At 48.2% G+C, this 132,261-nt stretch overlaps 45 protein-coding genes across 45 annotated transcripts in view; 24 read left to right on the top strand and 21 right to left on the bottom strand.

The window, feature by feature from the left end:
• The window catches only part of PHATRDRAFT_15862 (predicted protein), a gene marked incomplete at both ends in the record, with an annotated part of 1,590 nt that extends 905 nt beyond the window's left edge, over positions 1–685 (top strand). The window contains one exon of the mRNA XM_002184153.1: positions 1–685. This exon is cut by the window's left edge and continues 905 nt beyond it. Coding sequence (XP_002184189.1) covers positions 1–685 — 685 coding nt within the window.
• A 270-nt stretch (positions 686–955) lies between these two features.
• Positions 956–10,474, bottom strand: PHATRDRAFT_49389 (predicted protein; the record flags this gene model as incomplete). The annotated part of the gene is made up of 12 exons (XM_002184028.1): positions 956–1,675; positions 1,744–5,722; positions 6,071–7,284; positions 7,363–7,450; positions 7,526–7,539; positions 7,623–7,814; positions 7,882–8,126; positions 8,196–8,213; positions 8,293–8,515; positions 8,597–8,728; positions 8,822–10,144; positions 10,244–10,474. The coding sequence occupies 12 exons, from the start codon at positions 10,472–10,474 to the stop codon at positions 956–958; spliced, it is 8,379 nt and encodes a 2,792-aa protein (XP_002184064.1).
• A 419-nt stretch (positions 10,475–10,893) lies between these two features.
• Positions 10,894–12,301, top strand: PHATRDRAFT_49388 (predicted protein; the record flags this gene model as incomplete). The annotated part of the gene is made up of 1 exon (XM_002184152.1): positions 10,894–12,301. Exon 1 carries the CDS (start codon positions 11,021–11,023, stop codon positions 12,299–12,301), a length of 1,281 nt encoding a protein of 426 aa, XP_002184188.1. The 5' UTR covers positions 10,894–11,020.
• A 1,874-nt stretch (positions 12,302–14,175) lies between these two features.
• PHATRDRAFT_49387 (predicted protein) lies at positions 14,176–15,293 on the top strand (the record flags this gene model as incomplete). The annotated part of the gene is made up of 2 exons (XM_002184151.1): positions 14,176–15,086; positions 15,191–15,293. Exons 1-2 carry the CDS (start codon positions 14,197–14,199, stop codon positions 15,291–15,293), a joined length of 993 nt encoding a protein of 330 aa, XP_002184187.1. The 5' UTR covers positions 14,176–14,196.
• Positions 15,294–15,598: 305 nt separating this feature from the next.
• Positions 15,599–17,228, top strand: PHATRDRAFT_49386 (predicted protein; the record flags this gene model as incomplete). Its single annotated transcript, XM_002184150.1, has 1 exon — positions 15,599–17,228. The coding sequence occupies exon 1, from the start codon at positions 15,624–15,626 to the stop codon at positions 17,226–17,228; it is 1,605 nt and encodes a 534-aa protein (XP_002184186.1). The 5' UTR covers positions 15,599–15,623.
• A 278-nt stretch (positions 17,229–17,506) lies between these two features.
• On the bottom strand, positions 17,507–21,131 carry PHATRDRAFT_49385 (predicted protein; the record flags this gene model as incomplete). The annotated part of the gene is made up of 5 exons (XM_002184027.1): positions 17,507–17,524; positions 17,598–17,953; positions 17,998–18,850; positions 18,882–19,894; positions 19,994–21,131. 5 exons carry the CDS (start codon positions 21,129–21,131, stop codon positions 17,507–17,509), a joined length of 3,378 nt encoding a protein of 1,125 aa, XP_002184063.1.
• A 510-nt stretch (positions 21,132–21,641) lies between these two features.
• On the top strand, positions 21,642–23,332 carry PHATRDRAFT_49384 (predicted protein; the record flags this gene model as incomplete). Its single annotated transcript, XM_002184149.1, has 1 exon — positions 21,642–23,332. The coding sequence occupies exon 1, from the start codon at positions 21,758–21,760 to the stop codon at positions 23,330–23,332; it is 1,575 nt and encodes a 524-aa protein (XP_002184185.1). The 5' UTR covers positions 21,642–21,757.
• Positions 23,333–24,019: 687 nt separating this feature from the next.
• PHATRDRAFT_40080 (predicted protein) lies at positions 24,020–26,328 on the top strand (the record flags this gene model as incomplete). The annotated part of the gene is made up of 2 exons (XM_002184148.1): positions 24,020–25,715; positions 25,793–26,328. 2 exons carry the CDS (start codon positions 24,020–24,022, stop codon positions 26,326–26,328), a joined length of 2,232 nt encoding a protein of 743 aa, XP_002184184.1.
• A 626-nt stretch (positions 26,329–26,954) lies between these two features.
• On the top strand, positions 26,955–27,761 carry PHATRDRAFT_40079 (predicted protein; the record flags this gene model as incomplete). Its single annotated transcript, XM_002184147.1, has 1 exon — positions 26,955–27,761. One exon carries the CDS (start codon positions 26,955–26,957, stop codon positions 27,759–27,761), a length of 807 nt encoding a protein of 268 aa, XP_002184183.1.
• A 405-nt stretch (positions 27,762–28,166) lies between these two features.
• Positions 28,167–28,943, bottom strand: PHATRDRAFT_40078 (predicted protein; the record flags this gene model as incomplete). Its single annotated transcript, XM_002184026.1, has 1 exon — positions 28,167–28,943. One exon carries the CDS (start codon positions 28,941–28,943, stop codon positions 28,167–28,169), a length of 777 nt encoding a protein of 258 aa, XP_002184062.1.
• A 677-nt stretch (positions 28,944–29,620) lies between these two features.
• PHATRDRAFT_49381 (predicted protein) lies at positions 29,621–33,036 on the top strand. The gene has a single exon (XM_002184146.1). It carries the CDS (start codon positions 29,652–29,654, stop codon positions 32,559–32,561), a length of 2,910 nt encoding a protein of 969 aa, XP_002184182.1. The 5' UTR covers positions 29,621–29,651; the 3' UTR covers positions 32,562–33,036.
• Positions 33,037–37,667: 4,631 nt separating this feature from the next.
• On the top strand, positions 37,668–41,943 carry PHATRDRAFT_49379 (predicted protein; the record flags this gene model as incomplete). The annotated part of the gene is made up of 2 exons (XM_002184145.1): positions 37,668–41,852; positions 41,888–41,943. The coding sequence occupies exons 1-2, from the start codon at positions 37,814–37,816 to the stop codon at positions 41,941–41,943; spliced, it is 4,095 nt and encodes a 1,364-aa protein (XP_002184181.1). The 5' UTR covers positions 37,668–37,813.
• A 5,039-nt stretch (positions 41,944–46,982) lies between these two features.
• On the top strand, positions 46,983–53,084 carry PHATRDRAFT_42289 (predicted protein; the record flags this gene model as incomplete). Its single annotated transcript, XM_002184144.1, has 3 exons — positions 46,983–46,986; positions 51,387–52,666; positions 52,755–53,084. The coding sequence occupies 3 exons, from the start codon at positions 46,983–46,985 to the stop codon at positions 53,082–53,084; spliced, it is 1,614 nt and encodes a 537-aa protein (XP_002184180.1).
• A 44-nt stretch (positions 53,085–53,128) lies between these two features.
• On the bottom strand, positions 53,129–53,814 carry PHATRDRAFT_49377 (predicted protein). The gene has a single exon (XM_002184025.1). The coding sequence runs from the start codon at positions 53,790–53,792 to the stop codon at positions 53,286–53,288; it is 507 nt and encodes a 168-aa protein (XP_002184061.1). The 5' UTR covers positions 53,793–53,814; the 3' UTR covers positions 53,129–53,285.
• Positions 53,815–57,447: 3,633 nt separating this feature from the next.
• On the top strand, positions 57,448–60,507 carry PHATRDRAFT_40070 (predicted protein; the record flags this gene model as incomplete). The annotated part of the gene is made up of 2 exons (XM_002184143.1): positions 57,448–57,507; positions 57,577–60,507. 2 exons carry the CDS (start codon positions 57,448–57,450, stop codon positions 60,505–60,507), a joined length of 2,991 nt encoding a protein of 996 aa, XP_002184179.1.
• Positions 60,508–60,524: 17 nt separating this feature from the next.
• Positions 60,525–61,124, bottom strand: PHATRDRAFT_16014 (predicted protein; the record flags this gene model as incomplete). The annotated part of the gene is made up of 1 exon (XM_002184024.1): positions 60,525–61,124. A coding segment is annotated over one exon (600 nt), but the record flags the coding sequence as incomplete, so codon positions are not given.
• An 810-nt stretch (positions 61,125–61,934) lies between these two features.
• On the top strand, positions 61,935–62,570 carry PHATRDRAFT_40068 (predicted protein; the record flags this gene model as incomplete). Its single annotated transcript, XM_002184142.1, has 1 exon — positions 61,935–62,570. The coding sequence occupies one exon, from the start codon at positions 61,935–61,937 to the stop codon at positions 62,568–62,570; it is 636 nt and encodes a 211-aa protein (XP_002184178.1).
• A 125-nt stretch (positions 62,571–62,695) lies between these two features.
• Positions 62,696–63,920, bottom strand: RFC2 (predicted protein; the record flags this gene model as incomplete). Its single annotated transcript, XM_002184023.1, has 2 exons — positions 63,515–63,920; positions 62,696–63,415 (listed from the first exon to the last, which is right to left on the bottom strand). Exons 1-2 carry the CDS (start codon positions 63,842–63,844, stop codon positions 62,696–62,698), a joined length of 1,050 nt encoding a protein of 349 aa, XP_002184059.1. The 5' UTR covers positions 63,845–63,920.
• A 367-nt stretch (positions 63,921–64,287) lies between these two features.
• PHATRDRAFT_52551 (predicted protein) lies at positions 64,288–66,128 on the top strand (the record flags this gene model as incomplete). The annotated part of the gene is made up of 2 exons (XM_002184141.1): positions 64,288–64,501; positions 64,540–66,128. 2 exons carry the CDS (start codon positions 64,288–64,290, stop codon positions 66,126–66,128), a joined length of 1,803 nt encoding a protein of 600 aa, XP_002184177.1.
• A 1,117-nt stretch (positions 66,129–67,245) lies between these two features.
• dsCYC6 (predicted protein) lies at positions 67,246–68,334 on the bottom strand (the record flags this gene model as incomplete). The annotated part of the gene is made up of 1 exon (XM_002184022.1): positions 67,246–68,334. The coding sequence occupies one exon, from the start codon at positions 68,332–68,334 to the stop codon at positions 67,246–67,248; it is 1,089 nt and encodes a 362-aa protein (XP_002184058.1).
• A 552-nt stretch (positions 68,335–68,886) lies between these two features.
• On the bottom strand, positions 68,887–70,664 carry PHATRDRAFT_49372 (predicted protein). The gene has a single exon (XM_002184021.1). The coding sequence runs from the start codon at positions 70,601–70,603 to the stop codon at positions 69,401–69,403; it is 1,203 nt and encodes a 400-aa protein (XP_002184057.1). The 5' UTR covers positions 70,604–70,664; the 3' UTR covers positions 68,887–69,400.
• Positions 70,665–70,952: 288 nt separating this feature from the next.
• Positions 70,953–71,769, bottom strand: PHATRDRAFT_40063 (predicted protein; the record flags this gene model as incomplete). Its single annotated transcript, XM_002184020.1, has 2 exons — positions 70,953–71,237; positions 71,311–71,769. 2 exons carry the CDS (start codon positions 71,767–71,769, stop codon positions 70,953–70,955), a joined length of 744 nt encoding a protein of 247 aa, XP_002184056.1.
• Positions 71,770–74,159: 2,390 nt separating this feature from the next.
• Positions 74,160–74,528, bottom strand: PHATRDRAFT_15952 (predicted protein; the record flags this gene model as incomplete). The annotated part of the gene is made up of 1 exon (XM_002184019.1): positions 74,160–74,528. A coding segment is annotated over one exon (369 nt), but the record flags the coding sequence as incomplete, so codon positions are not given.
• A 1,131-nt stretch (positions 74,529–75,659) lies between these two features.
• Positions 75,660–76,478, top strand: PHATRDRAFT_23168 (predicted protein; the record flags this gene model as incomplete). Its single annotated transcript, XM_002184140.1, has 1 exon — positions 75,660–76,478. The coding sequence occupies exon 1, from the start codon at positions 75,720–75,722 to the stop codon at positions 76,476–76,478; it is 759 nt and encodes a 252-aa protein (XP_002184176.1). The 5' UTR covers positions 75,660–75,719.
• A 184-nt stretch (positions 76,479–76,662) lies between these two features.
• On the bottom strand, positions 76,663–77,830 carry PHATRDRAFT_49368 (predicted protein; the record flags this gene model as incomplete). Its single annotated transcript, XM_002184018.1, has 3 exons — positions 77,546–77,830; positions 76,895–77,455; positions 76,663–76,710 (listed from the first exon to the last, which is right to left on the bottom strand). The coding sequence occupies exons 1-3, from the start codon at positions 77,627–77,629 to the stop codon at positions 76,663–76,665; spliced, it is 693 nt and encodes a 230-aa protein (XP_002184054.1). The 5' UTR covers positions 77,630–77,830.
• A 385-nt stretch (positions 77,831–78,215) lies between these two features.
• PHATRDRAFT_49367 (predicted protein) lies at positions 78,216–81,141 on the top strand (the record flags this gene model as incomplete). Its single annotated transcript, XM_002184139.1, has 3 exons — positions 78,216–79,249; positions 79,323–79,420; positions 79,499–81,141. Coding segments are annotated over exons 1-3 (2,688 nt in total), but the record flags the coding sequence as incomplete, so codon positions are not given.
• A 431-nt stretch (positions 81,142–81,572) lies between these two features.
• On the bottom strand, positions 81,573–85,007 carry SKP3 (sensor kinase protein 3). The gene is made up of 3 exons (XM_002184017.1): positions 83,505–85,007; positions 81,757–83,434; positions 81,573–81,689 (listed from the first exon to the last, which is right to left on the bottom strand). Exons 1-3 carry the CDS (start codon positions 84,833–84,835, stop codon positions 81,645–81,647), a joined length of 3,054 nt encoding a protein of 1,017 aa, XP_002184053.1. The 5' UTR covers positions 84,836–85,007; the 3' UTR covers positions 81,573–81,644.
• Positions 85,008–89,865: 4,858 nt separating this feature from the next.
• Positions 89,866–91,617, top strand: PHATRDRAFT_23164 (predicted protein). Its single transcript, XM_002184138.1, has 3 exons — positions 89,866–91,096; positions 91,183–91,212; positions 91,299–91,617. Exons 1-3 carry the CDS (start codon positions 89,947–89,949, stop codon positions 91,586–91,588), a joined length of 1,470 nt encoding a protein of 489 aa, XP_002184174.1. The 5' UTR covers positions 89,866–89,946; the 3' UTR covers positions 91,589–91,617.
• Positions 91,618–91,853: 236 nt separating this feature from the next.
• PHATRDRAFT_49363 (predicted protein) lies at positions 91,854–92,881 on the top strand. The gene is made up of 2 exons (XM_002184137.1): positions 91,854–92,238; positions 92,301–92,881. Exons 1-2 carry the CDS (start codon positions 91,914–91,916, stop codon positions 92,807–92,809), a joined length of 834 nt encoding a protein of 277 aa, XP_002184173.1. The 5' UTR covers positions 91,854–91,913; the 3' UTR covers positions 92,810–92,881.
• Positions 92,882–93,696: 815 nt separating this feature from the next.
• Positions 93,697–95,171, bottom strand: PHATRDRAFT_49362 (predicted protein; the record flags this gene model as incomplete). The annotated part of the gene is made up of 2 exons (XM_002184016.1): positions 95,044–95,171; positions 93,697–94,799 (listed from the first exon to the last, which is right to left on the bottom strand). The coding sequence occupies exon 2, from the start codon at positions 94,786–94,788 to the stop codon at positions 93,697–93,699; it is 1,092 nt and encodes a 363-aa protein (XP_002184052.1). The 5' UTR covers positions 94,789–94,799; positions 95,044–95,171.
• A 395-nt stretch (positions 95,172–95,566) lies between these two features.
• PHATRDRAFT_49361 (predicted protein) lies at positions 95,567–97,464 on the bottom strand. Its single transcript, XM_002184015.1, has 3 exons — positions 96,513–97,464; positions 96,040–96,441; positions 95,567–95,766 (listed from the first exon to the last, which is right to left on the bottom strand). Exons 1-3 carry the CDS (start codon positions 97,313–97,315, stop codon positions 95,622–95,624), a joined length of 1,350 nt encoding a protein of 449 aa, XP_002184051.1. The 5' UTR covers positions 97,316–97,464; the 3' UTR covers positions 95,567–95,621.
• A 449-nt stretch (positions 97,465–97,913) lies between these two features.
• On the top strand, positions 97,914–99,209 carry PHATRDRAFT_40052 (predicted protein; the record flags this gene model as incomplete). Its single annotated transcript, XM_002184136.1, has 3 exons — positions 97,914–98,148; positions 98,238–98,841; positions 98,915–99,209. The coding sequence occupies 3 exons, from the start codon at positions 97,914–97,916 to the stop codon at positions 99,207–99,209; spliced, it is 1,134 nt and encodes a 377-aa protein (XP_002184172.1).
• Positions 99,210–100,841: 1,632 nt separating this feature from the next.
• On the top strand, positions 100,842–103,273 carry PHATRDRAFT_30282 (predicted protein). Its single transcript, XM_002184135.1, has 5 exons — positions 100,842–101,564; positions 101,703–101,987; positions 102,051–102,492; positions 102,574–102,614; positions 102,696–103,273. The coding sequence occupies exons 2-5, from the start codon at positions 101,772–101,774 to the stop codon at positions 103,020–103,022; spliced, it is 1,026 nt and encodes a 341-aa protein (XP_002184171.1). The 5' UTR covers positions 100,842–101,564; positions 101,703–101,771; the 3' UTR covers positions 103,023–103,273.
• Positions 103,274–103,651: 378 nt separating this feature from the next.
• Positions 103,652–105,107, top strand: PHATRDRAFT_49358 (predicted protein). The gene has a single exon (XM_002184134.1). The coding sequence runs from the start codon at positions 103,709–103,711 to the stop codon at positions 104,999–105,001; it is 1,293 nt and encodes a 430-aa protein (XP_002184170.1). The 5' UTR covers positions 103,652–103,708; the 3' UTR covers positions 105,002–105,107.
• Positions 105,108–105,201: 94 nt separating this feature from the next.
• Positions 105,202–107,924, bottom strand: PHATRDRAFT_49357 (predicted protein). The gene is made up of 2 exons (XM_002184014.1): positions 107,729–107,924; positions 105,202–107,619 (listed from the first exon to the last, which is right to left on the bottom strand). Exons 1-2 carry the CDS (start codon positions 107,854–107,856, stop codon positions 105,222–105,224), a joined length of 2,526 nt encoding a protein of 841 aa, XP_002184050.1. The 5' UTR covers positions 107,857–107,924; the 3' UTR covers positions 105,202–105,221.
• Positions 107,925–108,405: 481 nt separating this feature from the next.
• On the bottom strand, positions 108,406–109,179 carry PHATRDRAFT_40048 (predicted protein; the record flags this gene model as incomplete). Its single annotated transcript, XM_002184013.1, has 2 exons — positions 108,406–108,518; positions 108,615–109,179. The coding sequence occupies 2 exons, from the start codon at positions 109,177–109,179 to the stop codon at positions 108,406–108,408; spliced, it is 678 nt and encodes a 225-aa protein (XP_002184049.1).
• Positions 109,180–110,364: 1,185 nt separating this feature from the next.
• PHATRDRAFT_4593 (predicted protein) lies at positions 110,365–111,002 on the top strand (the record flags this gene model as incomplete). The annotated part of the gene is made up of 2 exons (XM_002184133.1): positions 110,365–110,693; positions 110,786–111,002. Coding segments are annotated over 2 exons (546 nt in total), but the record flags the coding sequence as incomplete, so codon positions are not given.
• Positions 111,003–112,123: 1,121 nt separating this feature from the next.
• Positions 112,124–113,773, bottom strand: PHATRDRAFT_49355 (predicted protein; the record flags this gene model as incomplete). The annotated part of the gene is made up of 1 exon (XM_002184012.1): positions 112,124–113,773. The coding sequence occupies one exon, from the start codon at positions 113,771–113,773 to the stop codon at positions 112,124–112,126; it is 1,650 nt and encodes a 549-aa protein (XP_002184048.1).
• A 1,279-nt stretch (positions 113,774–115,052) lies between these two features.
• Positions 115,053–117,118, bottom strand: PHATRDRAFT_49354 (predicted protein; the record flags this gene model as incomplete). Its single annotated transcript, XM_002184011.1, has 2 exons — positions 115,053–115,495; positions 115,567–117,118. The coding sequence occupies 2 exons, from the start codon at positions 117,116–117,118 to the stop codon at positions 115,053–115,055; spliced, it is 1,995 nt and encodes a 664-aa protein (XP_002184047.1).
• Positions 117,119–117,543: 425 nt separating this feature from the next.
• On the top strand, positions 117,544–118,053 carry PHATRDRAFT_40044 (predicted protein; the record flags this gene model as incomplete). The annotated part of the gene is made up of 1 exon (XM_002184132.1): positions 117,544–118,053. The coding sequence occupies one exon, from the start codon at positions 117,544–117,546 to the stop codon at positions 118,051–118,053; it is 510 nt and encodes a 169-aa protein (XP_002184168.1).
• A 121-nt stretch (positions 118,054–118,174) lies between these two features.
• On the bottom strand, positions 118,175–118,957 carry PHATRDRAFT_40043 (predicted protein; the record flags this gene model as incomplete). Its single annotated transcript, XM_002184010.1, has 1 exon — positions 118,175–118,957. The coding sequence occupies one exon, from the start codon at positions 118,955–118,957 to the stop codon at positions 118,175–118,177; it is 783 nt and encodes a 260-aa protein (XP_002184046.1).
• A 596-nt stretch (positions 118,958–119,553) lies between these two features.
• Positions 119,554–121,172, bottom strand: PHATRDRAFT_49353 (predicted protein; the record flags this gene model as incomplete). Its single annotated transcript, XM_002184009.1, has 3 exons — positions 120,622–121,172; positions 119,685–120,586; positions 119,554–119,613 (listed from the first exon to the last, which is right to left on the bottom strand). Exons 1-3 carry the CDS (start codon positions 121,070–121,072, stop codon positions 119,554–119,556), a joined length of 1,413 nt encoding a protein of 470 aa, XP_002184045.1. The 5' UTR covers positions 121,073–121,172.
• A 533-nt stretch (positions 121,173–121,705) lies between these two features.
• Positions 121,706–127,975, top strand: PHATRDRAFT_49352 (predicted protein; the record flags this gene model as incomplete). The annotated part of the gene is made up of 4 exons (XM_002184131.1): positions 121,706–124,505; positions 124,581–126,583; positions 126,648–127,632; positions 127,701–127,975. The coding sequence occupies 4 exons, from the start codon at positions 121,706–121,708 to the stop codon at positions 127,814–127,816; spliced, it is 5,904 nt and encodes a 1,967-aa protein (XP_002184167.1). The 3' UTR covers positions 127,817–127,975.
• On the bottom strand, positions 127,961–129,049 carry PHATRDRAFT_49351 (predicted protein; the record flags this gene model as incomplete). The annotated part of the gene is made up of 1 exon (XM_002184008.1): positions 127,961–129,049. Exon 1 carries the CDS (start codon positions 128,792–128,794, stop codon positions 127,961–127,963), a length of 834 nt encoding a protein of 277 aa, XP_002184044.1. The 5' UTR covers positions 128,795–129,049.
• A 602-nt stretch (positions 129,050–129,651) lies between these two features.
• On the top strand, positions 129,652–132,237 carry PHATRDRAFT_49350 (predicted protein; the record flags this gene model as incomplete). Its single annotated transcript, XM_002184130.1, has 2 exons — positions 129,652–130,343; positions 130,468–132,237. The coding sequence occupies 2 exons, from the start codon at positions 129,652–129,654 to the stop codon at positions 132,191–132,193; spliced, it is 2,418 nt and encodes an 805-aa protein (XP_002184166.1). The 3' UTR covers positions 132,194–132,237.
• Between the last annotated feature and the right edge of the window lie 24 nt (positions 132,238–132,261).

Here is a 132,261-nt window from a genome sequence, read left to right as displayed (position 1 = left end):
CTCCGAAGCGTACTGGTGTGAACCAATTCGTCCCTTGATTACAGCTGCCCGTTCTCGCATGACGCGTTACATTGTGCTTGGAAAGGAACCGGTGTTTTTACGAACAAATGTGTCAAAGCGAATGACAAATCGCAAACAGCGTACTAAATTAGCTTGTGTCACGTTGGCACGTGAAGACGATATGGGCGTCAACAATCATCAGTACGAGGAACAATCGCACATGGGCTATCTAATGAAAGCAGGTGATGTATGTGTTGGCTACGATTTGAAGGAAACACAGTTCGTCAGCGACGAAGCCGAGTCGCTCCGATCGGAATTGAAACTCCCCAATGTGGTCATTTTGCGCAAATTGTACGGAGCCGTCGCTGCTGGAGAAACTAACGCTGTCAAGCGGCGAATGTGGCGTCTTCAGCGCTTGGATGTGGCTGTCGCCGAGACAGCAGCAACTGGTAAGGGCGTCAAAAACGCTGCCGAAGCCGATGAAATGGACGAAGAAGATTTTCTGCAGGAAGTTGAGGCGGATAAGGACATGCGCATGAATATGAATGTTTACAAGAGCGACTTTCATAAGAGAAATGCACCAGCCATGATGGGAACCGAAGGAGACGTTAGTGAATGTGAAGACGGCGAGGACGATGAAGATGACCAGCAGATCACACTCGACGAGTTGCTAGACGGGCTGGTTGTGGACGAAGGTCCAGACGTTGACATGGTGAATCCGGAAGTCCTACTAGTTGAGGGCGAAAAAGCAGCGAAAGACGGCATTCGATACGTCGCTCGTGAAGAAGCTAGGAACATACGTGACAAGGACGCTGCTGTTCCCGTCTCGAATGGATGGGGGGGAATCAATTCCCAAGCAGGTTTGTGAAATAATGTTAAAAACCGTTTACTTTAATGTTGACGTCGCGTTGCCAGCTTACCACAGTAAGGAATGTGTAGAATATTAGCTTGCCTTTTACGGAAGGACACACAACGGTCTTTGACTTCCTGCGTCTTCCCTTACGACCCATGCGTTATGCCGGAAAGAGGATACCCAAAGACTCGGTAGACGCGTCATACCTGCTCTTACTGGAAGAGCGGTATAAGCGAACGTGGACTTTTCCATTGGTGCAAGGTAGAGCTCGCTGTGAAGAAGGCCCGAAACAATAAGTCCACTCAAACTAAGCGCATCATCTTCTCCATCTTCACCTCTTTGATCCATGCTGATAGTAAGGGTTTGATGCTGGCCAGTCAAATTACAGATCTCGTATGCAACTCTAAAAGGAATCGAGACTTGCGGTGCTGGATCAATATCTTGGAGTCTGGTCTCAAATGGAGGCCCTTCAATATAGCAAGGTGGCCCGGGGAAACGTATGGTGAGAGGTGCACCCATGGCAAGTGGTCCGTGCACAAGTGAACCCGATGTGCCCACGAATTTGTTTTCGAAGGCATTATCAAGTATCAGAGCCGACGGTATCCAATCCACCAGGAGAGAGCCAAGCTTTGCCGACACCCCTCCTTTCTCAAATCCTTCCTTCAGCTGAGCCACCATGGCATATGAAATCAAGAAAGTGGAATCGGCTCCAAGCTTGCGGAGAGGATCCCCTGTTGTCGGTTTGTATAACACGTTGCTGTTTTCTCTGAGAAGTCCATTCAGTAACTTCAGTCTGAGTGGCTCTTCGTCAGCCTGGTTGTCCTGTTTTACAAAGGTTAGAAAACTTATATAAGAAAACAGGGGGCAACATTACTTTGTAATGGGCTTACCTCAAAGCGAATTTCAACAAGTTCCGCTCGTAGGCTTTCAATGGAGTCGTTTATTGTCAATGAACACTTCGTGACAAAGTGTTCCCCATCAATAAGGGAAAATTCGGAATCATTATCTTTCCTTTGAGACATCTCCACCAAAAGAGAGTTGGAGGGGTGCCTACTGCCTGATTGATTTTGTTTCTTCGTTCCCAACGCGAATTTTGCGATGAGCGGTTGTGTCCATATGACAGAGCTACTGTATTCCAGTGATACAAGATCAGTAGACACTGAGTTAGAAACATTGTCAACCGTGACAGCGCACTCCACCGGATTGGCTTCTTCAGTTGCTGCCGAGACACTTCTTGACATTTGTGGTTTTTGGCGGCCTGTTCTACGGCCTCCTTTCTTTCTGTGAGCCGCAGGTCTCTCTTGCTGATAGGTGACAGTAACATAAAAGTCCGTCTTACAAATACTATAATCAATTGTAGATCCATCGAGTACATCATTTGCCTGGATTGCAGAACTGTTTTTGACAAAAGGAGCAGGGCGGTACATATCAACATTAAAAAGTGTTGCCTCTCCACCTCGAAGAGAAGGTAGCTTGTATCTCTCTGTTGCTTCAAGAGATCTCCATCCTGGAGGAGTTTTGTATCCACGTTCCGCTATGGAAGGCTCTGCGTCATGAGGACAGCGTCGAAGTAATGTAGGAGTCCGGAAAGCTGGATTATTCATATTAATGGATCCGTCCACTTCTTCTTCCGACTTGATTACGGAAACCAGACGCTTGGTTGCGCCGTTTGGAGTAACTAAAACGCTAAAACATGAGACCTTGATCTCAATGTTTGTGCACATCTCACTAGGACCAGCCTGCAGTTGAAGCACTGTTCTGTTTACGGTTCCTTCTAAAGCTGTGCCTTTTGTGACCGGATCTGTTAAATTGCGTATCACTAGTTGAGGTGTTGGATCGAGAACTCGAATTGAGCGTGGTCCTCGGGAAAGCGGAAGACCCCAAGGTCTAGACCAAGCTGATGCAATGTAATTTTCTTCCTCAAATGGAGTTCGCTTTATATTTGCAGCTGTTCGAGATTCCTTCTTCTCGATCCACAGCTCAATAAAGGTCACGGCTTCCCCTCCAATAGCCTTCTCTACCTGGACTGGGTAGAATGTCATTTTAAGTCCATCGCAACGCAAGGGCTTGCCTCCCAAAAAGCGCATATTCCATCCCTGCGAGACACTGTTTCCTTGCACAAGTTGATCTTCGGACACAAGTCGAGCACCGCCTGCTGAAGTGATGCCGGATGTTCGAGGTCTGGCGCTTTTAGCAAATGAACCTTTACCAGCTTTACCTTGAGTCTCCCCTCCGTTTCCACTGTCGTCAGTCGCGATTGCCGACACATCCTTGGGCAGCTTTACACTTGTCGAAATTGTAATTTCCGAATTTCGCTGAACAATTATTCCTTTCCCTTGGTCGCCTTCGCTCGCGTTTGTCGCTCCCAGAAGATCAAGCTTGGCTATAGGTAAGTCTCCAGCTAGACTCACTAGCGTTACTGAGTTGATGTGTACAGCATAATCTAGATTCGACTTGATGAGGATTGACGCGTCAACGGTGTCTCCAGCAGTTGCGAAAATGGTATTTGGAAAGGTTATCTGGAAGCAAAAGGGTAAGCTTGGATTGTCTTCTTCAATTGTATCGTGGTACCACCTAAGCACATTGCCGCCATTTATTGACGCAAAATGATTTAGTGCGCAGCGAAGGTCAGTGGATGACATTTCCGCATTGAAATATGAATCCAAAATCATTGACCCTAATGTTTGGCTGCTTTCCTTTGCTTCGGATGCAGACGGTAAATGTCTTTCGTAGCACTCAATCAGCATGCGACGGATGGCCAGCTCTAGCTCACGCCAGCCACGGGATAACTTGGAAGCCTTTTGCAGCTGGCCAACAGCTTCTTGGTGTCGACCTTTGGCAAGCAGTATCCCTCCGGCCAAATAGTAAAGTCGGGCACCAGTGCGACTCGAAGAACCTTCACTGAATACATCCTCGGCAAAAAATCCACGCTTCTCTTCTTCCAGCTCTTGTTCGAACGAACTTATGGCTTGAAGCACGAGGTCAAGGGCTTTTGCGCGATGATCCACGCTCATCAACTCTCGGAGTCTAGCTTGCATTGTTTCCGGGTCCAGTTGGCCTACGTACCGTGCTCGCATGGGATCCAACAATGGCATGTCCTCCGTTGGCGTTGTATAATCCAGTGCATTAGCCAAACCCAACAATGCTTCGACAGCAGACTCTCTGCACTTCCAAATCGAGAATTGCAACTGAAGCTCTCCATTGGCTAATTCAGATACTTTTGGTGGGTGTCGCTCCAAAAGTTGACCCAGGACGACACGCTGTTGAAGAATATATACCCAATCGTACCATACGGCAGTCTCGTTGACAGGGAAAGGACGCCGTCTAGTTGCGAAGATGCGGACATGCTGACGCCACTGCTGTGACGATGCCAGTAGACCTTCCGTTGTGCCTGAAACAAAGCCGGCCAAAAGCAGCTTCAAGTGCAACCATTCAGCCACGGCCCGACATTGGTGTGCCATATCATCGGTCGGGGATAGTAATGGTGTGTACCACCATTCACATAAACTATCAGAACCTTGATCATCCTTGGAGCCACTCCCGATAATGTCTGTGTTGTCTGCAGTCAAGTTGATGGCGTCTTGCGACGATAACTTTTCCGACGTTTTAGGGATGCAGGCAATGTTCCGACGCCTTAATTGCAAGTACTGGTAGAATGTTGTGACGTAGAGATAGGCATCTGACATGAACTTCAGAGACTTTTCGTGCTTCCATTGGAATTCGTAGAATATGGCAATCTTAAAACAATATCGAATAAGTAGGGGAAGCAACGGCTCAGGCGGCCCGCTCCCTCGCTGGCTTAGCTGCTTCAATAATGCGAGCTTTTCTTTGGTCCGTCGTGCTTGACTCAGATAGTACTGTAGACTGGAGCTGCGAATGCGTCGGTGCAAAGCTCGCAAGGCATCACTCGTCGGCAATCCCGTGTCGTTACTTTCCAAATCAGCAACAGTGCGTAGAATGGAAACTTCCAGAGGCGGAATACCGACACGCTTGTGGGACCGCGAACCGGTCTCATTTCCTAACATTTCGTTGTTCACGGCTCGGCACCAGCCATCTCCCTGAGCGATTGTCACGTTGTCTTGCAAAAGCCCAATCACGTGGATAGTACACTGACGCTTGGGTACTAAGCTGTAGTACAAGTGTTCGACTGTGTTGTACAAATGCTTGTCAGCCCGATCTTGCTGGGTTTGGGACGAGGAAACGGTACAAACAACTAGTATCACACTGGGTAACGCATGAACATGTTTTTCCAACCAACCCGAAGGTAGAATTCCGTCCAAAGGATGCTTCTCAAACAGAGACTTAAGCTTTGCGTTGTCTTTTGTGGAAAGTGCGGCCGGCAATGACTGCGCCAAATTGCTGTGGCCTTCAGGGTCCTTTGAAGGAGGAAATCCGTGTTTTGTGCTGACCGACTCTATGCGCGCCCGTTCAAAGAACCCTTCGCCGTGCTGTAGCGCTTTGGCGTACGCCGTTTTGGAAGCCACGTTGTTTAGTCGCGATGGATCAAAATTGCGGCGACCAAAGCCGGAATAAATTCCTGTCGACAGGGCGCCTCCGCCTTTGCGTCTATAGTGACCGTCGGAAGTGTCATCGTCATCGCTTGATTCATCCTCCGAACGAAAGAGAGAGACTGTTCGTTTTCGATCGCCCTCTTCGGCTCCATCATGGATTAAAGATGCGGCGATGGCGTCAAGAAATTTTTCAAACAAACTTCGATGGGATGACGAAGACTTGGAATCTTCCTTCGTAAACGTTTCTTCTCCTAAAATCGAATTTACGGCAAAAACCAACGGAAAAACGCCCACCAACAAATCCTCGGGGTAGTAATCCATAATTTCTCGCAATCTCGCCGCACAGAAGGAAAAATGTCTCTTGATTGTAGGGATTCTTTGTAGACAAACAAACAGTGGCTTGGCGATCTCGGGAGGTCGGGCAAAGCAAAAATCAATGAAAAGCTAAGACTGTGAGCTCGCAAAAATCATGAAAGGTATTGACGGGAACTGAACACGGCCTCGCAGCGCAAAGCTTTACACTAAGCGAACGACTTAAATACGACGTACGTACTATTGTTCGAAATGTCGATAACGACAGGTCCTGAGTAAAATGCTTATAACAGAAAAACAGACACTTCAAATATTTCCAAACGATTTCAAGGTAACCATGGTGCATAGACTAAGGTAAGGTGCACTAACTGAAAAGGATAGAACTAATACCTACTTGGTAGAATCGTATTCCTTTGACTTCCTTCCAAACGCCTTGCCCAACAGGGGAATTCTTTCGGCCTGGTTCTTGATTTTACCGGCATCCGTCATACGCGCCCGTAAAAACCCTCGCTTCTTGCTTTCCGACAAACCATCACTCCCTTGTTTCGCTTCGGCCGCCTGAACCTCGCGAACGGGAATCATGTCACCCGACAGGTTTTGTCCAAACTTGCGCTCCGCGATAGTCACTGGAGTGGCATTGTCTGGATCGTAGGCTTCCGCGTACGAAGTAGGTAGCGGAATATCGGTGAACTCGTCTTCCATGAAACGTGGAACACGCAAAAGATATTTTCCGAACATGTAGCGTTTCATATCTTTCAGTTTGATTGCCCGTTCTTTCCGAATCTGATAGTTTGTCGCCGCCTGTAAGACGGCCGTGTAGCGGGACTGGAGACGAGCCTTCACTGCGTTCTCCCTTTCCTTCTCCGTGAGATTGGGGTCTTCCCGAAAGTAATATTGATCAACAATCATCATCCACGGCCCGGAGATGACAAGCACTGCAATTCTAAAGATCCAACGCAGAACCCAGCCCCATGGAACCCAACAAATCACAAGAGATCCAGCAAAACACGCTATAGTAATCCAAAAGGCATAGTAAGATTCCTCCCACAGAAAAATGCTCTTGGCGATACGAAGCGCTACAACCCCTTGACCCAATTGCAACTGAATTGGATACAAGACACCTTTTAGAGGATTCAACGACGTCAGTGCTGAGAGTGGGTTCTTGCTTTGTGTAGCTATATCCACGTCGCCGGCTTCAGCGTCGTTAATTTCTTCTCCGAGCTCCTTCCGCAATTCTTCGTCGTGCTTCAACTCTAATTCCTTTTGCTTGAGATGACGCTTTTCTCGTTCGGCTGCGGCTTCGTTGAAGGCTTTCACGGCCTCTATATTCTGGTTGGGTTTGATAACAAAAGGCTGCGTCTTGCTCGTGGCCAACATGTTGAACAAGACAAAAAAGCTGCGGCAACGATGCCACGGCGATGGTGTTTTACGCTGATACTCGGAAGACGCAACCATCGCCCAACCAATCGAAAAAACAAGAAAAGACGGGAACAAATTAAAATTCCACGAAATAAGAATGGCCCATGCAAAAGCTGTGATTGAATGCAAAGGCAGATTGAAGGTCTTGCCCGCGACGACAACTGGATGATGACCGCGCCAGAGCAATAACTGGAAAATGTGTGCAGCCAAGGTTTAGATCCTTCTCGATAACTGCGGAATTCATGCTTGTACCAATCATCAACATACCGTCATACCCGCCTCTTGCAGGTAAGGCAGGACTTTCTCATAGCTTTGTAACTCTTCAATATGCTTCGTAAACGTCGTCATGCTCCACCTGAAAACAAAATATATGGTCGTAAGACAAAACCGAAATTCGTTCAAACTCATAGGATACCCTTTGACAACTCACTTATTGTAATCATGCTGGACGAAAACACCAAAAACGATAGATTAAGTGAGATTGATCATCGCTAAAATGTTGAAGCAGAGAAATGTATTCAACGCACCACCCCCTCGGTTGTGTAATGGGCTACTTGGTAGTCAATCATCTTAGAGCAAGATACATAGTTAGTGATAGAAGGCTTGATGCCCTTGATCATGGCACCGCGAATATCGTTCCATTCAATACGCATTCGCACTGTCATGGTTCCTCGTTGCTTCTTACGATGCTCGGCAAGCTCTCCGTAAAAGAGCGGAAACTACGAAACACGCGGCACAAGTGAGGAATGAGAAGCAAGAAACATTCTTTCTAAAACACACACGTACATCCATCGTGTAAACCGTATTTGGCGAAAGCTTGGACACATTAAGCAAACAGCGGGCAATTGGGTCATGTACTGTCGATGTGGCTCGAGAGGCAACCTGTCCGACACCCATTGGCGGATCGTAGTCCAGGACACTAACAAACATGTCCGACGAAGGGTGATCAATATTGAATGCAAAGGCCCGTCTCGACCAGTGTGGCCAGCGGGGCGACAGACTGTCACCGATAACATCCGTATTAATGAGGCCTTGGGAAAAAAAAGATCAAAAGAGTCAGACGATGGACAACAAAAAACAATCTCGATTCTGGAACTTACAATCTTCAAATGCGATACCTGTAGGAAAGAAGGCGGCCAAGCGAGGAAATTAGTCGAGCATTTCGGCACCAGTTCATCGAATAAAGTTGAGACTTACACGCAAACGCATCAGTCTTGTCACGTATGTTCAGCGTCGTCGCATCCATGTTTGGCAATTTATCACATTTGAGAATCTCAAAATAAACCTTGCCCAAACTGCCTGATCCAGCCTCTACCCATTTGGTCGAGGGCTTCATGGCTTCCTTCTCTATTTGTTCTTCGGTCAACCACTTTGTTTGATCTTCTGGGCGGTCTGGATCGGGGAACGGTTTCACGCGGTGCTGCATGCAAAAAGGGGTGAAGGAATGAGGATGCTCTACTTTGTCAAAGTGCGTCCAATGTCAAAAAATTACTCAACGTACCAAATGTTCGCGATTCTCTCCACGCTTCGTCATACGTTTGAGAATCTTAGAATTTGGAGGACGGGGAGGAAGATAGGTCTCATCGATGTAGACTCCACCTTTCTTGGCGTTTGCGGGAAGAACCTTCATAAACTTATGGAGAGAGACAGAGTAGACCGAACGTGAGAACAATATGAGACTGCTCAGAATTGACGCGATCAACAACTACCGCTATTAGACCCTTACCTCAATATCATCTTGGGTTGCTGGCTTGATTCGCAAGTACAATTTGCCAGCTGTTTCGCCAGCTGCCGACTTGCCGGGCTTATCGGGGGCGATATCGTACTCCGTTCGCTCTCCGGTCGCCTTGAGCACTTCATCCAGCGAGACGCTAACACGACCCAACACATCATTAGCACCAAACGCGTCATAATCCTTCAAGAGAAAGCTCATCCCAGACGTGGCACCAAAAAACTCTTCCGGTGTCTTTTGTATCAAGAAGAGTGATCCCGTCGAAAGCGTCCAAATCGGATTGAGGTTCTTGGAAATAACCGACGTGCGATGTACTTCACTTCCTCCCATGCGCACAATCACATAGGCGTCGGTAGAAAGGAGATCGGCCACAGGCAAGTCCATCGCCGAGACGATTTCGACGAGAATGTTAATCTTTTCGTCACCGTCGCTACCGTCGGGTCCCAAAGCCCGCGACATACCCTTCCTGGCTGAGTCACTGGCGGTCCTACTGGACTTGTAGAGCTCCACCTGTTGGCGGGCGCGAGTTTTTTCCAACGTCCCTAAGTGTTCCAAATTTTTGACAAAGGCGTTGGCCTCCTTTTCGCCTTCAAACTTGACGTCGCGAATCACCATTTCGTTGCCCGATCCGAGACGCATTTCTACCGTCTTGCCGTGCGATTTGAGAATATCAATATCTTCGAGACGGTACGTTCCGTGTGTTTTCCAGTGTTTGCCACTGTGATCCACCACCATATTTCCTTCGTCCGCGGCCCCTGATGGGACAACGGACTGGTCATCGTCGTCGTCAGAGTCGTGATCCCCTTGTCCTTTGCTTTCTTTCAATATTCGCACCACGACAAACTCGTTATCTTCCAGATTCTTGCGCTTTAACCCCGCCGCGCTGGGCTTAACGTTACCTTCGGCATCGTCCGGCGGTCCTCGAATCTCCATCGAGACGCGACGATGTTTCTGCGACCAAAAGGCGACCGTACTGCGCATAGTGGGTACCATATGCCCTCCCATCATGTGTTTCTTGACGGGTGGCATGCGAATATCCCACTGTTCCGAAACTTTGACGACGGCGGTATTCGGTCCGGCGTTGTTGAACCCGCCCAATGCCGGGACGACTCCTTGCTTGGCCTTGGTCACCGTACTGCCGACAACCTTGGTGACTCCGGTCAATACGTTGGTCATTTTATTGGGTGAACGATTGGGACTGCTGTTCGTCGAGCCGCCTGCGGATTCTTTCGGGCTGCTAAGATCGTCCGCATCCTCTTTGTGCTTGCGCAAATGAAAAATGTCTTTCATAATACGAAACCGTGTACGGAATCTAATCTATTGCGGAAGGGTCGTGTCGCAGAGGCGACAATTGAGCTTGGTGGTGGGCGTGGGACTCTCTCTTGTTGGGGGTTTCCGCAATTCCCGCACACTGACAGTAAGGCCTGCAATAATGGATGCGGGTCGGGATTCTCCGACGTTCGACGATCGTGTTTGTGCGAATTCGATACCGTTAGTAGTAGTAGGTAGACCTTGCTTCCGTGCGGCAGTCTTTGTTTTGGACCAGCGTTCCGTGTACGAAATGGGTACCGTGTCGCGAGCACAAGATCCATCCCGCGAGGGGCAACAAAATCCAGTCCGGGGTTGAGATTCTTGCCCCCGCCCCATTAAGCCAATTAGCCATATATGATTTTGGTATGGACAAATTATTTAACGAAACTGATTCCGAAACAGCCTATCAGTACCGGACGGAATAAACTGCAATAAGAAAACCGCATTTGCCGAAAATTCCGAAATTTCGTAGACCTATCCATAGTTCGAATCAATTACACTTCCAGTACTGCAGTGAGTAAGCTGTTACGATGGTTTGACTGGTGGACTGACTGACTGACTGTGAAGGAAAGTCTTGCTGGAACTGAAAAGTCACACGGCCGTGAATCGACTCGGAAACTAGGGCCTTTCAGTTAAATAAAGGCTGGACCAAAATGTCGTCGAGAAAATCCGATCTCGACCCACTCCAGAGCAGAAACCTATGAGCAGCAGCGCCACCGATCGGACTCCCCGGGGGTATCTTTCTATCCTTCCTGACCTTATTTATCCACAGCATGTAGTCCCCAACGCACCGCATTCCATCGGATCTGTCTCGAATTGTCTGTGCGGTGATTCCCCCCTCGCAAAATTGTTTCCTTTCTGTAACGGGAACTACTGTGCTCGATGCGGTTTCTGCCAATGAGCAACGTGAAGATTGTGGCTTGCGCTGTAGCCAACAAGCATTCTCTACTACCAACAAATGCCGTCAGGATACTCCTCACTATTCTTTCCTTGCTGTCTTTGGTGGTACACCTGGGAATCCTTGGATCGGTAGAGCCCCTCTTGTGCTCTTCGGTGCTGCTATTCGTCGCCGCTTCCACGCACACAGTCGACGCTGCGCCGCACGTCTTTGCGACCTCCGCCACCCACATCGGCCGTCGCTCTGGTTCTCCTCCCAAAGCACCGCCCTGGAGACAAAAGACAACGGTAACCACACAAATTGCCTCGGAGGTTCCCGTTATGGTGTTGGAAAACGATAGAGGCGAAGCAGCGTGCCAATGTGGTGAAGTCGACCAGCAGATCAACGCACTACTCGATCAACTGAGCCCTGACGAATTGGAGTCCGCGGCCCGAGCTAGCTACGCCTACGATGTAGCCTTTCCCGTTACTACAATAACTCCGCTTACGCTTCTGGATTGTCCCGTGCGAGCTCGCCATCGTCGACTCTACGCGTCATGCTTGGCACATCAAGCCGCACGGCAGATCTCGCTATTCTCCGCTTCGGGACAAAGGAAAGCGCTACAAATACTCCAAAATACAATCCAATTCCGCCGAACGTACAACGTTGATCACTTGCGTCACCTGTTTCGTCCAAGCACTCAATGCTCCAGTACACAGCTTTCCTGTACTTGTCAACAAACACTCGATCAACATCTGCAATCCCGAGATTTGTACGTGTGCGGGTACGACCGACAAGGTCGAGCAACTTACATCTTCAAGCCCACTGAAGAGACGTGTGTCTATGACGGCGTGTGGACCGTCAAGAAACACATTTACACACTGGAGCGGGCCCTGGCATGTAGCCGTCACCCTGGCGAAATTAATGCCGTGGTGCATTTTTCGCAGCTCTCCCCAGGTTGTCTACCTCCGATGCATTTGGCCCGTGAATTTTTGCGTATTTTCCGCAACCACTACGCCACCACCGTACACAAAGTTTTCGTGGTTGACGCCCCGCCGATTTTGGCGCACGTGTTGTGGCACGGTATGCTGAAACCCTTTCTGCCGCGAGATTTGCGCAAGAAAATTGTTTTGGTACGGTCCTCCGCGGACGCCTCCGCACTCGCCGACTTTTACGATGCCGCCGAAGCTGCGTCCTGGATGATGCCACACGGGACCAAGAATCGAGATCTGAACATTGAAGAATATTTGTACCAAACTGAGTTTCACCAAGCCTTTAATGAATAGCCATTACTCGTTTATGCTTATACTGGAAGTCTTTCCGTGTCATGCATTCGCCGTTTTGTGATCCAAGATGGCAGCAGTATGCAAACTAATTGGATGCATTTCTGAGAAAGACCATCAATCGCGGCCTCCTTGTATGAGGAGGACCAACGCATAGAGCGATGGTAAAAAGGTAGTCCCTCCTCGTGCTTGAAGCAGGAAATAGAAGTAAATTGGTTTTAGTATATATCCACCCAGACGAGTGTATGGCACAGACAGACTTCCTGTGTAAGCATAAACGAACAACAGTCCCAATATATTTCAATGGCAATACTCCTTTGTATGATCATGAGTAGCACTTAAAGTTCTAGCATACTCCATTTCTAGCTGGCTCCCTCACTGAAAAAGCCCCTCACGGTCAAACCCCTAAAAACACGTCACTTACTGTTAGTTCAAAACTGCTGCAATGGCTACCGCACACTCTTTGGATGGACTAAAAATATCCGGAAGTAAATTCTGAACCAGCACGCATTTTGAACAGATAGCAGCTTCAAATAACCAATGGTGGCGCCTCGCCTACTCGTTGAAAAAAGCGTCAAAATCCCAGGCAAGCCATATACTTTTACTTCGTTGTCTTTTCCCCTTCGATGCGTCATTGCAATGCCGTAGCCGCAAGACTGGTCCGTACCGTATAGAAGGCTGGAGCAATTGGGAAAGTCCATTGCCCATTCCGAGTCACCAAAGCCACGCTATACGGATCACAAGCTCCCTTTTTCCAGCCCCAACATTCCCCCAACCTATGGCCAAGGCATTTGCCGTGACCATTATAGATTTGCTGTAGTGTCGAGTGGTCAAATACTGCGACATGACAAAGGCACCACCAGCGACACAGAAAAACGCGCTGACTACGAGAATGCTCAAATCACTCAAAGTTTTGGTCAGCCCAATACAGACGGAAGGGCAATGATAATACTGTCCAGGCCAGTGATTATTTGTATGTCGTCGACATCATACAACAGCCCAAGAAGCAAACACAAGGGGGTCGTTACGGATAAATTGGCAATGGTCGACAGTGAAACTCCAAATCTATAGATCCGATATCGCTATGCCATCTTCCATTTCGGGTACAAGTGGTGCAAAGACAATCCCTGCAATTGAGCACAACAAAGACCTGACTAGTTGAGCGGTCTCTTTTTGCACCAACAAGTGACGGGCATACATGTTCGCACCTCACATGTTTCTCTTATGTATGACTGGCTACCGAAAAGTGCAACGGCCGAGTGAAACTGCAAAAGCTGATTTTTTCGTCTTGTCGTCTTGATTTCGGCCGACTCGAATACCAAAGGCAAGAAACTTTCCATAAAGGAAGCTGAAAGTAACGGCGGAACAGATATAAATCAAATGGATGGGATTGGTGTTGAAAAACACGATCAATTGTAGTCGTCGTCGCAGAGATTCCGCCATTAATACTGTCGTACATGGCAGAGATTGCTATGAATCGTCGATCCCCACAGGGTCGAGCAAACTCTCTATGGGCTCGTCTCAGCTGCCATGGTTTCGGTAGGCTTTATTTTGTATAGAAATGTATCCGTGCATTTCCCATCACGTCTCGTCTTTTACCTTGAGTCTTCGTCGTTTTTTTCTTCGCCTATATACTCAGTAGGTGACAGTACTCTCAATATTTTACTTCTCGTGTACCAATAGCACCCAGAATGTCGACAGATTCTAATCATTGTCACAAGTGACATATTTTGAGTCACGACAAGCTGTGTCTATCTCGTGACCCAAGCACGTCCGGAGAGCCATCCAACAATACATGACAACGGCCCATGAAGTGAGAGTTGCATCAACATCAAATCCCATCCTGCATTTTAGAAAGACAGTAACTTTGGTCAATACATCAATCCACTGAACACAACATGACAGCCGTAGATACGGAAGATGATACGAAGTGGAAAAGCGGGGTTCTTTCTGCCTTGTCGGGCATCGGCAAAAAAGAAAGCGTCAAGGTAAAAAAACTTCGTAAACTGGTCCTGCTCTCGCTGCAGATGGACGAGGATGATAAGGTAGCCAAGAAGGAGTTCAAGCGTGTTGTCAAGGCCCTGGAAGACGATGGGGAACTGAAAATTGATGCCGAAGGACTTGTCAAATTGAAAAAATCGAGCGGGAAGAAGCGCAAATCCAAAGGAGAGACTTTAGCAGAATGCACGAAAAAGCAAAAGCACAGCGATAACAACAACGACAAAAGCGACGAAACCCAACCAGGTCAACCCTCAGAACAGGAAGAAGCTTCTCCCGAAGAAAAGAATAAGCCCTGCCAAGGGAATCCTTCCGGGGTGACTCGCCTGTTTCTTGGAAATTTGCCATTCGCTGTCGATGAAGCATCTTTGGAAGCATTTCTGCCAGCTCACGTGACACACATTAAGTGGATTACTGACAAGGAAACGGGCAAATTTTATGGATCCGCATTTATTGAAATGGAAACGTCAATATCGGCGGCAAAGGCTGTTGCAATGGCGGGGTCGCAACTCATGGGACGTCCCCTAAAAGTCAATTTTGCCCCTTCTCGACCAGGCGACATTTGGCCTCCAGTCAAAAAGGTGATTTCAGGTGGCAGTACGGGACAAGCGGGTGGGTCAGGTATCAAGGCCATGAGTGAAAAACCCGAAACCTGTACTAAATTGTTCGCCGGGAACTGCTCGTACGAAATTGATGATGATGCAATTACGAAATTCTTTGGCAATGTCGAATCGGAGGTCAAAGCCGTGCGCTGGCTACATCACAAAGATTCGGGCGACTTCAAAGGATGGTACGTCGGGTGATTGATTTTTGGACTACACCTACATTAACATACGCGATTGTACGATGTGTGCCATCACAAGCTCACGTTTGCCTGCTTTTGGTTTTTTACAGTGGTTACGTCGAGTTTTGGAACACGGAAGCCTGCGAAAAAGCAGCTACTCTGAACGGCAAAACTCTGCTAGGCCGCCCTATCCGCTTGGACTGGGCCGAGTAAATGTATCAATGGTAGTAGACCAGCCACTAAGTGTAAGGAGTATCTCAATCGTCTTTTGATTCTTCGAATCAAAGAATGGCTTGTCAAAAGCGTTCCTTCTGTGTCGGTTTTGGATCGTCCGTCCGTCTGTCCCGCACTTTTTTCATGAACAAGAAGTTGTCGTAGGGGTAGGTCAGCCGTAGTAGGGGTAGGTTTGTAGGTATCTCACTGACAGTAACTCTGACTTTGAAACCGTAAAATTGCGAAAACCCGACTTTGACAGTGAAGCAGCTAATGTAAGGCACTTCTGCAGCAAGAGTATTCCATAAAAGCTCTTCAAACTGTCATATCATGCACCTTCTTCGCCTGTTCTGTTGGGCATGCATCGCTTTACTGAAGCCATTTGCAGGATTTGTTGAAGCCACCAATCCCGAAATTTTGACACCGCCATCTCCGATTGCCGCGTGGCGGGGAGGGGCAACGAAAAGGTCGACGGCAGCTAAAGCTAATTCTGTTGAATGGCGGACATATGAATCTCTCGCACAAGCCTTGCAATTAAAATTGCCTTCTTCGGACGGCAAGCCGGTTCCCGAAATCAGAGATATCGTCAAGGCCTTCCAGACACTGTCGGCAACTTCCCAAACGTTCAAAGGTTTGGATGGGGCCGCGCACGAAACGTATCAACGCGTGCACGGAGAAGCACATGGAGTGGATGTAGAGGTTGCGGGGAGAGCCCGGCGGAGTGCATCACGGGCGGGGGCGACGGCGGATGGTCTGGGGGCATGTGAACTTTGTGAGTTAGTGGCATTTGAATCCTCCGTTGATACAAATAACTGCTCTACCGACAACGGCGCGCTTGCGAACCGGCAAGTGCTACTCAATACGACTCGAATAGTGGATTCGACTGGTCTGAACATCCGAATACTTCTTTTGTATGAAGAATTCTACCAAGGTGGAGCGGGTGTGCAGCACGGAGGGATTGAAGACTTGGCTGTAGAAGCACGTGATGCTCCAGGAACCAAAGAGTTGCAAGCGCGAGGCCGCTTGTTGATTGTCCTTGGTGACAGCGCTGCACAAGACCTATCGCAAATACTTGATGTCATATCGCAACCGCTGCACCATGTACACCTGTACAAAGGATTGGCGACAAAGGAAGCGGCGTCCGTGCAGCCCACCCTCTTCTCTACTGCTGGGATAGTGCTGCGGGAACTTGAGCCCTTTTTGCGAACCTACCGTGCTTCGGCCGTGCATATTGTGGGGCGGTCTTTGGCCGGAGGTGTTGCAGCTTTGGCTGCCGCAATTCTGGATGGTAGCTTGCCTATGCCCGGAGCCAGAAACAGCAAGAAGAGGAGAAAGAAACGGCAACCAGAGCTAAACCAAACCGACGTTGATCTGGATCCGGCTTCGAACTCCACCGATGTCGCTCCGTTGCAAGGGCTCGGTAAGGAACGATGCTCAGCGGTGACACTTGGCGCCCCGCCATCAATGTCGGCCAATGTACCTGCCGAATTTGTAACGTCCATTCTCTATGGAGACGATGTAGTGGGCCGAGCATCACCAGCTAGTTTGACACGTTTGCTCAAACGCACCCACCGTGTACTCAAGCGTGGCAACATGTTGGGTTTCGGCCGGGTTACTGACACCATTTCCTTGGCTAAAGATAGCTTGAAAACCCACGCCCACGGTAGTGAAGGCGAAGAAGCGCGTTTGGCGGTACCAGGCCGAGCATATTTGATACGACCAAGGCGGCTTAGTCACGCCTGTAGCATACACGAAGTTGGCGCCCAGTTGAAGGGCGGAAGGGAAGCCTTACGGGCGGCCGTCTTGTGGCAACTCAACGATGTTCTTTTGAGCAAGAGCTTGTGGAAACATCACCAGTTAGAATCTTACATCCAAGGATTGGATCGTGTACAGCTGCGCGGCCTTGAAGACGACGGCGAATCTCGTATGGAGTAACCCACCACTTTCATTAGACAGTCACTGGGTATGTACAAACAAAATATTAAGAACGTTACCTTGTCCTCTACTCTTTGCGGTTTATGTCAGCCGCAAGTAATCTGTGTCTATCTGAACCTTGTGCGTCTCTCTGATATGCTCGTGTACGTATCGCAAAATTAAACCAAACGAATCTCTTCCCCAAGAGTCTTTTCGATTCTTGATCGAGCGCAACAGGACAACGACATTCGACATACTCTGCTCACTTAAAAAAAGGACAAGAAAGTTTTTTACCTGGTTCACCGCCTCTGTACTTTCTGCCGAGTTTACATCCATGAACCTGGTCAAGGGCATAATGTTCTCTCGAAAAAAGAGCTGTCGGCTAGAAACTTTCCATGCTGTCTGCGGTGCGGTCGAGGATTTCACGGTCTCACGCCTACTCGCTATCGCCATGGACTGATCGGCCTGCATCGTCCTAATCGCAGATGATCTTCGCTTCTGTCTTTCTACCGCTACCTGAGCTTCTTCGCGGAGGACAGCTTTGTGGGCCTTTTGTCTCGGCGACACAAGGCCTACTGAACAGCCATCGTTGTTCGCAATTTGTAGCTGCATCTTTAACGGAAGGGTACCAAACTGAGTCAAGGAGACAGCACCCCCTAAAGTATCGGCGAGAGAGTCTTCCCCAGACTTGACCGCAGCTAACCGGAAAACTGTGGGGAGTGAACCCGAAGAGGCGAACGTGAGCTCTGGAGAGGAGGTAGACGCTTAAATCCATTCGAAGAGTACTCACGTCTTTTTACATCCGTCTGACGAAAGCGAGCTACCTTTGTGGAATCAAAATATGCAGTGTCTTCAAATTCTAAGTTTCGTTTCTGTTCTAGCTGAGCCATAATTTGCTTCTTCATAGAACTCGGCAACAACTCAACTTGACTCATATGAATTTGACTGAGAGTAGGAATAGCAATATCACAATCAAAGTCCTCATCTCTGTTCCTCAAATGGCTGGCAATCGTGTCGTCCACGACCTGTACTGAATCTTGTGTGGAAGAAAGTACTACAATGCCATCCTTCGTCGTGGGGATTCCAAGATCGTCATCCCTCGCCTGCTCCTCCGAAAAATGTTGTTGCTTCCCAATTAACCCTTTTAAGTCATCTCCATCGAATGTGGAAAAAGAATTCCTATTTGTGTCGGGTACGGATTGAAACCATTTCCTCATACACTGGTTTGAGTCAGGCATCTTCAATGCTGTTCCCATATCCGGTGTCAGTTTGCTCAAAACTATTCCCATGCCACGCACATCCTCTAAATCTACCTGAAGCTCAACAAACATAGCTTGACAAAGATGTGAAATTTCCGCCCATTCTCTTGTCGGCACACTATTTCGTGTATCAATACTCTTGGATAGGTTGTGGCAACTCCCATGACCCAAAAATTTCGGCGGTGGCGGAGCAGCAGCTTTTTTCTGCTTAATTTTTAAGGTCACACGTATTCCTTTCGTCCCAACATTCTCCATCCGTTTCGAAACTTCCTTTGCCAACCCATCTATCATGTAGTCGACTCCATATGGTCCATCAAATCGAACACCGTAGTTACACTTGTACACGAAAAAGGGATAGGTTGAGCACACTAGCGAGTATCGATTCTCCATAAATGAAGAGCAATGTTCAACCTACCTCAGCCCCGATCGTTTTTCGCTCAGCTGCTTGTACAGGTCGATCGTCCTCTCCATTGCAGAAACCAAAGATTTTCTTTCCCAATCCCGGGCCCAAAATTCGGGACAGCTCACTTTCTGCGTGATCGCCAAGATTCCAGACATCCTGAATCGTTACCAATTCCTCTCCGGCCAGCTTTCGATCCGTTCTATAACCTATTCCGTGTAGACATCGAAGCTCCAGGTCCTGCAGCAGTTCTCGGTGGCTCTCGACCAAGTGAGACCTATTTGGTTTGACTTTATCCGTAGCAAGCTTGGCCAGAAGCTTGTTCTTGGAAACACCAACGGTTGCAGTGCATTGTGTAGCTTCCCAAATCTGCTGCCGAATCATCTCGGCCAACGATGCGGCTTGCTCCTGAGCTGTAACGGTGGGATCGTCCGATAAAAACAACTCGATATACGATTCGTCGCAAGAGACCTGTTCCACGGTTCCGTCAAATCTGGACGCATGCTCAAACAGAATATCTGTGACTTGCTCCGCAACTTCCTCGTAACCGTCAAAATCGTATTGTAGGACGACGAGTTCTGGACACAAAATCTTGGCACGTCCCAAGTACATGCCTTTCTTGATGCCATACTTTCGTGCCTCGTAGTTGCAAGTCGCACACTCTGATGTTGAGTCTTTCGAGACTTGAAGGACTCCGTTGGTTCGAGATGAATCGTCAGATTGGCCGTTGTGAGAAATGGCGACGGGCTTGTCTCGGTACTCAGGAAATTTTCGGAGCACTACCGAAGCAAAGAAACAGTCCATATCGACGTGCATGACGAATCGTCGGGAGTCTAAGGAACGGCTTTGTTTCGCGGGACTGGTACGCGTAATGACGCGCTGTCTGTAGCTACCAATGAAACTCAGACGGGAATTTTCGAAAAAGGAGGTGAGAAAGTCTGGATCCGTCCCAACCGTTCGGATTTGTCCATTGATATATTTTCCATCTGTCTGTTGTAACTGAAGGGGCTTCATTGGTCCTTTGTCATCTACAGACTCACTTGTATTTGTAGCCACGGCAGTAGACTCTAATAAGTCTTGTTGTCGGGTAATAGGAATTGGTTGCAGAGTCGATTCATTCGTCTTACTAGAAGAGTCGTCCGGCTTGACTGTTTCGACACACGAATTCGGACGCTCGACAGTAGTGTGAGTGGACTCGTGCAATCCTCGGCGATTGAAGTCTACAGGACCCATCATAACAGTTACTGGTTTCGTGTCCGCGGGACTCTGGCGAAAAAGCGTCGCAATCGATGACATTCCTTCGTTTTGGTCCCGAATTTCGGGCAGCAAATACTCGGCGTAGGGCAAAAGCTTTTGGGCTCGGACACAATCGGTGATCCAGGACGGATGGCAGACCGGTACGGGATTGCGCTTACGTCGTTTGTACATGTTGGCTTTCGCCGTCGACAGGTGTTCGGCAATGACGTGGGTAATGCGTGAGGTTTCGTACTTTTCCAAGTCGCCTCCGTGTCGGTGCAAGATTCGTTGCAAAGTCTCCGTATCGGGATTTGTGTATCCATTCACCAGCACACATATTCCGTAAAAGAACAGATCCGGTCGTGATCTACGTCCCACTGGCGGCGACACGGATGGTGGCGAGATATTAGGGTCCATGGCCGCGTCCGTCCGGAAAGTGGGGATGGAGCCCGATTCGGGTATACGGCATGTCTCGGGGGTCTGCGCACTGTTCGACAAATTCGTTCCGGACTCTGTTGTGTTGGTTTCGACTAAAACATCAAGGTCGCCGCACGTTTGGGATAGTAAAGGAACGGTGGGTTCGGATGCGGAAGGGGTTCGATGTCGTCGCGATTCCTCTCGTCGCCCGGATTTGCGTGGTTTTCCGTGTCGACGTTGAAGACGTTTCAGGACAGAAGTCAAGCCCAACGACGAGCGGGGGCGTTTCTGGACACGAGGTGGCTTGGCGTTATCCACGACACTGGGAGAGAATTGCACCGAAATATTTCTCTTGTGAGGCGACCCAGAATCCTCGCGTGGGATGTATCGGTGTACCTGTCGGTCTCGCAGCGGTGTGCTCGGCGCTTGGACAGTCCCCAGAGCGTCATCCGGCGCCGGAGGCAACACGAGACCCATTTGCTGGCGTTGCAGATCAATTTTTCGAGCCATGTAGAGATGAAACGTGTCTTCCTGAAAGGCTTTGCCTGCCGCTCGTCCTGTTTTCGTGAGGTCCACGGCTTCGGGCTGCATCGTTTTGGGCGGTTTCACCATCTTGCCTGCCACTCCACACGATCAACAAAGACTTGTTCTCCCAATCCAATCCAGTCCCTCCCTTCTACGACACTACCCACTTCGTCACCATGCCTATCTATTAGCAGGGGTCCATTGTGCTTTACGGAGTCTCTTATTTCCTTGGATGGCCGATCGAAAATGGGAAAGGAATCGATGCCGTCGCCATTCCTCTCGACTGTGCGTTCGTGCCAACGAAAGTCGCCAAGAAAAGCATCCGACACCTTTTTTGGCTGTGTGGGACCAAAGCGACAGCCAGACGGACACTGAAAGTCCAATCGCTGGAAGCAGACTGTGAGTTTCCGTCTGTCTGTCTGTCAGTCTGTCACGCGTCAACCCCCCCCCCCGTTCGCATTCACAGTCACAGACCTACCGATATCACCGGGACACGTTTGCGAATGGAACCAACGGGAAGATTCTCGAACAAGCTTGGGGTGAGAATCTTATCCACAACGGACCGTGAGAGATACACATCACGAACCGTCCGCAACCGGGCGTCGGTCAAAGACCCCATGCTTACTTCCTGGCGGCACAGAATGTGGCGGTACATATTGTTCGTTTGATAAACACGGTCACCGTCGTCTCTTCACATTGGGTGCGGCTTTCCAATGTTCCCGGTCCGCCTTCCGGTCGATTGCAACCCCGATACCACCATGTCGGACGTTACGACACTTTACTTGCATGATTCCACGCTCCTCCTGGTGCCTCACCGACAATCATCGCCCACGGATGTGTCTCGTACCAGCACCAGCTCGCGAGATCGGTACGGGGAGCCACGGGAAGCAACACACCACGACGCTTTAGTGTACGTATTGTACACCCAACGGTGGAGTGTATTGGCATCCTTTGGTGTACTGAGTATGAGTTCGGCGTGGCTCTGGATCACCTGGTCGCCGATTGCACCGTTGGTTGCCGACATGTGGGATGTACCCCTAGGCCAGGTCGACCAACTTTCCGGCATCTACCTCTACGTATACGTGCTGGGATCGATTGTGGCACTATATCTCGTTGTCAACTACATTGGTCTCTACCGGGGACTCTTGATTGGCGGCGTGTGCAACGCGACGGGAGCCTATCTGCGGTACGCCTACATGCACGATTACACGACCGTGTACTGGGCGACATTGCTATGCGCAGTGGCCCAGACTTTTACCTTGGCCACTCCGCCTTCCATTGCCGGTACGTGGTTTGGTGATACGGAACGGGCGACGGCTACGGCCTTGGGCGTGCTCGCCAATCAGTTTGGCACGGCTCTCGGACTGGGAGCGACCATTGTGATCCCATTCGAGCTTGTCACGCATCAAGGTAATGTTGCGATTGATACCGTCGTCTTGAAAAAATATCTTTGGCTACAAGTGGGAGTTGCCGTACTTGCCCTGCTACTGGTGGCTCTTTTGGGTGCCGACGCGCCTCCCACACCCCCGAGCAAGTCGGCATCCTTAAGCCGTAGATGTAATAATGTCGTTGCAACAAAGAATATCCGGCTCCAGGAGAACTCCAATGTGGTCAACGACACGGCACCGTTGGTCGAGGCTACGGAAGCGGACGACCACAAGGGCGCCCCAATTGGTCTCAGCTACGGAGCTTCAGTCCGAAGTCTTTTTGCCAATCGTAATCGGATAGCTTGCACAATCTCCTTTGGCATGGCTGTGGGCGTCTTTTACACAATACCAACCTTTCTGGGACAACTACTCCCGCGGTCCTGGTCGCGCAAAGCCGTCGGATGGTTGGGCTTTTCCTACCAGGCAGCTGGTACGGTAGGCTCCTTTGGATCGGGGCGTTTGGTAGACTGGACCCAACAACCGCAGTTGATTTCCTTGGCATTTTTGACGACCGCGGCCTTTTGCATCATCCTCTTGACTGCGGTCATGTCACAGACGGCACCCGCGTGGCCAATATCAGTCGCTTTCACGGTAGGTGTGGTGGGATCCGGATTTTCGCTAGCGGCCTGGAACACGGTCGGACTGGAGCTGGGGAGTAGTTTGACCTTTCCCGCGGACGAAGCCGTAGTGGCAGGAATCTTGGAAAGCGGCGCCGAGCTGTTTGGGTTTCTGTGGGTGACAATTGGAGGCTACAGTATCGAAGTGGCCCCCACTATGTTTTTGATGCTCCTCGGTAGTGCTGTTGTTGCCGCTTTGATCTTGTTGGGTTCAGCTCGGATGGAAACAGCTCGGCCACAATGACGAGATCCAGTGTCTCTTACAAGTATTGGTAACACTCCAAATATGACTACTAGATAGATTGAGACCACAGCAATTCAACGAGTTTCGGCTTACAGCACAACGTAACCTCCTTACAGGTAGGTAAGTAGCTTACTGTTAAGCTGGGCAAATAACACCAGCAGTGCCGCCGATGTAATTATTGTACGGGTGCAAAGTCTAGCTGTTAGTGTAGCGTACCCTATTCTACCTGCAAACATGGAAAGGGTTCGTTGACGGATTCGTGTGAATCGTGTATTGATCGGTTCACCAAGCGTACGTCTTCCTCTTGAGGTAATCTCACCATAGTGGATACGCAGGTCCATATTTACGGTACATTCCATACAGGAGGTGATGATACGTGATACATGATTTAAATACAGGTGCTGTGACATACTACCTATGTCACCTATGTCACATCACCAGATCCACTACCGCTGGATTTGTTCACTCTAAAACAGACCAACACGTGGAAGTTTGCACCCTCCACGATGACGAACCCGATACTTTCCACTTTTTCAACCATTCAACATCCCCATCGTGCTTGCTCCATTCTGTCTTCACTCCATTTTGCGACATCTAACAACGATCGAGGTTGGCTTTGGTAGTCACAACAAACTGACCGCATTTGCTTCCTTGCTTTGGGACACAGTGAGCAGAACGATAACAACAATGAGGTTCGATCAACGGACGATTGTAGTGTTGCTGGTGTCAACGGCGTACGCGAGCTGGCCTACTACTGGCGGTGGTGGTACGTGCGGAGTCGAGGCGTCGGCACCATTCAATCCCGGTACTTACTACGGCAATGCGTACGCCCAGGGAAACGAACGAAACGTCAACCGCAATGGCAACAACGCGTGGCCAGCTCAAACGTCTCCGCAAGAATCCGCGTACGACAGTTACGGGCAATCGTCCACCGCGGAGCCTGTAAGCGACTTGCCACCGCTACCGGAAGGCTGGAGTGAACACTTGGACCCTGCCTCGGGACAACTATACTACTACAACGCCAACGATGGAACAACCACTTGGGACCGCCCCTTGCGTTTGGAAGACGAGGCCAAAGCGGAAGAGGTTCAACCCCCAGAGACCAATACGAGACAAAATCTGAGTGGAGCGGACGAGTCACGAGACAACGACAACAGGGCGACACGGATGGCAGAATCGGACGTGAAGGAAACACACGCCGACAAAATGCTGGACGCAGAGTCTCCGCAGGAATCAGATCATGAACATAAGCAGCACTCATCGGAAGACGCCTGGCGGAACTCTGCATCATGGGATTCGCCAGGGGAACATGATCCTGAATCTTCACCAAAGGAAGCCCCAGCAGAACCAGAACGCGGCGCAATACCGGAACTTGACCAACATGGTTGGGAAAATCAGAACATGGCTACTGCAGATAATTCAGCGACCGAGGATTTCCAGCAAGAAGGACCAGGACGGGATACTGGTCATTTTCCTGCTCAGCGACAGCCGGTGGTTGACAATGAGCAGCGTTTGGAGGGCTTTTCTGAAAGTCAGTTGAATGTAGATCGGCCCGACCAAGGACCTCCCACGAGTCATACGGGTAGCTGGGGAGCACCGCGCTCTGTCGAGCAACCTCGCAGAGAGCAAGACGTTCATGAACGGCCGTACGAACCAAGGTCCGATCACGTGTCGGCGGACACATTTGGACGCCATGTACCGGATGCCAACCGCCCGCAGCCAGAAAAGCAATTACTACCGGTACAGCATCAAGACCAGTATGGCGTCAATCCTCGGAGTTCCGTATTCGGACTTGTGCCGGAACCCCATAATCCACAGCAATATCAACGCACTTCGCCCCAGCAATCCATTCATCGTGATCCAGAGCAGAGTGTTCCTATCCAAGAAAGGGAACAATATCAGGAACGGCCAGGGACTGCGATGCCACCGCGGCAGCAAATCATGCAGCAACATCCGTACGGACAGCAGCGTCCAACTCATCCACAACAATTGCAGCAACAGGGACCGCCTTCACAGTCACGGGTACTACCTCCTCAGTACCAACAGCAGCAACCCCATCCACAACAACAGCAGCAGCAGTCTCATCACGGTCAGTATGGTGGTCCCTACGGACAACCTTACGGAGGTCCTTACGGTCAATACGGGCAGCCATCTCACGGTGTCAATACTCCTCGAGGGTACGGAACGCAACAACAATCTCAGCAGCCACAACGACAGTTGATTTCAGAGGACACGACACGTCCTGTCAAGGAAGCTTTGGGCCGGACTTGGCAGAACATTCTAGGCTTGAGTAACCGTACGAAGGAAGCCGTCGATCATGCACGGGAATCGGTGGTCACGGGAGCCAAGGGAGCCAGTCAGTCCCTAAGTACCACTAGTGCGAGTAAGTGAAAGTATCATGTAAAGCATGCACGCGATTGCCAAGATTGTTCTTAACGTTGATGTTTGTAATTCCCTCAGGTTGGTGGGGACAAGCAAAGAATACGTTCGGATCCGTGTTTGAAAACGAAAATGGACAGCCATCGCAATATTCTCTCTCTGGACAATATGGTGGACAAAGAGAGCAAGTTATTCGTGGTCCGCCACCCGGTTATCCGCCACAACAGGGTGGCCATCCTGCTCACGGGCAGCCGCAGTATCCTCCGCCTATGCACCACCAAGGTGGAGGGTATCCGACGTATCCTGGACAGCAGTACCCTCCAGGCTACGGGCCACCGCAGCCTCGGTCGGATCCTTCGTATCCGCACGATCCTCAATATCGTCCACCCGCGCAGAGCCAGCAGCCTCCACTCCAGGCACAATGGGGCCAGCAACAACATTATCCTCCTCAATACCAGCAAGGTGGGCCAGGCGGACCAAGAGGGGGGCCGGGTTCTCCACAACAACGGCAGCCGCAGCAAAACGAACAACGACCACCGCCACGGCCGCAAGGTGGACCTAGCCCGGATACAGACGATCCATGGCAGCACCCTGGACTCGGAACAGACGGCTATTAGTGATCGTATTGACATTGATCTTTGTCATAGGTATCACAGTAGATTTCCATTTGTAGATACTCAAATTTTTTGCGTGTTTAGCATCGGATGTCGTACGGACGTTGTCGTGGACACTTACATTTATAGCGTAAACGAAATCCCTTATATCCTACAAATCGACAAACCCACGCAATAGAAGGATAGGCGAGCATTGACTGTGACTGACCGAGACCGACCTCCTGATTGGGAAAGCAATAATTTGTTTACTGGAAAAGACCGGAAGACGGCTGTCTTTTGCAAGCGCTGTTGTCCTCCCCTTCCCGCCAGGTGATAGATACGTAAACTCGTTTTACCAACACCGAATCGATCCTTCTATTCTCTCGCTTCAAAAAGGCCCTTTTATTGTGTAAACAGTTGCCGACAATGTGTCGACTTGGTGGAGAAGTACTGCTGTCATGGTGCCTAATTTGGTTGGGGACGGTCACTGCGCTGCCAGTGCAGATGACGGTCAACCAACGCGGATCAGAATGTCTGTACGAAACTTTAAATGCGGGGTAAGTGCAAATTCAAAGTTAGAGTGTCAGATTAGAGTGCATTTTGCAAAATTATTGACTCAAAATGCGCTACGCTACAGGGAATCGGTTACCATGGCGGTATTCGTGCTATCGGGTCCAGAGCTACTCGCTAACGTGCAATTCACCGGGCCGGTGGCCAGCCTTGACACGGAAACCGGTATTGAGCTCATGCAAAGCATCGAGCAGTTTGATAAAGAGCGTCATCCCGAGGCCATCAATTTTATTGACTCAGTCGACTTTGAGCATCTAACGTTGGAAAGCGAGGATGACGAAGACTTTGAGATTTCGCCAGTATCCAACGACGAATCGGCGGCAGAACGCAAGCAACGACGAGCAGTGGAACGAAAGAACGCTTTGGAAGCGCGCCAGCGAAGGGAACAGCAAAAGGCTATGCAGCAACGAAAGGTTCGCAAGGAGGGGGAGCCGTATCAGAAAACTGTCAAAGCTGAACTTGCGGGATGGTACCGATTTTGTATACACTCAAGTCATAACCAAATTGTGGTGGAGATCGATATGCGCAAAGAATCAGATTTTGGATTGAATGAGTACGGTGCTGTCATGACGTTGGAGCAAAAGGAGGTGTCAGACGAAGACAGACTCATGGACGAAGACTCCGCAGTGATGGAGGGCATCAAGGACGAAGACTTTGATTCGACGAAAGACAAGTTAAAGACGTTACGGCGGCTTTTGGCGGACATTCAAACCAAACAACAACAAGAACGCCATCGTCTTATTGTTCATGCAGCTACTAACGAGCATTCTCATTCCCGCATGGTGCTGAGTTCTCTGTTGGAGACGATCTTGTTCATGGCCGTGACTGGCTTTCAAGTCTTTACTATTCGAAGATGGTTCAAAGGTGCGCCTGTTCTCGGACGATAAAGAAAAAGTGCCCGTTTCAAGAGGGAGAAGTCGAGTTCATCAATAGTCGACGATGAAGTTCCCAACCTGGTTTCCATTTCGCGTCAGTAATTTACAGATACTCTCAGCAGGACTTTAATCTTTGAAAACAAAAGTTTCTAATAGGAGTACACATCAAATGCAACGATAAAAGTTTATGTATTAAGATGAAGTAGAGTAATATCACTTACAGTTAGTTGATTGACAGGGAAAAAGAAAAAGACACAAAATGGGGTTTCCACCGAAAGAACTTGGCACATGTCCAATCATTGCGAGAAACGGCTCCTCAAAAAATAGTGCTATAGTAGAACACTGGGAGGACAACATGGAAAATGGGAGAAATAATAGAAAATAAGCCTTTCGACTTGAGCCTGACGCAGTTAATATTCACTGATCCGAGGGCCGAGGCACAAACGCTGGGGAAAATCGTGGTTCGTTGTAGGGATAGTAGGGGTTTGCTCGCTCCGACTGGGCAGATTGGTGACGATGGTGGCGGGGCGACAAAAGAAAGGAATCTCCACAGCGGTTGTGCGCACGGGTCACCACAACCCGACGGCGAATCTGGCGTTCCAGAAATTGTACATCCGGATGCTTGGCACCGAGTAGTCGGCGCTGAATATCAAGCGCCTGCCATCGCGACTGCAACGCAATGTCGGCGGAGGATGACTCACAATCAATTGACTTTTCGGATTCCGCTACGGCGGAAGCGTTGCTTGCTGAATTCGTATCTTTGTCGTCGTCGTCATCGTCATCTTCTGTAATTACCACCCGAGTTCCTTCCTCCCGCTGCTCGCGTAGCAAACGCAACTGATTGGGTTCGCAACGGTTAAGTTCCTTCGCGAAAAAGTCATGGACTCGATTTGCCGAGGAATTCTTGTTTCTGATATCTTCTTCAAAATCTTCTGTATCAACAATGATAGTGGAAGGAGATCGACGGCGAAGATAATTCATTGCACGGGCCCAACCTTTGGAATGATTGCTTGGGTAGGTAAAATGGCCGGAGGATCCCGAACTACGCCGAGAAACGGTACAGGAGTCATCGAAAACGGTAGTGGCCGTTGCGAAGGAGGTATCCATGCCAAACTCGCTTTTGGAAGAGCGAATCTTGAACAAGCCACCGAACGAGCGACGAGGCCGGGATTCCACCGTTACAACCTCCACCATTGTAGAGGTAGCCAAATACAGTTTCAAGATATCTTTCGGTAATGTGCAAGAAATGTGTCTCCGATAAGAAGCACAGAGTCGTTTTGCGAAAGAGACAATCTAGAACGCTTAATTTTTAACGCGAATGCCTTTTCCTTGCCGCTGCAGAGGCTCCTCGAAGATTAGAATGCTCAATCGGCAAAATTGCCCTCGAGGAATGCTTTCTGGCCATCGCATATATGAAATCTACTAGACCAGGGCGAAAATCTTTGTTCATCAACATTCTTAAAAATATCCAGTTAACAAAATGTTTTCGACCACTGCCGGCAGTTTCAACACTTAAAGAGTCAATCCATAGTGCAAATATAAGTACATATATATATTTTAATGTTTTAAATAATGAATTCGAGCCCATCCATTGTTCACTTTTGCATGATCCTGGCGTTTTAATTGGTTACATGATTCAACCACAGACCACGTGGCCCCTTCTCTTGTTCCACGCGAGCTCTGATTGATAGAAAGGGGATGGCTAGTACGCACCCCTTTTCGTGAATAAAACCCACACCCACGACTCTGTAAAGCGAGGTTGCTTGAGGCCATTGCTTGAGGCCTATTGGGATTCAAAAGAGCAATGCCAAGCCGGCAAAGCCCCCAAACAGAATGTTGACAATGATATAGGTCACCATAGTTGAATGAAAAATTGCGTTGCAGGTGCCCTTCTATTGCAACATGGATTGCTCTTTGAAGCAATTGCTTGACAACAACATTGCCAGCAAGAAGGAGTGGATGACTGAGTGCATCCCTTTTCCATCGAAAGAAGGGCAGGAAGTTAATCTATGCGATTACATTGGTCTAGATTGTAAACGCATTGGAGAGTGTTTTATGTTTCCGGAAGGATACGACTCTACCTCAAATTGCCGAAATAGTCTAGCCAAGGCCATTAAGATTGCTGCTGCAAATGGAAAGTTTCCCTTAGTCGAACGAGGATGGGATGCAAAAAAGAGGCGACTACGTTTTGAATGCTTTAGAAGTAGATCCCATGATGCGGATAGGTACAAAACAAAACAAAACAGTCTATCCAATGTGGCTATAAAACATCGCAACGTTTCCTTCATACGTCCACAAAAGGGAAAAGAGTGTCCTTTTCGGTTCAGTATTTTTTGGATGACAGAACATAAACAATGGTGTCTTTTTGGAGGTGTAAAAGGCAGCTGCAGGTTTCACTGTCATCATTTACCAATGGATCCATGTGAGGTAAAAAAGAGTATTTCCTATATTGACGGTGGTGAAGTAAAAATAGCACTTGATGCAGCAAAAAGTAATGCCCCACCAAGCGTGATTGGGCGGCTGCTGAACATACGAACTGGAGATATCTTGTCAGGTTCATCTCTAAAAAATATACGGATGCAAGCTGAAAAAGGTGAACGGAACAAATTTGGTGCAAACGATAATTTCACGACGCAAGCGGATCAACTTCTAGCTTATCTTGAGAGCACCCCGGATGTCAGCTTCTGTGCCATATATGATGAACCAGATTCCCCTTTATTCACTGTTTACAAGCAGAGGGCAAAAACTGGACGTCGGCACCTACACACCAGTACACGGAGTATCTCTGGAGGAATTGCCCAACAAGAAGTGCTCAATGAAAAGGTGCTAGATGCTATTGATCCAAGGGGAGAGCTTGATGACTATATAGATAGGACGCGGAGGGCGTTCAAGTTGAAGGGCAACGAAAAAATGCTTTTAGGAGTGGCCTGGACCAACAACGAGAGTAGAAGAATCTTTGCTCGCTATTCCGAGATCATGGTAGCAGATGTGACAGAAGGTACCAACAATGCAAAACGGCCGCTGTTTTTGTTTTCGGGAAAGACATCAAATCAAAACACGTTTACAGCACTTTGGGCCTTTCTACCGCAACAATCTCGTTGGGCCTTCCGATGGGTGTGGACAAGATGCATTCCACAGCTCTTACCTGAACAGGGGCTGAACAGAATGCGTCTATTGATTACTGATGGAGACCCGCGAGAGTATGGTACTTTTTTAGATGCAATACCTACTTGGTATAGCTTGTGTCGGCACAAACTATGCCATTGGCATCTACTCTATCGCGGCAGTCTTATGAAAGCACAGACTGGAAACTGTGGAACAAAAGCAAAAATTCTATTCCATGTGGTCCTGAAGTGGATAGAAAGCTGGATGACAAAAATTGAGACGCAAGAGGAGTACAATTTGTCAACTGGGCTTTTGATTGACTGGCTGAAATCTCCGGAGGCACTTGATACAAATTTGGGCGGAATGGGTTGTGCCCTTGTTTCGCAGATAAATGCATTTTTGACGTCCTCTCTGTTTCCGCACGAGCAACGCTGGGCTCGATACCATTTTCTGAACGTGAGAGCATTCAACACGTCCGCAAGTTCCTACGGAGAAGCAGAGAACAGTGCTCTAAAACGACGGGGTGATGGGGTCAAGCCAAACTTTTCGGTGCCAAAAGCAACACGGGCAATAAACGAAGGGACTCAATTGCGAACAGTGAAGAGGCAACAAAAAGCAGTTCATAACCTCAATGCTACAAAGAAGACAAAGGCAGCAAACTACACCAATATATCCGACCTAGTAGATTGCATACAGGAAACCATATCCCATGAATTCAATGCAGCCAAAAAATATGACCTCTTTTGCCCGGGTCCAAAAGAATTTTGGGTAAAGCGAGCATGGTACCAAATTCCAAGCGAGACCTACCAGGATTTCAACGACAGCAACTTTTGCCAATTTATGATTCCACAGTTTGAGCGCACCCGCATCGTAAAAATTACGGAAATTGAAGGTGAACTCTATCTGGAATGTAGTTGCGGCAAGTTCCAACGACAAGCTTCTCCATGTGCTCACATCTACAAAGTACTTAACCGACCACCACAATCAACAGACGTTTCTGTGAGATGGACAAAAATTTGGGATGTTTACCTGCATCGACCTGGATATCATGATCTGTCGGACCAGTTAGAGGAATTGTATAAGAAGGAGCGGCCAGGGCCACATTTCGAAAACACAAATCAGTGGGAAGTTGGAAAGGGTGAGAGAGAGTACAACTATTTTAAGAGATCACTTCCAAGCGAGCCCACCATTATCCAGAAGTACAGCAGATGGGCTGATTCTTTTTCACGACAACCTGGATGTTATGTGCATAAAAGCACTGAACAGGAAACAGTTCCTGCAGCAAGCGGTATGGTGCAAGAGTTGACCAGCCTTTCCCAGGGGTATGCTATTGAAACTCAATTGGATAGTGAAATGGATGTTGGAGATGTAACTGTCATGCAGGTTGAAGAAATTGATTCAAATCTCTCAAAATCGGGTAAAAGTCCATACACAAACAATCTTCATTTTTACGAGGAAATCTCAAAACTTGCCAAATTCAATTCAAAAGCTGCTGACATAATGACAAAAGGAATGCAGGAAACTTTGGAATTGCTACAGAAACATGTTGCAGAAGGGTCAGGTATGGTAGATTACAGTATTGGCCCAGCTATTGGAAAAGAACCAGTAGGCCAAAGGCTCAGGCCAAGCTACAGTCCTTCAAAGAGCAAGAATCTAAGAGACAGACAAAAAGAAACAAAGGCAAAATTTTGGTGGCTGAACAAGTAATGATAGTGAGACCTATTTGTCATCATGAGAAGCATTCTATAGGAAAATGTTAAAGACTGTAGCATCCCTCATTATAATTGTGAGCCATTCTTGGCACTCTTCCTCTGTCAGAACCATCATGCCTTATACTAGAGTCCTCAGACCTTCCAATGCAAAATCACTAAGGTGTACTTGTAGCCCCAACGTATTGGCCATTTCCAAGCCTTTGGTGTCAACGCCGGCTTTGCTTTCATTGTCACCTTTGTTGACGGCTGAAGGACGGATACGGCAATAGTCTTTTACCATACTCAGCTCTGTTTTGAGGACCAAGCCCATACCGCCAGCAGCAGCAACATGCCCGAATCGACGCTTATTGAACGGCAAAGCGGCGTCTTCCACAGTAACAGCTGTAGTGGCACAAAGCGCGGAATCCGGATCCCAACCAAGGCAGCAGCGTTTCTCCCACAGCATTATCCCCGGCCACAACCACTACTTGTTGAGCACGTCCAGAAACCAGTATGTCGTACCGGCACAGGCGGCATTGCTTTGCATGTTGGGACCTCGTCAACCGGCTAACTGAGCAAGCTGAGCGTTGCCCAGGACAATTACGCGGAACAAGAATTTGCAATCAAACTCGTAGGGTCTTTTCCTTCTGATTCTGTTTTGCGTGCACGAGAAACCAGTTGTGCAAAGGCGCCTTTGTCGTTGTCGGAAAGTTCGCGACTCGGTTAGTCTCTCCAGATTATGTCCAGCAAACGGATTGTCCAATCCGTCATGGCCATTACAGTGTCTCGCCTCTCTTCATTCTTGCTTTGTGTTTTCTCTTTGTCTGAACAAAGCAAGGCATCAAAAAGCTTCACAGGACAATCAAACGGAATTGCCTGAGGAATGCTGGTCAGAATACGGGCAGTTCTCTGCTTGCTGAATGCATCAGCTAGCGCCTTGTGCTCTTCCTCCGCAGCCCACATGGAGTTTCCCTCGGAACTTTCGTTGTCTAATTTGGGCAAACCGGCAGCAGTTCCCGTAAGGACAAAGGCAATTCTACGCCAAGCTTTGGTGTGTGCCTTCCCGCGTGCTGGCCAGAACCTGCAGTTTACCTGTCACAGGCTGCAAGACGGAATCCCGTTTGGCTTCCCGCAGGACAATGGGTGGAGCAAGGGGGCTGCCAGTAGCGACGGTAAATGTCGCGCTGAGGGGAATGTGGGAATAGGTTTTGCATGAGTTTGTTGTAAGGTGCGTGAAAGACAAGGTAATTGGGTGATTTGGCCTTGAATTGTATTCCACTGTGCGTGGCGCCGTCTCGGAGGGTGACTTTTTCGGGAAAGCGAGTGTAGACGTCTTCTAGAGCTTGAAGCATGAGTGCGCCATCCACGGTTGGGTATTTCACAGTATGATTGGGTTTGTAAAAGCCCCAAACATTGGCGGTGTGTGGCTTGGGTCCATGGGTCAAAGGACAAGGGCGCATCGCGTCCCACAAGTATGGCAACGGCGCCAGCCCCACTAGTGGGTCGGGCGGGGCCGCGTGCGTAGGCACCAATATTGGCGGCGACGACGATGGCGTAGTGGCCGTCCCATTCGTCAAAAACAACCCATAAAAAGCGTTGAGCAGGGCGGCGGTGCCTCCGTAACACGCGTTGATAATGGTAGCGCCTTCAATGTTGGTATTGTTGGGAAAGAGATCCATGAGGAGCGTTTTGGTGGACTTGGATTTTTTGTGGGAGCGTTTGCGTTCCCACTTCGAGACCAAGAGCATTGAAGCATTTAAGCAACAAAGTGTGTGGGATGCGACACCAGACACCAGCAACATGAGAGAAAGCCTATCCAGTTCTTGAAGCATACACACCATTCAGTCAAGCGTTGACGTGTTCAACACCATCAACTCGAACACATATCGCTTGGGCAGCTTAAATGTTCCATGGCTACTTGGGTACGATTGAAAAACAAACTACAACATTGGAGGACTTTCGGGGTCCAAATGGACCTGGAAGTACAATACACCAGTTGACATCCCTCCTGAATGGTACGAAAGCATTCAATCTTCACTGTCAATCCTAAATTTTCATTGTCGAAAGAGCCAAATTTTGAAGCCGTCGACGCAACCGGCTCGGCAAATCTCGTTTGACAGTAAATTGCAAAAGGCCTCACAGCCGTTTTTATATTAGTCGACTCGCACTTCGACAGTTAATCGTATTAGGCCTGACAACGAAGCAGAGAGTCGTGGGTGTGGGTCTCATTCACGAAAAGGGGTGCGTACTAGCCATCCCCGATTCATTCACTAATAATCAGTCAGGGAAGAAATAGGAACGCGAACAGTGAAAGCTATTCAAGCGACTCACGCTGCATCGTTCATACTGACTTTGAAACTAGAAAACTGCAACGATAACGGGCTAAAACGTGTCTGTGGGACCAAAGGATTGTAGATACGATAAAAAGACGTAAAACAAAGACTTATAAGCATAAACCCAAGATAAAGGGATAATGAACCCCGATATGCTTGTCGTAGGGTTTTTCTAGTCCCCTCACATTGAGACCATGAACATAACCTTGGCGAAATGTGTCCCCTCAAAACCACAATGGGAAAAATAGGGAACCAAATAAAAATAAAACTTCGACACTGCATGCAATGACAAATATAATGCAAATGCAATTTGTCCCAACATTGAATCTGTTGAGAACGGGAAAGTCGGCAAACCCTTCTTGTAACTTGAATCACCATAAAATACTTCGTATGATAGCTTGTCTCACTGGACCTGTTTGAACCTTCGTAAGTATATCCGCTAGATTTGTTTCTGATGGTTCATATTCAATTTTGATCACTTTCATGGCAACATTCTCTCGTACGAAATGATACGCTATCGCGTTACTTTTCTTCTTCAACACTGATTCTGATACCGTAGTATTGTATACAACCGACATATTGTCACAAAGAACTTTAGCCGGACCATCAATAGGAATACCCATCATACGTAACTTGTATCGTAGACCTTGTATCATCTCAGTAGCAATCTTTAATGCAACAAACTCACTACCAAAAGTAGACGTTTCAACTGAATTCTGACGCTTCGAGAACCACATAATCGGAGAACGATTGATATAAATCAAAACACCTGTCCAAGAACGACGAGTAACACGGTCTCCCGCATGGTCAGCGTCAACAAAAGCTATAATCTCCACCACCTTACCACGTGGTTCCGGAGCATTTGGTGGAATAGGCTCTTTAACATCACCGTAAAAATCTGTCCAATCCGCATCATTGTTAAAGCTGTTGTCAATCACCGGATAAGAATCATCAAATACCAATCGAGACTTGTGATGTGACTTCAAATATCCGAAAATATGAAAAACGGCAGCTAGATGTCCTTCACGCGGCATCGCGAGAAAAGATGAGAGCATAGACACCTCACACATTATATCAATGCGACCAATTTCAACTGCCCATCTCAAAACTCCTATCTGTGACTGGAAATATTTAGCACGTTCCGCATCCAACACAGGGGGAACATCGAGTTCCGGTCGATAATTTGACAACATAGGTGACGTAATCTTTGTAGATAAACGTTTTCCAACTTCATCCAAATCCTTTTCAACATTTGCAACTGCCTGTTTCACATAATTCGTGGAACTCATCGACCATCGCTGTTTCGATGGATTATCGGGAAGCGTAAAACGTCCAAGATTTGCTCCCAAATATACCTCGGGCGTCTTAATTGATTCAGGCTTGAGTTTAAAATGCATACCGATCGAATCCAGGATCTTCTTCGGATCTGTACTGATACATAGGAAATCATCGGTATAAATAAGCACATACTCATAGTAATTCGTACCATTGTGTTTCTGAGCTGGTCTAAGCCAAACATCTGGATCTGCAAGACAAGAGATAAAATGCAACTCCTCTATTGTTGCAGCTAAGTGAGCATGCCATGCTGCCCCACTTGACTTCAAACCATATAACGCATGAACAATAAGTGTATAACGACCTTCCACTGACTTTCCGAACTCTGGACCACATGTTGTATATACCTTTTCGCGAACTGGAGCATTCAAATAAGCATTCTGCGCATCGGCACCAAGTATATCCAATGAATTCAAAGATGCGATGAGTAAAGCAATGCGAACAGTATCGCGCGAAACAACACTGGCATATGTAATTGAACTCGGCGGATCTGTAACATGTCCCCCGGCGACAAATCTGGCTTTGCGAGTAAAATCCATTTTGATTTCAAATATCATGTGACATGGTATCCATGTATGAGCAACTGGTTTAGGAGCATCCTGATCGAGAATTTTAAATGCTGGCATAACATTTGTCATTTCCTTCTTGATTGCATCCGACCACAACGAAGTTTTAGTATCTCGGTCAATCTCGAGAGCTTGCTTGACCGATTTTGGCATACAAATACCAAACTTGTGAGTCCTTTTCAGGTATCTTGTCTTTACCGCTGAAATAAATCTCGTCTTTACCGCTGAAATAATACAATCACGTTTCTGCAATACGTCTGGTACCCACCAAGCAAAAGCTGGTGATAAATTATAGCCACACAATGCTACAATTTGATACTACGTTGTAGATAGAATTGCTTAGCCTTAGCATTGTTTGTTGGAACATCTATCTAGGATTCACTAGCTCTAGATCTTGGCCTCATTGCCATTTCCTTTTTCCTGGCTCTGTCGTAGGACAGACGCAGTGGCCAGACGACTGTCCTCGTCGGGTTCATTTCCCGTGTGTGGCATGCCGGAGGAAAATACGAAGCGTCTCATAGGAAACCAAATATTTGCGTTATGCACCCAAATGTTTGCAACATACACAACTCTGGTTCCGTTGCATGAGGCGTATAAGACAACTCGTCTTATCAAACCTGATATGCTAGGAACGAAATATTCCTGATTACCATACGGTTTCCCTAGATGAAAGTTGTCAACAGATACTGTTGGCACCATCCGAACTCGATGGTTTGGCGATCACATAGGTGATCCAATCATCTCGACAAAAACTATGTCAATGGTTCGATAGCCAGTACATTGGCTACGGGGTTTCTACGTTCGTACATTCTGTTTCCAACACAAAAGGTTTCATTTTGGAACCTCTATTTTAGTCTCACAATCTCAATCTAAAAACCTACCGATTAAAACAATCGGAGCCTCTACGAGGCTTTCCCCCCAACTTCTACTCTTTCGTCGTATTCTACAAATACACTCGTAAGCAGGTAGAATCTTATCAGTTTACTCAGACCCAACCCAGCTCTAATTTTTGAGTTTTGAAACCTCGACAACGAATGCGTCGTCCGAGGAAGGTCACTCCCGCTGTTCCGGCCCCTGCCGCAGCGACGGACTCACCGGCTGATGCCGCGTCCGCATCCGAAGAGGATGAGGAGTTCGGAGGATTCGACTCCTCCGACGGTGAGGAGCCTTCGGGCACCGCACCGCCATCGCCAGCATCTTCGGATGATGAAGGTGATGGCAAAAAGACTGCAAAGCCTTTGGCTCGCAGCAAGAACACGTCTGACGAAGTCAGCGTGATTGAGAAAAGCGTCATCGACGCAGAGCCTCACTTGTCTAAAGACAGTGACGGTCTCGACTCCGTTCCTCGGCAAGATCGTGTTGAACGAAAGGCCTTGATGGTCGTCCTCCGTGACGTCATCTGTGTTCCATTGTCAGTTGCGGCTGCAATGTTGAACAACGGCATTAAATCATCTGATGATTTCCGTCTTCTCACGAAGGAGGACATCAATGATCTCTGCATGCGGCTCAAAATGGGCTCCATGCATACCAAGCGAATACTCGTCTTCGCAAAATGGATGCATCATGCACCCAACTCAGTCGATGTCGCCAAAGAGTTCACGGCTTCCGTGCTACGCTTTGAGATGATGACTAGAGCCGCGGCGTCGTATGATAACGTGACTACGACGGCTGCAAAGGCTGAAAAATCGGCTACTAGCCTCTTGCCTGAACCGTTTGATGGTTCGCAGAAAAAGTGGCTCACTTTTCGTTACGGTTTCGAAGCGTGGGCAGGCGCAAGTGGGTCCACTTTTACCGCGTGCATCGCGCACCATTCGGATCGGTATTCGAAAGCCGACCCAACCGGACCCCATACGTCGCCCCGTGACGTTTCAGATTTGTTTGCACTCTCCCCAGTTGTCAACATCACCAGGAACGCAACAATCTTCTATACTCTCATGTCGCTAACCAGCGCTGGGGACGCCTGGGGACTTGTTGAGCCCCACGAGCACACTAAGGACGGACGCAGTGCCTGGATTTCTCTATGTGCCTTCTATGAAGGAACGAGCCAAGTGGGTCTCACTACCGAGCAGGCTCGCGCGACAGTTATGGAGTCGGTGTATACAGGACTGTCCAAACAGTTTTCCTTCACCAAATATGTCGCTCGGCATATTACTGCCAACAATGCCCTTTTGCGTAACAAGGAGGGCTATTCGGACGCTCAGAAAACGAATTTCTTTCTTAAAGGGATTACTGATCCGGCACTCCTTCCTTATAAGGCAACTGCCGAAGCGCGACTCGATGACTGGAATTTTAATCGGGTCGTCAACTACATGCGTACGTCCGCGACGAAACTCAGTTCCAAGGACAGAAGCGACTCACGGAACGTACGTCAGACAAAGACCACTGGCAGAGCCACCGGCAACCAACGTGGTAACGACAACAAACGGCGTGGCTCGTCCAACCGTCCGTCGAACAAGGGGGCTGAGAAACCTTCCCGCCCTCATAAACACGTCTTACCTCCTGAGCTGTGGGAAGCCCTAACCCCAGCTATCAGGGAGAGTATCTTGAGCGCAAAACGCAGTATTGCACCCCCTGGCCGTGAGGCCAAAAGGGCTAAATCCTCAGATACAGATAACTCTAGTTCAACCGTTGAATCTTATTCACAACTGCCTAGTAGTAAAAAAACTATTCGTAAACATACATGCGAAAATCACGTCCAAGTAGATCCCAGTACCCCTGAAACCCTACTTCGTGACGCACCCACAGACATTTCACCCCACGTCACCGCAAAAAAAGTGACATTTGGTGCAGGTGTCCTCTTTGGTCGGTACGCTAATCGCGTATCGTTGAATCGTATGGTCCGCTCCGGCAGTCATTTCGATCAAGCCCCTTGGCGCAAGTCGGATTTCCGACTTAACGATGCGACACTAGTTCGTATTCGTCAGAACCGCTCACGCGGAACAAAAACTCCCACCAATTATGGTGAAGCGGTAATTGATACTGGTGCAGACACCGTCTGCGTCGGTGCCGGGTACTCTGTATTGTCATACACGGGTCGATCAGTCAGCCTTCGCGGTTTTCATGATGACGGTGAAACGTTTGAACGGATTCCGGTTGTCACGGCGGCAACCGCCTATGATTATGACGACGGAACAACCGTGATTCTCATCTTTCATGAGGCACTGAACCTCGGGCCCACACAGACCACCTCGCTCATTAATTTGAATCAAATCCGACATGCCGGACATCAAACCGATGACATTCCAAAATTTTTGTCGCAAGGCAAATCCCTTCACGGCATCGAAACTCTCGACGGTGATTATATCCCGTTTGAGCTCAAAGGTCGTGCATCTCTGTTGTATTCTCGCGTCCCTACTCAACATGAGCTTGACAACTGTCAGCACATTGATCTCACTTGCGATCAACCATGGGACCCCAACAGTAAAGATTGGGAAGAAAATGAAGCAAAGTACACGCGACACGATCGTTCTCGTCGTGCCTGCTACACCGACAGCGTACAGGTTGACATTCTCCCTGATTGGCCTCCACTACCCGTTTCTCCTGGATCCGTTGTACCGGATTTCCATAACCGTGTCATGAACCCTCGCGACGTCGTTCGCGATATCAAATACGCCACTATCGGTGCGTCCATATCCAGCCCTCGGGTGATGGACGTCGACCGCGATACATTACGGCGAATTCTCGGACATGTGCCGATGGAAGTAGTTGAGCGTACTCTTACCGCCACTACACAACTAGCGGAGCGCACGGGCGAAATGCCTTTGCATCGTCGTTATAAAACCAAGTTTGAACAACTTCGGTATCGACGTTTGAAATGCACACTTTATAGTGATACTTTTAAATCCTCTATAAAATCCTCGCGTGGACATACCCATACTCAGGGTTTTGTCTGTGGTGACTCTTACTTTATCTATCATTACCTAATGAAAGCAGAGTCCGCGGCAGACCAGGGTCTCGCCGAATTCATCCACAACATCGGTATTCCTGCACAATTGCACACCGATAACGCGAAAGTGGAAACACTTAGCAAATGGAAAAAATTAACTTCCAGTCACTGGATAAAGACGACGGTCACTGAACCCTACTCTCCGTGGCAAAATCGCTGCGAACACGAATTTGGTGCTGCGCGCATTCACACGCGCCTCGTTCTCGAAACCACCAAGTGTCCCGAACAATTATGGGACTACGCCCTTGCCTACGTCATTTTCGTACGTAACCACACGGCACGAAAAGCGCTGGCCTGGATCACGCCTCTTACTGCGATGACTGGCGACACCCATGATATTTCTGAAATCCTGGTTTTCGAATTTTTCGAACCAGTTCAGTATTTTGACAATCCCGATGTCAAATTTCCACAAAATAAAGCCAAAGTCGGCCGTTGGTTAGGTATTGCCACCAATGTGGGCCAAGCCTTGTGCTACCATATTTTGACAGCCAAGGGTACTGTAATCACTCGATCTACCGTTACACCTCTCCAAAACCTCGATTCGTCTGCTCTGCAGACTGCCCTCGCTACTTTTGACGCCACCATAAGGGAGATTTATCAGCCTTCTGATTTCGCCCTCGGTAACAAAATCAAAGCGCCGGCTTTCCGCCGTGACGAAGCGATGAAAGTCGCTCGGCGATCCGACGATCCCGGCGATGGCAACACCCGTAACAGACACGTGTTATACGATCTGAACGAAGGGGACGACCATATTCAACTGGATCCCGGGCTCACGGTTGACGATTTCTTCGAGAACGACTCACCGGATCAGGACCCCACCTCCTTAATTATTGGTACTGACGTTCTACTCACTTCGGGTGCGGTTCAGCGCCAGGGCCGAGTTACCAAGCGCGATCGCGACGGTACTCCAGTCCCTAACGACGACCCTGGAAATTTCGTCGTCGAATTCGACGACGGTACCGAGGAAGTCCACGGTTACCAAGCTCTCCTTGATGCTGTTTATAAGCAGATCGATGATGACGGAAATGAATGGTACACTTTTGATGATATTGTCGATCATCAAAAACGCCCCCGCGGTGGTCGGGGACGTACGCGTGGATGGTTTCTACGCGTAAAATGGGCCAACGGTGAATTTACCTGGGAGCCCCTCACCTCTTTGAAGGAGAGCAATCCCTACCCGGTGGCCAAATATGCGGCCGACCACGATCTCCTATCTGAACATGCCTTTTCTTATTGGGCTCCCACCGTGCTGAAAAAGGCCGACCGATGGATCCGTGCTGCCAAGACGCGAAAAAAGAAAAATCGATACAAATACGGAATAGAAGTCCCTCGCAACGTACCCCACGCTTACGAATTGGACAAGCAGAACGGCAATCACCTCTGGCGCGATGCAATTCGCAAAGAAATGGATACACTTGAGAGCATGAAAACCTTCACTATCAAGGATAAGGGAGAACGAGCGCCCTCCGACTACAAAAGAATCCCCATGTGGATCATTTTCGATGTAAAAATGGATTTCCGGCGTAAAGCCCGACTCGTCGCCGGCGGACACGTCACCGACCCACCAGACGAAGATACTTACTCTAGCGTCGCCTCCCGCGAGAGCGTACGCCTTGGCTTCCTCCTTGCAAGCCTCAATAACCTTGACCTTGTGTCAGTTGACATCGGCAATGCATACGTCAATGCCGATTGTCGCGAAAAAGTCTTCTCAATCGCCGGGCCCGAGTTCGGTGAACACGAAGGCAAAGTCGTATTAATCGCGAAAGCGTTATATGGCCTCAAGTCAAGCGGTGCCGCATGGCATTCTCATCTTGCACAAAACCTCAGATTCCTGGGTTTTGTATCGTCTAAAGCGGACCCCGATATGTGGTTTCGTAAGGCACAAAGGCTTGACAAAACTGAATATTATGAATATATTATCAGTTACGTCGACGATTTAACAATCGTTTCAGCTGATACTAAAGCAATTTTAAAAGCGCTTGAAAATATCCCTTATACACTTAAGGGCGGCTCTGCACCCAAAACATTTCTGGGGGCAACCACCGGAGTGCATACATTTAACGATGGCACCAAAGCGTGGTACATGTCTGCAAAACAGTACTTAACAAGCGCAATTCTCAACATCGAGCAGACGCTCGGTGAAAAACTGCCTAGCAGCAGTCGCATTGTGACCCCGCTTCCTCACGGATATCACCCTGAGTTAGATACATCGGGTTACCTCACCGATGACCGCACGAACTACTATATGAGCCTAATTGGCATTCTACTATGGACGTCGGAACTCGGTCGGATCGACATCACTCAAGAGGTCGGTTTAATGTCTCGCTTCAATGCAAGACCACGGATCGGACATTATAATGCTGTCCTCCGCATGTTCGGTTACCTCAAACGTCACCTGAACTCCAAACTCGTCTGCGACCCGCACACGCGCGATTTTTCGCATATTAATTTTGTCAACCCTTCTTGGAAAGAACAATACCCCGACGCACAAGAAGAATTGCCCCCGGATATGCCCCCACCTTTAGGGCGCGCTGTGCAAGTTTCTGTCTTTGTCGACGCTGCCCACGCAGATTGCCACGTCACGCGACGTTCTACTACGGGCATACTCGCTTTTATCAATGGCACACCAATTCGTTGGTACTCTAAGAGACAAAACACAGTCGAAGCCTCGACTTACGGATCTGAATTTGTTGCTATGCGCATCGCTTCCGAAATGATCATTACATTGCGTTACAACCTACGTGTCCTTGGTATCCCTATTGACGGTCCCGCAAATGTATTTTGTGACAACATGAGTGTTGTCACCAGTGCGACGATTCCCTCGTCCGTACTCAAGAAAAAGCATAATGCTATTTCTTATCACAAGGTTCGCGAAAGCATTGCTAGCGGGGCAATGCGGATCGCACATGAACCTACCGGCTCAAATTTGGCCGACACGTTGACGAAATGCCTACCTGGTCCACAACACAAATTCCTCGTTCGTCACATACTTTATTGACCCAAGGGCAATAAGACCTTCGCTTCTCAAATTTTTTGGAACCAATCTTTCGCCCGGATTTTGTACTCCCGGACTACAAGATTGAAGGGAGTGATAAATTATAGCCACACAATGCTACAATTTGATACTACGTTGTAGATAGAATTGCTTAGCCTTAGCATTGTTTGTTGGAACATCTATCTAGGATTCACTAGCTCTAGATCTTGGCCTCATTGCCATTTCCTTTTTCCTGGCTCTGTCGTAGGACAGACGCAGTGGCCAGACGACTGTCCTCGTCGGGTTCATTTCCCGTGTGTGGCATGCCGGAGGAAAATACGAAGCGTCTCATAGGAAACCAAATATTTGCGTTATGCACCCAAATGTTTGCAACATACACAACTCTGGTTCCGTTGCATGAGGCGTATAAGACAACTCGTCTTATCAAACCTGATATGCTAGGAACGAAATATTCCTGATTACCATACGGTTTCCCTAGATGAAAGTTGTCAACAGATACTGTTGGCACCATCCGAACTCGATGGTTTGGCGATCACATAGGTGATCCAATCATCTCGACAAAAACTATGTCAATGGTTCGATAGCCAGTACATTGGCTACGGGGTTTCTACGTTCGTACATTCTGTTTCCAACACAAAAGGTTTCATTTTGGAACCTCTATTTTAGTCTCACAATCTCAATCTAAAAACCTACCGATTAAAACAATCGGAGCCTCTACGAGGCTTTCCCCCCAACTTCTACTCTTTCGTCGTATTCTACAAATACACTCGTAAGCAGGTAGAATCTTATCACTGGCTCATGAAGCAGTTTGTTAGCAATGGCATATTTGGCGACTTCAATTGGATTCGATTCCTTCAGATCTTTAAGAGGAAACCAAGTTGTAGATCCGTCCTTCCATTGCAATAACAATACCCAGCCTTTAGTGGTTTGTCTTATGCGTTTCACACCATGCTTGTCCGTATAATACATATCGTCAGGTGCGGCTGCCGATCCATCCATCTTGTGATCAATGATCTCATCTACTATTCGAAACCGGCGTCCTTCATCATCCACCTGCGAATATAAGTGTTCCGCAATAACGTTAGCAGCAAATTTCTGCACATTACCGTCCGGGAACTGGACTTCCATAACTCTTGTATCCAAAACAGGATTGGGATGTGATTTCCCTACCACGTTACCATTGCAATCCTTTTTACGCGCAATGACTGTTCCAGTGGTAGCAATGTCTTTGTACAGTAACACAACTTGAGCATCAAGGTATTCATCAAAAGCTTCGTGATCTAACTCGTCTGCTTGAGGCATTGTCGGCTTGTCCCCTGTCGAATCATCTGAATAAGCGCAAAATACATTATACTCTTCAGGAAACACAGGGGCAATAGCATCATCACAGTTATTATAGCTCAAAGTTGCGTCAAATGAGGACTTGTCTAATTGCACCTCCCTGGAATTAAGATCAGCTGTAGAAAGTGGCGAGTAAGAAGTTCGAGATACCACTTGACCACTTCAAACAAGTATACGCGCACACATAACATCACCAATGTCATGCGCAGGACCAAGCCAGCGACCTAGATTCCGTTTGTCTACCGGAAAGTCGACTGGGTCCAAATACCATATCCAATTATACCAAGCGAATTCACGTAAGTGACTGATATCCGTCGTATCACCTGACACTGCCATGTTCGGTACATCATTGTTCAATGCATAAATGTTATGGGCAATTGACAATCGAATCATACTTTGCAACTCCAGGCAAAAATCCCATAAATATAACAGTGCAGATGACTTTTTCATAGCCATGTTAGTCATGCGTTTCAATGCTCTGATTGCAGTCTCAGCTCAATTTAACCACGGTGAGTAAGGTTCAATCTGTCTAGCATGAGATCCTGCCGCACGAACCTTCCGTCTCAATTCACCCTGCACCAATTCTTTCGCGCCATCCAAAATAATCTCGGCTGGAACACCTTCCCGGTGAAACAACAAATCCAATGTCTCATGGGCATTACCTTTTGACTTCATAGCATAAGCATGTGTCCAATCAAGATCGTTGACGTAAATCTGGGCATAGGTGTTTCCGCTCAAAGACATTACACAAGAAAACATTGTATTCATATACACACTTGTACGGAGATGTCGGTATCTGAGCTGACTGGTAGTTGGCTTGACTCTCTGTGTTAAAGACCGACTGGCAATATCCTTGACTCCTCTCTGAGTCGTAGCCAATAAAGTTTGTTTCGCTGCAGATAAACCGATATTCCAACATCTGGCTAACTCTTCCGGAGTAACTCTGTACCTGTAATTTGACAACTGAGCAACACTCACAAGACATGTCTTCTCAAGTGCTTCAACAAAATGCTGTTCATCAAGTGACACCGAAATACTAGACAACACAACTGATACTGTACTTTCGTGTGACGAAATCATTTGAATGTTTGCATGACCGCATGTGATATAAATGCACTCTCCAGTGACTGTATAGAGATAGAACGTGTTGATACCACTGACATATTCGAACTTCTCTGCGACATATTTCGACCTGCCGACGACTTCGAAGTAAGCGAGCTTGTATCATCACGACTCGTCTTCAATTTCTTGTCATCCTTTTCTTGAGAATCAACAGAGAATCAACAGTAGAAGCATTGCGTTTACCACCAGCTTCTTGACATAACGTATGCAAGTGACGCTTCTGTTCAGCATTCATACTCTTGTATTCATCAAAGGTATAATACTTATCCACCATGCCCTTGGTCGAACCTTTGTTGAAAACACCTTTATCACCGCGTCCACTGCAACCTTTATTACCTTGACCTGATCCTCTACCTTGTCCTCAACCGTGACCAGATTGACCTGACGAAATATTCCGAAGCTGAGCCTGATTCTGCTCTTCAATAAACTCACTGAGGAAATTCACTGTGGCTTCAAAATCATTTTTCAAAGATGGGTTAGCACAAACAGTGGCAATTGCAGAATTGAGAAACAATGCCTGAATCCGTTTCAAAAATTTCCGAACTGTTGCAGCCTCTGTCAATGGCTCTCCAAACTCTTCCAGATCTGTATGAGCTTGCTGATGAATCTCAGCAAAACGTTTGAAAGTAAAGTTACAACGCTCTCTGTTGTAGAACTTTGACTCAAGATCACCTTCAGCACGCGTCATAATCTTCGACTGATTAGTCGGTCCCAAATAATGCGAGCGAAGTGCAAACCAAGCCGCACAACCATTACAAGCTCAAGCATAAGCCGATACCCAGCTCCAAGTAGGACCACCATGAGTACAAACGCGAATAATAGACCACACTTGAGCATTATCTGCTGCATAGGACTCTTCTTCATTCAGACATCACGCTATCATTTCTTCAAACGCATCTTGATAGTCGTTATCTGGACCTTCAGGAACTTCTTTGTCTTCACAAATGACATAAGCCAATGGAACTCCCGTTGTTCCTCGAATTTGAAGCAAATATTCCGCAATATTTTCGAAGGCATCACGGATCTTCTTCAGGTCTTCAATTTGTCCAGGAGCAACAAGGTCTTTCGCTAACTCTCTGTCTTCCTTCTCACGCTTCTTGATTTCAATCATCAAGAAAATACGCGCCGCATTGAACTGAGCCGGATAAGGCCGAGAAGTGTGCTTGAGGTGACAAACATAGTATGCCAACAACACAAGATGCTCCTCCGCAGTGGGTGAAATTGCTACACCATTGCAAGGAATCATGGCCGGGGCTCCAGGTTGTTCTGCATTAGGATTCGGAAGCGTACCCCCGGGACGACGGATGTTCTTACACATGTCCTTGATGAAATCATCCGTTGCGATCTCGAAAACATCCATAGATGTAATCGAATCCGTGATAGCATCGCGTTGTTTGACATCAACAATGCCGATTGCTTGTAAAGCATTTCGAACTAGAGCTAAAGCAGCTGCCATGGTCAACTCTTGTCTTCTTCACCTGTCTTAAATTTCATAAAACTTCGTAAGCTGGTTCGACAACATTCAGTGTTCTTTTTGCACCACATGAACACGAGAATTATTGATCACTGATAACATCACATGTGAACACCACATAAATACCATATAAGTGATATTGATATTGAATACCATTTGGGAACCATTTCAATAAAACGCGACAAACACCATTTTCATGTCACAACCCATAATACGAGATATTTGGCTGATATCTATCAGAGTGGAGGATCCACAATTACCGTTTGGTACAAGTCCGATAATTGTTGCTGTATAAGTAAATGTTCCATGCAAACAAACTACTTATCATCCACACATGGATAAAGCTTGGATCCGAGCTTTTAGCAAACACTAAATTCTTGTGCAATGCACCTTCTTCGGTAGATGAAGAGATCCATGGAAGTGTCCCACCATGGAGATTTTGCCTCGTTTCAGACCGTTAGACGGATACGAAACCCAGTTACCAATCAACATGTCTACCACATGGACCATTACGAGAAACTGGCAGTATATTCCAGGCCTCTGCAGGCTTCGGCGACTCAACAACAACATGAAGAGCCAGGTATTTTAGCTTTACCTCCCCAGGCACTATCGGACTTGGCGATCACTCAAACACTCAAATCACAACGAATCACCCTACCTTTGATCCCGCTACCTCAGCTTAGAACACTGGGTCTGATAAACTAGAAAACTGCAACGATAATGGGCTAAAACGTGTCTGTGGGACCAAAGGATTGTAGATATGATAAAAAGACGTAAAACAAAGACTTAGAAGCATAAACCCAAGATAAAGGGATAACGAACCCCGATATGCTTGTCGTAGGGTTTTTCTACGATCAAGTGCCATAGGTCAGTGATTTTGAATCCGTGCTCCATCATAGCCGAAGCCTACTAACAACTACGAGGGTTGTAAGGGCAGAAACAACGATAGGAAACTCGGTGACATTACAAAGTCGTCATACTGTGTTTCTGTTACTTTCGTCTCGACCGAGAGGGCAACAAGTCGTCTGTCTCTCTTTCTCGGCTGAACAAAACATAACGTTTGTTTTGAAAAAGATCGTAAAGCCTATGGTCCTCTGCGCGTATGGAAGCCTGTTGTTGGGAGCGTTTGTTGCGCATGCATATGCATTTTCTTTGGGACCGATGAGGACGGAAGATGGCCGAAACACTCAAGGCCGGTTGCGGTTTCGGCGTCCCTCGCAAACAAACCCTTCCGCTTTACGCGGGTTTAATATTGGTGGATGGTTCTCGGGGAAAAGTGAGGAGAAAAACGGATACAACGGAGAAGGGCAACTGGGGAATTTGGAGGGTGTACCGAGTATCATGGATTCTATGGACAATTTTAAGCGCTCCCAGCGTGTCGGAAAAATGACTGCTTCGCTTATGCAAGAGCTAGCTTCGACGTCGGTCGAAGGCGTCGCCGCAGATGGCAAGGTTAAAGTGACATTTGATTGCCAGCAACGACCAACTGGCGTGAATATTGATGAGACCTATTTTGAGTCCGCGGACGTGCTGGACGTGAACAATGCGTGTACCTCTGCCATGAAGGAAGCCCACTCCAAGTCGGTTGAGCGCATGGAGGAAAAGATGAAATCCTTTTACTCAGAACTGGGCCTGGATAGTAATCGCTGAATTTTTTGTGCACAAATATCTACCGTATTGACTGTTACTACAACCGAATAGAAACAAAGCTGCACTCATCTAAAGTTGCTTTACGATACTTTTAGCATGCGTCTGCTGTTTTGTTGATCATTCTTACCGCTTACTTGGCCTATTCCTTATGCAGGCCTCCGGTCAAGTACAGCTTACTCAAGCCATCACTGGCAAAGTGATCCATTTGGTCACAATAACTACGAATCTGGTTCGTAATCAGTAGACTCTCCATTCTCCGCGGTGCGTCGCTGGACGCCCAGCTCGTGCCGCCCTCCGATTTCTTATTCGTGTCATCACTGCGGCTGGCGCCACCACGGGCTAGTTGCCGTGAGTAGTACTGAAACTTGTGCTGTTCCGCGGCCAAATCATCCACCCACGTGCACAAGAATTCCAAATGTTTTTCCAAGTACGGGTTGGTGCTCAAATCCAGTCGATCAAAGGTTGTGTCGGCGTGGACATCGTAGAGACCATCGTCGTCATCTTGCGCCAGTCGGGGAGCGTCCGAACCGGCAACGGCCAAATCGGCCAACAAGACCCGCGCCAGTCCGGGGTTGGTGAGTTTGACGGGGACGCGTTCGAAAATATTCTTGGGATTAATGTAGGCGTTGATGTTATCGGCCTTCATGCGAAGACACTCTTCCGTCAGTCGGTAGCACTGGAGCGTCAGGTTGCCGTGCGCAGTTTGCATGGGGTCGTACAAAACAACGACGGCGTTGGGACTGAGATCCATTTGATACGAAAACTGATTCTCCAACAAACTTGATGTTGAGTAGATACCCAAATACATGGACTGGTACCATCCGACGCAATTGTAATCGACGTTGACTTCTCGAAGCATGCGCATCATTTCCATTTGGAATTGTTCACTTTCGGTCAAAGCCGCGTCGTCGTCGGCATCCCCCTTGTCGGCTTGTTTGTGATGATCGGACCCTGCCGGCAGAGGAAAAGCGTGGGTAATCTCGAGAACGCCGTTGCCGACCCCCAAGCCCAACAACGATCCCGACACCATATGTGGTAAAGACTCGTGACAGTGTTTGACTATCTTGAGCAAGGCCTGGGTAAACAAGAAAGTTATCAGTATTTCGCACTCGTCAGAAAGAAGTGCACGGAATAAAACGCTCCACTCGTACGCCTTCCCGAAACCACAAAATAGTCAATACATACCAGGCCTTCAATGTGGACTTCATGGATACGCTCCTCAGGTTCTAGGACAGCCGCAGACATGATTTGTTGGGTTGGAAAAGCAAAGGTGCTGCGAACAGAAGCAACAGGTTCGGTCTCGTTCGATCTAGATAAAGTACCAGCGGAATCAGGAAGAATAAAAAACAATTCTACAATCAGGAGGTTTCAAAGCGAAATCGTAGTCCGCTACAATGTAAGACAACGCCGGTTTCCGTCCTTGTCACTTTGCTTTGGTGCCAATTTTCATGGTCGCAACGATGGCGCTCGATCTGATTCGGCCTTGGCAAAAATCGCTTGCTGGACTGGACAGTCTGTATTCTGAGGAGTACCGTTGGTGTGTTGGAAAGACGTACGGACGATTCTTTCTAGGACGACCGCACAAACCATTTTCTCCGGGTGTCTTTCGGAGAAAGTGGCCTTGCGGGAAGTTTGGACGTTTGGAGCGCGCAGCAAAATCCAGACCCTCGCGTCACTCAGCAATCTCGTATTTACAGTGAAAAGGACCATAGCCTGTTTGTCCCATCTCCGGAACGACCCAACCGACCTCTCCGTTGGACATCCCCAACCGACCGATTCACTATCAATTACAGACACATCGAAGAATCAAATTCGAACAACGACAACATTAACAACACTATCCGCAACGGGAGCATCCTGGAGGTGACACGAGCGAAACTTTCGATTCACCTTGAATCATCACGTCACTACCAACAACCGTCAACATGTCGGAAGAGCAAACGGAACCGCTGTCGAAGAATGCTTTGAAAAAGCAGCTCAAGGCGGAACGTGCGGCCCAGCTCAAGGCCGAAAAGGACGCGAAAAAGAAGGCCGACGCCGCCGCCAATCCATCGCAAGCAAAAAAAGACGACGAAGAAGAAATGGATCCCAGTCAGTACAAGGCGAATCGCGAAACCCTTGTACAAAACATGAAAGACGAAGGCGTCGACCCTTATCCGCACAAATTTCACGTCGACTACCGCTTGCCGGACTACGCAACCGAGTTTATGAAACAGACGACGGACGGCGCCAAGCTGGAAGACACCATTGTTTCCATTGCCGGTCGCATTGTGTCCGTGCGTGGACAGGGAAAGCTCTACTTTTACGACTTGCGCGGCGACGGAACCAAGGTGCAGATCATGTCCGACCTCAAATCCTACGCCGCCGGCGAAGAAGCCTTCTTCAAGATCCACCGGACCATCAAACGCGGTGACATTGTTGGAGTCAAGGGACGTCCAGGAAAGTCTAAAAAGGGCGAACTCTCCATTTTTCCGATCGAAATTCAGCTCTTGTCGCCTTGTTTGCATATGTTGCCCTTCCCCAAGGGTGACTCCAATTTGGGTGGAATCACCAACATGGAAACGCGCTATCGCCAACGTTACTTGGATTTGATCGTCAATGCGGATGTCCGCAAGACGTTCGAAATTCGAGCCAAAGTTATCAACAAAATTCGCAAGTACCTGGATGAACGACACTTTTTGGAAGTCGAAACACCTATGATGAACATGATTCCCGGGGGTGCCGTGGCGCGGCCTTTTGTAACCTACCACAACGATTTGAGCATGGACTTGTTCTTACGCATTGCACCCGAACTGTACCTCAAAATGTTGGTGATTGGTGGACTCGATCGGGTGTACGAAATCGGACGCCAATTCCGCAATGAAGGTATCGATTTAACCCACAACCCCGAATTCACCACGCTCGAATTTTACATGGCCTACGTCGACTACAATGATCTCATGGATATGTGCGAGGAGCTCGTTAGTAGCATGGTCAAGGAAATTACTGGTGACTACAAAATTAAGTACTCACCCAAGCCCGGTATGGAAGAAGTCGAGATTGACTTTACTCCCCCGTTCAAGCGCATTTCCATGATGGAAGGTATTGAAGCAGCGATTGGCGAAAAGTTACCGGCCATGGACGACCCTGAAGTCGATCAGAAGCTGCTCGCAGTTTTGACCAAACACAACTTGGAGTGTTCACCCCCGCATACAACATCCCGCTTGCTGGATACCATGGTGGGAGAATTCCTGGAAGACCACATCATTCACCCCACTTTTATTACCGAACACCCTCAAATTATGAGCCCCTTGGCTAAGCATCACCGATCCAAGCCGTTCTTGACGGAACGATTCGAAATGTTTGCGGCGGGTCGCGAGGTGCGTTCCACACCGGTGGCCACTGTACAGTATTGGGACACCAATTCTTGTACTCCGATTGCTCACACACCGTTTTTTTTTCATTTAGTTGGTCAATGCCTACACCGAATTAAACGATCCTGTCACACAGTACAAGTTATTTTTGGAACAAGCCAAGGCTGGTAGTGCTGGTGATAACGAAGCCATGGTCATGGACGACTCTTTTGTCACGGCTCTCGAACACGGTCTCCCACCCACTGGTGGATTTGGTCTCGGTGTCGATCGCCTTACCATGTTTTTGTCCAACAAGAACAATATTAAGGAAGTCCTGCTATTCCCGGCCATGAAACCGACGGATGAACAGTTGGCGTTGACGAACCATCACAGTACGGCCAAGTCAGATGTAGCGGTCGTATCCGAAGTAGAGGACAAGGAGTAGGGGAGTGCCAGTAGATCTGCAATTTTGGCAGAGACACGATGATGCACAGACCATACGAAGTAATTTACAGCTTAACTATAAATCAAACCCTTGAGATCATTTGGTCCATTCCATAGTACGGGATACGATTGATTTTCGAACCGTAGTGAGAAATAGGCAAATCCTAAGAGAAAGAAATGTGACAGAAACCGAAACATGCATTTATTCTTTCGGCGGTGCCGCTTGCCCAAAGGCTTCCATTAAGTCTGCCTGGAGGACTTGGTATTTGTCCGATACGGCTTCGTTGGTATTCTTAATGCCGTCAAAGAGTGCTTCTTTGCACGCTGCCGCCAGTTCCTCGGTCGACGCCGCCTCGTAAAACTCGTCGTCAAACTCAAAGACAGTGGCTTCGTAGTCCGGATTAGGATCCATGGGGTTGGCCACCGGCACATACTTCATGGTAGCCTTCACTTTGCCTTCGCTGCCTTCTCCGTAGAATGTCATCAGTTTTAGTTCTTCGTCCAGTTTATTCTTCTTTTGTGCCATTTCCTGCGCCTTTTTGAACATGGCGAGTTGATCCATCATCCCGGGACCCTTCTTTTCACCACCCTGATTGCCACCACCGCCGCCAAACAGATACAGTGACGACAAAGTCTGGGGCGGTGTGACGGCTGGGCAAAAGGCGCCGACGGACGCCAAAGCGGATATTAACATGAGAGAAACTTTCATAATTGCACTAATAATGGGAAAGAGTCACGGCACAAGTGGCTCCACAAACTTTGGTAAACCTTTCCGTCGCAACGATCAATCTCGTGACATTCATCCGACTGCGAACGTGCCTTTCCTGATTTTGATTGCGCTTTCCACCTGCCACTTGGAAGCAATAACATGATCCGGCGACATGTAAGTCCCTCTTGAATTACGTCACGGAACTGTGCGTCATACCGATCTCCACGACCTGTCCGTCAGCCGTCAATTTTGGTTGGCAGACCAGAAAGTGTCTTTCTCATGGCAATGAATGAAACACTTGGTCTTGGTTAGACACGTGTTGAAATACTCATTTGTTCCCAGTAGAATATCCATATCTACTGCCTAACCTAGATGCAACCATTCTGTTTGTTACCTTGTTCTAAGTTGTGAGTTGCTTCACATTATCTTTCTATCTACTTCCTTTATTGAGATGCTGGTCTTTTGTATGCCAGTCATTCAATTGTAGCATCCATTGCACTTGTTATATATTTGCTCATATAACCTTTCACTGGGTTGCTTGATGTCCATTTGGATAAGTTCCACTTATGCTTTGTTGGTGACTGTAATTGTGAGAGTCTTCTCAGTTTGTCACTGGCATAGTTTTAGCTCTGGATGTTTATTGGATGTACAACCCAATCACACAGAAAAGAATTCTCTCTTGTGACATTACATGGGATGACTGGAAACGTCCAGATCCTAAGGACAGTAGGGCAGAGTTTGGCTCCATTAGTAAACCTGGCATGGATGCCCGCCTTACAATGCCAACCAACAACAAGGTCTTCAACAACATTCACAAAACTCTGAATGTTGGCCCTGATCATGCTCCTGACAAGGTTGCTGCAATACCTGCTCCTGAAGCAGGAAAATAAGAAAGTGATGCTCCAGAAGCAGTTGCCATCAAAAGACCAAAAACAATGCATCTTGAGCGGGAGCTGAAACGCCTCAAGTTGCCATTTCTCAATCCAATGAGCAGAATGGAGTCAGTGGTGGTCATCAACAACACTGCAAAAACAGATGGTACAGAATCAACAAAAGAAAAAGAAATCTACTTTGTTTTCAGTGCTGAGCTCTCATTGGATCTGGGGGAACCAAAGACATTGAAACAAGCAATCAACAGAAAAGACAGGACCAAGTGGATACCATTGGTTAAGAGCAAATTTATGAATTTCAAAAGCAGGAGAGTGTGGAAGAAAGTCAAACGCAAAAAAGTGAAAGCTCTCAGACAAAAACCTTTGGGTACAAAGTGGGTATTTAAAGTCAAAGTTGAACAGGATGGTAGCAAGCAATACAAGTTCAGATGTGTTACACTGGGATATCTACAGATCCCAGATGTGGATTTTACCAAAACTTTCTCTCCTGTTGTGAGCAACTCTACAATTCAAATTGCTATTGGAGTCTTGCTCTACAAGGAGAAACCAAAATCTTGGGAGATATGGATTTTACCAAAACTTTCTCTCCTGTTGTGAGCAACTCTACAATTCAAATTGCTATTGGAGTCTTGCTCTACAAGGAAAAATCAAAATCTTGGGTTTTGGAAATGATTGACATCAAAGCAGCTTTCCTAGAAGCTGACCTGGATTGACCAGTCTACATTGAATGGCCGGAAGGAATGATAGAACTTGGTTTCATCTCCAAGGACAACACAAAAGAATATTGTTGTGAACTGGGAACATCACACTCTGCTACAGTGGATGAAGACTTTTGCAAATTTTGTAATGAGTGATTTAATGGACATGATACAGAGCTTGGCTGATCCATGCATGTTTTACAACAAAAACGGAAAACATAATCTGGTTTTACTTGCAGTTGTCTTTGTGGACAATGTTTTACTTGTCGGAACAGAAAAAATGGTCAAGTGGTTCAAAACAAAAATTTTGACAAGATTCAATTATACTGATCTTGGAAAGTTGCAAAAACATTTGGGTTTGTGGTACAAGTGGGGAAAAGACAAACATGGAGATACTTTTATCAAGGCAACAGTGGATTTGCTTTTTGACAAAACAATTGAAGCATTCAGAAATGTGACTGGACACTATGCATCACCAGTCTCTATGCCTGGTTATCCAGGAAAAGCACTTCAGAAACACAAAGGGGAAGAATCAGTTATGTTAGATGCATTTTGGAGTCTGACAGGAAAAATCATGTATGTGGCACAAAAAAATATGCCTGTGATTGCTAACGCAGCATACAAACTTGCTCAACACATGTCACACCCAGGGGAAGAACACTGGAAATCCCTTGAATGCTTGGTTGGATACTTAGGGACCACAAAAGGAAAAGGACTTATTTATCAAAGACCAAAGGAATTGAGATTGGTAAGCTGGGCAGATTCAAACTGCGCTGCAAACAACAATATGCAACAAAGTGTTTTGGGTAACATAAAGTGATTTGGAGGAGGACCAACACAAATTGGACATTGAAAACTCAAGCTACAGTCACATTATCAAGTACAGAAGCAGAATATCTTAGTATCATGTATGCAAGAACTACATTTTATGCAAATGCTCCCGCTCATGTCATTGCAAACTTACCAAGCAAGTACTTGGAGGTTGTAATGGCATACAAGAATCTTGGAAGTGAGGACACAACAATCAAGAAACTTAAGAAGTCAATTTGTGGGTTGCGGATTTGAAAGATCTAGCCATTGGTAACAACCAAGGAAGATGCCAGAGGGCTAGCTCTTGCAGCGGATGGTAAAAGCAACAAGGAAGGATCTTACAAGAAATTCAGGGAGTCTGCTATAATTGCGGCATGTACGGCCACAAGGGATTGATGTGAAACTAATACGGTATATTTTGGCTTTGTGTAGCTTAATAGCCACTACAATCTTGAGGTAAGTGGCCTTGCGGTTGTGCGGCTTTGCAGTATGCGGAATGAAATGCATTGTGTTGGTGCCGGCAGGCATGTTGGGTTATACGCCTTGAGCTAGGCAGCCCATATTGTTGGCAGCTGCCTGAATCCATTTAGGGCCTTGTTCAGAAAATTTGACTTTCTTATTAGTTCTATTGATGAGCTCTACAAACGCAAGAATGCAAATGATGGAAATTAATGAACTAAACAGATTCATGACTAAATTGAGAAATGTGATTGTGTTTGTATGGTTCAGTTGAATTGCCAATGACTGTTTCATATGGCAATGACTTGTTTGAAATGTAAACGGGAAGACTAGAACATTTGTAGGACATTAAAGGTCTGTATGTAACCGTGATAGGTTCTTGGGTACTATCAATCTTTTCACAACAGATTGGGAGAATATCAGTTTCGTCACAATGGATTAAGAAAGATTTAGTAGGCCCAATGGAATTATCAACAAGTGGGACTCACTGTACACAGAATGCCATAGAGTACTATCAAGTCTCTGCCTCTCTCTATAAGCCGCATTCCATGTGATTATAGTATCTCACCATATAATCCTGACAAACGTAGCTGACAAAGCAGTATGGTTTTGAGAATTACATGGCAGGCACATCTGCACGTCCAACTGGTGGGTTGTATGCAATTCCTCCGGTTTAGTCCTGACCTTGCACTTGTACTGGCAATTGTGTTACTCATGTTTGTCTCCTCTCTGCCAGAACAGATTTGCCTTGCCTATAGGCCTCAACTCCTGGTTGAGGTACAAGTCCTTGTACCTTAGATGTATGTATACGTGCCCGCTGGTTTCAGCTCTGGACTTCCGGATATTGGAGCCCTACTTGTACGTTCTCACCCGGGCTCGTCTGTCGTCGTACCACTCTCGTTAACAGACACGTACATCTGTCAACAGTCACCACGAAAACTAGAAATCGGCCGGAAACTGTATCACACTGTTGGGAAAGACGATTCCCGGCTCTCGATCCAAAGCGAGGACCCGACCAACCCATTCCCCACCATCACTGTAAGGATAAGCATGGTAGAAGAAACAAAGAATATCAGTCGAAAGGACCGTCGGCGAGAGGAGCGAGTCCGCAAGAAACAGAAGCGGCGTCCCCCACCGGTCCCGTCCGAGCTCCTGGAAGAGGCGCACGTCGAACCTGTCGTCGTGGCAAGTAAGGACAAGAAGAAACGCAAGGGCAAAGTTCAAGATTTACCCGAACGAAAATTGGCGAAACAAAATGATGCTTACGGACACCTGGAGTCGGGTGTGGCGGCGGCCTTGCGTCGTGACGACGAAGAAATCGCTGCACTCGAAGCCAAATTGAAATTGTCCAGTAAGGCGGACAAATCTCGGCTTAATAAAGAATACGCCAAACTCGAAGGATACGGTGACGATTTTGGGGACTTTTTGGACGATCTGGATGGCATCATGCAACGAGTGACTCACGGTGAAGATTTTGCGGACGAGGGCGACCTAGAAAGCTATGTACAGATAAGGAATGACGTAAAAACCATCGAGACCAACAAGTCACAGAACAGAGCAAAGGCAAAGACAGCGGTTTATTCCAACTTGGACTGGCATGTGGCAGCTGCACTCCGTCGCGATGACGAAGAAATAGCTGACCTCGAAGCTAAGTTAGGCCTCGGAAACAAAAAGGAAAAGAGCCGACTGAAAAAGGAATACGCCAAGCTCGAGGGCTATGGCGACGACTTTATCGACTTTTTGGACGATTTGGATCATTTGACGGATCGAGTAGTTAAACAATCGAAAAAGGAAGATTCAGACGACGATAACGATACTAGCCCTGACGATGACGGCCAATCAGAAAGCGAAGGTGAAGAAATAATCCCGATGAAAGAACCGGCTTTTAACGATCTCGACGAGGACGACAGCGTAATGGATAGTCTCGAGTCGACTCAAAGCAGTGACTCCTCGGATCATGAGGCTTTAGAAGATGATATGACTAGGGACAGATCTGAATCTCAAGAGAATTTGCAATCTGATGATATGGACATAGAACAGGACCATGAACCCGAACATACGTACCGACCATCAGCTGGCGAAAACATTTACGGAAAAGAGATTGGCGCAGCAGAGAATATGGAAAAACCCCGCAAGTACGTTCCGCCTCACTTAAGAAATACGCAAGAAGTGGAGGGGAAAGAGGACAGCGCTGCAAGGCAAGACGCCCTGCGTGAAATTCAAAGATCTTTGAACAATGCATTGAATCGACTTTCCGACGACGCATTGATTTCAGTAGCTCAATCGATTTGTCAGCTGTATCCGATGCATCCGACTTCAGATGTGAATACAATGATTTGGAATAACTTGCAAAACGCATGTATCGCCAGAAGCCACCTGATGACAGGACTGATTCCTGCTTATGTGGCTGCCATAACCGGTGTACATATTGAAAAGGGCGACACCGCTCAACTTGGGGAGTTTTTGATAGAAAAGACGGTTTTGGAAATCTGGAAAAAATTGGAGGTTATCCGGTCGGTCAACAGTCAGAATGATAGCCCCCTAGGAGAAGAGTCTTTGACTGTAAATAAGGAAACCAGCAATCTTATACTGGTTCTCTGCTACCTCTACAACTTTGGCGTCGTTCATTGCTCCCTTATCTACGATGCTATACGAAACTTGATTGAAAGCTTTACCGAAATTGATGTGGAATTACTTCTTCTTATTTTGAGTCACTCTGGCCGCGCACTGAGGAGTGACGACCCGTTGGCCTTAAAAGAAATTGTTTTCCTTGTCCAAAAACAATATACTATTGCAAAAAAAAGTAACACGAATGCTTCGCGCTTGGAGTACATGGTTTCGGCAGTCATTGATTTGAAGAACAATCGAAAGCGGAAACAAGACGCGTTACTCGAAGAAAAGACGACGAAGCTACGGAAACTCCTCGGTCAAATAAAATCTAAGGTGGCTCAGAACAACGTTGGCTATAAAGCTTCCGATTCATCGCTCCGGATTGGTCTTAGAGACATATTCAATGCAGAAACCAAGGGGCGTTGGTGGAAAGTTGGAGCATCTTGGGTCGGCCATCTGGTAGGAGAGAAAAGTAGCGAATCACCAAACCAAGGGACGACAAACGAGGTCAAACCTTCGATAGAAGACGAAAAATTATTGAGATTAGCGTCAAAACATCGCATGAATAGTGATACGCGGCGATCGATCTTTTGCATAATCATGAGTTCTGCTGACTGTGAAGATTGTTTTGAAAAACTCGTCAGGGCGGGAATGCTAAAAAACCGCGTCGAACGAGATACTGTACGAGTCCTCATTGAATGCTGTGGCAACGAGAAAGCGTACAACAAATTCTACTCTCATTTAGGAGCAAGGATTTGCGAGTACCAATCATCTTGCAAATTTACGATACAGCTTGCGTTCTGGGATGTCTTTAAACAGTTTGATGACATGAGTGTGCGCAAAGCTGCTAATCTTGCTAAACTTTTGTTCAGTCTGATTGTCGACCATCACATTTTGAAGCTCAACGTTTTGAAAGCGATTGATATTTCTTCCCCAGACGAGCTCTCCGAGACGGCGCTAGTCTTTACAACAGTTCTTTTGTCTAGTATTATGGAAAAATTTGACGATCCATCTCAGGTCCAGCAACTTTTTGAGACGGGAATTTCTCATAAAAAAGCGATTGCATCCGACAGTGTGGACGACATCGATGGATTTGGAGAAGCCGACGAGAGCGAGGCATTAAGGGCTAGCCTCACCATTTTTTTCATGCAAGTCCTTAAGGGAAGCCCAAGGTACAAGAAAGGAAGCAGATATCGTGCGAATCTGAAGGCTGCCATTAAATCATGTGATGTGGACGAGTTCTTTTAAAACGGGAATCTCATATTTTATTTAATTTCCTTCACTTCAATAGCTTCTCTGTCTTCGCCATCCATCAGTTTTGCTTCTTTTCGCTGCGGCAACACGTCATGCAAAGCCTTCTTCCAGCTCTTACCATGCTCTCTAAACTTTATGAGTATCTCAAACACGTGATTGCATGTCAACACACGAGTCGAAGCCATCTCTTTAAGATGTTTGTCTAATGGTAATCTTGCCGTTGCAACACCGAGTCTCTCAGCGCGATCAATGGCTGCTCGTCTCAGTCGGTTCCGGTCCACAATCCCTCCAATAATGTAGATTTTCTCGTTGTCCAAATCCTCCAGGACATTTTGCGAGTCACTGGTAAGGTAAACAATCTGCGAAATGTTATCTCTATAGTAATCTTCCAATGACCTTTCCGTACAAGAAAACGCTCGGTTCGACCATTCGTCAAAGCCCGATACTTTCTGCAGGTGAGTCAGCGTTTCACCCCCGACGCCTGTGGCAGACAAAAGACAGGGGTGTGGACTACTTTTGTTGATTCCGTAACAATACCGAAGCTGCAAGGACAGACTCCCTATTTCTTTACCGGTCATGTCTTTTTCAAACGAGCAGTCCAGACACACTCTAAAAGACGATTCCCTAGCCAGTCGTTCTCTCTTTTCCCACTCCTCTTGTCGGCGCTTCCGTCCAATACCAACAAGGCGACGCTCGGCCTCGTCCCGGCGTACCTCGTCTAAATTTCTGCCTTCCGCTTGCGCCTTGGCTTCTTTGGCTTCTTTGTCCTGAAGTTTACGTCGCTTTTTTACTTCCATCATACGCTCGAGACGCCGTTTCTTCTTTAATTGATTCTTGGAGATTTTCGGAGGTGCTGCAATTCCTGGAAGTGCATCGGAAGGAGAATCATGCCATAGTGCACCTTCGATGATACCGCACACTTTAACATCCTCCGAACTGTTTTCGTTGGTCATAGCGACTCGGACGAAGTTTCTTGTTCCGGAGAAGGATTAAAATCAACTTCCAGCTCTCTACTTTGCTAGCACATTACCGACCTTCGGTGTCCAAAATTGTTTTCATTTTGGGGGCGACGGATTGTGGGGAGCAAGGTAGATTTATCACAGTGACAAGACAACATTCCTTAGTGGGTGAATCGAAATATATGAGAATCACATGAAACTGACCTTTTACCCTCACACGCGGAAGATTGCTGACTGTGAATCGTAAAAATAACATCCGGGTTTACGTGGATCACAGGACTTCACTTCCGGAACGGATTTCTGTTTGTATTGGCGTAGAACTGACTGGCAAAGTGCTTGCGAAGGATGAAAATGTATCGTGTTTCCCAGTCCACTTCTTTACAATCCATACACAAGTACACTTAGTTGCCCGGCCCGCCTTGTTTTGTGACACAAGCACGCAACCACTGACGTTCAACAAGGATGACAACCCCATCCGCAACTAACGATAAGAAAACCCAAGAAATGACACCTTTGCGAGATTTCGACGAGCTGGAAGGCACGTTGCTTCCAACCGCACAAGCCGTCCTCGAGAACGATCGCAGTCAATTTGCAAGTGTCCCTACCGCAGTCCCGATCTCGCATGTTGAGTACGTTTCTGATGTTTCGGACAAGGAAGAGAAGATTCCGACCGTTGACGGTGTTGCGCTCGCTGTCCCTTTGCCTACCTCGTCCTCTCAAGCTCAGATCGACCACGATCGCCTTCGGTTTCAACAGGGCACCCAAAAGGGCCTCATTCTGTCCGAAGAGGAAAAGGATCGCATTAAGTACGCCAACATACAGGTGAATGCTATTGATTACAATATTCGGCGGCAGGTGGAAGAAGCCAACCGCGTCGCTCGGGAACAGAATTTCAAAGAAGAAACGGGTCAGGTTCAGTCTTCTACGGCCGCGAGTATGCAGAAAAAGCCGTACGTCCCGCAACCCACACCCAAGGCTCCTGAATTTTATAAGGGCACGTACGGGAGTGACTACAAAGTTAAGAAATATGACGTTGCGGAATACAAACCTGATTACCAGTACAAAACGACAGAATACAAGAGTGTTTACGAGCCATAAAAGTCTCCCGACTGGATAAAGAATGGGACTGCTGCTTACCTTGCTTGTTTGATAAAAGCTGTATTTCGTTAGTTTGCTGTTTAGATATTATTTGCGTAACGAGAGTGTACCGAGTCCAAAGTCTCTTAAGTTTGCTGCATTTTTTGAGCGAGTCGCGCCAAAAGTCCGAGCAGCTGCAGCGGCGAGTTTACCCCATCGGAAATTCGCATTTGGGTAAAGCCAATCTCGCGCAAGTACTCTAGTTTGAGGGCTTCCGGAAGCTCGCCGTGAGCCTTGACGACCTTGAAAACGGTACCTATGATATCGTTGGTGGAATACCCCGACTTCCACAACGCTTGCATCTGATCGCAGGCAGCCTTGGTATCCCCCTTGGTACAATGGCTGATAATTTGACCTACAGTTTTGGGATGAGGCTGGTCGCACACTTTGAAAACGGAAGTTTGCGAAATGATTCCGTTGGTCAAAAAGTACGAGGCCTGAAGATTGTTGAGAGCGTGGCGCATATCACCTTCCGCGGTAAAAAGAATAGCCTCCAGTGCATCGTTTGTGTACGAGATGGATTCTGCTTGGCACACCTTGAGTAGGCAGGTCAAGACTTGTTCGTTGGCCAGCCGTGAATAACGAAGAATCGCGGCTCTCGATTGGATAGCTTCAATGATTTTGGTCGAAACGTTGCAGGCCAAACAAAAGCGCGTTGTGTTGGAGTACAGCTCCATTGTTCTTCGAAGAGCCTGCTGTGCCGCGGACGTCATCGAGTCGGCCTCGTCCAGAATGATAATTTTGTGGCGACCAGGGGGCAACGTAACTTTATTCATGGCGAAACTCTTGATGCGATTTCTGACAACCTGAGCCACGAAACGGAAAGGTCAGAAAATGTGTGTAAGTCTCTTCCAGAAGACACGTATAATACAAGAAGATAGTATGGCACAATATTCGTTACTTACATCAATACCTCGGGCATCGGAGGCGTTCAGTTCCAAGACGGCATCCTTGTAGGATGCACCCAACAGTTGTCGGGCCAACGCGTGTACACTCGTAGTCTTGCCCGTACCGGGCGGACCCGCCAGAATGAGATTCGGTAGATTACCCGTCCTGGAAATCGCACGGAGTCGACTCACCGTCTCCTCGTTCCCCACGACGTCTTCCAATACCCTCGGTCGGTATTTTTCCACCCACGGCACCTGGTAACCCGCCATGCTCTTTTTCGCTTTCGCGACGCTGTTCTCTTTGTTGGCCTCGCTGGGCACTGATGCCGCTACGGCTGTGTCGGTCATACTTATTGAAGTAGACAAACGACAACAAACTGGACGAATGGACAACACAATCCGAAAAAGAGACCGTCGAGCAAAGTGTAGTCTGCTCTATGCTCGTGCCTCTAGCCGTAAGTAGTAGGCATCATTGTTACATTGGGTCGTCCGTCGCGTTGGCGCGAGTGGAAGGGAAACGCCAATGGGGTGCCGTGCTTGCTTTGCTGTGAAGAGTGAAAGCTCATGCGACTGCTTTTGGACGGAATTTTCCAAACACAAAAATGGGAAAAAAAGTGCTAACTGTAAGCAAACGAAAGCCGCCAAGCATACTAGGCATTACACAACAACGGCCGGCGATCGGTGGAGTCGTTCCAGTCAGCCAGCGTTCTATCTTAGTTAAGAGTATCACATCTCAAACACAGAAAATTCGGGGGATAAAGGAGAGCATCTGTTTTCGACTCGATGCAAAGATGGAGAGAGGCGCTACCGAGGAAAATGAGGACAAGCCCTTTGCCATTCTGTGTTGGCCTAGCGAATTATGCACCGCTCCGGTACCGGCAGGATGGATAGTCGGTTGGAGCTCGAGTCGCAAGCGATCTCGTTATGATAGTCATGAGGTGATCGTATTGAATGAAGCTATCGAGGAGGAGGAGGAATGGCCCTATCATGCATTCGTATGCGCAGGTATCGTACCTTGGACGAACAACCCTACACGTACGGAGTGCGAATCGACCCTCCGAAGAGTCCGCACCAGAATCGGAACGATCCGGGACGACCTGCACCAAAGAGGCTGCAGTTGCTCGCACAGCAAAGTATTTCGTGTTCAACGTGCGTGCTGAAAACATGCTGGAATCATCTGGATATTGTTGGCTTGTGGTCACCCACGAATGGTGGGAGGATACCTTCCATGCAGCACCAGTTCCCAACGTTTAAGGACCAGAAAGGGTTTCCCGTGCAACTCACTTCCCAAGATTTCAACCACGCTACAGTCCAGCTCCTTCTCTATGAGCGAGACGGTGGTCTTCTCTACCGTCACGAAGCGTGTCCTACAGACTCATTTTTTTCTGGCACTCTATTGATACGACTTAGTCACGCGCTTACACTACTGCAGCAAATTGAAGCAACTGTACATTCACCGCACGAATTCCGCTCTTCTCGCATGCACTCCAGTGATCCATCTACTCATGCAAACGTTTTCAAGAGTAGAGCTTCTATCTACAACTTTCGACAGTATTCCTTGCTATGCCAACACTCTGGCAACCTGTCTACCACAGATATCTTCCCAATTTACTCGTTCATGAACGCATATAACCAGCTACTAGGCTGGAAAGACAACCAAACCATGTCAAACTACGAACGTGCGGCCACAAGTCTGCAGTTGCGAAATGAGACTTGGCGAACACTTGTCGATGCTATTCTCGGTACTTTTCTCGGCGTGTCCCTCGCACTATATATTCGAAGTGCTACCGAGCACGGCGCCCTGGAGCGAGTGCGGGAATTTCACTATAATACATTGGGTGCTAGTATCGACTGGCTGGGAAAATCTCCCGTCGGCTTCAAGCTAAATGAGCGTCTGTCGGAAAATCTTGGCCGAGAGCTTAATACGATCTTGACGATTCACAGAAGCCTTGTTCAGGCAATGTTCAAGCTTGAAGTATCAGCGGACTTTTTCGCAACCGCAGTCCTCCTAACCGGAGTTTTGTTGGGTAGTTCGGGATTTTTTGCGCTTCTGCACGACTCATTTCGCCTGGCGACGGCTCATCTGACCATTCTCGCTACTTGCTTCCGGCGTGTATACCAAGCCGAGCTTTATCTGCTAGCAGCACTTTGGCGGGTATTTCGCGGTAAAAAGTGGAATGTGCTGCGGCTTCGGACAGATTCGATGGAGTACGATTCCATGCAATTGCTGCTGGGAACCATTCTCTTCGCTGTTTCACTCTTTATGTTTACGACCGTTTTGGTGCACCATGTTTTCTTTGCTATGCTTGACTTGGTGATAAAAGGTGTATCGGCTATATTGGTCGGTGGATATTGGACATTGCATTGCTTTCCATATGGGCAGCTTTTTTCACGGCTCCGTGATCCCGGCTGGTTTGTCGCCAATGTTTATCTACGGGATGTTTGGACGGCAAGCGGTTCTGTATGCACTCGGCTTTCGGCTTCACTAACACCTCCGGAGGAAATACTCACATCAACACTACTTCCACTTCTTAAACGGATTGCGGGATTCTCTTTTGATCACGCCATCGCAATCGTCACGGGCCAGTCAAGAGCGAAATCGTTGATTTCTAATTCTAATCCTTCTAGCTAGCGCTTCCTAAACCTCCACTGATAGAAAACGTTGCTGGTATTTTTTCCGAGTAAGAGGGTCATCCGTTTCATCTGATGGAGCGCATCATGTGAATATATGGGTGTTGGTGGCTCTCAAATATAGATTCATGGTCGTGTCACGGTAGCGTCTCAAATTGTTTTCTGGTGTGGTGTGCGTCATTCGAACATTTATTGGAAGTGCAGTATTTGGACGAGCGAGATGGTCATTAATTTGAAGCACTGTAGGAACGGAACGGTCCTCCGCATCGATCTCGAGAACAAACGGATTGACTATGAACAGTCGCTTAGAGCGGTTTGAGATCACAGTGCCGACAAATATTTTCCTGGACACGTTCAAATCACATCGCACTATGGTGCACACATAAAATTCGCTCTGTAGAATAGTTGGAAGTGAAATTTGCTCGCTGTGAGCGATCGTTCCGCGTGCGTCTGCAGAATCTAGATCAACATTTTCTTCTGTCGGTTGGATTTGTAGATAACTTTTCTTTGAAAGGAGAACGCTTGTTCTCTTCAGGAGATGAGAACGACCGCGCACAATGCATAGGCGAAAATTCTTAGCAAATGTAAGGAGGTCGAGTTCGCAACAAAACGCAGATTAACGGATTACCCCAAAAACTCGTACCAAATCAATTCGACAAAGAAAATAATATTCTTTCGCGGGTTTTTCACTTACTCTAGAAAATCGCGCCATTCTCATCATGATTCTTAAATTTTTCACATAAATTTGTACGAATAGGCAGTACTGCGCGCAAGGCCTTCGAGGGGAAAGATTCACCCGATACGATCGGATGATTGCCGCGCACTTTAAGAGTCGGACAATTGACTCTCTAGCGCCTTTGTACCTTTACCTAAAAGCCTCGCGATTCGTCTCCACTCCGTTATGCGATTCGTTCCGTTGAAGTAGCAAAGTTAACACTAAGCGTCGGAAAATTATAAGCGTAAACGGTTTTAAGATTTTTACCGATTAGAAATCACCAGAAAAGCGAAGGGGCTCCGGCGACAAGTTGCCAGACAAAACCCATTGCTTTATATACTCACTTTCAGTCGAGGGAATCACGGTAGCAAAGGAGCTGGTACGGAAGAATGTACATGTGCCATTAAAAGCTGGAATACAGAGGTTGTTTATCATCGTCGCTACTGCGACTTCGTTTGCGGCGTGTATTTGGGCTTTCCGCTTGCTCCTCCAACACACAAACTGGAGATTTTTTTCCGCTCACAGACTGAGGCTGACCAACTGTGCATGCGTGACTGGCAAAGAGGTGATGTTCATCGTCTCTTCCGAAAATGCTCGGGTAAAGCTCCCGGAGCATCTCGCAAGCGGACAGGATTTGCGGCTCGTCGGCATGCAGACCTGTGGCTTCAGCGACGTTCTTTAAAAAATCGGAACGAGCGAAGTCCGGCACTGTTCGAGTTGCCTGTAGTGCCTCAATGGCACACAGGATAGCGGAAAATGCAATCTCCGAAGAGGATAGGGTAAATGAAAATTTAGAAACACAAACAGAAAGCTCCGAAAGATATCTGGCGTAATCGTAGATTCCGCCCAATGCGTCCCCGTAGGAAACGGTATGTGGAAGCGGAGACCATTCAGGAAGGAGTTCAAGAAGGTTGGAAATAAAGCGGAGAAGGGTTGGTGGGTTCACCCTCCAGTTGAGAGTCGAGAGTATGGAACGTTCCATACATTCGATCGCACCCGCTTCAAAGTGTCCACGGCTGAGCTCGACAAAGGCATCGATGCGTAGCCTGCGACGAGGGCCATCATGTGTCTCATGCGCGCCATGCAATTTGATGGCCATGTAGACAGAAGTAACAGCAATAAGCTGGAACTCAAGATACGGGATGGCTTTCAGAGTATCCCTGGCTTTCGCCGCTACCGCGCGATCCAGGTAATTGAGCGCGATGGAGACAACTTCGCGATCAAACTGAAAGTGATCGACGACTTCATAACACCACTCGCAAATGCTTCCTCTCCAACGCTCGCTAATGTAGCCGGTCACGCCTTCGGTATGTGAAGGGCCAAACAACGTCAAGTAATCCTCACACGGTGGATATGTTTCCGATTCCAAGCGACGCAAAACTCGCAAATGCTCCATCACCGGGGCCTTATCCATGTGTCTCACCTTTCGATTGAAACTTGTTTGGCCCTGAATGGCAGTGCCTTTCGCTGGTGTAACGGGGATAGCTTCCATTGTGTTGGCTTGGTGCAGTGAGAATGATTCCTCTCGGCCGACGAAGTATGGGATCGGTTACTGGAAGGCGACGAAACGTAATGTTACGCATTTCGGATCTGGTACTAAAGTGCCGTACAATCTCACGGTAGATCTTACCCAGAACAGGATGACGGAGGTTGCCCTACGAATTCCCCCGTGTAGCTTTGTACTAGTTCCTTGCATCTGATTTCCGTGCACGGTTCCAAAACGTCAGGAGGAGTCTTCATGATCCTAATCCTTTGCGACAAAATTAATCCGAACATTCCATTTTCATGTTTACATTTATCTGTGAATGCGTTGACGTTAGATACTTACGATAATATGTAGATTTTTTGAAGACATGTGGAAAAGATAGGCCTATATTGCCCTTATTGTCCAATAAATAATTGCGGGGATGCATATCATTTACCAAGAGTGAGAAATTTCTATGCCAATTGACATAAAATATCTGTATCAAGTGTCTTCCTCGGCTCTTTTAACGATATAAGACAAACTTTTCTTTTTTCCGTCGATTATTTTTATATGCAACATGAAGCAAAAATGTTTTCGAATATGATTGAGAAAAGGCCCGACGAGCAAAAATCAAAGTCTGGTCCTGATCCAACGATATTTCTTTTATGATTCCATGAGCATTGAGATTTGAAAGGACCTTGTCAATCGTTCGAGGGCCTACGTCCTCACAATTTTCAATGCCACAAACGGGTTTGCGCCAATCCAAACCGGGACTTAATTGCAGGTTGGGTATAGTGAGTCTTTACCTCGAAGGCACAACTGAATTGGGACTAGACACTTGCTGACAAGCGAATTGAAGCTATCAGAGGAACAACCTGGCCCAACAATATGCGGGATTGCCTGTTTCTCCCAGTTTGTCAACTGCTCTTGAACGAGTGATTCCCAACACATTAGCACGCCTTGGTTAGCTCCATGTAGCGTGCAATCCCGGATCATTTCCATCAAAATATTTGAACGCTTCAAATATAACACCTTGCATTTATGCAAGTGCATCATTTACATTAGGTAACATTGGCTCCCAAAGGAAACTTGTCTAGCTCAACCTTGCGGCTAAGACCATAGCTTCGACCGCTCGGTCAATGTCTTTGTCCGAAATGTCCAAGTGAGTAACGGCCCGGAACAGTCTCCCTCCACGAGAATATCCGCCGGTCAGGCCTACGCCATGCTTGGTCTGTAAAATCTTGCAGTAATCCTTCCACTCAACTTTCGAGTTATCTGGCAGACCAAAGTAAAACATATTGGTGTCAACGGCACCGTTCCTAGCAAGATAAAAGCCATTCTTTTGCAGCTCATTTGCCAATCGTTTTGCCCTTCTATGGTCCGCCTCGAGCCTAGATATGTTGTTGTGGATGGCGTAGAGTCCCATCGCCGCGACCACCCCAGCTTGGCGCATCCCCCCTCCGCATCGTTTTCTTGCACGTTTTGCTAAACGGATGAAGTCCGTGTCCCCCACCAAGACGCTTCCCAAGGGAGCACCAAGACCCTTTGAGAGGCAGACAGACACGCTATCTGCCGGCTTGCAAAGATTATCAACGGGTACGTTGTGGCACACCGATGCATTGAAAATTCTTGCTCCATCAATGTGGAGCTTAATTCCCAACTCGGTAGTCAAGTGTCCAATATCTTCGACGTAGGAAAGCGGTAAAGCAACGCCTCCCATCATGTTGTGAGAGTTTTCAAGACACAACAGTTCTGTTTTTGCAAAATGGTCATCATCGTCAGAACGAAAGGCGTCGCTGATATGATCCCGGTGGATCTGTGCTGTGGTTTCATCCTCCAAGAGTTGGCGAGTATGGACCCCACCCAAACCAGCCGTGTTCCCTCCCTCCCATAGACAGATGTGACAGTTTGCCCCAATAATGATTTCCGATGATCTCCGATTGCAGTGCGACATTATGGCCACTAGATTTGACATTGTTCCGGTCGGCACATAAAGGCCTTTTTCTTTTCTGAACAAGTCCGCTACCGTTTCCTCAAGTTCCAAGACTGTAGGGTCCTCTCCCATGACATCGTCTCCTGTGCGAGCACTGAGAGCCGCTTCTAGCATTGGGCGGGATGGTTTAGTCACTGTATCGCTTCGTAGATCAATCAGAGCTGATGCAAATCGAGGACAATTGGCATGCAAAAATGCTCGTCGCTTACTATTGACAACGAGAGGCCTGTTTCGGGCAGATAAAAGACATCGAACTTTCGAACAACCCAGTCTGATCGGAGGCTTCCATGAGCTTACAAACATGGTAAGGTAGCTTACCCAAACCTTTTCTGTTGGAACAGTGAGGCCGCATCAATGGTTGACATGGACGACTACCAGGACAGTACCAATAGTGGTGCTCCTATCTATAAATCTATAGATGAGCGAATTAACGATATATAAAGGTATATCCGGGTTTTCCTCGAAAAGGGGCTCATGTTTTCCACCATGTAAAACATAGGTCGTTCCGTAAACGGCGCCAAGGCTGACGTGAATCTTATGAACTGTAACGTAATCATGCAGCATCTAGTAAATAATTGTCGAAGCGATGTACTAGCCTGTGTGCTTGCAATTAATTATCTCGTTTGATCCTTTCATCTCTTCACCCGTCATCTCAAATTAGAGCCGCAGCCATGTAGATTGCATGGGCAACGCCACCACATAGAGCTACCAGGTTCGTAAGCGAGGACATGCCGTGAAACTTGCCAAATTGGGCTTTCAGTCTTTTGTACTCATTGCTCTCTTTTTCGCCACGACTTTCCAAACTATAACGTTCCATCATGTTTATAGTCGAAACGGGCTCGAGGTAAAACTGGTTTAAGGCTGTCATCGCCAAGGCAACCCCGAGGGCTGTCATGGACTTTGAGGCAAACACCGGCATTGCTTTGGCCGTCGCAAGCTACGGAAAGAAAACACCAGGCTAAGTCACTTTTAATAGCATCGGCGAGAAGCTGTCATTTCGCAAGACGTACCTGCAGAACAAGGGCGACCGAGGACAGGGCAAAGTACGTTGGAAAGAGTTTGGCTTGTAGTTTTCCGAATGTTTGCCTAGGCAAGTTCTTGAACATGGTAATTCCTAAAACAAATGTCGTGTATGCTACTGTACCGAACCAGGTAGCAAAAGAGAGGACATGAATGCTAGCTGTAGCTTGCGCTGGCAAGAATTGTGCCGAAGATTTCGTTCCAGCCACGGCCACCGCTCCTAGTATAGCCAGAGAGCGAAAAGCCGCCGTGTTGTGCAACCGTTTCTTTGTCCACTCTTCCGTGTCTACTGGTGCGCTTGCAGCTGTCGCCGAAGAGGCTGTTTTTCGGCCTAGAACCACGCGATCACCACTTCGAGAGAGCGACTTCGCAAAGAGGGGTTTCTGCTGGAGCAGGCCGTGCGAGAAAGACAGTAGAGCACAAAGGAAAAGGAAGCGGGCCGATGTCATAATCAATATCATACAACCAGAAAATAGAAGATTGGACGCTCCGTGGCTGGACTTCGGTTTGCAGCGAACAAGGCTGTTGCACTGACTGTGAGAAATCGAAAGAGCTACAGCATTCGCATCGGGTAGAATATCGTGCCATATCAACAAATTCTACGCTGAAGAGAGTTTGCCATCGGTCTTGCGAGGAAACGGCTTTGTAGTAATGCGCCGCTGCTTCAATCCGAGTAATCCATCCGAAAGGTCCCAGGACAAATTTAATGCCTAAAGATAGATTTAGTTTAAGAACTCAGACGAAAAGAGACATCGACAAATGCGTTGAGCTGAAATTATCTCTCCCAAACATTCACCTGCACAATGGAGGCTTTTTTCATGATGGCATCTTGCAAACCAAATGTATTTTGCGACAAATACAGAAAATGTTTCGCCTTGTTCTGCATTCTCTTGTTGTGCTCTCGATCCTTGACTGTGAGTGCAAATGTTGCTTCGCTCGTATGGACGATGAAGGAACTCGGCGGGAACTGCGTGATTTCTGCGATACGGACTCCCAGTGCTTGAACAGTGGAACGTGTATTACCACACTGACTCAAGGAGGACGTGTAAAGACATGCTCATGTCTGGAAAGTTTTGGCGGATTTCGGTGTGAGTTGTTTTGTCCTCTGGAATGTCATAACGGTGGCACCTGCCACCATATTGGAAATGGACACACCAAGCCGTCCTTATCTTCTCAACTGGACCACAATCCGGATCACTACGCGTGCAAATGTTTGGGCTACTTCATGGGCGAACAGTGTGATATTCCATACCAGAACTGCGTGGACGGAAGCCAATGCCTGAACGGGGGCCAATGCCGCGAGAGCGAGAGCCAATCACACAAAACCAATAGTTGTGTGTGTACCACTGGGTACTCCGGTCCATCTTGCAAAATTGAGGGACTTGCAGCACCCGAACTGCGATCGGCAGGACGGTCCTTTTCGCGAGAGGGCAGGATATCGTTTTTTACATTTCTTGCGGTGATGACTGTCGGAGCGTTTGTGGCTAGTGTTGTGATCCATCGGAAACGCCATGGTGGTAGAAAACCTCCTGGTCTCAGTTTTGACCAGTACCCAATTCTGTATACATCTGACCCAAGAACGGAAGAAAGGTGGAAGAATGTGGTCTAATGTAAATCTCGCACAAACTAACATACTCGGATACGCGGTTTTGAAGGTATACGGAGGCGCGGGCACAACAAAAAATCGAACGCAACATGTGGATTCCTCGATAGGCAACGTTATTGCCGCTAGTATTGCCTCATCACATAACCCTCGTTGGCTATCGCATGTTGCCTCGCATACAAGACAACTGTGCAAGACTCCGATCTGACGTGTCATATTGCAAATTGTGGATCCAAAATCCACCTCTGTGCCGTTGGACGGCAGCTTTGATGAATACGTTTTTACTGCTAGTAAATGTTTGAAAATGGCATACGGTTGCTGTTAGTAAACAACTTGCCTCACTAATTAATGTAAGCTCCTGAGGTATTACGTCTTGTTAATTTGGTGCGCCGCTGTCTCTCGTGTGCGCTTTAAAGTCACTCGGAACGGTGGATAGATCCGGTACCATTGTCGAGTGACAGTCTAGTAGGGACTACATATTTGCTGTTCTCCCTAAAATTTAGGCTTGATTATTAAAAAGACTGTTTCTCTTTCATGTTAGAGAGCGGCGTTCGTCGTAGGGGGGTCAAGCGATGCGCCTTATGGTGTTGCGGTACCCGTCGTCGAAGTATCAGCAATGTCACTGACCAGGTTGCTCCAGTCCGAGCCCATATACGCCGTTACAGTCTTGAGACGACCGTTCAAAAAGTGTTCTTCGAGTTTGCAATTTCCTCGGTACCCAGCGGCCAAGGCTGCGTTTCCCAACGAAGTGCGGTTGACGTTTTTAGGAAGATCGTAAATGACAATGTGTTGCGCGGTGGCGGCTGCCGCTATCGCCACGAGCTCAGCACCGTTGACGCAATTGGCGTCGTCCACGTTACTGTTGAACTGTGCCTTGCGCTCCGATTTGGATCGTGTCTGGGCCTGGAAACTGTCAAAAAAGTCGTCCAAACCGTCACCGGCGGACGGAGCGTCGGGAGGAGCAGCGACAAGAGGGCGTCGAATCTTCATGTTACGGTGCAAATCGTAACCATTCTTGCCGAATACGCTGTAATCGACGCCTCCCCAAGGCGGATCCATAAAAACGGCATCGACTCGACGCGGGAGTACATCGATACCGCCCACCGAAAAACCCTCGACGATTTCTGTGGCGACCGGCGGGGGCATGGCCGCCATCATTTTCGTTGCCAGTTCGGGAGTAGCAATCGGCTGATCCAGCACAAAGTCCCCCTGACGATAGCAGTGTTCCAGAATGAACAAGACGTTGCATTCCACAAAGGCCAATTTATGTGGAGGAATACCGTAAATAGCTGCGTTATGAGCGGCGCGGCGTAACTTGGCACGATCCACGTCCACTGCGAGCACGGTAACGTTAGGGAGTTTAGCAAAGGCAATGGCGTTGCCCCCACAGCCACAAAAGGCGTCCAAAACCACCATTGGTCGCGCCTCGGACAATTGATAGAGACGCGACGCCACGTGGTCGGCGATTTGTTCCGGCGTCACCGAAAACCATCCTTCATCGTCGAGTTGAACACCGTGATCAAAACGGGAAAAGAGGCGACGACGTTGGTTCCAGTACTTGGTAAGGTCGGAGTTTCCAAAAGGGTTCGGGACGGACCGATCCATAACCGACAGTTGCATCCAACGTTCACCAGCGGCAACGGTTGCGGGAGGGAGGGGCTGGGGACGTACCCGACACACCGCTACGGATCCCGCGTGGGATGTAGGTTTCCGATCCCACGAGGAGGTTTTGGTAGAGAGTTGGAACGAGTAGGCGGCAACGGGTTGGTGGGTAACGTAAGCAGAGTCGTGGGAGACCTGGGGTTGCTCCCGGTTAGTCCAACCCGAATCGTAGAGTGAAACGCGGTGGATCAAGACGGACATGTCTGCTGCTGCCGTGTTGTGCGAGACGGGACACTGAGACGCGTCTCGCGTAGTGGAAGGCGACGTGGGGGATGGCGGACTACGGGACGGGTGTGGCAGCGAGCTTTCTTCGTCGGCATCGCTCGTCATGTTGGGAGCATCGATGGCGGCGGCGGAGGACGACGACGACCTTTGACACGACATAGTGTCGGTCTACGCGAGTTTGGAAGCAAGCAAGGTCGATAGGAAGGTCGGTCGGTCGGTCGGTCGGGTTTTTTTCGAGCGTCAATCGATGCACGGTCAATGCCGGGGTTCCAACGCTGTTGACGGTTGGCACACTACTACAAAGATAGGCACTGGCACAGGCACGGACATAGATAGACTCTCACACCCACTGCAACCCGATACACAATATTGGATGACTGTAAGTTCGGGCGACGAATACCCATCCGGTATAAGCAATAACGAACTGATTTACGGGTATAGGTATTCCTGTTGGGGTTGGCCTCACAGTCTCAACTCTTCGAAAACGGTAGCCACAGTCACGATCTCCTGTAGAAGGAAGGAACGTTCGTTTCCGCGTGTGTTGTTGTTTTCCAACACACTCACAGTCAAATCACGTCACGGCAGAGTCTACGTTGTGGTCATGAGCCTGTGTGGCGGTCCCAACTTGGCAACTCGGGATGTCTTGCAGTTAAACTTTGAACAATATTTGCAACTTGAATTTACAAACGGAAACCAAACGACACCGTTCTGCCATGATGGACCATCACACACGCTACCACACACCAACGGATACTGGCACTCACGATTCGAGATCACCCGCGTCGACCCTTTGGAGTAGATACGCACAGTATCATGTTGGTGCCGACGTGTTTCGTCCGGACCCGTCGATCGGTATTACCCAAACTCATCCAACGCTCGTTCGATACCTTTCGTACCTTCGCGGTTGGCATGACGCCGTCGGACTGGGCCGTGCCGGCTCCACCGGTACCAACCGTTCCGGTAGCGGGGACGGGACGGTCCTTTCCCGTACACCGAATTTACTGTGTCGCGAGAAACTACGCGGATCACGTACGGGAAATGGGTCAAGATCCGGATCGAGAAGACCCCTGTTTCTTTACCAAACCACCCGATGCGGTGGTACACTGCGGGACACTTGCAAACCGCAACCACAACAACAACTTTACCAGCGCTGCTCACAAAGTACCCGATTTGGTCGAAATTCCCTATCCCCTCGCCACTTCCAATCTACATTACGAAATTGAATTGGCCGTGGCGATCGGTACGAGCGGAACCGCGATTGCGGTGGAGGATGCACTGGCACACGTATTTGGCTACGCCGTGGCGGTCGACTTGACGCGCCGGGATTTGCAACAAATCGCCAAAAATCGAGGGAGACCCTGGGATAGTGCCAAAGGTTTCGACCAATCCGCTCCTATTTCAAGCATCATTCCGGTAACAACCATGGTACCGGACGCGGACGCAAGCATTTGGCTCACCGTCAACCACAAAGCCGCGCAATCTGGACAATTGTCGCAAATGATTTGGTCCGTGCCCGAGATTGTGTCCCACCTTTCGAAGGAATTCACATTACTGCCAGGAGATTTGATTCTGACCGGAACTCCGGCCGGAGTTGGTCCCATTGTTCCGGGAGATACCGTTAGAGGGGGGATAGAAGGACTTGCCGAATTGGCCTTCCGGATCCGATGAACACCAGTGCTTCTCCCCGCAAAGGTCGTTCACCTATCGGCCACAGACTCTATCTTGAAAACGTCGTGTACAAATACTAAGCATCGAAATCCTAATCCTCGCTACAAAGATTAACTGTAAACACCGTCGTAGAGGCCATAGTATGGAATATTCCGCAGGTATTGGTCCACACTGATCTTGCTTATCAAGTGCCCATCGGATCGGAGCATCGGCATCGCTTGCTCCGCATCCACTGTCTCGCGGAGGAAGCCTTCCTCCTTACCCGACAGTACCCGAATTTTCTGGCGAGTTGCGGAAGACAACAACGGCGATATTAAGTGATATATTGCTCGCATCCAAAAGGGAGGGTTGAGGACAATGAGTTTGTGCAACCGCTCCGGAAAGAGGGTTTGGAGCTTGGCATTGCCGTGTCTTACGGTACTTAATGGCGGTGAAAGAGACCTCAGATAGTTGTCGAAAACGAGAACCACCACCACTTGGTCTTGTTTGCCTCGTGATACTACTTCCGATGCTGCAGCGGCCCGGTCGATCAGATAGAGCTGCGTAAGAGTGTAAGCTAATTCGAGTGTATCCTTTTTGGTCCGCGAAAGCTTGTACAAAATAGCACGATTCTCTCGGTCGTACCCGCGAACCACCATATTTTGCTTCGCGAGCTCTTCAGAAACCAACACCTGATACTCCGCCCGAATGGCGAGTTGGTTCGCTGTGAGGCCGAATTGGTCGAAGTTGTCGGCAAACAGCGTTCGTAATACGGTAATAGTGTTGTCTCTCCGTAGCCGGCAAGTTTGTCTCAAACGCTCCAAGGTACTATCGTACTTTTTGTTCTCGGCAATGTAATGCCGTCGGATATCCTTTAAAGCGGCAAGTCTCTGCATGCCCCTATCGGGCTGGATTTCGTCAAAGGTAGCCAGCCAATACGTATAAGACGATAGAGCCAATTCTTCGCATTCTTCCGTTGACATCTCGTCGAGGAGTTTCTACGCATGGGTGGCGGTTCGCAGTTCGCAATTGGTGCGTGTGAGTTCGTTCCGGGAAGCCTATCGGCGCGAGGGGTATCCATGACTTACCGTGCACCTTATCTTCTCTTCGATATCGAAGAAAGCTGGCTCGGCGTTCAGAATTTGCTGCATCAAAACAGTGTCCATGCGCATGGCTTCGGATGGATTTGGGAAAACGGAACGAGCAATTGATCTTGTCGGAGTTCCCAACTATCAACCTGTTTGGCCATGCCGTACCGACTTGAGGATGTGTGGGTGGGTTTTCTCCGTCCGTTTCTATCACGTATATAGGATCTTCCTACATCAAGTATCCGTTCTACTAAATGTTAGGCCACAGCGAGAATTGATAACAAGCCCTATGCTGTTTGTTGTCATTCTTCGAGTTTCATGTTGTACTTAAGTTAAGAAATCGACTCGAACCTCGAAAGTGGGACGTCAAACCTGTAAACAGTGAATTTCACTGTGAATAAGACCCAAGAGCTCCTATTCTTGTTAGAGCACTATACCGTTGCTAAAAGGTTTACAATAATGGAAAAGGGCGACAAAACCATTACCAATGAGAATGGGATCTTGGGAATGTCCGCAGATACGACGTACAGTAAGAAGGACCGAAGCAATCATCATCAGAATTAGGGCAGGGCGACGTCTACTGACAGTCAACCAACCACACCGAGATTTCCGAACAATCGAAAACGACTCACAGCTAGAGTCAGCCATCCCATCTCCCCTTGACTGTGAACACATAGACTCGTCATTGACTCCTCGTGGGTAGCAAGGATCGCCAGCACTAAGACGGATCCGCTTTACAAGCAACCGTCTAATTCATGCAGACTGCAATGCCCCGTACTCGAGCTTGGGGAAACCTAGTGGCGAGTCGCAGCGGCCAACGATGCCCGGCTTCCCATCACCCAATTCGTCGATGGTTGACAAGAAATAAACCAAATCGAAGTCCATTCGTAACCACAGCTTCTCTCGTGCCCACAAATTGTATGCATGTTCATACGCGAAACGTTCAATACTTTTCTACTGGGAAGTCAAGTGATCCCACAAAAAACTGGCGCTTTGATCAGAGAAACATGAGAAATCGTCGCGTGTCCAAGAAGGATAGTGAACAATTTGCCAAGGCCAATCAAAAAGCCCACCAAAAGAGCAACAAACCTCCCAACGTCTTTATTAGGGAGCTAATGAGAGACATCAACAATCTCCAAAAAAGACTGGACAATTTAGATTCTCTTCCGGCAATCTGGGACAGGTCGACGCGCTCAAAGCTTTACGATACAAATTCTCAAGAACAGCGCCTTGCGGTGTTGAACGAAGGACGTCAGCTATTGGAAACGATTCGTCTTGCGGTTGAAAAAGGCACGTTAAAGCCTTTGGAAGACCACGGTCACGAGACGTCTGTATTGATGGAAAGAATTCTCAAGCTGTACAGTGAAACCCCGTCCACAACCGATACGCATTCATCGTTTGACGAATGCCAAACCGTGCTTTCTGTAATGGATGCTTGGAAGATTGATCGGCAACATCTGCACGTTGTGTATTCTATTACGGCTGCTACACGGGAAGGGCGGTGGGAGGACGCTTCCAACTTATTCTGGAGTCACATAGACCCAGAGGACTCGGGCTACCGACCATATGATGAAGACGTTGCCAATCCCGTTGGTCTTTACGCAGTTGCACGGTTTGCTCAAGAACGCAACATGCCCGTTATAGAACCTGTCATGGATAGTGTGTTGCGTATGACTATGGTATCGCCGTTTGATCAAGACAAATGTATGTTGTAGAATGAGCCTTTGCTTGAGCGACAGTTTGATGATTCATCTTAACGCATGTTTCTTTCTCGTAGATTTGCTTGCCGCGGGAACTGCAATTGGCCATGTTGGTGAATGGGAGGCATTTATCAAATACTTAAAAAATAGCTTCGATGCAAGTCGGCTTGGACAGGTATGTACGGTTGCCCCTGCCTGTGTTGACCTAGAAATAAAGCAGACTCTAACTGAACAAGGTGTTTTGAAATGTCAGCCCCTCGTGGCTGCTGTCATGAAGGCTTGCATTGCAAACGACTCCTCACAGCAGGCAATGGAAATATTCGATGAGTTCGTGGTCTCTAAACTGAGCATCGCTGGAGAGTGGCAGTGGGCTGGAGGCGAGAATCCCCTTCATCCATTGTGTCGAGATCTTGCCCTTCAAGCCTTAGGCCAATCTTTTGAAGAAGGATCGAGCAGGCGCGCATTGGATTACTACAACCAAATAGCTCAGGAAAAGTACACAATCAGTATTGATGCACTTGTTGGAGTTTTTGAGGCATGTGTCAATGATGGACAGTGGCCTGACGCTGTGGACACACTCCTCTCAATGATTGCAAAATCACCATCGGATCGATGGGTTGTCACGACGGAATCGCTTGCTATTGAGGTAATGGAGGATTCTGCAGCGAAGTCGATGGACCTCCTTACTCGTCTTGGTTCTTGCGTGGAAGTCACAATGCGTGGCTGTAACTCAGACGGTCAGTTTGGGGTTGCCATGGTGTGCTTGCGATTGTTCCAAATATGGATGCCTGCGGATTATTTACTGCCGTATCAGGAAGCAATGTCATCTAAAGGACATGAGCATTCCGAGAACTCGCTTATTGAGGCGATAGCTCCTATAATCTGTGCCTTAAATGATGCTGATGGGGTTCTCTCTGCATCCATGGTCGCCCTTTGCGGTCTTGGTTTGAACCAAGAGGCATCAAATTTATTTAAGTTGGTAGAGGGCATCTTGGTGTATGTTGATGGAAAGATAGAAGTAGATCGACTGGAGCAGGCTCGAGACCTTGTATCTTATGCAAACGAAGGTGCAGAAAGATTCAAACCGACAAAGCTGCACGGGGGTTGGGAGGTGTCGTACAGGCACATTCATCGCCTGACATCTGCATGTTCAATATTAGTCCACAGTAAATCCTGTCCCTCACAAGAAGAAATGCGACTGCTTTCTACCGCTGCAGCTGTCGCTGTTCGATCATGTACCGTTGAGAAGCAAGCCGATGCCGGTCTTGTTCTTCTAAAATGGATTGAAGAAACCTTAGCTTCACATGCGGCGAGTCTTCGTTCACATGAGTCTGCCCTCGCTTTGCCTCCAACTGACGCTCTACTATCGGCGCGAATGGGAGCGTACTTATCAATAGAAGATGCCGACGCGGCTTTGGAATTGTTTCAAAATGAAATCAAAAACAGCCAGGGGATGACAAAGTGGAGACTTAGCACCTGCGAAGCTATCACAGCATTTTTTCGGGTAGGGCATGCTTCTGACGCGATGGACTTTTTTGGGAAGGTGGTCGCCGAAAATAGAAGTCCTGATATCTTTTGTAGGGTTGCCGAAGGACTTGTGGACGAGAAGGACTGGGATGGTGTTGCCAAGGTTTATAAATCGGCCCTGTCATGTGGATGCCTTTCAGAGGAACTTTCGATTCTTGCAATGAAAGCAGCCGCTGCTGGACGGATAGACGGTAGAGTCCGTGTTTTCCGCAACATTTTAGGCGAAACTGCTAAGTTTGTGGGGACACAACCTTTGGTGTGGGCAGTAGCAAAGTACTGGATACTCAAGCGGGCCATAGGGTTTCCAAATATTTGCATTGTAATGTGGTGGAACACTAGCAATCCACATCTCAACGAGGTAGAGCTTGCCCTAAAATTATCTGAGCAGCGAAAGCATTCCGGACTGCTTGCAAAGACCAGTGCTCTTCGAACTATCGTGATAGCCGCTGCCGCATTCAACGAAAAAATGGTTCCCTCGGAGATGCAAGATCAGGTCCAACGGATACCAGGAAATCGCGAAGGATGGGTAGAGCTGCTGAACGATATTCTTGAGCAAGCAAAAGATACGTCACTGTTCACCGACCCCGTATTTGCTAGCAACGTCGCCATTGCTCTCAGTCGACTGGAACGACGAGATGAATGTGTTGACTTCGTGACCGAAGCACTGGCAAACGGAGTGAATCTGCAGCGGCGGGCTGTTGACGAAGCTCTCAAGTCCGCGTCAGCACTTGGCCGAGAGACCTCCGTTCAGGATTTGAAAATGCTGACGATGGATACTGACCGTTAGAATAGATAGTAGTGGATCGCTTTAAAAACCTAAAATTTTTTAGAAGCTAGCAATTTTTTCGTCAGCAATGCCTCGCGCAAGCGATTTATGATAGTGGCGTTTGTTGGAATTGGCTTTTGCCAAACCCAGTCTGCACCGGCGTCATGGAATTCATCGTACAAATCATTCCCAGAGCAGCCGATGATTAAAGCTTCAACTTTCATACGTCGCATCGCATAAACAACATCGGTTCCGACCATAACACCTCCGGCTTCTTCCATGTACTGGTCCACAATAATCACGTCAAACGTCTGCTTGCCAACTATTTGTAAGGCTTCTTCCCCCGTACTCGCTTCTGTCAAGACGCAATTTGGTGCAATTCCTGTTTGGAGGCGGCGTTTCAACATTGTACGATTCATTCTCACATCATCGATGACCAGAAATTTTAAGGGCTCATCTAGCAAACTCATTTTGATGACATTGTTTCCTTCTTCTGGAGGATCACATAGTGCAAGCGGAAGCAAAACGATGCATGCAGTACCAGCCTGTATTGACGGATCACTATCAAACCGGATGGATCCGCCCGCAAGATCCACGAGATGCTTTGCAATTGCAAGTCCTAGTCCAGTCCCTGGTGCCCCTCCTCTCATTACGAATCGCTGAAAAAGCTTCTCTTGTTCTCGTTTCGGAATGCCGGGTCCTGTATCCACACACTCGAACTTCACATCGTCTCCTTCCCACCCCATGTATATTGAAATTGATCCTCCGACAGTGTATTTAATCGCATTCGTGATAACGTTCGTCATCACCTGTTGTAAGCGATGTTCATCTCCTAAAACCCAATCTTTTCCGTTGGTTGTACAACTTTCTGTAAATGTTACTCCAGGTTTAACAGAGGGTCCAAGCATTTTGTGTACTTTTCTAGAGAGAGCTTTCAATGAGATGGGGGTCTTGTTCAGAGTCATTTTACCCTCTTCCATTTTGCGGACGTCGAGCAGGTTGTTCATAATTGATGACATGAAACTGCAGCAAAGTTGCATCCCTGAGACTAGTGACTTTGCCGAATCAGGAATGTTTTCAGGCATCACACTCAGCGCACTGTCAATCGCTCCAAGTGGATTTCTTAGCTCGTGCGCAAAATAGGCAGTCATGTTACGCTCGGTTTCCACTTTTGCTTCTTGCAGCGCTTGCAAATACTGCATCTTTCGTAGTTCCTCTGCGTGTTTCCTGTCTTCGGTAACATCCTGGGCTACCCCAACAACACCGACAACATTAAACTCGGGATCTCGTCGAGTAGTTGCGTTTACAAGCATAAAAGCTGGCTCTCCGGACTTCGACAAAAATTCGAGTTCGTAATTTGAAGTCTCAATTCCTTGCAACGCCGAGTCCAGAATTTCTTGAACCTTCTTCCTGATGTGCTTGGCGATAAACCGTTCTACTAGGGGCTCATCGAATGTCTCTTCTTTCGAGTAACCTGTTATCTCTTGAGTTCTCCGATTCCACTCGTTTACATTCCCATTTATGTCAATCCCGAAAATCGGGGCATTGGCCGTGTCGATTAGTTGTCGAAGCTCCAAAGCCATACCAGCTACAGCCCGGTCGCGTTGGACAGCTTCAGTGACATCTTGTGCAACACCAACTACTCCCACAATATTGTTCTCAGCATCACGTCTAGTGGTTGCGTTTACAAGAAGATGGCGAATCTCGTTGGATTTCGTACGAAACTCGAGGTCATAGTTAGATGTTCCTCTTCCTTTTAGAGCTGTCTCCAGGACGTGTCTCACGGACTCCTGCATTGATGGAACGATAAAGGTTTCCACTAGACAGCAATCAAAGGCCTCCTCTTTCGTGTATCCAGTAATCTCTGATGTTTTGTCATTCCATTCGTTCACGTCCCTATTGTACAATGCCTACAAGGTGAGACTGCGAACAACTCCCCGAGACAGTAAACTCCAAAGCTACCTACCCTTCACAATCAATGCCGAAAATCGGGGCGTTGGCAGTGTCAATTAGCTGCCGGAGCTCACTGGCCATAGCAGCAACTGCACGGTCATGTTTGTATTCCTCGGTCACATCTTGAGCAATCAATACAACTCCAATAATTTCGTTTTCAGAGTTTCTCCGAGCAGTGGTATTCAATAATAGATACCGTATCTCGCCAAGCTTTGTTAAAATTTCCGCCTCGTAATTTTTGGTAAATTTCCCTTGTAAGGCAATCTCCAATACAACTTCAAAGGCAGGTCTCAGATCCTGGGCAATGAAGGTATGGACAAATGACTTATGGAACGCCTCATCACCAGTGAAACCACATGTGTTAGCCATCGTGTCATTCCATTCATTGATGTAACCGTCACAGTCGACTCCAAATATTGCTACGTTCGCTGTATCAATTAGGATTCTCAGTTCAAGAGCAGTTGCTGTGACCGTCCTTTCGCGTATGGCCGTCTCCGTTACATCTTGTGCGATAACCAAGCAGCCCGCAATGCTGCCGTCAAGATCAGTGCGCGGTGTGACGCTTCCTAGTAGGTATCGAATGCAACCATCTTTTGTCAAAAACTCTAGTTGGTAGTTCGCGCATGCTTCACCTGACAATGCCTTATCCATAACATCACTAAACGCTTTTCGAGACGACTCGGTTAGGAATACAGAAATATTCTCGCCGCGGGCGTCGCGTTCCGTGACACCAGTTATCTCTGTAGAAACCTTGTTCCAAAGATCAACCCTTCCATGCTTATCCATTTTGATGATCAGGATGTTTGTGCCGCCAAGAAGTTCCCGAGAATCGCAATCTGGTATTGGTTCGTATCCTTTAGTATCGTTTGGACGCAGATCTTGAACATGGATATGCTTACCCATGTCGAATGTTTGAGTTTCTTCATCTAGCATACATACAGCCCCAATTAATATCCCTTCGTAAGAATTGTAACGGGAGATCCTCGCAGCATACCATGTTGAAGTCGATACTGATTGGTTGCTATGCAGACGCAACATGCATCGAAAACTACGTTTCGCTCTTTGCACTGTCTGTAAGGCCTCGCGCCAAGTGTCTACGCAACCGTCTAACATCAACTCTGCCGGTCGTCGTACCACATCGAGGGATGCAAAACCAGACAAATCTGCTAGTGTTTCGTTCCAGTCGGTGACGTTCCCAAGGCGATCGACGGCAAAGATTGGTGAAGCAATAGAGTCAAACACCGAGGACTCGATCCCAATTCTTTCTAATGCCAAGCCATGCTGCGCCTGCTCATCCACTGATGTCATGACGAGGCAATGTTGAATGCCGTGATTCGGAGCCATGTACAGCGACTACAGGATAGTCTCGGTGATGGAAAGACGAGAGCAGGTTTGTAGAATTCTTTCCTCGAATCGTACCGAGCACGCAAAAATTTGGCCGAACTTTCTGGATTCCCTTGGGGCTCACCAGCCAAGATTATCTCCACACACCAAGATCTATCAAGGACATTCACTAGGTATTGCTCAGAAATGAGGAGATGATTTGATATTGGCTGTGTGGCTATTTTCTGTTAGCGAGTATACTTGTACGGCCTTGTTGTCTGGCATTTCCGGCATGCAGCTCTGTCGCTAGCGAGCTTATATTCGTACCTGTATCGGGACAGTGTCTTCTCGGTTGTCGTCGTAGTGAGCTGACAGTGATTACTCCGATTTGTGGTTTTTGGTAAGGAACACCTGCAGTTGCTCCGTCCCAGCAAGTTAAATAATTAAGAATTTTCTCGACACCGCAGAGAGATCTTTTGTATTTCGAAATGACCGACCCTTCGCTCTCGGCAGGAACTTGACCAGTAAAATTTGACGATCGGTTTCCGATAATTTGGAAGAAGGGATTTCTGTTTTACAATTAGTTGCATTTATGTCTGACGAGAACACAACAAATGGGCTTATGTCGGTGTGTTGTCTTGCCGTACTTCCGAGTTGCGAAAGGAACGGCGCGGCGCCGTACACTTGAGAGCTTTTGAATGGATCCAAGAGCGGACGGACCGTGACATTTGGTTGATTTCGACTATGCTTGGGGATTACGCAGCGGCTACGTTTTGGCGAACTTTCTATTCCATGACTACATCCATCGTGTGTTATACCGTCAGAAGAAATTCCTCATCCAGTGCTTTGATTTCGGAGGCACATTGCGCCGCATACCAACTGTAATCAGGAAAAATGACAGGGGAACAATCGGAGGAGGAGACGATGCAAATTCCCCATGGAGTGTTGAGGTCGAAGGGAGGCTGGGAAGGCGATGAATTAGAACTGCAACATCAGCGACAAAAGGGACCTAGGGACGTCCCGGCTGCTGTTGATCTAAATCAATTTCGAAACACAGAGGTAGGCAAAGGCTATCAAGCAAAACATGTTGTTCGTCAAGCAACAGGAAAGGATGAAAGTATCAGAATTACTGATATGAGAAAACACGACGAAAGGAGAGATAGGAAAAGACGCAGAAGCGAGGAAGAGCGTTCAAGCAATCACAACGAAATTTCATTGAAAAGCAAGCTGCAACGGTATCTGGAATGTCGGGCATTGCGTGAGTTTCGCAAAGAAATTGAAAAGATGAAATGACACTCGCCACAAAAAGAATTCTTGGACCGATCATTCGAAGGGTTAGGTTATCTACAATATTAGGCTCAGTTCAGACCCTGTTGCCGGAAAATCCCGTTCTTGACCATTGGAAAACTTGACACGCACTAGCAAAACATCACTGGTTTGCTTAGATAGAGGAGGCTGGAGGACTTTACCATGGCCCAGCTGTCTGTGCTCAACTTCAGAGCCAACAGGGTAGAACCAAGTAGAGTCCATTTTGCCTGGTGACACAGGACCTGCTTGTGAACTCTTTGATGGTCGCAGTGGGACGGTAGATTTCGACGGAGCGGGGCTTGATGATGTCAATGATTGTCTCGCTGGAGATGAACGGTTTCGTGACAGTGCCTGAATCGGACGATGCGTCGCGGGACGCGGTTCCCGGGAGAGAGGAGGCTGTCGCCTGTCATATACGCTTGTGGTTCCTGCATATTTTCTTGGCTTTGGCTCTACTGGAAGTTCATGTGCTTTCTTGGACGACTTATGCTGCCACCTTCCAGTGTTGCTATAGGTGGTTTTTGAAGAATATCCATCTTTCCGCCGAGGTCGGCTCTTGGATTCCGTTTCCATCGCAGCTACACCACTTTGCCATTTCGGCATTCCTTGAGAGGTTCTTCCCATGCTACCATTCTCCTTGGGCTTCTTAGAAACAAGAACGTCGAGGAAATGGCTCCGGCTCCTAGCGATTTGCCGAATACCCTCCCCCGTAAAAATTGGCACCTCTTTTCTCCAGGTCAAGAAGAGCTCTGTCTTAGCTCGAGTCATAGCAACGTAGCACAGCCGTCGCTCCTCCTCAAGAACTACGGAACCTTCTCCTTCTTGCAAAGCCTGAAAAGAATAATTATGAGGCCCATCAGTTTCATTAGAACGTAGGCGGAGATCAAATGTAGCCGTTGAACGTACCTGTGATGTAGGGAACGTTCCGTCTTCGTTTCCGACCACGAAGACTGTATCAAATTCCATACCCTTACTTGCGTGGATGGTCATAAGGCTCGCAACGAAACGTTCTTCCGTCGAACGCTCAGCGTCATCCGCCATATCGGTGACAAGCGCGACATCATCCAGAAACGTTCCGAGAGGCGATTGCAAAAACTCTTCGCCTTCCTGAGATGAGGATAAATCGCGCAATAAGCAGGGACCATCGTTTGTGTAACGTTGTGCAGCTTGTTGGAGCTCACGGACGTTCGCTTTGCGCTCTTCAAACTCGGTTGTTGATTTCGAGATTTTATTCAAATGTGGCAAGATTTCGAGATTGTTCACAATCGAGGACAGCACCCGTTCTACTGGCTCTTCGTAGGCCAAGTCTCGAAGGCAGCGAAGCTGCTGCGACAATGCGGTCAAAAGCTTCAAGGGCCTTGTCGATATGGACTCGGACGACAAAGGAAGGCTTTGATCACCCATTTGCTCTATTTCTGAGAAAGAAAGAAGGATCTCGAACGGAGTCGGTTTGCTTCGGGTTGGGAAGAATTCTTCGTAGTACGAGTCTACCCTGGTACAGTAGTCGTCGAATTCACGGACCGCTACATCTCCAATACCCCTAGCGGGAGTTTTGAAGCATCGCAGCATGGCACTCCGATCGCGTCCGTTGTGCAACCATCGAAAAAAGCAAAGGCAGTCCTTGATTTCTTGGCGTTTGTAAAAGCTTGTGGCGGAACCAAAGATAACATATGGAAGATTGTGGGTGACACACGCTTCCTCTAGAGCTCGAGACTGCGCATTGGTTCGGTAAATAAAAGCCACAGTGTTTTTCGGACCAATGTCACCGCTATTGACCAAGTCTTTGACGTGCTTGACGACAAAATTAGCTTCTGCTCGGTCGTCTTTGCAAGCCATTATTCGAGGCGACGGTCCTGATTCCCGCTTTGGTTTCATATCTTGACGCATTTTATCTGTCCCGGAAGCTTCTATCGATGAAGCGGAGATAACTCTTTGAGCGGCTCGCACAATGTTGGCAGTCGACCTATAGTTTTCCATCAGGTACACTGTCTCCACGCGTCCAAGATGCCCCTTGAACTCTTCAGCAAAATCCGACAGACTGCTAACGTGAGCGCCACGCCAAGAATAAATCGATTGATCGGCGTCACCCACGATGAAAAGACTAGAAGACGTCAAAAACTTGACAAGATCCATTTGGGCCTTGGAAGTATCTTGAAACTCGTCAACCAGCACATGCGGCCATCGCCGCTGCAGATGTTCACGCACTTCTTCGTTTTCAAGTAAGAGCTCTCGTGCCATGTAAATTATATCGTCAAAGTCCACATTGTTCGTTGTCAGGAATTTTGCCCGGTAGAGAGTGTATATTGTGCTAGCGACTCGAATCGCTGTTGAAATTTGCTTGCCAGGCTTCTTTTGAAACGGGTTCTCCCCTTGGGCAAACTTTGATTTGCATTGACCAATCGCGTTCAGTACGTCAAACTCGCGCAGTCCGCTTTGTTTCAAGTCCAACTCTCTTTCTTTTAAGCATTCTTTCAAGATCCGTAGCTGCTCGGCCTGATCCGCGATCGAAAAGCCGCCATCGAGTACGGTGGCGTTGGGACTTCCGACCATGACCTCCTGCACGGACGGTAGATCAGCGAGTAAGTCGCCATTCCACCGCAAAATCTTGGCACAGATCGAATGGAATGTTCCTAGAGAGACCCGGTTCAGACCTTCCGGAGTGGGATCAATGTCGCCAACCATCTCTTCCCCAATCTCTCCCTGGTCGCTACTACTCCCACCCATTTTGGCTACGGATGTTTCCGTCAGGAGCTTTTCCAAGCGATTCTGCATCTCCCCTGCCGCCTTGCGGGTAAAGGTGACGCCCAGAATGCGCGCTGTCGGATCTTGTTGCAGCAAGTAGGCAATGCGACTCGTCAAAACTCGAGTCTTACCCGATCCCGGTCCAGCTACGACACGGGTTATGGCGGACAAGGGCTGTGTGACGGCCTCGATCTGGGATGGATTGAGGTCTTGTAAAATGGGATCCATCCCGAGTTGAGCGAGCTTCTCGTGGGATGCTTGCTCTCCCGCAAAATGGTCGTGCTCGTCGGGTACGAGTTCAGCGCTTGCTTGACTAGAACTCGACGATTGGAGGAGCGACGAGAGGGGCTTTCGACTACACCGAAGGCCACGAAACGGTAGCACTCGGGAAGCAGTATACGGCGTCCGGTTCACGGTAGCTTTGGTTCCGGAAGAAAATGGACCAGTACGAATGCCCCATCTTTTCGTCACTCGAAAGCCAAAGCAAAATCGCCCCAGCATGACGGAAACAAGGAATGGAAAATGCACGCCGAGGAACATCGCCTCGAAATACCACGTCAAGGTATTCGCAGTCGTTCCTGGTGCACCAGGGTCTGTTGGTAAGAGTTTTCTGGTGCCGTCGAGGAATCGCGCAAGTCCAACTAACAGTAAATGTTGAGTCCATCGTCGCGAGAGACAAGAGCCGACTCCCAAAGTGGATGGGGATTTCACAGTTAGGTGGACCGGGACAAGCCGTGCAAGCGGTACCTACCAACTCACCGGGTTACTAGGTTAGTTCGCCGACCGTTTTGAATAAGAGCTACATTATCTATCGTTTGTCCGCCGCTCGCTCGCTCTGATAACACCAACGGCCCCGACGAGGCTCCACTTGGAATCTGGAGTTGCACGTGCGGGTCCTACGGTACAATACAAAGAGGAGCTTCCAACGAACAGGAACTACGCGAAAGGCGTGGCAGTGAATGGGGGAAAGACCTCACTCGGATCTATGCTCAATTTCTCACAAGATCATTGCTTTCTCACGCCAACTGCTTCCGCCGAAGCCAAGAGTACCAATACCAAACAACTGAGGGATCCTTCGTACCATGTCGGAAGACGAAGCCATGTGGATTGACGTTTCCAAGGCTCAAGATGGAGGCGTCAAGAAAAAGATCCTGCAGGAGGCACCGGACGGTGCGACGGGACCGCCTCCCGACGGTTACGAAGTCACGGCCCATTACACGGGTACCTTGACCTCGGACGGGTCCAAGTTCGACAGTAGCGTGGATCGCGGTAAACCTTTCAACTTTACAATTGGACAGGGACAGGTCATCAAGGGATGGGACGAGGGCTTTGCGTCCATGAAGGTGGGCGAAAAGGCCATGCTAGAGATTCGCTCGGACTACGGCTACGGCGACTCGGGCTCACCACCCAAGATCCCCGGAGGGGCGACGCTCAACTTCGAAGTCGAGTTGCTCGGACTCAAAGAAAAACGCAAGGAAAAATGGGAAATGAGTACGCAGGAAAGATTGGAAGTGGCCAATAAGCTCAAGACGGAAGGAACAGAGCTCTTTCAACAACAAAAATTCAAGGATGCGGTTGCACTGTACGAAGACGCGGCATCGTACGCCGTAGACGAAGGTATCTCGGGAAACGACGTCCCAGACGAAGAAAGACCTCTGTATGTGAGTTGTTGGTCCAATGCGGCTTTTTGTTACATCAAGTTGAAAGATTGGCCCGAGGCCACTCGCTCCTGCAATAATGTTTTGGAAATCGACACAGAACTAGCGTCAAATGTAAAAGCATTGTATCGCCGTGGATTAGCGCGAATGAAGCTAGGTCTCTTGAAGGAAGCTAAGGAAGATTTGATGGCTGCTTACAAGATCGACGCAGTGAACAAAGATGTGCGCAAAGCACTAACTCAGCTGAAGGAAGCGGTCGCGGAGAGCAAAAGGAAGGAAAAAGCTGCCTTTGGAGGATTTTTCAACAAAGTCGATTTCTACGATGACAAGAAAGGTCCGCTTATCCCCAACGCCAAAGGAGATAACCCGCACGTCTTCTTTCAGATTAAACAAGGGGAAGAAGATCTTGGTCGCGTTGTGATGCAACTATACAGAGATATTACTCCCAAGACGTCCGAGAATTTCCGATGCTTGTGTACGGGAGAAAAGGGTGTCGGAAAATCCGATAAGCCACTGTATTTCAAGGGGTCAACATTCCATCGCGTCATTAAAGATTTTATGATCCAAGGAGGAGGTGAGTAGCATACATGCTCTCCGAAACGTGAAAAGTGAAGCTGAATGAGTCCCTCACCCTCTTTTGCATCGGTCGCTTTTCTCCAGACTTTACTGCTGGAAACGGTACAGGTGGTGGTAAGTTGCTTGTCGGCGCAGCACAGAAAATTTCCATGGGCGCTTTCTCACTAACTCGTGCTTCTCACTCGTTGCAACGTGAACAGAATCAATTTATGGCGAAAAGTTTGACGACGAGAACTTTGTCATTAAGCACACATCTGGTGGGCTATTGTCGATGGCAAACTCCGGTCCGGGTACAAATGGTAGTCAGTTCTTTATCACGTGTAAGGAGACTCCCCACCTCGACAATAAGCATGTCGTTTTTGGACACGTTGTCGAGGGCATGGAAGTCATCCAGAAGATCGAAAACACTCCAACTGGAGCCAGCGATAAGCCAGTCACGGAGGTTACCATTGAAGATTGCGGTGAAATGCCCGCGGACTATCGCCCTTAGCCTGTGGCAGATTTAGAATAGGAAGAGTTGTGGGTAGGTAGAATGAATACATGTGATATCCTTTGCACAGGACAACCTTTAGAGCACTTCAGTATCGGTAATTAACTTACAGTTAATGTACGCAAAAACTGTACATCAAATGCTACCCTTTTTTAGGCTAAAAGAGGATTCCTGGTGCCCTGTTAATTGCCACTCTTACAAAAAACCTACACACTTTTTTTGTTCACGAGCCCAAACACAAACATACATCCTTGCTCTCATACAGAAACGAACAGGAAGATAGGCAGCAACGCCTTCCTCTGCCGTTGCGTTCAAATCGATAAACATGCTGACTATACAATCTTTCTTGATCGCTCTCGCATGTACTAGCGCTTGCTTTTATACCCATGTTTCGGCGTTCGCACCCTTAACCCTTGGGAGGGCACCCGCCTTTGTGCTGAGCGCCGGCGGTTTCGAATGGGAGGATCCCAGCGAAGCTTTCGACCAAGGGGTTGAGAACCCTTTCAAGAGTGAGGTACTCGTTGGTAGTGACGAAAAAATTAAATCGTCCGCCGGTCGCCTACTTGGACCTCGATTAAATGGTTCCAACGTCTATTTCGTCGGAATCATGGGATCTGGGAAATCGGCGGTTGGCGACATCCTTGCCAGGAGTGAGTAGAAAGAAATATGGATAGAACATGGCGTTACGGCACTCACCGATTTTTTTCTAAAGGAATGGGGACGTACAATTTTCTCGATACTGACGAAATAATCGAAAGAGCAACAGGAATGACGATACCTGAAATATTCAAAGCAGAAGGTGAAGAAGGCTTTCGAACGGTGGAAGCGCAAGTTTTGGACTCGGTACACCCATACGTCCGTTGTATCATAAGCACTGGCGGCGGAATCGTCATCAAATTGGAAAATTGGTCAAAACTTCAAACTGGTCTCGTGGTTTGGCTGGATTGTGAGCCCGAGGTTATCATGAGACGAATTGAAGGAACAGACCGACCATTGTTACAGACCGACAACCCCTTACAAAAGCTGAAAGACTTACTGGCAGAGCGAGAGGATAAGTACAGTCAGGCTGATATCCGTATCAAAGTGACGGAAGACATGGACACAGAACACGTTGCTGATCTAGCTATTCGAGAATTACACAATTTTATCGACGAGAATCCTCCTGCATGGAAACTAGCGAAATCAAAGGCTCAGGCTGAAGGGCTGGACTGGGTGAAATGATCATGGTAAGCTAGCAGCTTTATATGCTACTCTGTAGCTTCGTTAATTTAAAAGAACGCATACTACTTGTTTAGCATTCAACCAGCCGTCCATTGCATCAAGGGCTTAGAATTAGGGCCTACCAAAGGCTTGCTATTGACGGAAGGCTTCCTTTTTGGCTTCCCTCCATTCATTTTCAGACGAGCTTCGGCAGCTCTTGCCCGATCAGCTCTGGTTTTTTCCCGTTCGTCGTCTGTTAACTTTGGATCGTAATTTGGCTCGGGTAGATCATCGTGAGCGGCCGCAGCGGCGGAGAATGCAGTTTGTTGATATTTCGATTCATCACCTGTCCCCAACCGGCGTCCCTAAAGAAGACGACGGATTGTGTTTGTAAGTGCAGTACTCTGCTAGAAGCAGAAAGAAAAGAAAGCGAACGACGCCGTACCTCTCCTGTAAACGACGATTGAGCTTGGTTGGTATTTAGAACCTGCTGCTCATCGGAAGTTGGGCAGCAGTTGCCCATTTCTTTTTTTTTATCACAGATGAGTCTAGAGTAGATTGCTCCAAGAATGAGGCTTTCGATCTCAGGCATAAAATTGCTTGCAAGCTCTCGTGGGAAGTTGACAGAGAATTTGTTTTCTGATAATCAGTCAAAGACTGCGAATGCATGCCTTCTGGCTGTGTTTGCTGTATAGACTTTCATTGTGATTCACGGTAAACCCTACCAGCCCTCTTTCGCGACAGAAAACAACTGACAGTGACACTGTGAGATTTAGCAAATGAATGTTACAGCCAGCAAACGTTAACTCTTTTTACTTTAATCAAATGTGAGATGAAGCAACACTTTCTCCGAACAACATGGGCCATATACTGACTGTAAGCAATTTGTCTTCACAGTCAATAGAATCTCATCCCTCATAAGCATGCCTGGGATGCGCATGATAGCTGGCTTGATAAACTCCAGCTGCCCGTCCCCCATGCCTCTGATGATGCTGGCTGTAGTCAAAATGTCCGTACGGAGGCTGAGGGTACATATGTGGCGGCGGGTAGTATCCTGCTCGAGGATCGTGTGGGACGTGATGCATCACTGGATGGGTTCCGGCCGCCATGTGCATATGCATATCTGCAGGGGCATAATAGTTGTGCTCTGGCTGATCATGCTTGGCGACGTCTTCTTCGTCTTCGCCGTCTCGAAGGGGGTGCATGCCGTTGTGCTTATCCGCTTCGCGCTCGTAATACTGCTTCTCATCGGGAGTGAGCTGCTTCCAAGCTGTGCCGACCAAACGCGCGACAGATCCACGTTCCGAAGGAACACCAGTCTCAGTCTGCTTCAGGCGAATAACGTGAGCCGAAAAGAACATATTGTAACCAGTCTTGTTGCGTTTCCGGTTTGACGCTTTGTCCGGTGGCTCATACTCGGACATTTGATCTTCGTAGCGCTTGCGATCTTCCTTGGCGCGTTCCTCGTATTTTGCCTTGTCGTCGTCAGTCAGTTCCTTCCACGCATTGCCAGTAGACGCAACTAAGTTAGCGGGGGGAACTCGCCTGAGTTGTGCGCCTGTGTCATCACTCTTCAAAGCCTTTTCATTGTCCTTAGCCAACTTGGCAAAGCGATCTTTGATGAAAATGTTGTAAGCCGATAAGGCCCTTGTGGGAGCACCGTCATCCTTGCGCTTACGTTTGTAGGTCTGCTTTCGCTTGCTAAGGAATGTTTTGAGCTTCACGATTTCATTCGTGAGACGATCGATGTGTATTTGCTTTCTTTTCAAGGTTTCACTCATGGTCTTCTCGAGTTCGGTAGTAGGCGTGGAAGATGCGATCATCTTGTCTTGCGCAATAGTTTTCGCTGTGCGGACCTCTTCACTTTCAACGCACGTAAAGAGTCTTGATTGATCATCACGCGTATCGTAGAAAATTTCATTATCATTTTCTTTATCCACGGTCTCGTCCGGTGATGGAAGCGATTCCTTTGTGGTTTCGTCGTCTTCTTTGTCGGACATAGTTCGACTGGCTGCCGTGAGATAGTAGAAGAAGTGTGAGATACAATAAGCTACCTACATCCAGGCATGTCTCCCCGACAAGGAAAATTGATTTCCAATATGCCAGACAGACGATACGCCGTCAGAAAGGGGAAAATACGCCTTTTACGAGTACCAGCCGAAACGAAACAGCAGTCCAGGATAAGAGAAACTTAGCCGGAATCAATCGTGCAGACTCGTCAACTTACTCCAGATTCCCTTTCGCTGACAACGTACCTCAGATTTCTTGGAGGGAGCGGAGTTCTCGGTCTTTGTCGAAACAAGGAAGGATACAATCGTCCCGTTTACAGTAAAATGTGACGAGCTTGATATTATGGCTGTATGTTCGTATACGTTGAATAGGTCCTTGCAAATGAAAATTGAGCAGCGAAATCTACAGACCCTTGGAATATATTGCAAGTTTCTTGGTCAATGAAACCGTCATCGGCCAATAATGGATATGAGAGGGGCGCGCGCAAAGCGTTAACTATTTAAAAGGTTCGCTTATTAATGTATATCAGCATTGCCACGATGTCGACAAGTTATTCATAGAAATGCTTGCTAAATAATCATATAAAGACGAAAATATTAGCTATCTCCATTTTAGTTCAAGAAACGGAAGGCCCTTTGTCTGGACGTCAGTCCAACATAGACATGACTGGTTTTGCTTACATTAAGGCTCACTGCCAGATTCTCGAACATCGTGTAATACAGTGTGCAGACAACCAGCGTTTGCATTAGCCTATAAATCGAAAAGACGGGGACTGGCACTCGCTAAGCACCCTCCTGGTTCAATCCAACTATTGAGACAGCGCTCATAAATGACTCGGATCAACTACTACCTGGGCAACTTGGCGTTTGGGAGTAAACGTTAACAACGCGGCGTGATACCACGCAACCTCCAGCATATCGGTAGCTTTGTCATCCACTCTGTAAAAGGCTCGCTCCCCCCAAAAAACACTATTGAGTGGTAGTATGGCATAACCTCAAGAATGTCGCTATTTTTTCGGAAGCTCTGCATGTGACAGCGCGGAACTGGTAGGGGATTCTTTGCCATTCAATCATTCGGTAGAGGAAGAGTCGTTCACACTCGCTGATGGCGAGCCTTCGCCTCCCGGCCTCTGTTCTAACACCTCCGTCTTACAAAGTGGGCAGCATCCTTGTCTTTCAGTAAGCCAGGGATGTATACACTCTTTATGGAATGCATGCTGACATTTTGGTAGCAAAACTAACTTTTCGTTCGCTTCGAAATCGTCGATGCAAATGGAACACATGGTACACGTAGTCGAGAAAGAAGATAGTGCAGCTCCAAAGTCTCCCGTTGCCATGTTTTCAGTATCCCTGTTTGGTGTTGGTGCCCCTAACGCTTGCTCCACGTCCACCTCTTCATTATGAAAGCTAAAGACGTCATTTTTGTTCGCTACGACGGCATTCTCTTGCGCTGAGGATGCCACACTTTCGTCAGCTTCGTCGCTTGTTGAAGCATCGGCATCACCGTCTCCGTCATGGTTGACATATTCCTTATATTCAATTTCCGGTAGCGCTAAAAACTGCTCTTCGTTCAACGTATTCGCCAACGTTTCGTGGCGCTGCGCTTGGACAAACCGTCCGGCGGTCAGCCAATATGGTATGGGTCTGTTGCAAACAAAACGAGATGAGAAACAAATGCCACAAACCCTATCTATTATTTTGATACGGACACTTACGGAACGTATTGTAACCCCACGATGCGCCCGCGTTCGTTGCGTTGAAAAATGAACCGGCCACCTCCCGCGTACCACAGATACCCGGCTCGCAGGCACGGCGAAATAATTAACAAGGAAAAGAGTACGAACCGAAACCAGTAGAAACTTTCTGCCTGCGCGGTATTGTTATAATCCCCGCGCAAGGGATCATACATTTCAATTTGCAGCAGAAATTGCCAGAGTTCGTTACCTTCCGCCATGAAAGCAGGGTTGACCGATTGCGTCGAGGCCTTGGAGCGCATCTGTGTTGCAATGCCTAGGGCGAATTCGTACGGCATGTAGATGATGCCAATTTCAGCGTATTTGTTGTCGACATCGGGGCTGTCTGGCATAAGGCGCAGAAACGTATTGTTCCGACTGGGGATGGGGGAATACACCAACAGATATTGGACCAGGGAGTTCACATTCTTTCGCAGATCCAACGCGACGCGAGCTTTTTGTTCAGGCGAACAGCCGTCGATACTGACAAAGAGAGCAATGGGAAGTCCGGACGATTCCGATTCTACACGCGTTGGTATCGTGAAATTTTGCAACGCGGTCGGGCGTTGACACAAGAAAGAATCGTCAGGCGGTACCATTAAATTGGCACGCACGGTCGTGGATAAAGGATCCCCAAAGGTGGCAATACTGCCAAAATAGGAGGTAGGTAGTCGATCGAGAGCGATGACTCTCCGGAGTTGATCCACAGGGGATGGACTGACCACCGAGAGTAGCGTTGTGACGAGACCTAAGATAACAAACTGTTCCCTCACGCGAGGGTACATTTTGAAATGACTAGAGCCGTACAGTTATATCTGAGTGGAACGAGTCCACGAGCAACAACAATAGAGAGCGGTACGGGACGGCACGTGTCTGCAAAGTTGCAGAAAAAATTTGTTCTGCTCACTGATTGTGAGAAACAATTCTATCTCTTCCCACGATTGTTAGCTGTGGTGGAACGTGTTTTTGGTTTCAAGCACTGTCGCTTCTGCCAGCTCCGTAAAAAGCAGGCCGGCAGGCAACTAACAGTCGTGTCAACAACCGTGTGGGGCCTCGCGAATTCATGATACGAACACGATAGGTTTCCAAATCGGACAAGGTACAGTATTCAAATAATTCTTGTTTTTAAAAATAATTTCCAAATTTGAACCAACAAAAAGTGATGATGTCATCGGCAGTCATTTGCATTGTGGCCATACCAGCGAAGGGAAACCGCACATTGACAGTGACGATTAACAGTATGTAAGTAGTAGCCGTACACGGCATAGCATCACTGTCACAGTTAAATTGTTCCTTGGTCTCCCCTCGCCCACACGAGAAGAGCTTCCGAGATTCGACAACCACCTACTCCTCGGTAACTCACTTCGTATTTCTTCACCCATCATGACGACTCCGTCCGACTACAAATGCTACCACGAAAACGATGGCCTCACCAAATACGGCGGAAGAGATTTGCTGGGCTACGGTAGTCATCCACCCGCTCCCAAATGGCCCAAAGGTACCAAGGTTGCTTTGAATTTCGTCATCAACTACGAAGAGGGCGGTGAAAAGTGCCTTTTGCACGGCGACGGGGAGAGCGAGAAGCTTCTTTCCGAAATCACCGGGGCAGCGGCATTCGGTATGTCATTGAACGGGAGCACAACTTGGTGCGATCAAAGCCTCTAAACTCTCAACCGCTTTGTCGATGTTGTTCCTTCGTTACGCCAGAGGGCCAACGACACAAAAACATGGAAAGTCTATACGATTACGGAGCTCGGGTAGGATTCTGGAGATTCCATAGGCTTTTTACGAAAAAGAAGGTACCGACGACCGTATTTGCGGTCGGTATGGCCCTGGAACGCAATCCTGCGGTGTGTAGCGCTCTCAAAGAGACGGACTGGGAAGTTGCCTCGCATGGATATCGCTGGATCGACTACCAGGATGTCGACGAAGATACGGAACGGGAACATATCGCCCGGTCGGTTCGCATTCACGAAAAACTCCTCGGAAAAAGGCCCGTCGGGTTTTATCAAGGAAAGGTAAGTAAAAATTTCAATTTGCACATTCGCGGTGATCACAATGTCTCATCAATTTTCATCGTCTCGCCGCCCCAGCCCAATCTCAACACTAGACGGCTCGTTCACGAGGAAGGCGGCTTCAAGTATGATTCCGATTCTTATGAAGACGACCTTCCCTATTGGACTGTTGATGTCGACGGGATGCCACGTTTGATTATTCCTTACTCGTTGGCTGAGAACGACATGAAATTCACCAGTCCAGCCGGAGTCGCTACCGGTAAGGACTTTTGCCAAATGCTCAAAGAGACACTCAAGTAAGTGCGGTCCGATAGTGCTCGTGGGACAAAATTATCGACATGTTTGTGTCTCATACTGCTTGTGCGCCAGGTATCTCATTGAGGAAGGTCGTGCCGGTCAGCCAAAAATGATGAGTGTCGGTTTGCACTGTCGTTTGGCACGCCCGGGCCGCGTCGCTGGATTGTCTGACTTTATTGACTTTGCCAAATCCTACCACCGAGACGTATGGATTTGTACGAGAGAGCAGATTGCCGATTTTTGGTACGAAAATCACTACCCCCGGGGCGGTGGGACACCCGTCAAAGCCGAAAAGGACGACACTGAGAACACTACTAACGGAGCGGAACAAATGGCTACGGAAGATTTCGAAGGTGATGTAATTTAAGCCCGTGTTTCTGCCCACTAATAGAAAGGATTCAAATTTTGACGCTAGAATGGTAATGGCAGCGGTGGAAGGGAACCTGCACCCATTCCTGCGACGTCGACAGCTTCCGTTGATATGGCGGCGTCGTTCGTGATTGGCAATGAGCGTCTTTACGCACACGACGTTTTCACAACCTAGTGGAATCAGCACAGACAGCGAAGAATTAGTTTCACTGTCAAAATCCTTGGCAGCTCGTCCTTCCAGCTATGTTACATATTGCGTTGACGAACGAAACAATGATACCTTGGCAAAACCTAGACATGTGAATACGTACATACAGGCAGACATCAGAATCCTCACATTTTTCACAGTAACTGTAACAGGAAATTCTTCTCTGTCAGTCAGTCAGATAAATTTCTTGCGCCAAAAACTTGCTCATTCTGCTCTATAGCAGACTTTGCAAACCGAACACACGAGCAAGTAGCAATTGGACTGATTGTATGAAGTGGACGCGTTATGATGGGACCACGAGCGGCAGCAGCGACGGCGTCGTCGAAAGGGCGTGTACATGATGCTGCCGAGGCCGGGTACAAAGAAAAATGGGTAGACGTAACATGGATGCCGCACACATCTCTGTCACAGACCTCACACGTGTGCTTGATGATTCGATCGGCGCACGTTTCATTGGAAGAATTCGATGCAGATTCAAACCATGAGGAATGGAAGGTCCGAGTTGGTATCTACGGTGTTGGGGGGCTCGCTTTAGTGCCAATCTCCTGCCACACACCAACAGCCTTATTGAACGAACGAAGTGTTTTATCGGAAGAAGATGACCACACAAAGGAAGAAAAGACAGACAACTTTTTACGACCAAGTGTTGCGAGAGCTACCCATGATTGCTTTTGGGACTGCTCTATTTGCTTGCCACTTCGTTGGAGAGATTTACCTCGGGATGCATATCTTCTGTTCGATGTTCTGTCGTATGGAGGAATTGTTGTAAGTCACTCTCGCGTCGGCGCTTCCTCAGTAAGTAGTCATTTCCCTAACGTTCGATGATGCCAATTCAGGTTTACCAAGCAACGTTGCCAATATTCAGTAAATTTGGCAAGCTCCTTACCGGTTTGCAGCGATCAGAGCTTAAAGCGTCCGTGACAATGAACACGGAGAATCATGGATTGTTTCCGCTGCAAACACGCGACGAAGAATTGGCTGATCCTGTTAATTCAGATTCTGTTTGGAAGGCATCTCTTATATTGAACGAACTGCAACGATTCGACGAGAAGGGTCCACTTGTATCGAACCTTGCAGCTTTTGGAGAAATACCCAAAGTTCCTTGGCTTGACATACTTGAAAAGGAACAAGCAGAAGCGATCTTGAAAACCGCAAGTACCCGAAAAGACGTAAGTGCTGTAGGTCGTATATTTTTTCAAGTATGTTCTTTCTTACTAAGTGATCGCTTAGTCAGTGCTGGAGATAACCGACGGCAGCAACACGCTGATCGTAGAGTTACCGACTTTCGATATTCCAATTCTTCATGAGGAAACATTCTACCCAGTACCGCAACACGGCGCTTCAGGTGCCGTATCACCGTTAGATCTGTCTCTTTATCGAAAACGTACAGAATTAATGAACGAGGATAGCTTCGATCCTATGCAACTCGTTCAATTTCTGGATTATGAAAATGAGCACGACAACCCAGTCGAGGACAAATATCGGACTCTGGCACATGATCTTTTGCGTGGTCTAGTCGATCCTGCGCTAAAGCCAGATCGAGAACAACGGCATCGTTTGGCTGCAATCATTGATTCACCGTCTCATCATCCCACACGGGAAGAGAAAGATCTTTTGTGGAGATTTCGCTTTAGCTTGGTTGACAATAGGAGAGCGTTAACAAAATTTCTTGTTGCTGTCGATTGGTCTGTTGATAGCGAGGTTGTTCAAGCAGCGGAGCTCCTAGAACAATGGCGTAAACGGAGTCCTATCGAAGTTACTGACGCTTTGAAGCTACTGGGAAAGCATGTTGCCTTCCAAACTAACCTTGTTCGCTCGTATGCAATCGATACTCTGCAGTCCGCACCGGACACTGAGCTTCGTCTCTATCTCCTTCAGCTTGTACAAGCCCTCAAATATGAAAATATAGAGGCTTTGGAAAATGGCACTCCAGCGAGACTCGGAAAATTGAGCAACATCTCCTCAAAACAAACCCAGGTATCATCGCTCGCGACCTTCTTAATTGATCGGGCGTCCAAGAACATTGAACTAGCGAACTTCTTGTATTGGTATCTGAAAGTCGAACTCGAAAATCCCACACACGGTTCCCGATATCGAGATGTATTCGAAGCATTGAAGGTCCAGCTATCTGATACACCGTTCGTGGTTTCTGGGAGGAATGACAATAAAAATAGTGGTCAAACCTCAGCGACTCCGTTCAAATCGATTGTGTCTTCTGTCTCGAAGCTAAGTTCAACGTTTCGAGCAAGCGACGGTCAATCTACTGAGCGTGATCGATCTAAGGCTGGTGGACGGAACCAACGGACTATATGGGAGGTTTTAGTGGCTCAAGACGAATACATATCAGGTATCATGGATATTCAGCTCCGGTGTCGGGATTCGCGAGGGAAGAAGGACCAAAAGGAAGCGCTTTTGCAGACGTTGCTATCAAAAGAGGGCTACGACAAGAAAGTTAACCGTGAACCAGTTCCGTTGCCTTCAGCTCCCGACGTTCTTGTCTATGGAGTTGCGCACGACACGGTTAAAATGTTCAAGTCTGCTCTATATCCAGCCCTTGTCGAGTTTCGTGTCGAAGGAAGCAATAATTCAAAATCTGTAGAGAAATGGGGACATGCTCCGATTAGTCCAAAGCAGGCAGAATATTCAACGAGCTACCAGGTAATTGTCAAGACTGGCGATGATCTACGGCAAGACCAGCTGATAATCATGATGATCCAGCTGATGGACGGTCTTCTGAAGCGAGCTGCTCTGGACTTGTGCTTAATGCCATATTCAGTCATTGCGATCTCTCGGTCGTCAGGCTTGCTAGAGTTTGTGGATGGATCTTTGCCTATTTCTCAAGTGCTGTCGACCCATAGTGGGTCTGTGCTCCAATTTTTCCAGTCGGCATCGCCGCAAAGCAATGCAAAGTACGACATTAAGCCAGAGGTTCTGTCGACTTACATTCGCAGTTGCGCAGGTTATTGCGTCATTACATTCCTCTTGGGGATTGGAGATCGCCATTTAGACAATATCCTGTTACGGCAGACTGGCCACTTGTTTCACATTGATTTTGGCTTCGCGTTCGGGCGTGGTAAGTTTTGTCCACAGGTAAAGCCAAACACTTGTTTCTTTTTCATTATTTCTTACTGCAACACATGTTTGCTTTCGGTAGATCCCAAACCACTTCCGCCAGTTTTCCGACTAACACGGGAGGTAAATGGCGACTTGTCATTGTGTGCAGGTGAAAACAAATCTTTTGAATCATGCTTAGTTTTTTGTCTCTTTTTCACGTAGATGGTTGATGGTATGGGGGGTATAGATTCGAGTGAATATCGTCAATTCTGTTCGTTGGCTTGCCAAGCATACAATGCTCTGCGCAAGAGTGCGGGATTGGTACTTAATCTACTGAGCTTAATGAGTGACGCTGGTATTGAAGATCTGTCGAATAATCCAATGGCCGACGCGGATGGTGTCATTGCAAAGGTTGAAGAACGATTTATGTTGCACTTATCGGACGACGAGGCCGAAAGTTACTTTCTCGGTTTGATCAACGACTGTTTGACTGCTATTGCACCGCGTGTCATGGATGTCTTCCATTCATTTGCTGTTGCGAGGAGATAGTACAGAGATTGGAGAAATGGATGGAATGAACAATACGAGGTCGCCCAAAGTATGTTTGGTACTTCTCGACTCGTTGACAAGGAACTGGCCGAATCGTGATCAAGTCCTCTGATGAAGCTGTGGCGCACTTCTTCGGCTCGAAGAAATCATGTGTGGATGACGCAGAAGAAAGATGGAGGTAATATATGAGTGGCTGTCTATATAGGCATTGTCCTAGTAAGTTCTGTATAACTTTGTTTTCTAGTAAGCTTCTTCATATACAATCAGGAGTTCATACTTTCCCCAATGACCATGGTGTCTGGTATTTTATTATGTTTCGGGAAAGCTCTCGTAGCCTTAGTCTGGTGGACAGACTGACGTTCGATTTTCTGTCACGACTTGGCAGGACTGCAGTTGATGATGCCATTGTTCCTTCGATTCCTTCGACTAACTGTAATACATGCCACCGCGGCTCGGGCAAAGTAGGCTATGGCCGTCTGTCCGAACAGCTGCGCCCCCGCAGGATACACCAAAAACTGCTTTCTCGATCTCGATGACGACGGCAGAAAATCGGGTGCGCATCGCCAGGCCCAATCGAAAACGAACGAAATCTTGCGACACAGAAGTCGGGCTCCAGTATCCTCCGAAGTTTTATAGCACACTCTGTCACCTTTGAACGGGCCTTGGGATTCGAACAGAGATAGAAGATGGACTACACTAGACAATTGACCTCGAGTCTTTGTGAGAACGCTTGTGTCTCGGGCCCTCAAATGGTGCTGTTGATCACTTTGGGTGCAATAACTGTATTCCGGAGAGAGATGAGTTGCAACCACTGTTACGCAGCTCCGGAGGATGCTACTGTGACGGGAAAGAGCACCGAGGATGGCTCGACTGGTATGGACGAGTGGTGGTGTGCTATGGATCAACACGAAGCCGAAACAGAAGAACTCCTAAACGGGGCTGGCTTGTACTGCTCAGGCGCGTCAGTTCTACCTACACTGACACCGATCATTAAATACATGACTGCTTCTTGCTATGCTTGGAAGCTCTCGGCATCGCGTCATCATTTTGTGAAGCTCTGGAGTTTCGGAGGTTTATCTTCCTCCTCCTCTCCACCCAAAGCTATCACGATTTCTGTTCCTACAAACACTGACGAAACTCACGTCGGTACGAATTCTTTGACGCGTTTGCCTCCGGATGCGTTGGTTAATATTCTATCGTTTCTTCTTCCGAAAGATGTTGTGAGTTTTGCGTGCGTTGATAAATCATGCCAAGATGCTGTTGAATGCGGAGAAACGAGTGAAGCCTTGTGGAAGTCTCTCTGGCATCGTGATTACGCGTGGCTGATCCACGCATGGACGATTGGACGCGGTGCTTTCGACCGATCCGGATTGGTTCCACCAATCTACGACAAGGAGTTCTATTTCTTGTTCGGCCTGAGTTATTTAAATTATGTCTTGGCCGGGCAGAATACGTTTGACTCATGTTTGATTGGACTCAATGGACATATTTACGATTTAACACCTTTCCTGATGAATCATCCCGGTTCACCGGAAACAGTCATGGTACAAGCAGGTCGAGATTCAACATCTTTCTTTCACTCAATTCGGCATAGTTCAGGTGCACGTAAGATTGCACAATCTCTGTGTGTTGCAGTAAATGTGGCCCGACTTGGCGACAACGCCTCCGGTGTCCGCCCAACATGTGCGACAAATGTCGATACCTATGATATCAATAGACCCCATGGAGTACTTGCTGTTGTAGAATCACCAGCAATCGAAACGCTACCCTCACTGAGAAAACTCGGAACACTAGAACGATTACGTCATTCATATTCCCACCAGGAAGAGCGATATCGAATACAGGCGCTCGCTAACATTACACGGGTGGAGGCTTCACTAAACGGCGAGGTCCATGTATATTACGATCCCTTTCGTCGAAGCTGGTGTGCCTGGTACAACGACTCGGACCTGCAACCCGTTTTTTGCTCGCATCTCTGATAAGACTCAACAGCAACAAAGCACATGCTATCAATTCAACACCAACATCTCTAGACTTTTCCACACATGCCTGTATTTTAAGAGTTGTAAATTGCATCTACCTTTTAGATTGGTTTTCATAGAAAAAAGCTGGCACTAATCTATCTCAGAGGCAGCGGTTCCTGCCCTCCAAACGTGGGGACATGATGGAAGTAATAAAAGGATATGCAATGTTTTTTAGTTATGTGTAGTTGCCCATGGCAGCAGGAGTTGGTGGCAATGACGGCGGCTCGAATGATGTGGAGCTTTCCATTGTGAGACCGCTGTACACGCCATCTTCGTCGCCGCCAAAGTTCCGAGCCCGGCGGTAGCGAACGAAGCTAAACTCTGATCGGCGTTTGTAGTAGTAATAACCTCCTCCACAGAGCAAACAAAGAATGAAAAGATTTCGGAACCAGTGCGATTTCTTCTTACTGCTCGTGTCGTCGGGTTTGGCGTCTTTCGACTTTTTCTTGTCACGTTCCTCTGGAGGCACATATGGCTTTTTGTTGTCCGACGGCTGCGCAGGAGATGGATCGTAGGGTGAAGGATTGACCGGCGTTGGAGCTGGTGCAACGGGGACGGCGGTCCGCGGAGTCACTGGTGACGGAGTTGGGCTTACAGGGGTCGGCGGGGCATCGCTTAAACAGCCTTTGGCAAAGTCAAGGTAGAAGTTCCAAACAGTAGATTCCAGCTCGTCTCCGCAATCAAGTCGACGAAAGGCTGGAAATGGACCAGCGCCACCGCAGCTATTATCATGGACAAAATCACACTGTTCCTCCTTCGTGAAATCGATCGTTCCAAACGTGGACTGTAGATTCTGCTTACACGGTTTTTGAAACTCGTCCCAAGCGTCGCAGTCGATCTCGTCCAAAGATTGACATGCATCTAGTGACTCGTATAAGAGAGTCTTGAAATTGGCGAATGAAGGACAGAGAGGGCAATTATCAGAAGCATCTTTTGCGCAATCGCAAAAACTCTTCGCGTCTGTGTACAGGAATTTGGCCAAGGCAGCAATTGCTGTAGTGCGTTGATCCTCCGAGGAATTCGAGTCTCTCGCGGCAGTATTCATGGTGTTGGCAAGAATTTGCATACATCCTTGTGCCGTGCGTCCACCATGGTTGACATCCTTGTTGAACGAATGTGCGCACATTTCGAACACATCCAAATCCCCAAAGTTGCTTTGATCGAAATCGGTTACCATCATACCAACTTGATCCAAATCAGTGCACTGGCTAAACTTTATTACAGATTGCCCACCTTTGAGTGTCTCAGCTGGTGTGCAGGGTTTCTTGACAGAATCTCCACCGGGCTTGGCGTCTGCATCCGGGATGATTATACCTGGGGACGCTTTCTTGTCGCAGAAATCACTATCTTTGACTCCACTACACTTGCACAAGGTACAATCGACTACCGCATTAAATGTGTCAATGCCAAAACAGTAATCGGGAGCCTCTTCCACAAAACAGTTGCTGCAAGCTTCGTCCTTCTGACATGCCCCTACCTGAATCGGACACTTTTCGTTGATGCAAGTATACATTTCCTTGAATTCTTTGTACTCTGGATCGTCTGCGGGACGAATATTGGGTCGTCCGGTGCATGTTTTTTCACATTTGCCTCCAGAGACGGAAAAGTCGCAACTCATAGGCGAGCTTCCACCAGCCAAGGCCGGAGTACCATCTGTGTAGGGCTTGACTTCCCACGAGACTTCGTTGCCCCAGGTGCCACCGTTGACATCGACGTGATAGCACTGGGCATAGCGACTGAGGCAGATAAGTTGAGTCCCCTGTGACCCTTCCTGCAAAGATCCGGTGTAAACACTACGTCTGGTATCAGCATCCCGAATTGTGAGAACTGTCTCGTCCCAGCCATCGCCAAAGGAATCGTACATGACCAAACGATAAATCGCTTGGGAATCAGAGCACTGGGGTGGTAAAGGGAACGCGCCATCGTCGTCGTCGCTTATCGGACAGCCCGTGGTAAGAGAGGAGTCACATTTGGCACTACTAGGGTCCTTGCACGAAAACCCATCTTGTCCACATTTTTTGTAGTCGCTGTCGGTCGAACAAGTGTCGTCGCAGCAGTCGCCCCCATCGTAATTACAAACGGCTGTATTGTAGCAACCCTCCAGATTCTCGTGACACACACCATCCCCCAAAAAGCTAAGATGGATTCCGGGCCAATCACATTTAGTAAGCTTGCTGCAATCAATCGTTTTGTCGTCCTCTTCTGGGACTTCCTGTGTTGTATCCACACAAGCAGCAAACGTACTACAAAAGATTCCCTCAGCGGCTTCATCACCACGCTGATTGAGACAAAACGTTTTGTCGTAGAGCGTCTCCAAGACCGAATCGCACGGCGTTTCTTTGGTGACGAACGCCCAATCGATCCCTTCCGTTTGCATTTTCAGAAAGCACTCTACGCACTTGTCGTTGAGAATACACTCCATAAAGGCAGCATCGCATTCTACATTGGATCCATCTTCTAAAGTTCTGTGGAGATGCAACGGCGATTGCTGCTGCATCTGGGGCGGCAAGTTCAACTGCTGCGGTCGCGCAATTGAATTCGTCACAAAGTCGTTCACTGACTTCTGCAAGACACTGTTATAGAAAGAAGACCCACCCGATTTGGACACAAGCGCCATTTCTGGTGAGTGTAAATTCATTCCGGTACATAACCTGATCGTACACGCAATGCTTCGGGACTTACCGAGACGCAACGGCTACTGCGAGCTTCCGGGAACGGTGCTCGTGCGACTCGGCGTGTACGGTGCTGGATTCCCGTCCCGCGAGTAGCGTCCCTACACCGAGCCAAATATGGACATTCGTCCACTTCATGATGCAGTAAGCTCCTTTGGCCTGCAATGTATGATAGTTGGCTTGCAGGTAATTCCCCAAAGTATTCTGTTGGAGGCTTGTTCTGTAGGAAACTGACAGCGAGACCGTCGTATTCACAGTCAGCAGAAAAACCGTACCGTTCCAGTAGGCATTCTAGTAGAAAGCCTCAGTCACCCGTAGCGTTTAACCGTCCTTGCAGCCGAATTCTGGTCGTGGCAAGAGCTCCCCCCCCCCCCCCATATAAGCGTGCTTGCATAAATAGAAAGTCAGTCGTCCAATATGTCGCTCCGAGACTCAATGCGGAATAATTATAGATAGACCCACGGCATCTTTTACGTTTACAGTTAGTTCATGTGTTCAACTCACATCGAGGCTATGACGAATATCGCCAGGTTCACCTACATTGGAGCATCTAGCCTTTGATAATTCAAGCATCATATTGCAAAACGATGTTTCTCTACTATTATCTGGAAATGCTACTGGTGATTATTTTGCTTTCGTAGACCTACGTGCGAGAAGACCAATTCAATGCGTTTTGCCCGTTTTGGTCTAAACCTTCATGACTTCCTTCTCTTTAGCACCGACAACTTCATCAATTTCTTTGACATTCTTATCGGTGAGCTTTTGCATGGTGTCTTGACCATCCTTCATTTCGTCCTCGCCTACGAATGGAACCAGAGGATTCCGAATAGCAAATCGTTAGATCAGAAACGAGACAGTGTGAGCGCGGCCGTTCAATTGCATTATTCGGCACGTACCAATATCACTGCTTTTCTCCATTTTTTTGATGGTGTCTAGACCATCCCGTCGAATATTCCGAACCGCAACCTTTCCTTCTTCCCCAATGGACTTGCAGAGCTTTAGCATCTCCTTACGCCGATCTTCTGTCATGGAAGGAATGTTGATGCGGATGATGGATCCATCGTTGTTTGTAGTCAATCCCAAGTCTGATTCCACAATAGCAGTCTCAATATTGTTCAAAGAAGTTTTATCGTAAGGATCAATGGACAGTTGCTGGGCAGATGGAACACTGATCGTGGCCATTTGGTTAAGCGGCGTTTCGACGCCGTAGTAATCCACCTTGACGCGATCCAAAATTTGGGCCGAGGCTCGACCCGTACGGACCGATTGTAGGTTCAAGCGGACCGAATCGACCGATTTCGCCATGCGATCCGACGCATCGTCGGTAACATCCTTTACGGAGGCGACGGCAGCGTATAAGGTTGTACCACAAACGGCTCTGGCACCCAATGAAATCCGGGGCTGCGGGGTAAAGGCAGCGCTAAGCGATACAAGTCCGAGAAGAAATGCAGCGCTTTTCATGATGGATCCGACAGTGCTTTTGTGGTTCTGGTCTTCGTCTCCTTTACCAAGTAGCGGACTTGTAAGGCAATAGGAAAGATCGCCAGCACACACAAAACCGATGGATCAAGGTTTGTCTCACACGCCCTTGTTTTCGTGATGTGTCCAGTGGGTTTTGTGGCGTCAAGCAATCATTTATTTCCGGGTATGTTGATCAATGACGTATGTTTCACGGCTCGGCAGTCGCAACACGGGAACATTCATCTACTCGATGTTACATTAGGGATTTCTGTAGTATCGCAGGAATCCATTCTTTGCCTGATATCATTGTTACATTTTATCATCGTTTGAATTACATACCCTTCTAGTAGAAATACTGGCGGTCGAAAACGAGACCCGTCCCGCTCCGCTTTTCCTTTTCGTATTCGTTGCTTTTGCTCCCATTACGACGAAAACTATAATATGCTCCCCTTGGTAGGCCGAAAGCCAGCGATCTCTGCGTTACCGAAGGTTTGGGCGAGCTCAAGCTTGCGGCAGATCTCGAGATGTTCTTTCTTGGAACCACCAAAGCTGCCACAAAATTCTCGCTGCCAGGGGGCTCAGACGCAACCACGAAACGCGTATCCCCCTTGTTACAGTAGGAGCCACTCAAAGAGATGCTCTTCTACAGTTTCGTCTTTTCCTTTGGCAGCTTTCAGCCGACGTGAAATGGCAGATTTGGAAGATCGCGTTTGCGGGAGGGTTGCTCAGAAGGTGCGAGACCCCGTCTTGGGTCAGACGCTCCAGGATCTGCAGTGGCTGCACAAAAAAGTATCAGTATCGTCGACTGACGGCTCCTTGCAAATCCTGTTGAGACCGCCGTCGTTGTTGCATCCCTTGCTAGACGACTTGAAAGAAAACATTCGCAATGAGGCGGAACAGGAGTTGCGGACTTGGTTGAACGATAGGGGCAAGTCTAGTGTTTCTGCGAGAGTCTCGGTCCAAGTGCTACCCGCCGCACCTGTTTCAATGATGGCGCGTCTAATGGACGATCCAGACGAGCTGGTGAAAAGTTTGGGGCCGGGTTTAGCCAATGTTACGCACTTCTTGGCTGTCTACAGTTGTAAGGTATGAGAGATTTATGCGGCCTCGAAGAAAGGTCTGCTACGCTGTGGTTTCCATTGGTAGGAAAAGAACTGACTTGGGCTCTATTTCTTATTTTCGTTCATACTTTTTCTTTTGTTCAAGGGGGGCGTGGGAAAGTCAACTGTAGCAGTCAATTTAGCATACGAACTCGCCCGGATGGGTGGACGCGTCGGTCTTTTGGATATTGACATATACGGACCCTCTTTGCCTTTACTGATACACCCTAAGGATGTTACTGTGCGGCGATCCCCAAAAGGTACCGGGATGGTATATCCCATTGAACACAAGGGGGTGAAAGCCTTGTCACTTGGCTTTGTGGCCAAAGACTCCGGCGTTCCCGGAAGCGGTCCGAACAAAAATGGAGCCGCCATCATGAGAGGACCGCTCGCGGGCAAAGTAGTTTCCCAATTGTGCGTGGATAACAAATGATGAATAAGTGATTCGCCATCTGTCAGAGAGGTAGATATTGTAAGCTGACACAGATTCTTTGACTCTTCGACAGATTGAAAGGAACTGACTGGGGAGATTTGGACGTCTTGGTCCTCGATATGCCTCCGGGAACCGGCGACGTTCAAATCGGGGTTCTTCAGGATCTGCAACTAAGTGGCGCTGTGGCGGTCACCACCCCATCGAAGCTTGCCTTGTCGGACACTCAAAAAGGAATCGAAATGTTTACCTCCATGGGTGTACCCACCCTTTCGGTCGTTGAAAATATGTCCTATTTTAAGGTACGTTTCTGCCGAGCACAACTGATTGTGTTTATTAGTCAATTCTTTTCGCTCTTACTCATATTGGCGGGTGGTGCATAGTGTGAAGGAGGCTCAATTCATTATCCATTTGGAAAAAGTATCCGCGAGCAATCTCTTACAGACGCCAATTCTTTTCTGCAACCATCAGATATTGTTCAACTTCCGTTGGCGACAAGGACGAATATTGCCAACGATGAGGGAGAGCCACTTACACTGATACGACCTACAGATGCCACTGAATCACTAATAGCATTTAAAAAATTGGCCTCGAATGTCTCGAGCGAGATGCTGAAATTGCAGTTTGGCAGTACAAATGATGATAAAACAGTGATACTCTTCCCCAATAATCCTGGAAGATATTCGCTTAAATCTTTACACGCGACTTTCGAGAAGGCCAAAAGCGACGATATTCTCATAGTTCGATTCATGTCTGATACGGGAGCCATCCAGAAGCTGGTGTCAGCAAAGTCTTTACGCGCACGAGACCCAAAGACTGGTAATTTGATCGAGGATTCACCATTTGCAGAAAAGCCTGGCGCCGAGGTTGCTCAAGCGGTATTGGATGGTCCGATTGTCTCAACGCACACAACGAAAAATAAACGATCACCAAGTGTAATTCCGATGAAAGTAGAAAGGAAAGGTCGATACGGCTACTCGGTTGAATATGCCGATGGCGGCACGATCATATATTCGATGCTCTGCATTGCCAAAACGGCCGGGGGAGTGGTTGATGACGAGAAGGCTAGGAAAGTATAATCCATTGAGATGCATTAAAGGAATCATTATGGAGCAACGGGACAGCTAAACTGATTGTAATATACAAGTTTGGATTGCCCGTGCGTGTCGAAAAACGTATATTTGCGATTTGCATGGTTCCGAAATAGAGCCCAAAACTGGGTGGTCTGGTCCGCTTTCTAGTAAAAGCTGCAGCGGATCGCGTGCCGGATATTGAACAGATATGTGTTGGCCCTTCTCGAAGTAGTCAGATGAATGTTGATTTGTAGTGTAGCACAGTGAGTGAAGCGGATGAGTTTGTAATTGAAAGCCCTAGCGAGCAACCATGACCCAAACACCATATCCTCGAATACTCTCTAGGGTATAAAGAGACCGATATCAGAGGATGGTGGGGTGTTATGACCTTGCGAATGGCGTGGTGGGATAGCCGACAAAGCTTGAGCATTGCCATCGAGTGAGGATGCAGGAGGGGAAGCTGGCCCTCTTAAGGAACCCTGCCACGTTGGAGACCATGAATCACTCGTGTTTGTATCTGATACGGATCGAATTTGGTAATTGTGCTTTACACCATTCAAAGACAAACGTTCAAACATGGATGATTCGACGTCCAACGGGTCGCCGTATAGGGGGCGTTGCTCTTCACACGGCTCTTGTAAGCGGTAGCGATGGTTGTCTTCGTCGCTGAAGCTTTCGGTCGATGCCTCTTCCGGTGTGTCAAGCATATTCAACAGAGCAGAGGTCATCATGGTAAAGCCCTCATCGTTTTCTCCGTGCGCCCTTGGTTTGCGGCTTCTGGGGCTGGGTCGATGTCCTGGTGCCATGGACATAGAAGGAGGTCGTCCACGCGGTTGTTGATCGCTCACAACTCCGTCTATTCTTGAAATGTATTGTGTCGGAAGCCGGCGATCATAGGTAGAGGAAGGAACTCGATCATTGCGCCACGAACCAACCGAACCGCTTCGACTCAATCCAGATTGGTTCACATCGTGATAGGAGCTCTCGCTCGCGCTTCCGTGAGAGCTCGCACGATGTCTGCGCGAAGCCATACTACCCTCGCTTGGACTGTGAGTCATGGCAAGACGCGCTCCTCGATTAGATGAGTCGATCGTGTATGCTGTCAGGCTATTTCCACTGCCGTTGCGTCGAGCACGAGCCCACATGGATGGATCGCCTTGGAATTGATCAAAGCCTGTTGGCGCCGTTTCGTAAGAAGAAGCAATAGATGAAGCCGAAGATCCTTGCTCGGTAACTATATTTGGCCCGATGTGAGTTGCGTACGAAGTACTACCATCGGCTCCCATGACAAGAGACATTGGCTGGAACCCTGGAGTTCCGGATGGCACATCGTAGCTCATAAAAGTCAAAGGGTTATCAGACATCACGTGCTGACCCTTGAAGTTTCCGTTGGGCACTGTTTGGGCAATGTATTGTACCTTTTGAGGCGCGTACTGCTCCTGAAGTTGCGCTCGATGTTGACGACGAGATTCCTCCGCGCGGTGCTTGTGATAGTTCACCGGATGATGATAGCGGCAAGTTGCTCCGTACTTGCATCGTCCGTTCTTCAAAAAGTAGATGCAATCCGGTTCATCGGGGCGTTGTGGAAGAAATTGTAGCATCATTGGACCATCGCATTGACTGAAGACGACAGGTACGTCGGTACTACGCCCATTGCCGGTAACAGGGGTGTCCCCTGCAACTTGTGAACTGTGGCTAAGCTGAGGAGGGTGGTTGAACTTGCATGCTTGTCCAAATTTACAGCTGCCGTGCTTCATGTAGTATTGGCAGAGTGGCTCGTTGAGACGCACGGGAAAGAGTGGTTCCGAAGGGTCAATAGGCGCCCGCATACCCCCTCCGCTTTGTACATTAGCTGGGTGATTATACTTGCATGACGGCCCATACTTGCATCGGCCTGTTCGTAGATAGTCGCGACAGTCTTCCGCCGGCATTTGGAGACCTTCCGCAAAGCGTGGCGCGTACAGCGGAGAAAGAGAAGAACCAGAAGACATGGGAAAATATCGAGTGCGTTTGTAGACGAAAAAAGACTCTACCAGAGGCTGCTGAAGAAGACGCTCCTTTTGTCGCTACTTCAGTGCGTCTTCCACTCTCGGTACGCCCCGTTGGTCTTGCAGGTTTCGGCTCTCCCTCCTAGTCACAGACGAAAAACAGTAGGAATAAGAGCTCTAACCTTGTCCTGAAGATTCAACAGTAGCAAACAAAAGGAACGCCAAACGTCGCATGCCAAAAAGCTTCAGTGATCGTTCTCGAAGTCGTACGATGAGTGAAGCCTTATCGTTTTACTCAACGATACGTGCGTTGAAGTGTGTAGAGCCTTCTGCGAAAAGCGAAGATGATGTGTAAAAGTAAAGATCGTTTGTTCGGTATCGAATTACTCCAACAAATTCCGCTCCGACTACGTTGCTGCCGTGTTCACGATGGGACTACTCGGAAAAGAAGAAAAGAACGCAAAACAAGTCGCTGTCTGTTGTGAGAGAAAAGGGCTGTACATGTCGGACGCGTCGATTGACAATAACGGCTATATACCCGTTTCTGTATCCCTGACCTAATATTGTTTGGCAAAACCTGCACATACGGAATCCATTCACAGTCACACGTGACGGCCACGTCAGCAATTCTCGACAGACCCAAAGCGGCGGCGGGCGCATGCAGGCGGGTTTGGAACAGGATCAAGAGAAGAACGGTAACGCGGAAGAACATGCTCGTGTCAACATGGACCGGGCCATGGCCAATTTATAAACAATAGAGACTTACCAGGTGGACTGCGGTGGCAATCCGTCCAATAACACGCTGTGGGACAGCAGTAATCGAAGATTCGTGGAAATTCAATCAACGAGGCAATGCGAAAGAACACGACGGCGTCCTATGCCGCATTCACTTTTATACGTGTCTTTGTGACCGCGAGAGCAGCGATGTGATTCGTTATAAACGGCGTGTTGGCAAACGGCCGAATAGAATCCCAAAGAAAAATACTGCGAGACCTCGAGGTCCAACGGGTCAAATGAGCAGTGAACAGCCAGTCTGGTCATTGTCCGTCAGTTTTGTGTCGAACCAAATTCCAAAACCTAGTTTCAACGAACCAAAGGAGGTTAGATTTCGCGTGCTTCTCACAGTGTCTTCCGCGATCCACTGCTCGCGATTCTACTGTAAGTAAAAGTACTTGTTACTATCCATAAGATTGAAATATAAGACGACAAAAGCAATGCTCACAAACCCCACGACACTGCACTAATATAATGGGATCCCCCGAATCCTGAGAGACTCCCGGGCCTAAGGCGATTCGGCAGGGTTCACTGGTGCCCGAATAATTGTCCATGTCATGTAGCACTCGCTCGTCTTGGAGTGATTCTGCAATCTGTAACAGTTGCCGGGGGGGATACGGAACATGTCACGCGGACCCAGCAGAAAACGCTGGGCCGTCTCATCGTCGAGCAAGCCCTCCTCTTCGCTAGGCGCTCCGTAGGCGATTTCGATGGCTCCCTTTTGGCCGCTAACAACAGTGAACGTTTGAGCACAGGGCCCGACCGATTCGGGGTCCTTAATAGCCTTGGGAGGTAGTGTAAGGTTGCCCATGATGTAGCCAACGTAGTCGCCCTCTGTGTGAATGTTGAAAGCCTGTGCGGCACGTCCCACTACCTTACCGTCAGACTTGGCGCGCAGTTTGGATAGCGGAAGTTTGCGTTCTTCGAGCTCGTCGTGAAAAGCGACGGCCTCTGAAAATAGAAAGCGAGGGTCAGCTAAAAGACAACAATATTCCTTTGCGTGTCCGACCAAAAAAACGTACTTGTAAAAACCTGCTCGTGAGTTCCATCGTCCCACAAGTTTGCGTCTTGCCCGTTCATGTAATCGTATTTCTTGCGCAGCTTACTACTGTCGAAAGGCTCTTCTTCAATCGACACGGCAGACGACTCGGCCACACGGTGCTTCTTTAACGCTATGGCCTTGTCAGAATCGATCCAAACAGGAGCCTTACGCTTCTTGTATGGCGTAGGCTGGGCCAAGGAAAATGCGATCGGTACCGGCATGTTCTTGACTCCCACATACTCATCGTCGTCAAAGTCGTTGGGGCCGTAGACGATGCGTTCGTTTTTCCAAAAGTCGAGCGGTTTGGTCCGAGCCCGACGTGAGCGACGCCATTTTTTTGCCTCGGCGGGAGGAGATTGCTTGAGTTCCGAAACGGGTACAGCGTTGTACTCACGAGGACCAGTGGGAATTCCCTTGGGAGAAAAGACAGCGTTCCTTGATGTTTTCTTCTTTTGTCCTTTGGTTTTTCGCTTCGGCGTCTTGGCATCCTGGTCGTCACTGTCAGCCTCCGACGACGACTTGTTGGCAGCATTGAAGGCTTTCATCGCCGCCAGCTTTATCTCTTCTTTGCGTTTTTTCTTTAATCGTTTCTCCTCAAATCGTTTCTCCTCAACAAGGCGACGTTCCGTAAGCGCATTGTCGGGCGTTTCTGGGACAGGTGAGCCCGCCATTTGGAACCCGTCTCCTTCGTTGTCATCGTCGACGAGATCATCGTCGTCGTCCATATCAACGGGGAAATCGGATTCGTTCTGTGTTGGGGCTTCCATGTGATCATCTTCCTGCGTCAGGTCGTCATCGGGCGTCGGAGAGTCCGGAGGTGGTTCCGGAATCATATCGTCTCCATCGTCATCGAAAGGATCATTGGTGACAACCAAATCGTTCGCTCCCGGACTCCCCGGTGCGTGTCGATTCTCAAATACCGCGTCGGCACCTTCTTCATCATCCAGATCGTCTCCTTTGCGTGTCTGTTCCACGTCTTCTTCCAAAACGGCGGCTTCCCGCGTCCGGTCCACCGACGGCGGTGCCGTCGAGACTTTGCTCAATTCGGACGGGCTCCACTGTTCCCGACGCCGCGTCGCTTGGGAGCGGCGGAGCGCGCCCTTGTCAAAGAAACCGTGACTACCGGAGGTGCCGTGACTGTCCAACGAAAATCGCAAGTGTTTCTGGGGTCGATTTTCCTTTTCCTTTCTCGTGACTGCTATCGCTGGCGGCGTCCGGGCCGATTCGAAAAAGGCGTCGGCGTTCTCCATACCGTCCGAGTCGACGCGGAGCGGGGCATCGTCCTGTGACGAGAAGATCACCCCCGTACGGCGCCCACGAAGACTAGTACTAGCAGTGTTGTTGCTGGTCATTGGTACGGTCTTTTGACGTTCGACGGCAATAAGGGCCTTTCGTTTCGCCATGGTGTTTGTCAACAGGGATTCGTTGTTGAGTTCCCGCGGTAGCTTGGTCCTGCGGACGGTACTATACCATACCGTGGCGGGCTCGTTCGAACGGCTCGCTACGGTTTCCGGAGCGCGCTCACTGTCCATAATGGTACACCCACCAACGGATTTTTTCGATAGCGTCCTATGTCCAAATCGTCAGGCAAGCAAAGAATTGCGATTTATTTGGTATTCTTTGACTGGGAATTACTTTCAAATTTCCGGGTTGGATACCATACCGAAAACCCTATTTTCATAGCGTGCGCAAGACAGACGTGAAATACCATAGTGGTCACATTTTGGACTCCCTTGCCGTTTTCTCGCTCTGAGCATGTTTCCCTCACCAGAACAGTAGTAGGTAGTAGCGAATGCCTAGATTTTGGGGCTGCCAACTATATCGACAACTTTACAGGGGTTCCTATTGGCGTAGTGCAAGTACCCGCTGTCAAACACATCGTCTATTGCCTCGTTTAAATCCAGTTTCTTCCTGTAGCGGAATCGAGTGAAAATTCGTCATCGGCTATCCAATTGCGATGCGGTTGGTCATTCTGTCACTTGCACTCCTGGTCGGTGTAGAAACAAGACCACAATCGTTCGCCACGACAAAGCGCGGAGAGTGCATGCCTTCCTCCGCGGACCTCAATCACTACGTTTGCTTTTCGGATCGTCCGGTGGACGCTCTGGTGTATCAGTGTGCAGACTCGGAAGCCCTTTGTCCAGATTGGGCCAAGGCTGGCGAATGCCAGAAGAACCCGGGCTACATGCAGCTGGAATGTCGGCATAGTTGCGACACCTGTGTCCCTCTGCATGTTGGTATGACACAGATTGCGCCTCTTCAGGAAGCGCCAACGCAGCAACAAGTTCACGATCGGCTGGTACAGACGCAACAGCACGTACACAGCAAGGCGAAAGAGAACTTCAACGTACTACATAACTGTCTTAACTACCACGAACTGTGCACATTCTGGGCAGTCGCGGGTGAGTGCGACAACAGTCCTGATTTTATGCTGCGGACCTGTCGGCCCGCGTGTTACGTATGTTAGCATTCTTTCGCCATTGTCACGCTGCACATTGAAGAGTGCGTTTTTAACATCTTGCATTATAAAGGCACGGAATAAAAAGGCAACTCTAGAACATAGATTTTCGAGATATTCGAACAGTCACTTATCGCCGTTGACGTATGATTTTTTTCAAGGAGCTTTCTCGTGATCGATTCTTTTTTTTTCCTTCACCACTTCCGGTTTTTCGAACTTGAAAGGCACCTGCACCGCCAACCGTCATCCCGGTAGGGGACAACAGGGCCTCCAGCAAAATTTCGGGCTCGGGAGCGTCCGATGCTTCACGCATATCCAGTAGGTACGGCGGCCAGGAGCCGCCGGGCTTCGAAATCCCAAGATGGCCCTTGAAACGGCCTATGTTGCCACCGAACTCTTTCAAAATGCGCTCGGTATCCGAACTGGATGCATCCAGCATAATTTCGCCTACAGGAAACACTGTAGGAGTTGTTCTTGGACGGATAAATGGTATACTGTAAGTATACAGTTGAAGCGACTGTGCTGTTGGCCTCCACGTGAGCTTGTGCACAAGACGTGTCGGGTAACTCGTGAAGACCAACTGGATAAAAGCGGCAAACACGGTACCGACTAAGGGTATCATCGGATCAATGTGAATATCTGCAACGGGAGACGCGTTGATGGCGGGCACAAAATCGAAACCGTACCAGATCCAATAGATCGTGTGTAGAGAGGAAAAGAATAAACCGGAACGGGGCAGTCCATCGCGGCCTGGGCCGCGTTGGAACAAGACTACTTCTGGTTCGTCACTGCGTTGTTCGGCTTGTAAACCCAGCTTTTCTTCAACAGACGCTCCCGAAAATCCAGATGTCTGTGTCGATAGAACCCCCTTCAGCCTTTTAGAGCGACATGGCTTCACCACGCTGCCGACCATGTTTTGCCTCACAGCAGATTTTGCGATGACAAAAAGAATTGACGCATGATGATTGCAAAACATTGTAGTGGCTAGTCACTATGAAAGCTGTTAACAGTAAAACTCTCGCTACCGAGGAAAAGTAACCGTCAATACCAAGGCAGATCTCGGTGCCGACCCTTTGATGAGAAACGTATTATGAATCACAAGGGAGCGCGTAAAAAAATGTGCGGAGTGGGATTTGAACCCACGCCAATGAAGAATGGTGCCTAAAACCACCGCCTTAGACCACTCGGCCATCCGCACGGAGAAAATTTCCACCCGGAAACCTCTCTAAACTGTAGAACCTTTGAGTATAATAAGCTATTTTGATTGGTCATCCGTGACTTTGTGTTTTGCAAATCCACAAACAATACCAGCTGCAGATAGATCGTAAAAACTAAGGACACAACAGAGACGCCAATAGTCTGGAGTTTATTTCCACAAGATGTGCTTGCGAATAATGCGTCAGCAGATTTGGCAATGTCCAAACACGCCATTGTATTCCTTGGCGCACAAGTACAGAAGGCAACCAGTCGCGCATTCACAACGGTTGCAGGTTTTGTTGCTAGATATTATTAAATTTCAAATACTCCTCCCAGGCTGTACTGCTGTAGCCGATCATTGACTCCAACATTCTGTGGGCGAATAACAAGGAAAATCAGTATTGGCGTTGTCAAAAAGCACCGAAATAAAAAAATGCACTTACGTAAGTGGACCAAAGTTCCCGACGGATGGCATCAGCTTCCAAAAACATACCCTCTTCTCGGTTGTGAATACGCTCCTGTACCATCGAAGCCACTCGCTTTTCTACAATCGCATTTGGAAAAAAATGCGAATTTTGGCTTCGTCTGAAGTTTGGGCTCTCAAAATGGCGACGCATTTGAAAGAGCTCATGCGTAAACGACACTTTTTCCTTCATTTCAGAGATTTTTGAAATGGTCGGAGCCTTCCATTCATTTTCGTAACTTTTCAGGAACCGAGACCCAATTGACCATGTCCTCGTTGTATCGTTGACTCCAACTCCGTAAGTCATGTAGAGCTTGCAAGCTATGAACAGAGCTTTTTTGTCGTCGCCACGGAAGAGTGCCGCGGCCCTCGTGCGTACCAGGAACTCGATTCGTTGCGTCAGACGGTCTGCTTCGCTCCCATCTATAGTTAGAGATGTCGACGATTGCGAAGACGGATCGCATTGATATGCATGTGGAAATGCAGGGGAATGTTTCGAAGCAGTATTCGCAAGAAAGACGTGATTTGGGTCAGTCGTCCACTGGCGAAAGTCGTCGTGAACACGAACACCGTAGACTAATAACTCCAACCGAATTGCATTCACTTGATCGAATTGCCCCTGCATTCGCCCAAGCTCCCGTTGCATCAATGACGAATGTATTTGCGAAATCGTCAAAGGGCATACGAACGAGTCTGTATCCATCAAATTACCTACCTGAACCAAGGGATGCCCCCGGGGTCCGTACAAGGTTTCGGCCTTCCAGAGCCATTTGCGCGCCTGTCTCCGTAAATGGGCTCTAGGAGGTTCCTTTAGCCTTGTCCAGATTGGGGGATGATCGTATACTCGCACGTCGTAGTTGTCCCGGCTTCGACTTGGTTTAGCTGCTCAAAGTTACGGGCTTTCCGTGCTTGAAAACGTTGTTCGAGCAGACGACTCAGATCTTTGGAAGCGGTATCATTGATTGGTGCCCCTAGTTTATCTCGTCGGTCGTGGCGATAGTATGGGCTTATCTCGGGCAGATCCACCGAAAGGATTTGAAATGTCTCGCTGTAGAGGACAGGATTTTCGGTTTCGTTGGATTTCAACGGTCCCGTAAGTCCAGTTGCGGTACTTTCACTCCTTGAGCTGTACATTCCAGGCATTTGCACTAGTGGTCCTCGCCTCACGCGTGGTAAGCTGCGGAAATCGTATCCAGATTCCAATTGACAAACACTGGTACGATGTGAGGGTTGAGAAGCATATGAGGACTGGTGGCTTAGATTGACTAAGGCACAAACAAATGTACTCGTCGCTGTCAGGAGCACAAGGATTTCATGCCAAGATTTGGATGCTGGTCTGCGATAAACAGCTTTAGCATCTCGCCGCATTCTACCAGCTTTAGGAGTTTACTCTCAGTCTGCGTAAGTCACCTCATTTGACGTTGTGGCAAAGTCTGGCGTTGCATCTGACGATCTTGTCCTTGAAAAGTATGGCCTCGATACATGAAAGCTACCTGATGTTGAGATTGGATGGGTGCAAAGATACCATACTTTCCCTTATCGTACAATCTGGAATTCTACTTTAAAATCCCTTTCTATAAGTAGAAGTGACTTTTCCGGAAATTGAGTTCTTTTGCCTTAGTTGGTTACGTCTTATCCAAGTCGTTTCATAGTCGCGAGAATTTACAAAGAGAAACAGAGTGGAAATGCATCTACACATATCAGATGTATCAGTGTCAAGACGAAGAAAGAAAGGTGAAACTGTGAATGCTTTTCAGGCCGAACGCTGATCGCTCCCGTGCCCCCATCCCAAGTGAATGGAAAAACGATCACAGCAGTTAGTCTCCATATATTTACTGGGACAAAGGATAGCTGCCGGCATCGATTTCCTCTCGTTGCAGAGCGAGGGGTCCCAAGAAAAAATTCCACCTTCGGTTGCAATCGTCGACGGTCGACCACAAGTCCACAAGTGCTTGCGTCGCTAGTGGATCATTTGTCTGACACATTAGTGCTGCGAGAGCGATGATTTCGTGGAAGTCGCGCCTGTACGCCTTTTTGCTCAAACGTGTTTTGGGACCTCTTCTGGATACACTTTCTCTGGATAAATTACATCAGTCAATCGAAGTGTCCCTCCAAGACGGAAGGCTTGTGTTGAAAGATGTAGCCTTCAATTTGGATTACATTGAAAAGATTCTTGTGGATAAGGTAAACTGCACTCTTCGAATCAGAGAAGCTCGTATCGCTCGCTTGCAAATCGCGCTATCACTGGAAGAGCACATACAACCAGATGAAAGCTACTCGGACCATCACCAAACGCAACCAAGCACGTTTGTCTGGAGAATCATGGAGTTGACCTCATCAACTTCACCAAAAGTATCCCTGGTAGCTAATTTGGAGCTGGATGGGGTTGTAATAGAGCTAGAGCCGCAACCGGCGGCCCCTTTTTCAGCAAGACCTCCCCTGAAGACGCCAATTGCGTATGAACTTCCTGAGGATGACGCCGTACGTTTGAGCTCGACAGCAAGTTCCCAAATCTCCACCAAGAGTACACTTTCTGTATACATGGAATCGGTGTATTCCTCGTTGCGTTTGAGTGTTCGGCTGAACGACTTAGAAATAAGTTTGTGTAGTGGAATGGAGTCGGGTCGGGAAATTTGGCTGAGCTTGCATTGCCAGTCTGTATCGTATTATGACGCAGCGGCCTCGAACAGTGGTGATGCGTCAGACTACACAATGATACTTCACAAAGTGTTAGAGTTCAGTGTTGTCAGTCTCACCGTCGGTGAAACGCCTTGTCAACCGAGCTCGGCAGAAAATTCAAATCATCAAGCGGAGAGAGCCATGTCAGCAACGAAAGTTGCACTTTTGGACGGCTCAAGTCAAGTTCGACTACGAGTTATGGAGTATCAAGTTGCCGATGCGAATCTCAATACAGAAATACAAAAAAATTTACAACAAGACATTCAAATAATGCTGAAGCAACGACTCAATTTACTGGCAAACAAAGTCTGTCTGGTTCATCTAAGCACTCTGGTTGACGTCCTGCGGAGCAATTCGAACAAGACTTCTTCTATATCTCGTGAGTCTACCGCTACGGAAACTCGCAGTATTGCCAGCGATAGCGAAGCAGACTTGCAGACACTGGACGGTATTATGAAGCAGTATAAGGAAGCGAGGTATTTAGCAGATCGTCGAGAGATACGAGGGGGTATGCTCCTCCCTGACAAGGAGGGAAACGACATTACCTTTGACGCCTTTTTCGACGCGAATGACAAAAGCTTCTATCGATATTCAACTGTCTTGCAGCAATCAACGATTTATGATGGCAAGGTACCTGAAAATGGAAATAATTGTGTACACACAAAGATTCATGTTAACCTGGATGAAGCAGGACTAAAGATCTCCTTCGGAACTCTATCGTCAAGTCACGTGGTGTCTCGACCAGCTTTCTTCGAAGAGTATATCCTTGCTACTTTTGCCGATATCAATGTCACTGCTTCCATGTCTGCATTAACTTCGGACATTGGTGTCAGCTTGACGCACATTGAAGTAGATGATTCACAAGCCGGCTTTGATCCACTATCTCAGAGTTCTCGCGTGGAAATTGGAAGCGTTTTGCGTTGTTCCTCTGCAGATTTTCAGGATACCGATCAGACAGATATACTTCTTGGTGCACCGTGCATTTCACTGAGTATGAAGATTGACCGTTCATCCACACTGCTTGAGGTTGCTGTTGAACCTTTGGAAATCACTTATCGGCACTCAACGGTTGCGCATCTTGTAACTCTACTACATAGCTTTTCCAGTGAAGATGAATTCTCGCAACAGCAAAATGAACAAAAGAACCACATCGATGCAGTGCCGAAGAGCGAAAGCGATCGAAGATTTGGTCTTGAGGTTTCTTGTCCAGCGATAACACTCATCGTTCCAATACTACAGAGAGTGAACTTGGATGCGCTTTTCGTTCGATGTGGGCAAAAATGTACAAACAACAAGGATGGTAAGCCGTCATTAAGGGTATTACTGGACAACGTATCAATCGAAGCCCGATCAAATTTATTTGGAGACGCTACTCCCGACCTTTCTCTTCTCTGTCACCATGCCATATTCTTTGCATTATCGACTGTCAATGCCAACTCATTTGATGACGAAGTGCGACGATTGGATCTTGTTGCGCTCGCAGGGCGCACCGAGGTCCTCCCGTGTATACCGATCTCCATTCGAATTTATCTGAAAGTAACTTCGTCAGTCTCTGAAAACGAGCCTTCTCTGGCTGAATCGTTGTTCCCTCAAACACCTTCTCTTTCTTCGTTCAAAGCCCGACAAGAGGACGAGGACGAAGAGCAACATATTACACAATTGCTTTCTTCGAACTTGAAAGGTGTTAATTTCTTGAATCGCAAAGATCTACGAGGACGAGATCCTCAAATAGAAATGATCGAAAACGCCGTTGAAAGTAGCAGGATTCTGGAGGTATCTCTGCCCCAAATTATTGGCGACCTTACTAGCAGCGAGCTCTATTTTGTGGTGAAAATGCTGGAGTTTATCCGACCAGCGAGAAAGGTCGATACTGTGGACACTCTATTGAAACAGTCTGAATCAAACGGTGTTATTGATACTTCAAACTTGGCGAATGATATCGCAACTCTGGCTCTATCGATAGGAAGTTCTTCTTTGGCTATCCACAATTTTGTGTCGACGGATTCGACAGCTTCCTTTACGTTCTCTTTGCGTTTGTCTCAGACTCAAGTACATATGCTTCTGCAAGATCGTCAGTTTCAACAAGCTCGCTTTTTAATTCATGACTTATCTTTTTGTGAAAGTACGTGCTCATCGTCAAAAATTTGTCATTCACTGTCAGATCCGTCCAGCTAATCCAATTGCTATCCCTCAGTAGTTCCATCAAAGGTGCCCTCTTTGCAAAAGTATACGTACACAACCGACGAACGATTGATGGCATTACGCGTTCGAAGCAGCTGCGCTCCACAATCTTTCGCGACACCCATTTTACATCGATCTGAACTATTTGTCCCGATATCTCGGTCAAGTCCGGTCATGCTTTTGGATTGGATGAATCTAAAGGGCGCCCGTGGTTCAGGTGGACTGCCTTACAGAAGTCTTCATTTGACTTTTTACGATATGACTTGTAGGTACGAATACAACACAATGTGGGTACAACGACTCTGTTCCTTATTGGGACAAACGCAAGGAAGAAAAGAAGGCAACCAAGTTGCCGGAGGTGAAAGCGAATCCAACGCTTCCGGCGGCGAGTTTCCAGAAAAACAAAGGCTTATCCGCCTGTTCATTTCTCTTGCGGACTGCAACATCGATTATAGTTCCCCTGTTCAGTTCGAAACGCCTTCGCGTTTGATATGTCGTCTGGGGGATGTTCGCATTTCCAGCAACGTCCTGCTTCCTGCGGCACCTGTACAAGCTGTTAATCTGTCCGTGGGAGACGTATCGCTCTATCTTTGCAACCGCCGTTTTCCCTATGATTTCGAAAATAGCAGGATTGTTGGGGCAGAAGATCTTATGAAGAACCCACAGACTGTTTCGGCGAAGGATAAGCGGGACTTCATACCGTCATCATCCGAAAGTGTTCTTCAAGCGATGAATTGCAGAACTTTGGTAATTCTCGATACGTTCGATGCAGTATTAAGACTTGCGCATCACCGATCGTTGACATCATCGGAGCCTTCCGTCCAAGTCAGCTTTACTGTTGGTGAGCTCGGAGTTTTTGCGTGTAAGGACTCCTTTAAGCATCTTCTTGCTACTATTGGAGAGCCTTTCCGAGAGCTGACAGCACTAAATGATCGAGCACTGCAAGATTTGAAGGCAAAGGTGGATCCGTTCGTAACAAAGACTCTAGTAGACGAGGCTTCAAACAAAGAGATGTCGTATGAATCTTTACACAGACATACTGAAGCCTTGGCAAGTCTGAAGCTACGTAGCGCTTTGCAGCCCATTACAGGGACTGCTGCCGTCTTGGACCGCCAAGACGACTTTTTACTCGATGGATATGACTGGACAGCCATCGGTCCAGATGAACCGGGCTCTGTTGGCGTTATTCCGCCGGGTGACGAGCAATCAGCGCGTTGGTTAGGGAAGTCAAGAGAAATCTCACAGTCTTCGGACGATCAAAATGATGATGACCCCCCTCTTTCGGGCTCGCCCTCTTCACCTCTTGGCATCGGAAAAGAACTCAGCCAAGGACTGACGATTATCACGCATCACTTCCCTCTCCAACCTCTTTCTGATCCGCTTTCCGCTGGCGACATGGGCATACAGAAATACGCCGGGGCGGATGCCTTTCCATTGATCGAGACCCGGTTGGTCTTGCATGATATGAGAGTCAAAGTCCGTTTATTCGATGGCTTTGATTGGCCTGAACTTATTGACAGGGAGAAGCTCCCATTCTGCAAATCTGGCGATTTTGTGATCGATGAACAGACACCCTCCACTAACAGTAAAAAAGCTAAAACAAAAGCTACGGCGGCATTCGTTAGCACCTCAAGATCCAATCAACATGAACATGAAAAAAATCGAAAAGCGAAACTTCTTGGTGATTTACTAGACGGAAATGCGATCGATGCCGGTACCTTTAAAAATGTCCCACTTCCAGAAGAGCGCGGTCTGGCGCTGAAGGAGCAATCCGAGCTGCGTTCTCTTTCGCGAAGGACAGGCAAGTATATTCAGTTCTCGGCCTCGGGCATTCGCTTACGCTTGGATTTGCTCGAGAAGTCAAGCAACCATCGACTAGTATCTTGCATGAATATTCGAGCCCATGACTTTTTCCTTGCCGAAACCGTAAGTGGTAGCAATCCGAAGAAGATGGCTGGCGAGTGGCTCAACGAAGCGGACCACCCACGCGATACGCAGGAAGGGCTTTTCATGATGAAGGTAAGCGTTCGTAATGATACATGTTTCGACGACGAGCCCACGTCTCACAACAATCTTTTCAAAGATGGTCACTTGGCATCCAGAAAGGAGAGTGACGAGCGACGGTGCGATTGCCAGCGACATTTGCGAAGCTGCCGTCACAATTCTCCCCTTACGGTGCAACTTGGACCAACGCGCGATAAGGTTTGCCCGTCAATTCTTTCGGACAGAGTTGAGCGTGGACGACGAGATTCATAGAGACTTGCCATCCGGATTGCATCAGGTTCCACCACCGCTTTTTCGATTGTTTCGAGTAAGGCCATTCAAGGTAAAAGTTGATTACACTCCTCAGAAAGTCGATCGAAAAGCTCTGAAAGACGGAGCGTTCGTCGAACTTGTCAATTTGAGCCCAATCGATGCACTGATATTGACTCTGAAAAAGGTCGAAATAGAAGGAAAGACAGGCTTTGGCGAAGTCCTTCCCATCCTGATCCAAAGCTGGATTCAGGAAATATGTAGTACACAACTCCTCAAGTTTGTCACAAACATGAGACCCTTGGAACCCATTACGCAGGTTGGCGAGACAGCTGTGGATATGATTGTTTTACCTTGGGAAGCCTTTCGGAACGGTGATAGTGTGCAAAAGGCAATCCGATCGGGAACGACAAGCTTTGCTTCGACGCTAGTGTATGAAGCTTTTACAGCAACATCGCGAGTTGCTGGGTACGTAGCGGATCAAGTAGGTCGCCTTGGACGAGAGGAATTTGACCGGTCCAACCAGCCATCTCGTCCTCTTGAAGCACCCCGTCGTGCCACCGATGCGGCGCCACACGCTCTGCAGAGTGTCACTCGTGGGTTACAAGAAGCAAACTACAAGATTGTTATCATTCCGTACCGTGAGTACCAGAGAACCGGAGCCCGTGGTGCGATTAGGAGCGTAGTAAAGGGCATTCCGGTGGCGATTGGTGCCCCCACAAGTGCAGCAGCCGAAGCCATATCCTACGCCTTGCTCGGAGCTCGCAATCAGATTCGGCCTGATATCCGAAAAGAGGAAGAATCGAGCCAACGTGGTATGCATCTAGATCGTTAAAAGGTCTCAAAGTCTCCTGTCGCGTCGGTACGACTTGCTTCGAAACAGGTACTGAAGTCGAAGATGCGGAGCGTGTATACGAAAGCGCTTGTCCCTTCCACCTACAATCGGAAAATGGTGACTCTAGTGACGGGGTAGACGAGGCAGCAAACCCTGCTCTATAATTCCTTTAAGACATACAAACACGAGCTCGTACGGAAAGGCAGATTGATTTTCCGAATCGATCGCAGCATGTCGGTAGTATACCCCCTCATTTCCCAAGACCGCGGATCACGGTGGCAGTATTTTCTTTAAAGTTTTAGCCTGCGTTACGGAATCGACAATCCCGAGGCTTTTAGGACCTTAACAGCATCCTTATCCGCCTTGGTTGTGTTAACCTTTTTGGCCCACTTGACGAGTTGGTCGATTTCTTTTTCCGTGGGTGTTCCCGAACCCTCTTTCGCCACTAGCTGTGCCCTTTGTTCCTCGAGTGCCTTGAGCAACAATTGTCGTAACTCTTCCGCGTCTTTGCGCACAAAAATTTGAAAACTGGGACAGGTTGTCTTGTCACGTAGGTCTCGGATTTGCCCGACCTTGTCACCTTCAGTACAGACGTAGACTCCCGTAAACCCGTCGAGTGCGTCGAATCGTTTCGGTGGGCGGACGGGCAAGGTTGCCGGATCGGGCCACGTCATGGCGTACCACCAGCGGCACAACAATCGTTGTATGAGTAATCCCTTGTCACACTGTGTCCCGTAGAGTGCGGCGGAGGCCGATTCGTAGGTTTTATCGGCATTGCTACTGTTCGAAACGGTACTCGTACTTTTGTTCAGTTTCTTTTTCTTTACGGATGACGTGGTTGCTGAAGCGACCTTTTTCTTCTTCGGAGTGGCGACCTTGGACTTGGGAACGGATCCGTTGGTGTGCTTGGAGGTCACCGTTGGCTTTCTTTTGGCGAGCGACGCCAGCGGGACATCGTCTTCACTGTCGTCGTCTTCGTCATCGTCGGCGTAGGAGACTGTACGAGTGGAACTGCGTTTGCGACTGTTTAGGAGATTGGCGAGTGGCATGTCGTCGTCATCGTCGTCGTGCAGGCTTCCCTTCGCATGTTCACTCGATACAAGCACATCGTCTCGAAACTCGGCTTCGTCACTGCTACTCATAGTGATACCAACACTTTCCCCCCGAATCACGGCGCGTAAAGTAATAAAGTGTAACTTTGTTGTGTTTTTGTTCGTCGCACGGTATCCGTGTTTGTTGTGCCTATACAGCCCAGAGGATGTGACTCTGGGAGTGCCGTGCCAGTAGATGGGTCGACCCGGTTCCGGATCTGGACGGGGCGGGGGCGCCTCTAAGTCGATTCCTCGACTCTAGAAATTGGAGCGAGAGGATGTTCGCCCCCTTTCCAGTACTAGTAGTCGCACTAGTTGTAGTAGTTGTAATAGTAGCCAGAAAGGCTGGCTACCGAGTGCCCCGATACTCTAGGTAGTAATCCCTGCCTCTCCACCTCGCTACCTCTCGTCGACTTGCACGGCAGGCGTGAGATTGTGACCGGAGCCAAAGTCCCGAGAGTGCAGCGACTCGAAGCGCGCCGGACAGCCTGACGGATCGACGTCGGCTACCGTTTCGGTCCGTCTGCTTGCCGCTGATTTTTTCGAGAAATAGGCGTCCGTACTTTGAATAGACGTCGCATTCGGGAATGGCTCTTGACGGGGCTCGGCAAGGCGGAGCCCTTGCTAGAGGAGTGTAGGTAACTAACTCTATAGGGGATCGGTAGTACCTCTACCTCTCTAGAGAGAGAGAGATTCGTCGCACCCACCCCCCTCCCTGACATTGTATTCGGCTCTACCGGAACGATACCATTCAGCTTGGTCCAGCGAGCGCGTTGCTGACCATCAACAATCCACACTGTGTGTCAGACAAATCACCGGAAACCACTCTTGTTTACAACAGTTAGACCAGTTACGGGGCACGGCAAAGTACAGGACAGTAAAAGTACGGCGTACACTCGACAACACTCATGAACGATTCGTACAATCGTTCTTCCGAACACCGTACCCTCGTGGGTGTCGACTCCTCGTCTGCCGTGCCACACGGCGACGGGATTACCTTATCGGCCAAACCTCATGCATTCGCGGGTGCCATCCTGTCGCCGAAGCACGCCCGCGAGCTCACGCCCTCCCTTTGTCTCGCGATCGCCTCCGCCCTCGCCGAACAATCCCACCGCAAGGCCCTGTTGCCCTACACGCTCTGGATCTCCGAAGCCTGGCGAGTGCTGGGTTGGGCCGAGCCGTCGGCGGCTCTCTTTTGGGAAATGGCAACCATGTACCACGCCTTGTATTTGGCCACCCGCGCGCACGCGGCGGATTATCCCGGCACGGCCACCCATATTCCGCCCATTCTGTCCTGCGGCAGCAACAGTAGTTTGGGCAGCGGGACCACGAATCCTACGGAACGACAGCTCGTGACGGCTCTGGAAAAGAAAAAAATATCCACCACTGCGTCCGCCAAGGAACTACCCGCGTGGCTCGTGGGCACCTTTTTGCTGCTGCATTGTGAGGAATTCGCCTACCAACGGAATCTTTCTGGACTGGACGATCGACGGTTCTACGGAGCGACCACCGGCCAATCCGACGCCAGAACGGAACCATTGCGGAACACTGCCAACGTGGACTTTGCCACTTTGTTCAAGCACCCGTCGCTTTCGCCGAGGTGAGTGGGGAACTTTGCTCCAGTCCTTGGGCCCGTTCGTGTCCTTTTTGTGCCCCTGTTTTTGTCGTTTCCCACTGTGTGCTAACCCTTCTTCCGGCACGGCGGCCCTTCTTTCTGGGACAAGAACTCGATTACACGCCGGATGGAACAACGATAATTCACACTGCACGGCTTATTTGCTGCGACACTTGCGCAAGATTTTGTTACTAGCCGCCATTCCACATAACCAAGACGCGGTCAACGCGTGCATGCACTTGGCGGCCTTGCCGTCACCTCCACCAACTCTGTCCGCGGAACGACTCCGCCACAGCTCCACGAACGCTCGCCCCAAATACTCACCGGATGAACTTCGCCGACAGCACGACGAAGAACACGGTCAAGTCGGCTCGAACGTCAAACTGACCCTGGATGATTTGGAGCGCTTGCATTTATTGCTACAGCTACCACACGGCGGAGCTTTCGAAGATTCTCCTATTCAGATCGGAGAATTCCTCTGGACGAGTCTCAAGATGGCGTCTCCACCGCCAATGGCTACCATTCCTTTGGGGGATGTAGAGGAAGAAATTCGACAGCATTTAGAAATGGAACTTTTCATGGCCGGACGAGGTGACGGCAACAAACATGGCGTCTCGGCGGACGAAGAGGAAACCGCCCACAGTGCACTCGCGAAGCTTAGCTTGTCCGGAACAAAAGGTGGCGGTTCAGGCGATACGAGCGATCGCGCGACACAACCCGATAACGTTTACCAAAAAGAACTGAGCTACGTCCATCTACGCGGAAAGACGATTGTGCTAAAACCCAATCCACCGGAACCGGTATCGGGCGCATCGGTGACTTCGCACGAACCCCACGCCACAAGTAATTTTGCGTCACCGTCTCGTCTTCACGATTTGGTAATCTCCGAATGCTCGGATGCGCATTTTTATCTGCTGCAACCGTTTGAACACGCGACCATTGCCGCGTGTACCGGATGTACGATCGTCGTCGGTGCCGTTGCAGGATTGTTACACATAGTCGACTGCGAAAAGACCAGCATCACTTCCGCTGCTCGACGCCTTTTGGTCAGCAATTCAAGCGACGTTCAAATGTGCGTGTTCACTCCGAGTCCACCTTTGTTGGTGGGAGACAACCGCAGCTGTCAGTTTGCCCCTTACAACACCTACTACGATGGATTTCGCGAGGACCTGCTGGCTACAGGACTGGCGGCGGCAGTGGTCCCCGAACACCAATCTCCCTACCACGGTAGTGGTGGACGGAATTATACGGATACAGACGGTTCCTGGCCACCATTGCAATGCGCTAGCAATAAATGGAAGCATCCGGTTGAATTGGCTCGATTGGAAATGCCGCAAATACCGCCCACCCCGCCTGGGCCCAGCAATACTAGCATCGGTGGTGTCGCGTCCGCTGGGGCCGACGACAAAGCCATGGGCAAGTCCGGAACCGGTAACGACACGTCTGTCCATGCCCCTGTCCTCGTCCCGGCGTCTGAGTTCCACATTCTTTTTGTGCCCATCGAAAGTGATGCTTCCAAACAACGACGCTTGGAAGCGGATGAAAACGATCATTCATCCGAGCCCGGCCGACTAGAGAGCCAGTATTGCCGTCTACTGAGCGAGCTCTTGCAGACATCTCCCTTTCGGTTGCCTATGGAATACGAACGTCGAGTGCTAATGAAGGTTGACCGTATGAAGACTATACAGCAATCCGTCCAAAAGAATCTGACGACGGAGCAGCAAGCAAAATTTGAGGAGGAGTTGAATCGAGGGTTTCGCGATTGGCTTGTAACCAGCGGAAATCTCCGCCAAGTGCTCGACCTTGTACATCTCGAACGGAGAGGCGGGGTGTAGTTAATATAAAATCTTAGTTCTTTTTAATGAACAGTTTGTTAAAGAAGCACAACTCGTTTTCCTGATGA

Source organism: Phaeodactylum tricornutum, chromosome 22 (assembly GCF_000150955.2).
Source record: "Phaeodactylum tricornutum CCAP 1055/1 chromosome 22, whole genome shotgun sequence".
NCBI lineage: Eukaryota > Bacillariophyta > Bacillariophyceae > Surirellales > Neidiaceae > Phaeodactylum > Phaeodactylum tricornutum.
This window is presented reverse-complemented; position numbering and strand designations above follow the sequence as displayed.

What these genes read in the sequence shown, in the direction of transcription:
- PHATRDRAFT_49381 (XM_002184146.1), top strand. Translation starts at nt 29,652, where the DNA reads ATGGATTGCTCTTTGAAGCAATTGCTTGACAACAACATTGCCAGCAAG.
- PHATRDRAFT_49361 (XM_002184015.1), bottom strand. Translation starts at nt 97,315, where the DNA reads ATGTACCCTCGCGTGAGGGAACAGTTTGTTATCTTAGGTCTCGTCACA. An exon ending in GTGGGGTTACAATACGTTCC is followed by an intron (nt 96,442 to 96,512) that starts GTAAGTGTCCGT and finishes TGTTTGCAACAG; the next exon opens with ACCCATACCATATTGGCTGA. An exon ending in GATTTCGAAGCGAACGAAAA is followed by an intron (nt 95,767 to 96,039) that starts GTTAGTTTTGCT and finishes ACCACTCAATAG; the next exon opens with TGTTTTTTGGGGGGAGCGAG.
- PHATRDRAFT_49358 (XM_002184134.1), top strand. Translation starts at nt 103,709, where the DNA reads ATGGACTACACTAGACAATTGACCTCGAGTCTTTGTGAGAACGCTTGT.
- PHATRDRAFT_23164 (XM_002184138.1), top strand. Translation starts at nt 89,947, where the DNA reads ATGTCGGAAGACGAAGCCATGTGGATTGACGTTTCCAAGGCTCAAGAT. An exon ending in TTTTATGATCCAAGGAGGAG is followed by an intron (nt 91,097 to 91,182) that starts GTGAGTAGCATA and finishes GCTTTTCTCCAG; the next exon opens with ACTTTACTGCTGGAAACGGT. An exon ending in TGGAAACGGTACAGGTGGTG is followed by an intron (nt 91,213 to 91,298) that starts GTAAGTTGCTTG and finishes CAACGTGAACAG; the next exon opens with AATCAATTTATGGCGAAAAG.
- PHATRDRAFT_49363 (XM_002184137.1), top strand. Translation starts at nt 91,914, where the DNA reads ATGCTGACTATACAATCTTTCTTGATCGCTCTCGCATGTACTAGCGCT. An exon ending in TGGCGACATCCTTGCCAGGA is followed by an intron (nt 92,239 to 92,300) that starts GTGAGTAGAAAG and finishes TTTTTTCTAAAG; the next exon opens with GAATGGGGACGTACAATTTT.
- PHATRDRAFT_49372 (XM_002184021.1), bottom strand. Translation starts at nt 70,603, where the DNA reads ATGTTTGTAAGCTCATGGAAGCCTCCGATCAGACTGGGTTGTTCGAAA.
- PHATRDRAFT_30282 (XM_002184135.1), top strand. Translation starts at nt 101,772, where the DNA reads ATGGATATTCAGCTCCGGTGTCGGGATTCGCGAGGGAAGAAGGACCAA. An exon ending in TGGCTTCGCGTTCGGGCGTG is followed by an intron (nt 102,493 to 102,573) that starts GTAAGTTTTGTC and finishes TGCTTTCGGTAG; the next exon opens with ATCCCAAACCACTTCCGCCA. An exon ending in TTTTCCGACTAACACGGGAG is followed by an intron (nt 102,615 to 102,695) that starts GTAAATGGCGAC and finishes TTTTTCACGTAG; the next exon opens with ATGGTTGATGGTATGGGGGG.
- PHATRDRAFT_49357 (XM_002184014.1), bottom strand. Translation starts at nt 107,856, where the DNA reads ATGAAGTGGACGAATGTCCATATTTGGCTCGGTGTAGGGACGCTACTC. An exon ending in GCAGTAGCCGTTGCGTCTCG is followed by an intron (nt 107,620 to 107,728) that starts GTAAGTCCCGAA and finishes TTTCTATAACAG; the next exon opens with TGTCTTGCAGAAGTCAGTGA.
- PHATRDRAFT_49377 (XM_002184025.1), bottom strand. Translation starts at nt 53,792, where the DNA reads ATGAAAGTTTCTCTCATGTTAATATCCGCTTTGGCGTCCGTCGGCGCC.
- SKP3 (XM_002184017.1), bottom strand. Translation starts at nt 84,835, where the DNA reads ATGGCTCCGAATCACGGCATTCAACATTGCCTCGTCATGACATCAGTG. An exon ending in TTCGGCATTGATTGTGAAGG is followed by an intron (nt 83,435 to 83,504) that starts GTAGGTAGCTTT and finishes ATTGTACAATAG; the next exon opens with GGACGTGAACGAATGGAATG. An exon ending in ATGCGATGCGACGTATGAAA is followed by an intron (nt 81,690 to 81,756) that starts GTTGAAGCTTTA and finishes ACGCCGGTGCAG; the next exon opens with ACTGGGTTTGGCAAAAGCCA.